This window comes from Hyaena hyaena, unplaced genomic scaffold, assembly GCF_003009895.1.
Source record: "Hyaena hyaena isolate Hyena2069 unplaced genomic scaffold, ASM300989v1 scaffold_24, whole genome shotgun sequence".
Taxonomy (NCBI): Eukaryota; Metazoa; Chordata; class Mammalia; order Carnivora; family Hyaenidae; genus Hyaena; species Hyaena hyaena.
The window spans coordinates 69937-214115 of record NW_024080656.1 but is presented as its reverse complement, the minus strand read 5'-3'; the positions used below and the strand labels follow the sequence as shown (position 1 = coordinate 214115).

Sequence of the window (144179 nt, the reverse complement as noted above, 5' to 3'; positions counted from 1 at the left end):
TGAAGGAAGACATGTGGGCAATATGTATGCAAAGAATTCCAAAGACTCCTACAAGCACCAGAAGCTAGGAAAAATCATAGAACAAATTCTCCTTCATCACCCTCAAAGGGGGACACTGCTGATCCCTTAATCTTGGACTTTCTTGCCTCCAGAATGTTGAGACAATACATTTCTGATGTTTAAGCCAACCAGTTAGTGGTAGTTTGTAAGAGCAGCCCTAGCAACCTAATACGGTGATTTTCTTTCAAAGAGTAAGAGTGTGGAAAGAGAAAAAGGGGGTAACTTTATAGTGGAGAACCTGGACAAACACTGTCTCAGCCAGGTGATGAAGGTTAACATCAACAGCATTGAGTCACACTGATCATATTTAGCCTTAATATAATGTGATAAAAAGGACACTTAACCTCTGTAGTCATCCTCAGAAAATCCTATAACTCCACTCTACTCCTAAGAAAAATTTCAGGCAAGTCCCAATTGAGGGACATTCTACAAAATACCTAGGGGCTTCTGAGTGGCTCAGTTGTTGGGTGACAGACTTCAGCTCAGGTCATGATCTCACAGGTCATGAGTTCAAGCATAAAGCCCTCTGCCCACTGCACGCACGTGTCAGGCTCTGTGCTGACAGCTTAGAGCTTGGACCCTGCTTCGGATTCTGGGTCTCCTCTCTGTCCCTCCCCTGCACACACACTCTCTCTCTTTCTTTCTCTCTCTCAAAAAAAAAAAAAAAATCATTAAAATAAAAAAAAAATACCTAACCAGTATTTCCCCAAATTATCAAGGTCATCAAAACCAGGGAAAGCTGGAGGGACTGTCAAAGCCAAAAGGAGCCTGAGCAGATATAATGACTAAATACAACATGATATTCTGAATGGAATCCAAGAACAGAAAAAGGTATCAGGTTGAAAGTAAGGAAGTTTGAATAACTTATGCACTTTAGTTAATAATATGTCAATATTAATTATAGCAAGTCTATCATATAAAATGTTGATAATAGGGGAAAACTGGGCATGGGTTATATGGGAAATCTCTGGATTCTCAACTTTTTTATAAATCCAAAGCTGTTCAAAAATAAAAGTTTATGTAAAAAATGAAAATAAAGGATCAGTTACACATCTAGTAATGTCCTTAAAATGCAAAAAAACACAAAGTACTGTGAAATACATGTATATTTTACATGAAATTCAGTTTGCAATAATTCCCAATATGCCTATAACAGCTAATATGACCATTTAATAAAAAATAGTGTGATCGTAAATTATTGATATAAATTGTTCAGTTCAGTGATGCAGATGTATATTTCAAACACAATCTCCAACAGTTTTTTAATCCTTTCAAGCCTATTACTAATAAATTGTTTTCCCTGTCAGTTTATGAGGAATCATAATATTCTTTGATGTATTATTCTCAGACAGTCACATAAACAACTTGTAGTTCATTTCAGTTGAACAATTTTCTTTAGTGTTCTGGAGTAATGACTTAAAGGAGCAGAGTCAAGATTTATCAGTAATTTTTATCTTTTGTATTATATGCAAAATCAAACTTGTCTGGGGATTTGGGCAGATTTGCTCTGTCATTCCTTGTCTTGTCAATTTCAAGCTAGCGCTTCTTAAAATGAACAGAAGTAAAGGTAGACCATTTAGAAGAACATCTGAGGCACTGAAATACTAAGTCGTGTGTGGCATATGAATTTTCCCAATAGGACAGCACTTTTTTTCATCTTTAGCTTTTCCTCTATGTGTGGAGACATTATTTAAGTTCTACTCTTGGGGCACTTGGATGACTCAGTCAGATAAGCATCTAACTGTTGATTTAAGCTCAGGTCATGATCTCATAGTTCATGAGATCAAGCCCTGCATCAGGCTGCGTGCTGATGCTGTGGAGCCTGCTTGGGATTCTCTCTCTCCTTCTCTCTCTGTACCTCTTCCACTTGTGCTTTCTCTCAAAATAAATAAACTTTTTTTTTAAAAAAAGATCTTCTCTCTCTTAGCAACTTTCAAGTGTATAATATAATCACTATATTATACATTACATCCTCAAACCTTATTCATCTTATAAGTAAAAGTTCATATCCTCTGACCATCATTCCATTTCCCCCACTGCCTTTCCTTGGCAACCATCATTCAACTCTCCATTTCACTGAGTTCAGTTTTTTTAGATTCTAAATTCAGTTATCCCCTGCTTTTTGTAAATTCATGTTATGCCACATCACCTTTACAAAAGACCTATATTAGTACCTGTTTTTGCTAAGTGTGATAAATTGGAAGAGGATTTTTGCTTTCACAAAAAAATAAAGGTGAAAAGCAAAAAGTGGGTTCATTATTTGTTTTGCAGGGAGCCAGATTTGAACTGTGTCTATGAGCATCTGTGCTTTATCTCAGCTTATTTTGTGCATCTGTTTCTAGAATTTATCTGAAGGTATCAGGAAAGCCTAAGAGAGATTATTTTTTAGGTCTGGGAATGATCAAAATTTTTCCATATGAATTAATGATAATCGCTTCTTCACTTTATGCTGTTTCAGCTTATGAATGTTTCATTAGAATACTTTACATTCAGATGGCAGGGAAAACCTATATAAGTGAGATCATATAATATTTGTGTTTTGCTGTCTGGCTCATTTCACTTAGCATGATGACCTCAAGACCTGTCTATGTTGTCACAAATGGCAGGATTTCCTTTTTTATTTTTAATGCTGAGTAGTATTCCATTATACACATGTGAACACACATAGAAAATACACATACACACTACATTTTCTTTATCCATTCAGATTGCTTTCATGTCTTAACTATTGTGAACAAGGCTGCAGTAAACAAGGGAGTACAGAGAAATCCTCAAGATAGGGACAACAATTATTTTATTTTTTTAATATTTTTATTTATTTCTGAGAGAGAGAGAGAGAGACAGCGTGAGCAGGGGAGGATCAGAGAGAGAGGGAGATACAGAATCTGAAGCAGGCTCCGGGCTCTGAGCTAGCTCTCAGCACAGAGTCTGAGCACCATGAGATCATGACCTGAGCCAAAGTCAGACGCTTAACTGACTGAGCCACCCAGGCTCCCTGGGACAACAATTCTTAAAAAGAGATTATAAATATTTTTACTGAAAATTCTATGGGTATAAATATTTGCCATCTTCCTTCTCATTCTACTCATAATCAACATTCATTTTTTTAAAAGTTTATTTATTTTGAGAGAGAGAGCTGGTGTGAGCAGGGGAGGGGCAGAGAGAGAGGAGAGATTGAATCCCAAGCAGGCTCTGTGTTGGCAGGACAGAACCCAAAGCAGGGCTGGATCTCACTAAGCATGAGATCATGATCTCAGCCGAAATCAAGAGTCAGACGCTTAACTGACTGAGCCACCCAGGCACCCCAGCATTCATTTCTTGTTGATGAATCAACCCAAGTTAAATCAGTAGAAAATGTGTCAATTTGAGTGTTTTGGAATAAGAGAGTTATTATACGAAGTAGACCTTAGGCAATAGTTGGAAAATACAGATACAGAAGAGGAGTTGGGTCAGAGGTTGAGTTACCAACCAGTAAATCAGAGAAACCATGTACTTCTATTGATAGATTAGAACCATAAAAGGTGAGCTTGTGGAGAAGCCTATGAGAAGTCATTGCTTCTAAATAGCTATTGAATCAATGATTCCACAGCCAAGTGGCTGGGGAGAGCCTGAGGTCACTATTGGTCCTGCCCAGGAGTCTGGAGACCTAACTGGATAAAGAGCAAGCACCTAAGTGAATGTCTGCCACCATATATGATTGGGAACAGCTCTTCAGAAAATAATGGATGCTGCTTTATTTCTGCATTCCAAGTACACATATGTCCTTTTGATGAACCCTAATTTGAAAGAATACAGGGAAATATAGCTCCTAGCTTAATGAAGTTCACCATAGTAAATGTCATATGTATACTCTGTCCTTATAAAAATCAGATAAGGCTATGAAGTTTGTCTGTGCTTAAAATCTTAGTCTACTTAGTGCAGGATAGTAAAACACATCTTTGGTGCTTTTTTTTTTTAACATTTTGAATTCTAATTAGTTAACAGACAGTGTTATGTTAGTTTCAGGTGTACCATATAATAATTTAACATTTCCATATATTACCCTATGCTCATCATGACAAATGTAGTCCTTAATCTCCATCACCTATTTAACCCTTCCCCCCACCCCCATTCCCTGTTGTAACCATCAGTTTGTTCTCTATAATTAAGAGTCTGTTTTTTTATTTGACTCTCTCTGTCTCTTATTTTTTTATTTTGCTTATTTGTTTTCTTAAATTCAGCATATGAGTGGAATCATATAGTATTTGTCTTACTCTGATTGGCTCATTTTGCTTAGTATTATACTCTCTAGCTCCATGTTGTTTCTTTTTTTTTTTTTNTAGGAGGGAGAGAGAAACAGCATGAGCGGGGGAGGGTCAGAGAGAGAGGGAGTCACAGACTGAAACTGGCTCCAGGCTCTGAGCTGGCAGTCAGCACAGAGTCCGATGCGGGGCTCGAACCCACGAACCGCGAGATCATGACCTAAGCGAAAGTCGGACGCTTAACCGACTAAGCCACCCAGGCGCCCCGCTCCATGTTGTTTCAACTGGCAAGATTTTATTCTTTTTTATAGCTTAATAATATTGCATTATATATATATACACACACACGTATATGTATATATAAAACTTTTTATCCATTTATCTATCAATGGATACTTGGGCTGTTTCCATATCTTGGATACTGAAAATAATGCTGGTGTAAACATAAAGGTGCATGTATCCCTTTGAATTAGTGTTCTTGTATTCTCTGGGTAAATATCCAGTAGTGTGATTATTTGTTGGATCATAAGGTAGTTCTATTTTTATTTGTTTGAGGAACCTCCCTACTGTTTTCCTTCCACAGTGGTTGCACCAATTTTCATTCCCACCAACGGTGCAAAAGGGTTCCCCTTTCTCCACATCTTTGTCAATTCCTCTTGTTTCTTGTGTTGTTGATTTTAGCCATTCTGGCAGGTATGAGGTGATTTCTCATTGCAGTTTTGATTTGCCTTTTCCTGATGGGAAGTGATGATGAGCATCTTCTCATGTGTCTGTTGGCCATCCAGATATCTTCTGTGGAGAAAGATGACACACAGAAATGGAAAGATGTTCCATGCTCATGGATTGGAAGAACAAATATTGTTAAAATGTCTATATTATCAAAAGCAATCTACACATTTAATGCAATCCCTATCAAAACACTAATAGCATTTTTCACAGAACTAGAACAAATAATCCTAAAGTTTGTATGGAACTACAAAAGACCCCAAATTGCCAAATCAAACTTGAAAAAGAAAAGCAAAGCATCGCATTCTGGACTTCAAGTTATATTAGAAAGTTGTAGTAATCAAAACAGTATGATCCTGGCAAAAAATAGACACATAGATCAATGAAACAAAAGAGAAAATCCAGAAATAAACCCAGAATCATATAGTCAATTAGTTTTTGACAAAACAGGAAAGAATATCCAATGGAAAAAAGAGGGTCCCTTCAACAAATGGTGTTGGGGAAACTAGACAGCAACATGCAAAAGAATGAAACTGGACCATTTTATCACACCACACATAAAAATAAGCTCAAAATGGACAAAAGGCCTAAACATGAGACCTGAAACAATAAAAATCCTAGAAGAGAACACAGGTAGTAATTTTCCTGACATTGACTATAGCAACTTCTTTCTAGGTATGTCTCCTGGGGTAAGGAAAACAAAATAAAAAATAAATTATTGGGACTACATCAAAATAAAAAGCTTCTTGTTGGGATGAGCCCTGGGTTTTATATGTAAGTGATCAATCACTAAATTCTACTCCTGAGACCGTAACTACAGTACATGTTAACTAACTTGGATTTTAAAGAAAGAAAGAAAGAAAGAAAGAAAGAAAGAAAGAAAGAAAGAAAGAAGGAAAGAAAGAAGGAAAGAAAGAAGGAAAGAAAGAAAAACTTCTGCACAATAAAGGAAACAGTCAACAAAACTAAAAGGCAAACTATGGAATGGGAGAAGATATTTGAAAATTACATATAAATTTTGGATAAAAGACTAGTATCCAAAATATACAATAAATAAATATATAAAAATATCAACACTCAGAAAACAAGTAATCCAATTTTTAAATGGGAAGAACATATGAACAGACATCTTTGGCCTTTTAAGGACCAGAATACACCCTTTTTTAGACAACTGAATAGACCTAGATAATGTCATGTTTAGTGAGGACCATACCCATTGAGATCTCACAATAATGCTGCTTCATGAATGTTCTCATCAAAAAGGTATGACAGAAAATAAGAAACACTAGTGACATTACTATGACTATGTGTAGGTCTGGATGAAATCAGCAAATGTACCTGCAGACAAAAATACTATTATGTAGTAGAAATGTCTATGGACACAAAGGCAAACTAGTAGCCTGAAGTTAGCAGGAGAGGGCCAAGGAAGTCCCAGAACACAAATTGGTATGGCAGGAGACAGCATCAATAGTGTATAAATGCTATGATTATGTTAATAATCACAGACTTAAGGCAGGCCTGTGACCTTAGCTTATCTCCCTTGCTTCCTAGTTATGGGACCCAAATTAGTCCTGCCAACCCTCACGTTTTTCACTCTAGAATTCTATAAACTTGCCAAAAGAGAAGCTATCACAATACTTGTTATGAAGAATAATAACACACATTTATCAAAACTCAGCACACAATGTCCAGCACACAGTCAGTACTCCATAAGCAAGAGCTAAGTGCAGACAGGAATTTTTATCTGCTTCGCTCATTACTAAATCCTCTGCATCTGGCTCTTAGTCAACTTTTATATATTAATTAATTAATGGCAGCTGCTTATATTGCTGTTTTGGATTTGTTGTTCATGTAAGGCCATGAGGTGTACAATATTTGTAAGGACAGATATCACATTTGTCTACATCTTCACCCACCTAGGTGTGTACTGTCCTCAAAATGTTTAGGGGAGATGGATTTGCTGTTGGATTTTCAATATAACAGGGTCTCTACATTCTGAGTGGAGCCAGTCTTTTTTAACATCCTTATTGCTCAAGAATATTCCCCCCAAAAAATCCTTCACATGAATGCTCTCTTAAAGGTTTGTGGTGGTCACTTTAGATTTTTACTTCTGACCTCGGGCACTGTAGCATCTCTTTGCTGAACAAAATGCTGTTATTTCCCAGCTCTCAGAAGCTATTTTATAACATTTGCAGTCATGTGTCATGCTGTCTTCTTCTTCTTTTTTTTTCTGTTAGCTCCTAGGAATAGCAAATGCCATCGTTGTTTCATGTTACCCTTACAGTATCTTGCATATAAAGTGGGGACAGAGTGTGCCATTCTAAAGGCTACAGCCATTTCTACAGTCTGGGTTGAATGTCAACATCCTGCCTTTGCCTTTATAAGGAGTGGTGAACTGAAAATGCACATGCTTCCGATTGAGCTGTTGCTGTATATTTAATCATGCAAAAGGCTCTGCTTAATTTGAATTGGGTTGAATTTGCACAGATTATTCTGTTTTTAAGATATATGGATTCTCTCTGGCTAAGGACAAGTAGTGAGGGTGAATTAAGAAAGAACTGAGGAAAAAATGAATTCACACCAAAGAGAGATCAAGCCCCAAGTTGTTCTAAGTAATATGGAAATAAGCCAGCACCTGAGGAAGATGTGACAGTAGAAGAACTTGAATAAAAGAGAACAGCCAATACATTAGAGAAAGAACATTATCAGAGAGCCAGTTTTTAACCTTTTCTTTTCTACATTACAATTTCCTTCCATTTAAGACAAACTCCCTGGTCAAACTGCCTGTGGCTAAAGCCTGAGTTAATCACATATTAGTTACATTTCTTTGGGGGAGCTTATATATCCTCTCAGTGCTTCAGTGTTTTACATAGAAAATAGGGATAATAATGGTTATGTCATAGGACTGGTGGTATAATTAAGTGACTACACACACACACACACACACACACACACACACACACACACACACGAGTGTTTAGTTCTTGCAAGTGCTGAATATGAGATTGTTGGTATTACCAGCATTGTGATTATCCCAAGAGTTAATAAATTCTTAAACATGAGAGCATTGCTCCAGCTGTGTTTAGGCACCTTTGTCTATATTTTGGGGTGAAGTATGCTCAGGAATAAGAAGGTTGTGAGAGACACCTGGAGGTAATCTGTAAGGAAAAAAACCAGTGACAAGCAAGACAGGGTGGATTTAGAGGACACATAAGGAGTGATCTCAAAAAAACTTGGGAAGAAAATTAGCCTTTCTGCAATTGTCCAGTATGGAAGTTCACATTATTGTTGTATGTATTGTTGTATTACTACTTTAACATGTATTGTTAAAATAACAAACACCCCAGAGGCCTAAAGAACTTTGGACACTGAGCTTTCAATTATTACATTAATAAAGATTTATTTATGTCACAAACATGATATTGATCACCTGTGTAAGTCTGACACTTTATAGTAAGTGTTGCAGATATAGCTAGAACTTAGATTTGTTGCGGAGAAAGACAATTAGCAAGTAAACAAAAATAAACAAGATATTTACAAATCATGATAAAGTCAGTGAAAGTGCATAATGACAGTAATTTCTGAATATATACTAACATAAGGTTATCAGGAAAGGATTTTATTTTTTTTAAACATTTAGTCATTTTTGAGAGTGGGAGGGCAGACAGAGAGGGAAACAGAGGATCCAAAGCAGGCTCCATTTTGACAGCAGAGAACCCAATGCAGTGCTCAAACTCATGAACCATGAGATCATGACCTGAACCAAAGTCAGATGCTTAATCAACTGAGCCACCCAGGTGCCCCTATTAGAAAGAGATTTTGTGTGTGTGTGTGTGTGTGTGTGTGTGTGTGTGTGGAGGGGGGTATTTAGCGTATTTAGCTGAAATGTAAAATATGTGAAAGGGGAAATCAATATAAAGCTAAGAAAATAGTTAACTAAGCAGAAGGAATAACAGGCGCAAGTTCCTGAAGCACAAAAAAAGCTTGATGTGTTCAGGATACAGAAAGGAAGCCAGTCTGCTTGAGTTCAGTGTGACAGGAAGGGTGGGAGGAGATGATGAAGCCAAGAAAGGCAGAATCCAGGTCAAATTCACCTGGAATATAAGGGTAAGGATTGTGGCTTGGCTTTTGTTTTAAAATAAAGAGAAAGCATTCATAGGTTTTAAGTGGGGAAATGAAATAATAGATTTTATGACTTAAAAGTACCATAGATGAATTTTTCATATTTCTAAAGCAAATCTTTCCACCTTTGCCTTTGATCAAGGATGTCGAGTTTTACTCTCTAGTGGATTTTTCCAAGCAACACAAAATACGCTGTATTTTTCCCTTCCATCTTTAAAATACAAACCAAAAAACTATCAATCCTTCTTCCTACTTCAGTTATCATCTTACTTCCTTCTTTACTTTACATTATAAAGAAGGAAAATGACTGAATGGGAGAAAATACTTGCAAATAATGTATTTGATAAAAGGTTAATATCCAAAATGTATAAAAAACTTATATAACTCAACACCAAGAAAAAACAAAAATCTGATTAAAATATGGGCAGAATACATGAACAGACATTTCTCCAAAGAAGACAGAGATGGCCAATAGACACATGAAAAAATGTTCAACATCACTCATCATTAGGGAAATGCAAATCAAAACTATAATGAGATATCATCTCACAACAGTCATAATGGCTAAAATAAAAAATACAAGAAAGAAGTGTTGGCGACAATGCGAAGAAAAAGGAACAATCTTTCACTGCTGGTGGGAATGCTAACTGGTACAGCCACTGTGGAAAATAGTAGGGAGTTTCCTTATAAAGTTAAAAATATAAATACCATATGATCCAATAATTCCACTACTGGATATTTAACCAAGGAATATGAAAACACCAATTTGAGAAGATACATACACCTCTATGTTTATAGCAGCATTATTTACTATATGTATGTACACACACACACACACACACACACTAGAATATTACTCAGCCATAAAAAATGAAATCTTGCCATTGGGAGCATTATGGATGGATCTAGAAGATATAATGCTAAATGAAATGTCAGAATGAGAAAGAAAAATACCATATGATTTCACTCATATGTAGAATTTAATAAAAAATAAGAGACAAACCAAAAAACACTCTTAATTATAGAGAACAAACTGGTGGTTACCAGGAGGAAGGTGTGTGGGGATGAAATAGGTGATGGGGATTAAGATTGCCCTTTTCATGATAAGCACTGAATAATGAATAGAACTGCTGAATCAGTATATTGTATGCATTAAACTAATAGAACATTGTATGTTATCATGATAACTATACCGGAATTAAAATTAAAAAAGAAAGAAAATGACTTGAAAGAGTTGTTTGTATTCTCTGATTGCAGTTTAGCTACTTCCATTCTCTCTCTCTCTCTCTCTCTTTTAATTGAATCATACATTGTTGACGCACAATGTTATATTGATTTCAGATGTATAACATAATGATTCAACAATTCTAGGAGTGCCTGGGTGGCTCAGTTGGTTAAGTGTTAAATTCTTGATTTCAGCTCAGGTCATGATCTCATAGTTTCTGAGATTAAGCCCCATTGGGCTCTGTGCTAATAAGAGGGAGCCTGCTTAGATTCTATCTCTCTCTGCCCCTCCCCTACTCTTTCTCTCTCAAAATAGATAAACTTGAAAAAATAATGATCCAAGAATTCTATATGTTACTCAATGCTCACTATGTTAAGTATAGCCACCATACAACATTATTACAATATTATTGACTATATTCTTTATGCTATACTTTCCATTCTCATGACTTATTTATATTATAACTGGTAGTTTATACCTCTTAGTCCCCTTCACTCATCTGAATCGACCTTCAACTCCACCATTCTACAGAAACTGTTCTTTGTCACCATCATCAATGACATCACTGAAGCTTCTTTGTCTGTTTCAGCCTTTGTCTCAGTTGACTTATAAGTGCCCTTTGCCATTGTTTATGCCATCTCCTTCTAAACCTCTTCATCATTGCTCCCAGGATACCATACTCTCCTGGTATCCCTCCTACTTTTCTGGATCTTTAGTCACTTTTGATGGTTCCTTCTCATTCTCTAACTGTTGGCATCTCCTACGTATCTCCTCTTTCTCTACTCTATACAGAGAATATATTCTCTATTCTGTTCTACATATTCTACCTTCTCTATTCAATACTCCCTTGATTATTTGATTCATTCTCATGGTTTTTAAATATTATCTGTATTCTGAGGTCTCTCACATTTATATCTCCATCTTGGACCTCTAACTCTGACCTTCAGACCCACATATATAACTGTCTGCTTCACAACTGTGATGTCCAATAGCCATCTGAAACTTAATATGTAAAAAACATTGCTCCTACTGTCCATCCCTCCCCAAAAGAAACAGCTCCATTTCTATCAGGGGTAGCCTCATTATTTCATTTGCAGGAGCCAAAAGCTTTAGGTCACTTTTGATGCCTTTTTCTTCATCCAGTTTATTGGAAAAATATATTCACAGTTTCACTAGTTATTTCCTCCACTGCTACTACCCGAACAAAATCACCATCATCTCTTTCTTGCCTGCTTACAATTGGCTCCTAACAGATATCTCTAGTTTTGTTTGTGTCCTCCTAAATATATTCCAAATACAGTAGCCACAGTGGTACTTTTTAAACCAAATTCATATCGTATAAATCCTCTCCTTGGAGAAGAGTGGCTTCAGTGGCTTCCCTCAGCAATAAAAAGCCAAAGTTCTTTGTTTTTCTATAAGTTAGAACACCATGCATGACCCGGCCTTTTATGAAATCTCTAAATACTTGTTCCTCATTCACATTTCTCCAACTATTATGAGTTCCTTGATGTTTTTCAAATATTCCAGGCATGTTTATGCTTTAAGGGCTTTGCACCTGCTCTTTGCACTGAGTGGACAGTTCTCCACATAGACATTCACATGGATAGTTCACTAATGACGCAGATAGTTACCAGTCAGAAAACATTAAGAATACTAAATGAAATGTCTTGATGAAAGACATTAGGCCTTTTAACAGAGAATATTTGATGTAGAATTGGTGAAGCAGATGTTGAAAGGCAGGAACAGCCAAAGGCAACAGTAAGGTTAACACTAGATAGAAAGACAGGAGGCAGCTAATAACTCTACAATAAGGAGAAACAAATGAAAGGGTTCAGAGTTATCAGAGTCTAAGAGCTCAGGGAAGTTGCCATGGAGTCAAGTCTCAGACATCTGAAGAGGGTACATAGATCAGCTCGTTTGGGGACCTTAGGAGCTCAGAGGAGGAGCCCTGTAAGGTTTGGTCTCATATCTCAAAAGAAGAACTCTTGCCTATCTGCACTGATGCCTCAGACGATCGATCTGATGAAGTACCTGGAGAACTGAGACCTGGTCTCTAAGATAGAAGCTCTCAAGAGTCAAATGAGACTGATTGTAAAAGTGCCAATAAAAGTTAAAGACTGAAATCAACTATTTCTTCCAGGGTGAAAGGGTCATTTCTAGAGTGACGATGACAGGAACAGAAAGCAACATTCCGGTCTCTTTCTAGTGAACTCTACAGGAAGAAATGGTAAGAAGACAGCTGACAATGGAAAAATATAGCTTGCAGAGTCCCAAACATCAGATGCAGCATATAGAATCAGAATCACTTATTTCTGGACTTTGTGGAATGTGTGATTCAGTGGACCTCAAATAAACACCAAAAATCTGTATTTTTAAGGCATCCAGTTGAAGTTCAGCTAGATTTGGAAAACACTGATCAAGACCAAATGCTTCATTTTGTAGTGAGGAAATTGAGCAAGAGAAAAGGGTCTAATGGTCTGTGATGTTCATTTTATGTGTCAACCTGACTGAGCTATTGGGTTCTCAAATGTTTCTGGATGTTTCTGTGAGGATGTTTTGGGATGAGTTTAATATTGAAGCTGGTAGACTGAGTAAAGCAGATTGGTCTCAGTAATGTGGATGTGCCACATCAAATCAGTTGTTCTATTCAGCCCCACATATAAGAGAAAGGCTGACCTTTTCTCAAATAAGAGGAAAATCCTCCTTCCTGAGTGCCTTTGAGCTGGGACATCGGCTTTTTTCCTTCCTTTAAACCATAACTGAAACAACACATCTTTCCGAGTCTCAAGCTTGAAGGGTTTGGGACTAAATCTATGCCATTGTCTCTCCTAGTTGTCAGTTCTTTACACTTGGACTAGAACTACACCATGCAATCTCTTGCATCTCCAGCTAGTTAAATGCAGATATTGGGACGTGTCAGGCTCCATAAATGTATGATCTAATTCTTACAGTACATCTCTCTGTATATACATCTTATTGGTCTGTCTCTCTGGAAAATCCTGACTAATAAGTGGTCTGTAACTCTGAAGTACTGGCTAAATGTCATACATACATACATACATACCTAATAAGGATACTACCCTAAAAATTTGCTATCAGCAATCACCGTTTGCTTAGCATGGAGCATTTGTTCTTCCACAACTGATTTATTGACCCACTGTGTAAAAATTCTGTGTTTCACATTAGCTTGAATGAAAACATAATCACATATATTAGACTATAGTGATAATTGTATTTTTTTTCCAAATATTCAGGAGGTGGCCAATAAGGTACCACAAAGCCTAGTACTTAAGTCAGGGATATCTATCAAATTGCTAAGGATCTGAAAGAGATACATAATAATAAACTGATCAACTATTCGAATGATGTAAAGCTTATAAATAATGCAACTGACAGCAAAAGGGAAAAATGAACTAAACATAACCTATGGGGAGGTGGGGTGGGTATTTCTTCAGAATGAATAACGTAGGATTCAATATGAAAAAAGTTCCATATGAATATAGTATGAAATGAGAAAAAAAAATCCAGTAAAATATGAACATCCTTAGACCAGGATGTGACTGTCCTTTTCTATGTGACTGTGGAAAAATTCTTTCTGCAGATTTTTTGGGGAATGATAGCATTTCTTCTATATAAAGCACTATGTCATAAATCTATATGATTTATTTTTTTTTAATATCCTGGACCATTGATAAAAGGAATAACATAAATGCCAGTGAAAGCCATTCTAAATTTATCCTGTCCTCCATACATAGCATAATTACTAAACTATGAAGGCTAGCATAAAAATGGAGAATAGATAGAATTATTGTATTTTAAGATTAAGATGTAAATCTAGGAATATCTGATTACTACTCTTCTTGATTGCTTCTCTTCTCCCAAATGTGTTATATATCTGATTCCTTCTCTTTCTCTCAAATATATTAAAATATTAACTATTTTTATTGAACTTGCTATTTCTTCTAAAAAAAATGGAGATACTTCTTGGTGTTATAAGCCTTTGCAAATTTTCTTTGAATTTCATACACTGTTGTTATTCTACTGACAACAATAAGCAGAAAAACACATACGCAGGACTTTGCATGACATCTGCTGGTTAAGGGTGTACATGATACAAATGCTCATTTTTCTTTTTTCCAAATACATCAGTGGATAACTTCCCCAAGGCTACCCATGTAAGGACAATACCCACAGGACCCCTTTCACCCATAGTGTCCCAGAGACCCATTCTTTATTTTTTTAAGGTTTATTTCTTTTCTTTTCTTTCTTTCTTTCTTTTTTTTTTGAGAGGGAGAGAGCACAAGCTGGGAGGGAACAAAGAGAGAGGCAGAGAGAAATAAATCCCATGGAGGCTCCACTCTGCCAGGTCAGAGCCCAACAGAGCTTGATCTCAGGAACCGTGAGATCATGACCTGTGCTGAAATCAAGAGTTAAATGCTTAACTGACTAAGCCACCTAGGCACCTCCACCTAGATCCAGTCTTTACACCAATGTTTCATTTTACACAAGTTAAGTGCTAATAAATTAGAAGAGAAAAGACAGTTTGCTTGGGATTTCCTAATGTCACCTCTTATTATCTCATTCTTTTCTTGAGCACTATGGCATTTTCTCTGAAATAGTAACTTATCTAACTGCAAATGAAGCTGGCTTAAAAGTTAGTGAATGACGGAATGCAGCAGTGAGTTCTAGTAACATAGGACTCTGGGAGGGTTGACAACTTGTAAGAGATCAACAGTGATGAGGGTCAAAAGGTATCCCTCATGAACACAACATACTTAACATTACCTTTAATTTTACTATTAGATGATTATATCCTCCATCTATTAATATGTAAACAATATAATTTACATTTTATACACAATTTGAATTATTTTTATGCTGGTAATTCTCCATTTGCCTCAGATCTGGTGTCTGAATTCTGCAATCCCAGGTATTGACTGTATCAGTCAGGTTCCCTTGTTGGTTGGCTTCTTATTCTGGCCAATGGGAGGCACCAGCATGAGAAAAGGTGGCAGAAGGAGGCAAATAATCATGGTATTTTTCCTTCCTGCCTTCCTGGTTGGGTTCTGTGTCTTTGAGGAGCTATGTCTCTTCATGAGCATAGCTCCTATTCAAAGCCTCTTCCTTGAGGATTCAGGAACTTGTCATTATTAGTTCTGAGTTTCCCCACTATCCTTTCTTATACCTATCGCTTTAATCATGCCTTTTTAAGGACTGGTTTTATTAATGGCTCTTTATTTAAACTCAATCTTTATTTGCCTGGACCTTGAATAATCCCCTTCCAAAAGAAACCCACTTTATATAAAGGGGAGGAAGCATAAGAAGAGTAAGAGGACCATAAGAAGGAAGAAGGGCAATAAAAGGCCAAGAGGCTACAAGGGTGGACACAATACTGATTTTATTTGGCCACAGGCTTTCCCAAAATGACAACACCTGGTTATGTGAAAATCTCTACCCTTCAAATTAATGTTCTGTGCCTGGGATAATCTTTGTGTATTGCTCCATTACTACTTAAGCTTTCTGAGAGCATGGTAGTTTTGGGGTTTTTGTTGTTGCTTATTGATGGTTTTATCCACTAATAACCAACTATCTAAAGCTAAGCATGTTGTAGCTCATCAGTATGTATTTATTAAATTGAAGAAGTAACTATTATTTTTTGAATGCAAAGATTAATAGATGGATGCATAGATGGGTGGATGGATAATCATTGACTGACTCTATTTTCTATAAATGTCTTGCATATCCTCGGATACTATCTTATTTCTTTGAGGACACAGTGGTATACACTAAGGTTGTACATAAGAAAGACAGGGGACTCTGAAGAAATGAGATGTAATAAGTAAGGGTTCTACTTAAATATATTTAGCCTAAGTACATTATACAGCAATAAAGAAATATACTTCCCTGTTATTGCAAAGATTAAAAACATGCTTATATATTAATTACAACAAACATTTTTAGGAAGACAATTGAATCTCTCTTCTGTCTTTTGAATAAGTTATTTCTCTATATTTCTATTCATGTATTTAATAGGATACAGCAGAATACAATGTTTATAAGCAGTGATGTGCTAATAAGTGTTTAACACAGTGTCTCCAAGAATAAAACCTGAAAGCCAATTTATACCATTTACTGATTTCTGTATTATAAATACTCCCACTAAACTCTTACCTTTATATTTCTGTCATAGCAATTTCCTTTCCACACTGCATCTCATTGACCCTACTTTTGTTTTTACTTCTCTTTCTTTGACCACAGGTGGGAAAGTCTCTTCACTTTTAAGGATTCATGTGATTAGATTACCTTGCCTGCATAAACTAAGATAATCTTCCCAGCATCCTTAACTTTAATACATCTACCAAGTCTTCTTTGCCATGTCAAGTACTGTATTTACAAGTTTCAGATTTAGATTATGGAAACTTTGGGAGACCATTTTTCTGTCTATATCACCCACTATAGTCAGTTTCAAGCTACCAACTGGCTCACAAAATTCCTAAAAATCTCACAATCAGCTTATGAACCAGAAAGAAATAGTTTTTGCTATTAGAACTTTGCTATTAGAGCAGGAGTTCCAGAGTCAAACGCCTGGATTTGAATCTTGACCCTGCAGTATGCCAACTATGTAGCTGAGCAAGTTACTCCTACATATCTCAATTCTTATCTACAAAGTTACAATGAAAAAAAGTAGTATTTATTTGAATATTTGTGAGAATTTACAAAAACAAAGTATGTAATTAGAAAATGCAAGTACAATACTTGATATATGTTAACTATTATTTTTATATTTATATCTTTTTTTCCATTGCATCATTGAGATTAGGAGAATAAATATTCCTTATTGCAGTAATCTAAAATAGTAAAGCCCCGTGTATTTAGTGATCAAGTAAATAGAAGTCTCAAAGCACTTGTTTGCTTCCCAAGGAACATGTAATTTATGTTCATAATAATTATTCTAAGACATAACAAGAGGCTCATGGGCCTTCTGAAACTTTAAAAAAAGATGTAATCAACTTGGCAGTGTTGAGTTACTTCTGCTTTATACTAGACAAGTTCTTGGATATACCGTTATTAGGATTTTCTAGTAACTACACTATCAAGACTTAAGAAGAAAAAAGGACCCTGAAGAAGACAGTAAAATTAGAATAAAATGGTAATTCAGTGAGTTTCTTCCTTGGAAGAAAGAACTAGTTCAGTATTCTAGAGTATATTCCTCTCAGTTTAGACATGGTGAAATAGGAGGGAGAGGCTGAAGGAGCCAGGAAATAATACTCTTCCAGGTTCTACAAAATTCTGACAAAGCATTATATCGTGAGCAAAAGCTAAGTTACAACATTTCACACCTTTGACAAGAGATCAGGGAAATCACCCTCTGTTTCTATGAAGACTTCTGATCAAATAAAGGTTCCTTAAGGATTTTTCTCAAGTATCCAAAATATTCTGTGTCTTTGGAGCCATCACAAGACTACAAGATAGGATAAATTTCATTCATTCATTTATTTAATTGTTTAACAAATATTTATTATGAAGATGCAGACATTTTTCATAAAAGAAGCCAGAATAGGACAAGGGATATTTGAGGCTCAGATGGGATATTCAAGTTTGCTTGTATAAATAAATAAATAAATCTATTTGACCCAAATGTAGAAAGTGATTTCTCAGTTACCCAAGGTTGTGGAGTGCTTCAGGTGTTGATATCCTGCTCATTCTATGTGACAGATATAGAAATACATGGAAGAGGCATCCCTGATGCCTTAAAGTTTATGATTGATGTGGGAAACATATGAGAAATGTACTTTTGGGAGATCTAAGTCACGTTAAAGGAAAAGTCCAACAATCATAAAAATTGAAAGATCTGGTAAATTTCATTCAGTGATTCATGAATTGAGAAGCATCCAGTCTAGAAAATTAAAAAGAGCTTCCAAGGGTTGTATAAAGTGAGATAATGCTATAGTCCAATGTGAAACCAGGAAGTTATATTGGGCATTTGCTGATTGGTTAAAGGAAGGTTACTTTCCTCATATGGTTCAAAGGGAAGTCTTGGAGCACATCAGATAACCTGTGCTGAGCAGGCAAGCCTAGGCCTTCCTCTTTTTGGGAGAGCGGAACATAGAAATTTAACTAAGTTCCTCTGGTCTGTGATGTAGGGCTTAGCATAAGTGACTCTATCTTGAATCCAGTCTGGACCCTAATATAACAAATAAGTGGTCTCAAACAGTCACAAAGTGGCATATGGTTAAACAGAGAAACAGGTGATAGAGACAAGTATATCATGTTCAAAGGAGATCCCTGTGGTTGGAAAAGCCATAAAGGAGGGAAGATTTGAGTAACAGGTCAGAAGGGAAGAGTTTATTTTAGATAGAGATGATTAGTATGTGCAACAGGCCAATGCTGTATATGACATGCTTGCAGGACAGTGAGGAGAACAGTTGGATGGCCTCTTCTTTTATTAAGAATTTTCCCCTTTCAACCCAGTATAATAGATTTTTATTTCAATTATTTCAATCACACTTTCCAGCTGTTCTTCTGAAAAAAATCAGAAAGAGTCATACAAACCAGCCATAGTTTTTATTTTTCTCATGTCACTTTCTTGATGTGGCCTCTACTAAAATGTGCTATTATTATCTTAAATTTTCTAACTTCTATTAACAGTATAAGATAAAGGAACCCTAATTCTAACTTCCTGCTCAGAGTTTTATAAAGGTTAAATGTCAGAGGACAAGCCAGTCTGCAGGAGGGAGGTTTCCATGTTAAAAAAAAAACAAAAAACAAAAAACCTAGCTGTATCACTCTTCTATTTCCTTGTAGGCCTTTTGTCTAAAAGGAAATAGAAGAGTGTAAAAAAAGGTATCTTAAAAACAATACTTAGTCATTTCAGTGTAAAAAATGATATCTTAAAAACAATATTTAGAGATGGTTTAAAGTATTTATTACTGTTTCTCTGAGTTTTTCATCAGTTTTATGCCTATAATACTTTCCAGAATTCATTCTGCATTGAACCTAACATATATTTCAGCATAACATGCTGATAATGGTAAACATATATCAGATTAATCAGTTTACCTGGAAACCTTAATTTCCAAGGCAAAGATTGTGATTCTTCTCCCATGTAGTAAAGAGGTCCTTCCTTCCTTCTCTCCCTGATTCTTTGTTGTTGTTATTGTTGTTATTTGAGTATAGTTGACATAAAATGTTACCTTAGTCTCAAGTGTACAATATGGTGATTGGACAAATTTATAGGTTATGCTCTGCTTACCACAAGTGTAGCTACCATCTGTCACCATACAACGTTATTACAATACCATTGACTGTATTCCTGATTCTGTGCCCTCCTTTTAAGTTTATTTATTTGTTTTGATAAAGAGAGTGTGTGAGAACAGGGGAGGGGCAGAGAGAGAAGGGGAGAAAGAGAATCTCAAGCAGACTCTGCACTGTCATTGCAGAGCTGATGCAGGGCTCGAACTCAGGGAGATCATTACCTGAGCTGAAATCAACAGTCAGATTCTTAACTGCTTAACCAACTGAGCCACCCAGGTGCTCCAATGCTGTGCCTTTTATATCTCATGACATTTCATTCCAGAACCAGGATCCTGTACTTCCCAGTCCCTTTCATCCATTTTTTTCCATCCTTCTCCTCCCCTCTGGTAATCATCAGTTTGTTCTCTATATTTGTAGGTCTGATTCTGTTTTATATTTGTTTATTCATTTTTTTAGGTTCCACATATAAGTGAAATTGTATGGTATTTGTCTTTCTCAGTCTGACTTATTTCACTTAGCATAATACCTTCTAGGTCCATCCATGTTGTCTCAAATGGCAATATCTCATCCTTTTTATGGCTGCATAGTATTCCTGTGTGTGTGTGTGTGTGTGTGTGTGTGTGTGTGTGTTCCATATCTTTATCCATTTGTCTATTGATGGACACTTGGGTTGCTTCCATAGCTTAGCTATTGTAAATAATGCTGCAATACACATAGAGATGCATATATCTTTTCAAATTAGTGATTTTATTTGAGTAAATACCCAGTAATGAAATAACTGGATCACATGGTATTGATATTTTTAATTTTTTGAAGAAATGCCATACTCTTTTCCACAGTGGCTCTTCCAATATACATTCTGACCAGCAGTGTATGAATGTTTTTCTCAGCATTCTTGCCAACACTTGTTATTTCTTATCCTTTTGATTTTGACCATTCTGACAGGTTTGAGGTGATATCTGTGGTTTTGATTTACATTTCCCTGATGATGAGTGGTATTGAATATCTTTTCATATGCCTATTGGCTATCTATATGTCTTCTCTGGAGAAATGTTTGTTCAGGTCCTCGGCTCATTTTTAAAAATATTTATTTATTTTAAGAAAGAGAAAATTTGCGAGCATGGGAGGGGCAGAGAGAAAGAACGAGAGAGAATTCCAAGTAGGCTCAGTGCTATCACACAGAGCTTGACATGGAGTTCGATCTCAGGAACCTCAAGATCATGAACTAAACTGATATCAAGAGTCAGATGCTTAACCAACTGACTGAACCACCCAGGTATTCCTGCCCAATTTTTAATCATATTGTTTGGGATTCTTTTGTTGTTAAGTTGTAAGAAGTGTTTTGGGTTTTGATTTTGGGGGGTTATTTATTTATTTATTTATTTATTTTGGATATTGCCCCCATTTGCAAAAATCTCCCATTCAGTAGGTTGTCTTTTGTTGTTGGTATTGCTGGTTTCCTTTGTTGTGCAGCAGCTTTTTTTATTTTGATGTAGTCCCAGTAGTTTATTTCTACTTTTGTTTCCCTTGCCTTAGAAGACATGTATAGAAAAATTTTGCTACACCTAATGTCAGAATAATTACTTCCTGTTCTCTCATCTGAGATTTTTATGGTTTAAGGGCTCACATTTAGGTCCTTAACCTACTTTGAGTTTATTTTGTGTATGATATAAGAAAATGGTCCAGTTTCATTCTTTTACATGTAGCTGTCCAGTTTATCCCAACAACATTTACTGAAGAGAATGTCTTTTTTTCCCTGATTCTTTAGTTCTAAAGGAGTAAGTTACCTTGCTGGGAGATCTAGCCTGCTTCCTCACCCACAAGCCATAGACAGAGAATGTGATAGATTTTATTAGTATTCTAAGTGAAATATTAAAAGAAAACTCCAAAATAATGAGAAAAGAGGTCTAGTCATCTCTGGCTTTGTTTACTGTTCTATCCTCAGACCCCAGTATTGATTACTTGTAGTAGACATTCAAATAATATATGCTGAATGAAAGGATTAATGATGAAAGCTTCTTGAGAAAAGTAATTTCTTTCAAAATGTTGAAATCACAACATCTAGCACTGTATCTGACTCTGAGCTGGTTGGTATTTGATGATTAATGAAAAAAATAATCATGAACTGACTAAATGAATTAATAAAATGATCTCCATTGAAAAAATGAACAGCTATTCAAAAGTCATGGATACTACTTCTATTTACTTCTGATATTTTGTCTAATAGAAAAAATATCCAAAAATTTTAATGTATTTGTGGACCTTATCATCCTAATATATTCAAATACTTTTCCATTTGGCTGGTGGCCAGAGTACTATAGAAGTCCCAGGCTGCAAACTGATGAATGGAGTACTTCCCATTGACACTTGCAAACTGTTCATGGCAAGACTGACTATGCATCTGTTACTACTGCTCATGGTGCCAGTGTCATCACAGGTACACTCATCAACTTCAGCTGCCAAGGAAAGTACGTTTGCAGATTCCAGGGAGAGATGGATGTGTTTTCAAACATGTCTCTGGTGTTCAATTGTTAGATTAATGAATGGGGCAGGTATGTCTTCTAAGAAAGAAAAAATGATAGAGTGGGTGTCCTTCTCCAAAGCAAGGACTACATCCATCCATGTCATGCTTCTGCCAGATCTCAGGGCAAGACATGCTCCTATTCCTATCTATTTGGTCTCAACATTGATCCAGGTGCTTCCTACTGGGTAGAAATAATCATTCAACTGTAGTGCCCTTCATAATTAGCTATAGGTTCTCTGTACTTTGACTCCCAATTTCTAGGAAGATCCTGCCCAGAAATTATGTCTCTTATGAAAGCATTGATATTTAGATTTTATACTACTCAAAAACATTTTTTCCTGATCCCTGAGCAGACACAAATTGCACTCCTCTATCTGCAAAAAGCTGAAGTAGAGGTATTATAATTCTCCCATACTAGAATGTGATCTTCTTGGGGCACCTGGGGGCACAGTCAGTTAAGTGTCCAACTTCAGCTCGGGTCACGATCTCATAGTTCATGGTTTCCAGGACCGCATCGGGCTCTGTGCTAACAGCTAGCTCAGAGCTTGGAGCCTGTTTCAGATTCTATATCCCCCTCTCTCTTTGACCCTCCCCTGCTCACAGTCTCTCTCTCTCTTTCTCTCAGAAATAAAAAAAAAAAAAATTAAAGAAAAAAATTTAGAATGTGATCTTTTTGAGGACAAAAGTAATATATTCATCTCTTTGTGCCTGAAAATAATAGATGCTCAATAAATGAGTGTGATGGATAGGGAGATGGACTGATGGACAGATGAGGAGGACCTGCAAATACCAGAGCCAAGGAGCCCTCCATATGGAGACAGAGTGAGGATAAATCTCATTTATTTACCCTAGGTCCCAGAGATGTAAAGATAAATAAAACATCTCTCCAATTTTTCAGAGAGCTCACAATCTAGCTGATAAATAATGCGATGGAGAGTTTGCTCACTCATTAACCTTCTGAAAATATTTCCTGTAAATGGAAATTCTAAAAGTCTTTTGGAAAAGTTGCACCCAGTTAGTGATCACAGCAAAATCCTGCTCAGACAGGAATAAGCAGCTTTTTAAGGTGAAGTGAAATAGGGAGGTAATTGACTACTGTTGGTCTCAGGATGAACCATACTTAAGTTGTCATATATGCTAAATCAGAGGTGATTAAGAACTTTCCCAGAAATCAGGCCTGGAATGATTGCCAGGCTAACTGGAATTTTTTTTTAATTGGAAAGATTGACATTTGGTCTCTCTTTTCCAAGGAAAAAGTATCCTATACTATACAATAGAAGTTTTTTCTCTATGTTCATGTAAATTTTTTGTCTTTTTCCATCAGTAATGATAATAATAGTAATATGTTTTCAATCATAATTTTTATCTAAAAATTGAATTTTGTGTATGTTTCATGAAAGAGTTTGCTAAAAATATTTGAAAAACCACCAAAAGGGGCAGCCTTACCACCTGCAACCTGCCAAAATGTCTGAATTTGCCTACAAAAATCTATTTATCTTAATATTAAGTTTTTCAGGCTTTCAGAGGCCTCTTATATGAGAGTGGTCACATTTATTAGTGTCAAATAGTCTTCAAAATGAATTTGCCAGGTACATGACACATGAACCATCATGGCATTCTCATTCTTTCTCCTGCACTCTTAAACCCATCACACCTCACATAGCCTCAGACTCCTCAGAACAGTTTCCTGGGCAGCCATCATGAAAGGATTGGAATTGGTCTGCAGAATGATACCCATATGTTCCCGCAGCTCTAAGTAGATTTAGTAAGATCTGGCAGAAATTAAGAGATTCATCTGCCTTGATCTCGAAATAAGACAGTGACAATTTTGTGATTGTTAATGATCAACATCTTTTTTTTACTTGTTTTTAACGTTTATTAATTATTTGAGAGACAGAGAGAGGTAGCACGAGTCGGGGAAGGACAGAGAGAGAGAGAGGGAGACACAGAATCCGAAGCAGGCTCCAGGCTCTGAGCTGTCAGCACAGACCCTGATGTGGGTCTCAAACTCACAATGAGATCATGACCTGAGCCTAAGTCAGAAGCTTAACCAACTGAGCCACCCAGGCACCCCAATGATCAAAAATCTTAAAGAAAGATTCTTTTCTTTTCACTCCAAAGAAAAATAAGCTGTAATAGGAGCTTCTCAACACATGAAACAAATCAGTAGTGTAAAATTAAAGAAAAGCACAGAAGCACTCATATTCATATGAATCAATTTTGTGAATAAATGCTTCATATCCATTTTGAACATTGTCATACGAAGTCCCAAGGGAATTGAAGACAGGCATAGGATCTGCCCTAATGAAGCTTCTAATCATAGAAAAAGTCTACTGTTGAGCTACAAAACCATAAAGCACCAGTAAGGAACTCTATACAAATATAGACCCAGAGAAATTTGGAATTTTTCATATGTATTGGCAAGGTATAAACACTTAAGTGTTTTAATGAAGTGTTTCCCAAACCTCAGTTATTCTCATACTACCTTCACAATGTTTGCATCACTTATGCATATATTACATGCTATTTGAGGTTTAAAACAAAATTGTTTATTTTAAGATGTTTTATTTTAGAATAGTTTTACAATTAGAAGAAAATTGTACAGACTTCCAATATACTTCAGGCTCGATGTCCCCTCTTATTGACATCTTTCATTAGTATGATATGATTCATGACCTATTATTCATGTGTTATTATTAACTAAAGGCTATACTTTATTTCAAAATTCTTAGAGTTTACTTAATGCTCTTCTTATGCTACAGTGCACCAACAACAGTGTTTAGTGTTTAGTATGGTGTTTAGTCACCATATCCCCCCAGGCTGCTACTCTTGGGTATTACCATTTCTCAGAATTTCCTTTTTTTGGGGGACATTGACATTTGGGGAAAGTATGATCTAGGTGTTTGGTGGAGTGTCTCTTAACTGAAATTTGTTTGATGTTTTTCTTATGATTAGACTGGGGTAATAGGTTTTTGGAGGAAAACCACCAAGGCAAAGTGCCCACTCTTGTCACATCATATTAAGATTATATACTATCAATATGACTTATCTCTACTGGTATTAACTTACTTACTTTTCACTGCACCCTTATCTAACTAGCAGAATTCAGATCACACATTTGGCTAGCTGTTTATGTTTTTATAATTCATTTTTTACTCTATTTTGATGTTTCAACTTGGGCAATTTCTGTTGACCGATTTTCAAGTTTACAGATTTTTTTCCTCAGTTGTGTCAGCTCTACTGATGAGCCCATGGAAGACATTCTTGTCTGCTTCTGTAATTTTATTTATAGTATTTCCATTTGACTTTTTCCGCTACTTTTCATCTCTCTGCTGAAATTCTCCATTCTTTCATCCATATTTCCTGACCTTTCCACTAGAGACTTTGATATATTATTTAACATTATTTTGGATATATTATTTAAAATTACTGTCTGAAAGTTCCAAGGTCTGGGTTATATGTGAATATGATTTTATTTATTGCCTTGTTCTTTAACAGTGTGTTATTGTTTACTTCTTTGTGTGTCTTGTAATTTTTGTTGAAAAGTTAGCATTGTTAAAGGACAGTAGAAACTTAAGTAGATAGAATTTATTCCTGGAAGTGGGCGCACCTCTTTTTCTGCTAGTCTTTTAGTGAGTACTCAGGAAAAGGATTTTATTATTGCATTGATGCACTTCCAGTACATTGCTGGCTTCAGTTTCCTCTCCTGTTACCTTGTGCTTATAGTGTGAGTTGGCCTACTGGAGGGGTTTACACAATGTTTCTGTTCCACCTTCAACTTCACGTCTTCCCTATAAACCTATATTTCAGAGAGGCTCTCTCTCCAAATTATTTCTCTTCCAGCAGAAGATTGCTATAGCATGTTACTAAGTGCTTGTTGGTCTAATGGGCGAGGGAAGCAGAGTCCACTCTTCACTTAATTCATCTACAGTCTGAGGTAGACTATGTATCCCTGCATCTCAGGTCTTTCTCAACGATCCTTTCCCTCCCTCAGAGGGGAAAAGATTTTTTATGGTCTGGGCCCAGACTTCCTGCTCCTGCCAAGATATAGAGCATGTTTTTCTTTTCTGTTTTTTAAGCCATGAAGAGCCTTGGGCTGCATGATAGGATTTACTGCCCTCCCTTTAATAATGTAGGGATTCTTTTTCCCACAGGGAATACTATCTAGGTGGACTTTCTGCCTTTCCTGTGGTAGTGACTCCCCCTCTTTTGCAGACTGGACCACGGGGAATGCTTTCTCTTTTATCCCACTTGCCCTTAATCTTTTCATCTTTCTTGTGAGCACCAGTGGAGAGCTGTGGTGAAGAACCTCTGAGTGGGTACAAATTCCCCTTGCATCTTTAGTTTCTAGGGGTTCTATACTCTCACACTTGCCCACAGTCCATATTTAGTAACTTTTCATTCAAATGTATTTTATTTGTGGCTTAATTCTTCCTGCCAACTTGCATGGAAGTCTCATCTTCCACCCATGATATTTCACTTGGGTCAGTTCATATGACCTATATCTCCTTGAAGGTACCTGTTGTTCCTTTAACTTCAGACTGGTTGATGGACCTGCAACTTCATTTCTCTGATGGATGAAAGAAAATTTATGATTTTGTAGATTATTGCACTTCTTCTAATTGTTGGGTTACAAGCAATGCCTTTCCTTTTATATCTGAAGCAGAAGCCAGAAGTCCCCAATACTTTTGAAAGTGAATGCATGGTAATTTTTAACATTCATCCATATCTGCCTAGAATCATTTACTTTGCAACCAGAATTATAAGAATCAGACTTAAAAATGCTATTATACTGGAAGATAAATGAACTGGGTATCAAGAAACCTGGGTTCCACCCCTGCTTTGTCAATAATTAGGTGCACAGGCTTTGAAAAAGTTATTTAAATGTTCTGACTGTAGTATTCTCATATGCAAACTAAAAGTATCATATCACATTGATCCCTAAGATTCTTTCCACCTCCAACCTCTGCTGTATTTCGTATTTTTGGTAGCAAAACTCGTGTTTTTATTTTCCTATAATTGAATGTACACTGTTTACCGAATAGGGAATTAAAGTTAGAATTCAGAAAGACAAATTTTTCCCACAAGTAAACTACCCCTGGAAGGAAGTTAGGTACTTGATAAATTGCACTGAATGCTACGTGTTACTTTACGAAGTAAAGCTATTAAGCAGACCATAAGAAGTGCCTGTGCTTTACTGGCTGAGGAGTCCATTAATTTCAACAACTGATTAGAATTTTGGTAAAATATAGACAACAGTAACTCCATACATTAAAAAATAATTAAAAAGTAAGTTTTCCCTGAACATTATCCATAGAATTGTGCCTCAGATTTCCAAGAAGAAGGTGAGTTTATATTTCACATGAAAGATAAAATTATCCAGAATCTGAATATTTTCATGAAATATATGTATTTATGTGTTCCCATTAGTATTCATTTTTCTATATTAAAGGGAGTATCCAAATAAATACTACACTTAGTTAAGTGTTGATGTTAATCTTTAGGATTTCAATTTAAGTCTTGATTTCCAGCATAAGTAAAAATGATTTGTTGAAGCTTTCCTAAAATAGGAAAACACAAGATTTAATATAATTTATCATAGTTGAAAGTATGTGCTAGCATATTTATTCCTTGGCTTGCTGTTTCACTGGCTATCTCCAGAAGTAATATCATATATTAAATCTACATTGAATCTCTTCTTATTCTCTAACTTTATTTGATAAATGCTAACATAAAATTTATGTGAATGTCAAATATTATATGTTATAAATATTTTCATTTATGTAGGTAAAATACAGGTTTTTAATTGACCATACCATTCTCTTGTCATAGTGGGCATTCCTTATTTGAAAGAGCAGTGCTCCTGATTGATCTACAGGGTGGGTTCTAAGTGAAGTGCGAGGCAAGATCCTTCAGTTTCCTAAAGTAGATGAGCTTTCCAGATGTGCATTGTGTTTAACCTATTCTTCTGGTAACATGATTGTAACAGTGTGGAAGGAAATTCCTTTCATAATGCTTAAGTAGAGAAGAAAGGTGAGTCTCTTACCCAAGGCTGGGCTGGATGTTACCAGAACTCTAAGGGAGAAGAGGTGATGTTGAGCATTAGCGTGGTTAGTTGTGTTGATTGCTTTGTTCTTTGTCACCATGAGTGTCCCAGAACCTAACACTCCCTGGGACATGAGAATATGTTCAGGAAGTTCCAAATACTGTGAGGTGAAGGTTTTTATCATTGCTTTGGAGTGAGATTCCTTCCCTTCAGATACATGTGAAAGAATCTAGTATGCTACACAGCCTGGGGACAAAGACAACTCATTAATAAAAGTAAGTTTGAGAGAATCACTGAGAATCAGTATAAGAACTCTAAAGCCCTCCTTTATAGGAGAGGATGCACTAAGTCACTTCCAATCTATGCACTTATTAGTATAAGAACTAATAACTTCACTCTATTGTCTAATCTCGTTTGAGTTAAATTTTGTCTTATTTGCAATCTAAACTGACTTAGTTAATTTATTCCATCATTAAATATTGAGCACCTATTATCAGTTATGTACTGCTTTCAGCACTTGAGAAGTATGAATGAACAAAAAGAAAGAATCTCTCTGGGTTTTGGTAACCAATTGTCCACAGTCTTAGCACATGTTACTAATAACAGGAAATAATTATCTAGTTGCCTCTCTGAGGATGAAGTTGCTATAGTGTTTGTACCTGGCTGATAAGTTTAGTCACTAGATTAATAGGATAATTCATTCAATAATGATTTATGGGAGTCTAATGAACCAATCATATTAATTAATGCATTTTAATCTACTTTTTAGGTAATGTGCTCCTTTTTCCAGATAATAGATTATTGTAACACAGTTCAAATTCCTCTGCTTCCAGGAGGAACTTTGAATGAGGATAAAGAGTTTTACATATTTCAACTTCCTATGGAAGATTTCCTGCTATATGATAAAAGGGCAGACATTATTTTAACACTTAGTCATGATTTTAGATTTGCCAGTGTTTACAGAAACCATTTTGAAGCAGATAAAGGTTGTGTTGGACTCTGCTCTTTCCCAGTGGAAATTCCCCTATTGGGAATTACATCATCTTCTACTCAATTCTATCAAAACTTCCTTCAAGGGAAGGATCGTGAAGATGGGTTGCCCCGTAGGAAGACTGTAGCCAGGGCCCTTTGTGCTTGAGCAGCATCTGAATGAAGTCCAACCTGCTCACACTCCTGGGTGGTTCAACACTGTGAGGATTTGCACTTCCGTATTCCCTTCCTGACTCCTCAGGTGTGTGGCTTTCTGCTGCCCAGAGATAATGACTTAATGACGATTTTTCATATGTTAGTGAGGAGTTTTTTCAATGTATTTCATGTCTGCAATATTTGTACTTTGTCTTATTTCATCTCTAATAATAATAGCAAGGAGTTGAAGGAGACTCGCAGGACAGGAAATCACCCTGGCGTGCTGGCACATGCCCCGGGTGTGGCCACCAACTCACCCTGTGTGTTCCAACCCTGCTTGCATTTAACCCTCATAGCCCTAAAGGTCTTGTAAAACTTCTCTAAGTCACTCATGGTCACTGTTTGATCTTTTTTCTTTGTTTTTCATATTAGTTCCTGCCAATGTGGTTGGTCTTAGTAAATTCCAAAGGACCTGGCAACACAGTCACTAATAGGCTTTTTGATATTTTAATAATTATATTCTTTGGTCTATAAATTGTCTAAGGAAAAATGTTTTGGTTCAAGACCCTTTTCCATTCATTTTTAAAAATTTTTTAGAATTTATTTATTTTAAGAGAGCAAGCAGGCACAAGCAGGAAAGGAACAGAAAGAGAGGGAGAGAGAGAGGATTCCAAGCAGGCTCTGTATCATCAGCATAGAGCCTGAGGCAGGGCTCAGACTCACAAACCATGAGATCATGACCTGAGCTGAAATCAAGTGTCAGACACTTAACCAAAGGAGCCACCCAGGTGTCCCTACCCCCTTCCACTCTTAAGAATGAAAGATTCGAAGTGATTTTTTCAATGTTGGTTTTATGTAGCTGTACTTACCATATTATAAATTAAAACAAATTTTTGATCTATTTACTGACTGATTTATCTAAAACAGCAATTATAAATGCATTTTATGTTAACCTAAATAACATTTTCACTCAAAATAACTTTATTTCTCCCCCCAAAATAGAGAAAACTGGCATTGTTTAAATTATAACAAATCTTTTAAATATCTGGTTTAATTTGAAAAAGTACAGCTGGAGTCTTCTATCTACTTTTGCATTCAATCATCACACATAGTGTACCCTCTGGAAAATTCCACTGCATACTAATTAGAGAAAGAGAATGGAAAGGGCAAATAAAATATTAGTTATGTTACAATGAATTTTTAGTTCTTCTTCTCAAATCCCCTGACAGAGTTTCAGGGACCCCACCATCACTACCACATTTTGAGAACCATTATTCTAAGTGATAATTAAATAGCAAGAAACGACAGTGGCATTTGACTATAGGACCATCTACAATAGCAAGAATGGCATGGGAAAGGTAAAATTTAATGTGTGATGACATTTATCCAGTGATGTAGCTTGATATTTTTCTGCTTAGGTGCAAAGATGATTAGAGATAGACTTTACCCAGCACCTCCGGTTTTGTTGCTACCAGATTCTTAAGTGATGTGCATACAACCAGAAGTTTCTAGTAGGTGGAATATGACTTGATCTTCTTAAAGTCTTTATTATATCCATCCTTTAGGAAGTGAGTTCATGTCTCCTGCCAAGAACTCTTCAGGCAGATAGAGGAAGTGTATAAATTCCATTCTAGGTGATGTTTGAAATAAAATGTATAAAATTACAAAGGAGAAAATATATTGAAATACAGGCATCAATATATTTTATATTGAGATATAATAATCCTTTAATAGCTCATAAAGTAACAAAATCTAAGCAGAGGAAAATAACTAATATCATGTCAAAGTAGTCATGTGCATAAATCATATTTCAAGATCTGAAACAATTATAAGGTGATATGAAAATATCTCTGATTTCTATTGGGACAAAGTCAAGTACTACTATTTTTGTGGTTTGTTGCCTTCATTCAGAGTGCATTAGTAAAAATGTGAATGCAGTCTTTTAATCCATATTTTACATTTTTTAACTTATTTTTTTAAGTTTCTTTATTTATTTTGAGAGAGAGAGTGTGTGTGTGTGCAAGTGGGGTGGGGGCAGAGAGAGAGAGACAGAGAGAGAATCCCAAACAGGCCCTGTTCTGACAGTGCAGAGCCCAATGTGGACTCCTTCTCATGAACCACAAGACCATGACCTGAGCTGAAACAAAGAGTCTGAGGCTTAACCAACTGACCCACCCAGGCACCCCTCTTAACCCATCTTTTACAAACTCTATGAATCCTATCTATAGATGTCATTGAGATCTATGAACTCTAGGTTAAAGAATGTTCTTCTAGAGAGTAACGGTTCTCAAAACATGATCCTATGACCAGAAGCACTGCAGTCACCTGGAACCTTGTCATAAATGCAAAATTCTTGGGTCCTACCTCAGACCTACTGAATCAGAACAGGGAGTGAGGTACAGTAATCAGTGTTTCTTCAACAGACGCTGGTGCACACTAATGCCCTAGCAGTTCATTTTCCTCAGGAGCAAAGTATATCAAAGAAAGTGGAGACGAACAAGGTACATAGTCAAGACCTGGAGAAAAATGGAAACTTTGTTAAGGTCAAACAAAATTCCTTGCATAGAAAGATGCATGCAAGACTCTGGAACACTACAGAAATAGAAGAGGACTTGAGACCATTTATTCCAGGAGTGGTATACCATCTCACGCTAAATGGTAATTTAGCTGTGTTAACAAGTATGTTGAAAACTGCTGTTTGAACATGAGGATTTTGGTTGAATTTGAACAAATGAATGAATGAATGAATGGTGTTATAATCAGCTATCTGTTATGGATATACATAGGGATGGGTGAAAAATAACAACCTTCAAGTAATATATATGCTATCCCTAATATATCTAATCTTCTCATCTTTAAAGTGAAAAAAAATATGACACAGACATTAAGGGACTTGCCAAAAGTCAACAGTGAATTTGTTTCAGAGCCTGAATTAGGACTCAGGACATATGATCTATTGTCTAATACTGATGCTCTCATATGTCAGAGGGCAGTGGCTTCACAGCCTATACTGTGCAATTTTTATATACTCTAATCCAGACTCTTCTCCAAAAGGCAGAGTTGTCCCTTAGCAAATGTCAGTTTGCAAGCGACCTCTGGAGCTTCCCAGGTGAAATCTGAAACCAGAATCCCCCTGTGTACAGAGGGCAAGGAGAGACTCCAGAAAGAGGCAGGCCACTTCAGATTGGTAAGTGGCTGGTTTAAAAAGCAAGACAACTTACATAGGAAACTTGTCCTGGGAGGTGCGATGCGGGTAGATCTCTGCACGTGCCCACCAAGTCTGAAAAGTTTACATAGAGGCCTTAACTGGGTGCAGTCATGTATTCCATCCAGATGGCCTCAACCACACATTTCTATCTCAAGCTGCATTGCTGGGCAGCTTCAAGCAGGGGGAAAATAAGCAGAGCATAAGTTCTAAAAACCAGGGAAGAGGTTGTTGGGTCCAGATCACAGATCTACTGGCTGTGACATCCTCTCAGTGACCTCCTCCAGCACCAAGATTTTACAAACTAGGTGAATAACTTGAGATCTGCTTGCAGTATTCTATTCACCGACTTGGGACTAGCAATTGAAATTCCTCATATGCTAGTCTAAAGAGAGAAAACCCTAAACAGACAAGACATGAACAATTCTCTTCAGAGAGACAACTTGAGACATTAATTGAAAAATGTTGCTGAATCCAAAGATAATTTGATTCCCAAACATATAAGAAGAAGAAAGAAGGAGACTGTTTTCTTGAACAGAGACACATAATTCATTAGGACAAGTTAAAATGGAAGAAAAGGAAAGTGAACCTGGAGGGAAGACAGTAAATACTAATGGATAATGGAGCTTTCTTCAGGGAAGACATTAGAAGATCCATTACTTAGGAAGCTTAGAATAACTTCTCATGGCTAGATTTTATTTCATAAAGCTGTAGGTCAGATGACCCATTTGCAGCTTTTGTGTCTTATTTGTGAACTTGGTAAACTTAAGATTATGTTGTTTAAACCCTTTTAGATAGCATATTGTTCAAACCCTTTTAGTAATACCAGGTAACTTTTAACATAGGTCTTCAAATAGGGAAAGAATTGTCGTAAAGGTCATTGATTTTCATGGATTTTATTTAAATGGTATTTTTTTATAGATATATATTATAAGTAGGGAGAATTAAAATTATTCATGAAGTCTGCCACAGAAGAATACTAAGGTTAAATTAAAAAGGATCTTGCATGAGAATTAGGGGGACTTGTCAAAAACATCTCAAATGGTCAAAGAATATTTAACCTTTGTTACATAAATAAGAACAGAGAAAAAGCATAGTGAGGAGAGGTCAAGGTTAGTGTAGGAAATGTGTGCATTGAAATAAAAGACTATAACAAAGAAAGTGCCCTTATATTTGTTCATATTATTCTCATGAGAAAGGCTTTTGACTAGACTTTTGAGTCTCACATAAAGGAAAGAATGAATAAGTCTCATCCAACTGCAGTCATACAATTTTTTTGAAATGGAAAAGTCTAAATTAAATGACGCATGAGCCTGAAAAACATCTCAAGTTCACAGTCATTATGTTTTAAATGAACCACTACTGCTGCAAACCCTCCCCTAGAGCCAACAAATAACTCAATTAGCATCTCTGGCAAAATTAATCAAACCCATAACATAACTTTGAAAAGAAAGGACTTGAGTAGTCATGAAATCATAGCAAATATAATCACAATCTCTAGATTTAGAAGGGAACCTAGTGATCCTGTACTAAAATCATTCCTTAGCACTTTTTTCTTTTTTTGCCTTGCTTTCTATTGACTAGAGTATTTCTTAACTCTACCACCATACCTGCCTACCTTCTCGTATTGTACTTGCCTCCCTTCTCAAGTAGATAATTCTGAACATAAATTATATTTTTTAATGACTCAAAGTTATCAACCTAAAGAAGAGTACGTTGTTTTTCTTATGCTGTATAACAAATTATCACATACTTAGCCACCTGTAAAGTTATTTATATGTTTACAGTTTCCGTGGGTCAGGAGTTATCACATTTTAGCTAGTCTTTTGTGTAAACTTGGTTTCCGAAGCCTGCATTCAGTGTTGGCTGACTGTATTCTCATCGGGAGGTATGATTAGGAATATTCTTCCAAGCTAACTAGCTGTTGGCAGAATTTATTTCCTTGTGATTTTAGGACTGAGGTCCCCAGTGCCTTTCTGACTGTTATCAGAGACTGCTTTCTTCTCCAGAGACTACACTTAGGTCCTTGCCATGTGGTCCCCTCTATTCCAGGGATTGAGAACCTTTCTCATCTCAAATCTCTTACATGCTTCAGTTCTTTCTAACTTCTCCCTCCAAGACCAGCTCAGGAATTAGGTCAAACCCACGTGAATCATCTTCTTATTTTAAAATCAAGTGTGTCTTATAGCATAGCCTTTTCCTGGGAATTAAATCCATTATATTCATTATATTCACAGAGTGTTTATGACAAGAGAGTGAGAAATCTTGAGGGTCATCTTAGAATTCTGTCTATCACAGAGTTTTATGGAACAGTAAGAACACAGACTTTGAAGTCAGATAAGAAAAGGTTTGAAAACCTAACTTCATGATCTGGTACGTAATAGGTGTTTAATAAATGCTTGTTGGTTGAACTATGATTAAGTGAATAAGTGAATGAATAAACAAGGAATTATGTAAATAAATGAACTTAACTTTAAAAACCTATTTCACCATCTAGGAAAGAAAAATAATGACATCTAATTGAAGAACACTTACAAAAATGAAATGAAATTATACATAAAATGCTCCTGGTTTACATACATACATACATATGTTTACATACATACATAGCTGGCACTCAATAAATCCGTATCTATTATTAATCTTTCTACAGTGTCATAATATCTGGGCTTATCATTTCTGTAATGACTTCTTATCATTTCTGTAATGACTTCTAATTTCCCTCATTTGCTGTGGCAGTCTGCTGTTAAGACCAACAGGGATCCCAAGTTTTGAATTTTTGTTGACCTTGTAATCACTTTTCTTCTTTTTGCTTTGTTTATAGAGCCTATGGCTCAACCCCTTTTTATTAAATTCTCATTGCATTAACAGTCAATCATCTTGTTTTCTTTTTTATATTTGGTAAATTAATAACATCAGTCAGATGATGGGGGGTTACAGCAATACATATATATATTTTCCGTATATATTTTTCATGCTATGTGTCGGAAGTAAGCTGTGGATCTCATCCATGGAGATAGGCTAGGACCCAGGCTGATGGAAGAGATTTTACTGAGACAATGCCGATCCAAGGTAGAGAAAGGAGAAACATGGTGCAACAACTCAATGGCTCTTAAGCTTCTGCTCTAACATGGCACTCAGATTTCCTTGGGGACTCGAAATCCCATTGTCAAGGGTAACATCAAGGGGATAGGAATGTATAATCCTCCCACAACGAGGAAAAGCAAACATTTTAATGTACTCGTCCCATTTCAGTGTCATTTCTGTATATTTGACTATTTTCAGTTGCGCTGCTCATTTTTGCTGTATATTCAGGGGCTGTTATGCCACCATCACAGCGTTGTTGTGTGTGTTTGTGATGCTTTGTGGAAGAAGTGATATTGACAATCTAACTCATTTTAAATATCAATCTCATAAATATATTTTTTAAATAAAATCACAACTAACACAAATATTTCGAAAAATATCACTTGATTATTTTTGAATAATAATCTTAATTTAGAGATTTATTTTTAAAGCGTGTTAGCCACTTTTATTTATGACAAAAAGCAATACTCCACTCAAAACCTTTCAAAAATTAGAAGGCAATTCTTCAGAAATCACATTCATCAATAACATATATTGGAAAGTAAAAAGAGTCAAAAGTACATTTATTCCATGGTACTATCAATAGTTTATACTCTCAATTTCTTTTCCCTGACAATTTCAACAAAACTACACACATCATTTCCAATGATCAATAATAGATGCATTGTTATTATTATTGCATTGATTGAAGAAACAGAAGGTATGATTAACATAAAGACCTGGATAAATGCAGAAATTTCTATACACTTCCTTTCTTCATATCAAAAGGGAATCAGATGAGGGTGCCTGGGTGGCTTAGACAGTTAAGTGTCTGACTTCACCTCAGGTCTTAATCTAATGGTTAGTGAGTTTAAGCCATGCATAGGTCTCATGCTGATGGTGAGGATCCTGCTTGGGATTCCCTCTCTCCCTCTCTTTCTGCCCCTCCCCTGTTCTCTCTCTCTCTCTCTCTCTCTCTCTCTCAAAATAAATAAACTTAAAAAAAATAATCAAATGTCTCTGAATATTCGAGCGAAGTTAGCCACAAAACATACTATTATGTTAACAATATATTGGCCATCGATCAAATTACACCCTCTACCCCAAAATAACTTTAGTTTTTTAAATCATGCAAAACACTTATTTGACAACAAAAAGGAATTTCTCCATAAAATTTTAAATGATTCCTTAATTTTATCTGAAACACAGAGGCCCTCTTGTGGCAGCCTGTAGGCATTTGCACTGGCAATTTCGAAAGAATAGTGAATTTGTAGGAAACACAAGCCCATTCAGGTGGAACAAAGCCTGGGGCATGTTGAATTTCCGAGGTCCTCAGTGTCCTTCAAAAAGAAGTCTAAAAATAATATAATATAATATAACATTATAATATAATTAATATAACATAATATAATATATAATACAGTGCATTTTTAATTCTTTAGCACACACAAACAAAATACAATAGAATATAGTTTTGCTCTTTAAAATGAGAGAAGAGATTTTAAAAAAAACTATTAATTCTCAGTGTATTATTGGTGTGCAGTCTATTAATGGGACTAAATTTAAAGGTGTATGAGAATCAGCTTCCAGAGAAGTCAGTCCATCTTTGTGATTGCAGCACAGCTCTTTTCATTGAGACTTTTAAAACTTCTATATTTGGGGGTGCTTGGGTGGCTCAGTTGGTTAAGCATCCAAACTCATAGTTTTAGATCAGGTCATGATCTTGTGGTTAGTGGGTTTGAGCCCCATTTGAGCCCCATGTCAGTAGTTCTCAAATTCCACACTGCAGAGCCTGCTTGAGTTTCTCTCTCTCCCTCTCTCTCTGCCCCTCTTCTCTTTCTCTCACTCTAAAAATAAGTAAATGAACTTAAAATACAATAAAGCTTCTATATTTAAGTTCCTCTGTTCCTGTGAAGCCTGGGTCAAGTGCTCCTCCCTCCTAACTATCCCAATTCCAATTCCATGCCTCAGCTCCCAACCCCACCCTGTTTAGTCTTATGAACAGATAAATTGTCTCAAAATACAACCATAAATAGAGAGAAAAAATCTTGTATATTCAACAGAGAACAGAGCCTTCTCTGTTCCTTTCCCTTTCCCTCCTAGGCTACTCTTGGTTCCATGCTAATCATGAAAAATAAAAATAAAAATGGATAGTGCTTTGGACAGGAAGTGGGCATTGTTCTTAAACTTCCATGTGCACTAAGAATACAGATTCCTCCTGTCTGTAGCCAACGACACTGATTTAGGGGGTTGGTTGCCTTGTGGTTCTGTGAAACTGGATTTTAACATCCCTTCCAAGTTTTTCTGGGGCTGTTGAGCTAAAGGAAATGATTCTTTGCCCTGGCTGCAGAATCCACTGGAAAGCTTTGAACTTCTCATTTCCAGGACCCACCCCAGACTACTTCCATCAGAATTTCTCAGGATGGGTACAGGCAGCCCTGACGGATTCTAATGTGCAGCCAATTTGAGAACTACTGGGCCACAGCACGAAAGCATGGATGTCAGACTTCAGTCTGCCTGAAACTGCCAGAGACACACCTGAAGTTCAGCACAGTCAGGTTCACTGACTCACTGCAGTGAGGGAGATTGCATGCCGAAGGAACAGTGGTGTCTCACTAAACAAAAGCAAACTGAGTTATTTTAAGACACAGAAAGAGGGCAGGGTTGAGTATTTGAATGGGCTCAAAGCAAAGCAGAGCTTGTGTAAAGGAATCAGCATCAGGCCTGCACCACAAAGTGGACCTGAAGTCCTGCTCCCTTGAAGACAATAATGTCAAGGTAGATGTGCAGTGTTGTATCTAGAAAGCCTTCATCTGAAACTCGGCACCCGCATCGTCAATGAAGACTGCTTTTCTGTGTCAAGTGTCTTAGATCCTCCAGGCAAGAGAGGAATATCTCTTTCTCACCGATACGACTTCAAACAGTAAAGTTTGTGATAGACTGCGATTTTTGAAGAACAAAGTGTTTCAGTGTGTAAAAAAGCAGCAGTCAGTCAAAGAAAGGGAAGGGACGCTTTACAACTGCAGTATGTCCTTGGGAGAAACATTGAATCCTATTAATTTTGTAGCTGGCTTCATCTCTAGTATTCTAGCCTCATAAATGGCAGAGCAGATGTTTACATTCCAACCTAATTTTTAGTTTTTTAGAAATGGCGTCTGCCCCACAGAGTTGCTTCCAGAAGGAAAACGGAACGGGAAAAGAGGCTCATAGCATGTCAGCATGTAGATGTCACCCAGGCATTAATTCAGCAAGACTTATTGAGTGCCTACTATGTGCTGGGATCTAGGCAAGGTACTGGGAACTTAATGATGAACAATACTCAGTACATGCCCTTGAGATACTTACAAACTGGCTGGAGAAAAACACAAATAGGCGATTACAACAGAGTATGGGAGAGCTGTAACTAGACTTCAAAATAGCCATGAACAATTAACCTAGTCTTGGGTATTTGGGGAACTGGAAAGAATGTTACCTGAGATTATGGAGGATGGAGGTCTATGGGGGTGGGGGTGGGGCTGAAGGTGGAGCCAGGGGCAGAAAGTGGTAGTAGAAGGAAATAGACTTTGAAAACAGAATCATCTGGCCTCTAATCCACTGACTGGGTATCACTCTAGCTCTGAGTTGCATCTTCTCATCTGGAAAGTAAGGATAACAAAACAGAGGAACATTGATTGAGTGCCAGAGTTCTAAGTAATAGGATTCCTTCAACGAACAAGAGACAAGCTCTCTGACCCTTACAGAGCACACACTAAGGTGTGTGTTTACTAAAAATAAATAACAACCATCATTGAAATGTAAATTATTCAGTATGTTAGGTCATAAATGCAGAGCGAAGGAAGTTGGACATACCAGGAGAGAAAACCTGGGAGAAGAGGCAAGCTGATAATTCAATGACATGATGTCCATCTGAATGCCTAGGCATTACACAGGGGCATTCTCATGACATCCAGTCACACAAGTCATGCCTGCCTCAGCTAAAGGGTAAACCCTACACCAGCACGTCACTTAGCATGACTTTGACCTTATCCCAGTATTTCTGTTTTCTTCTGAACCATCTCTATTCTAACTTTAGGGAGACTGAATCTGTACCTTAGACAAACCTCTCATTTTACAGCACGATTCTGGATTACAACTCAGAGGAGATTCCTCTCTGGGAATATTTCTGGGCAAGCCACCAGACAGTGGTTGATATTTCTTATAAACACTGGTACTTGTTGGAGAATTTCAAGTTGGGCCCTTTTTATGCTTATAATGCTCTAAATTGCCCTTGGTTTATTCTGCCCCCTTTCTTTTATTCCCTGCTTGAAGCCAAAATTTGATTGAAGCAGTGGTTCTCAACATCCTCCTTTAAGGCCTATGGCACTCTATTCTTGAGTTAAGTCATGGCATTTCTGTAGTCTCCCAAAACCCCCAACACCCGCCCCATGACTAGAACTGTGTGGAAGGAATTTTACTTCTCACACTTACCAGGGTGAAAGGTTACTCTGTGTATTTGGGGAACAGAGGTCAGGGATGCCAAATGGTCTTCAGTACATGAACCCGTTCAGGTCACTTAAAAAATACATACTCCGGGGCGCCTGGGTGGCTTAGTCGGTTAAGCGTCCGACTTTCGCTTGGGTCATGATCTCGCGGTTCGTGGGTTCGAGCCCCGCGTCGGGCTCTGTGCTGACTGCCAGCTCGGAGCCTGGAGCCTGTTTCAGTCTGTGACTCCCTCTCTCTCTGACCCTCCCCTGCTCATGCTGTCTCTATCTCTCTCCTAGAAATAAATAAAACATTAAAAAAAAAATACATACTCCATTCAAAATATCAATAACACCCCCCGCCCCTTGACAAACACTGGGTTAGGAAAATAGAACTTTCCCTACAAAATTTAGATTTGAAAATTGGATTATGATGCCCTCAAAGTCTACTTAACTTAGTTGTTAATGATGTTTCAGTTTACTCTAAAATGCTTCAAAATAGGGACACTGGGTGGCTCAGTCGATTGAGCATCTGACTCTTGATTTCAGCTCAGGTCAGGATGCCAGGTTATGGGACTGAGCCCCATGACAAGCTCTGAAGTGAGCATGCGACCTTCTTAGGATTCTCCCTTTCTCTGTCTCCACCCCTCTACCCCACTCGCTCTCTCTCTCTCTCTCTCTCTCTCAATAATAAAAATAAAAAATACATTTAAATAAAATACTTCATAATATACAATGTGATATTGCCTATGTGTTAGTTTAAGCTACATTTTTTAGAAATAATCAATTGCTATAATCATGAATAAGTATTTGATTAAGATAACTATGGTTAACATCATAAGTTTTGTTAAGTAGAATAATAAATGTTAGAAGTTTTTATTTGAAATATTTAGTGCTTAATAGTTAGCAAAATGGTCAGTATAATGGGTTTACCTTAGTGAAATGGATACTATTCAAGATATATAGAATGTTCTGAATTATAAAATTTTATAATTTTATAAAATTATGAAGATAATTTTATACCACAGAGTAAGAATGTTAATGATAATTACCATTATTAATGTTAATAATTATTATTAATTGTTAAATAAATGGTCCTGATTTGCAGCCACTACTTTGAAGGGTTCTTGATGTTCCTGGATAGCTAAATTGTGGTATAGTAGCTCCAATTATTGGTGACTACTGATATCTGCCACAGATAACTCAATATTTATGTATTACCAATTTGTGTTTGGTCAATTTGCAGTATTATCCTAAACTGTTAGTCTCTTACACAAGTCTAAGAGAACATTATCTAACTGAGCTGGGACAAATATCAATGAGGTCAGCATCACACTCCCCTTCCTCCTCCTCCTCCTTTCCCCATCCCCGTCTTGAAAACTCATAGCTATTTGCACCACTGATATGAATCAGAAATGCTGTTTTGCAAAATAAAAATAAGATAATGGAGAAATAGGTACATCCATTCCCTTTCTTTATTCTCCTTAGCTTGTAGCAACATGATATGATGGGAACCAAGCCAACATTCTACACCTGAATCCTCACTTATGACCTTAAGCAAGGCACTCACTCTTTCAAAACTCCAATTTCCACTCAAAATTGGGGGCAATGTGTCTACCCCACAGAACAGTGAGAGGATTCAACAGGTCAGTGCTTATAAAGGGCTAAAAATAAAGAGGTTGGTCCATCATGGGCAATAAACTAGGTGTTGATCTCATTCGTTTACTCTTTCTTTACACAGAAAATATAACCCCAAAGAACTGTCTCTCACTCATTTTTGTGCTTTTACCATTTAACAGACTGCTAGTCCCAGAGTTTGTGTTCAATATAGATCTATTTAATTTAATGTTTCTTTCATTGGAATTTGGCTATAGTTTGATACTAGGAACTGACATTTTAGAATCTGTCCACATGTCTGCTGTATTACTTCTCTTTCTGATGCTTTTTAAAATAGCAATGTCAATGGAATATACTCTAATTAATTAGTAGAGGAGTTAATGTAAAAATTTAAGCCAATATCTTTTTTTAAGAGCAATTAAAGACAATCCAGGCTTACCTGGATTTCATGTTATGTGCCTCAAGTTAATTCATTTTTATGTATTCTTAAATATACCATTTGCCTAAGAATCCATAACCTGGTGATTATAATATAGGATGGCAATCTGGCAATGTGTACCAAGAGCCTTAAAAATGCTTTCAGTACATAATCCTGTTTCTTTTTTTTAATTTAAATTTTTAAAGTTTATTTGTTTATTTTGACAGAGAGGGAACACATGAGAGAGGGTCGAGAGAAAGAGAATGTCCCAAGCAATCTCTGCACTGACAGTGATTACCCCATAACCAATTCCATTCCAAAATATTTATCCTGATAAAATAATAAGTCACATTCACATACATGTGTAGGAAAATGACTATTGCAATATTATTTGTATGAAAATAAGGAAGTCACCTGAATTACAACAAAAGAGGAAAGTTTAGATAAATTATGGTAACCAATCATTGTACACTTAGGTTTATACCTGGAAGAGATAAATATATATACTCACTAAAAAGTATGCACAGAATGTTCATAAAACACTGTTTATGAAAGCTCCAAGCTGGAATCTACAGAAATGCTCATCTATTTTTTTAATGATTATTTATTTATTTTGAGAGACAGAGTGAGAACGAGAGAGGGTGCAAATAGGGAAGGAGCAGAGAGAAAGAGTGAGAGAGAAAGAATCCCAAGCAGGCTGCCCACTATCAGTGCAGAGCCTGACACGGGACTCCACCTCACAAAGTGTGAGATCATGACCTGAGTCAAAATCAAGAGTCTTATGACTAAGCCACCCTGGTACCCCTAAAATGTTCATCTATAGTGGAACAGACATGTAATGTGTAGTAAATGCATGTAATGGAATATTATACATTAACTAAAAGGAACAAAATAGTGTCACACAAACAACCTAGGTGAATATAAGAAAGCCAGATATAACAGAATATATACTGCATCATTCATTTTTTTAACATTTCAAAAATTGCTAATACTAAAATTATGGCATGACTATGATATGGGATATAATGAAGCTATGAAAACATTTGGGGACCTCTGAGTGGCTCAGTCAGTTGAGCATCCAACTCTTGATTTCAGCCCAGGTCATGATCCCAGAGTGATGGGATTGAGCCCCTATGTTGGGCTCCACACTGAGTGTGGAGACTGACTGGGATTCTCTCTCTCTCTCTCTCTCTCTCTCTCTCTCTCTAACCCTCCCCAACTTGTGTCATACTTTCTCTCAATCTAATAAAAAAATTTTAATATATATTGGAAAACACTCATAATTTAATAAAGAACAGGAATATTTAAAGCTGTATGCATAATATATGACCTCCACTCTGGAAAAAGTATATATGTGTAAGTTACTACAAGAAGTATCACTCAGAGTCTGGATAGGAAGCATAGGATACTACCAGAGTAACCACAGGAGGCTTTCTCTTAAAAGGACAGACAGGGTGTGGGGAAGCCACCAGGAACTGGGCAGCAACAAAGCTGTTACTACCTCGAGAACCGAAGATACAAGAGGAGAAGCAGTTGTCAAAATTCAGGGGATAGCTGCCCAGAGAGGAGAGGAGCAGTGGAGTTTGGGTGAGGGACACAGCCTGGCCCTGGTGACTTGGAAGGGAGGAAGACAGGGATGGTCTAAGTCGCTCTCCTCTCTGTTCCCAGTCTCCTGCTGGGCCTTCCGATTAGAAAGTCAGAGGCTTTGCTGTGTGAACCATACATGTCAGCCCATGTGACAGAAAGCAGGGTGCACAGAGTTGGGCTGTGGCCACGGCACTCTGAGCACACGAGGCACGTGTTACACGCTAGACCGATGCCTTTGCTAACCTAGGTGAGAGGCAGTGCCCAAAAGATGACCCGTTTTTCCTATATATACCTTTATATTGTTTGACTGCTGCAATAATATATGCCATTTTTTTTAATTCTGGAAAGATGTGTCAGAGTGTGTGTGTGTGTGTGTGTGTGTGTTTGTGAAGGGATGGGTGCCTATGAGGGTATGTATATGAAGTATGTGAATGAATTGACGTGTGAGAAGAAAGTGTGTGTGTGTGTGTGTGTGTGTGTGTGTGTGTGTGATAGTGTATGTGTGCATGTGAGGATGTACATGTGGATGTAAGACTGTCGGGATTTGTGAGATGTGTGTGGAAGGGTGTGTGTATGTATGTGTAGGGGAGCCTGGGGGGCAGAGTATGAGGACACGGTGGGGTGAGAAGATGTGTGTAAGAAGATGGATGAGTGTGGCAGTATCTTTGTGGGGATTTATGGATTGTGTGTATGTGAGCACATAGGTGAGTGTATTATATACATTTATGTACATAGAAATAGAAACATTTCCTTCCAGGAAAAAAAGAAAATATGAAAGAAAATACTCCAAAATGTTCATAACAGTATTCTCTAGTGTTGGAACAAGAATCATGGCTATGTCACTCACTTAGCACTTTAGGCAAGGCACTCAATCTTTTGAATCTCCTTTCCTTTCCTGTAAATTGGGGCAGCACACCTACCTCACAGAGCAGTTGGGAGGAGAAAACAAGTCAATGCTTGTAAACGGCTAAGTGTAAAGCACCTGGTTCATTACAGGCAATAAACAACTTTACTTTTCTGTTACTTTGCAGTTCGAAAAACACGGAATATTTGAATCTGTTTTCTTCATTCCTAGGACACCTGAAAAATATTGTAACTTTCTGGAAACCTGCAAAAATAATACAAATCTTGACTAACAAAATGTTTTGTTTTTCTTTTTTTTAATTTTTTGTTAACATTTATTTGTTATTGAGAGATAGAGAGAGACAGAGCATGAGCAGGGAAGGGGCAGGGAAAGGGGGAGACACAGAATCCAAAGCAGGTTTCAGGCTTCTGAGCTGTTGGTACAGAGCTCGGCGCAGGGCTTGAACTCACAAACCACGAGATCATGACCTGAGCTGAAGTAGGATACTTAACTGACTGAGCCACCCAGGCAGCCCAACAAAATGTTTCTTAACAATAAAGTGTTTGAAAATTAGAATCCTTTTTTTCAATGTGTAACCAAATGGATATCTAAGGTCCTTGGTTAATTTGTGAAAGGAAAAACTTGTCTTTAAAATTCAGAGCCATATAAGTGTTTAATTTTTCATGTGATTTCATTAATTTTTCTGGTACTTAATAATCAAAAATAATCACTACTGATGCCAACAAGCCAAGACCATGGATGCTTTTGCATTAATGAAGTGCAGTACTCATGTAATACTCCATTCATATCACACTGTTTTAGCTAAGACTGATGCTTTTGGTTTTCCAAAGTCTCAAACCTTATGCACTAGACATTAACAGGGTTTATCAATGATGGAGGGGCTTTGGTAATTTTTTTTTCTTTTAGTTTTGTGAGGTTTTTTATTTACAGCTTCTTTAATGATGACTCTATAGGGCTTATTTAATAAGGTTTCTATGAAAACTGACTTAAGAGTAGATTGTTTTCCTAAGTTAAAAAGGCCCTAAATTCTTTCACTGATACTTCATGTTCTCTGCACTGCCTCATTTCACTAATAATAAAACATGAGATTTCCCTATTTCAAGATACTTTTTTAAGAAAAGAAAAGTTTGTGGCAGGGAATGGCGGGTGTTATTCTATTTTTAATTTATTTCAAGCTTGTCTGTTTTCTTACTGATTTGCTATCATCAGCATCAGGTCGCTGCAGCCCAATTTATTTTGTATTGTTAACTGCAGACTGTACAGTGTGTGCATAATGTGAATTTGTTGCTTGGATTCCTGCATAACTAGCTTACTTTTATGTAGATAACAATAAAAAGGGGGTTCTGTATAGCATATCTTTCCTTTCCACTTAGAAAACAACCTCAGCTATTAAGATGTAAACACAGAAAACTCTATTACAAATGCTATTAAATTTGACTGAACTCAAGACAGTAATTCTTGCAGAATGTATATCTCTGAGCCACGAAGGAGCCTTCAATCCCAAGAATGCCTTTTATGATCTGATTAGTGCATTTCCACCTGTCTCAAATAGCACATCCATCAAAAAGATGTCCTTCAAACAATTTTACTTGGAAACCTCCAGTAAAATGTTGGCAGAAACAGAGCCTTAAAACCAACTACGACCCCTTTCTAGGGCAAAGGAAAGAGTGGTCCATCGTTACTCTGCTGTATCAAACCACTACTATCGCTCATTGAACACCTCTTCTCCCACTTGAATCTGAGCTCTTCGGAAAGATCATTCCTGCCGATCTTGCGGAGATGACGAGCCAGCAGACGAACTTTATCAGTGGAATTTGGGAGTGATCTTTTCCAGAAGCAAAGAAGTTCGTGGATCTGTTCTGTGAGATCACCAGGGTTCTTCAGTTTGATGAGCTGGACGGTGCTGTGGCGAAGAGGAAGGGAGGAGGAGAGACGGGTGGCATTTTCTTCTGAGAGCTCCTCTGCCAGCCAGTAGAGCAAGTTATCCCATAGGGCTTCTGTCGGTCACACGGGAGACACCCAGTGTTAGGACTCTTTCTCTGGACATAAGCTTATCTAACCCTCCACACCTGCTCACAGGAAATCTAAGGGCTCTCTGGTTTGGCCTCTGAACAGTGGAAAGATTTGGAAACTCCCCAGCCCACACTGTTGAAAGCCTTTGGATCCCTGCCATTTCTAGGGTCTTCCCCCAGAGGGAACCACCTATTACAGGGGGACTAGAAATGCTTCTCGGATTTTAAATCCCCTGAGATCCAGGAAGGCTGTTGAAATGGATTTTAGGTGCTGCCCTCAGAGACTCTTATTAAGTAAAACTAGGGTATGGTAAAATTTGGCATTTTTAACAAGTTCCCAGGTGATGTTGGTACTGGATGGGGTCCTCCACCATACTTGGAGTAAGTAGCACCATGTTAAAGGGTACTTCTAGGTTCAGAACTGTTTGTCTTAATTAGTGCTAATCTGATATATAACTTATACCAGCAGAGGTATAACCGCACCTGTGCAGTTCAGACACTTAAGCATCTGACTCTTGATTTGGGCTCAGGTCATGATCTCACAGTTTGGGAGATGGAGCCCCGTGTTGGGCTCTGCTCTGACAGCACAAAGCCTGCTTGGGATTCTCTCTCTCCGTCTCTTTCTCTGCCCCTCCTCTACTTGCACTCTAAACAGACAAACAAACTTAAAAGAAATTATACCAGCTACATAGTCCTCTCACCACTCTCCAAATATACACACACAAACTCCCCAAAATCCAACCCAAAAAGCAGTTCTCTGGAAGGCCCTCTATGCCAACATTTCCCTGGACCTTTGGACTATTTACAACTGCAAACATCTCCTCTGAATGTATCCTGGATTTCAGATGCCCCTTCCTGTGCCCTGGGGAGGTGGTTAGGTCTACCACCTTAACTCATGATTCCATTTTTCTATTGTTTGGTTGTTATTTATTTATTTTTTCATTGTATTACTCCAATCCATGACTCCCAGGGAAACCCCTAAGCCCAACTATCCTCCGCTTCCATGCCCCAGCCTCAGCCTGCACCACTCTCCAGCCAACCCCTGTCTGCTCTGATGTCAATAAAGCATTCTGCATCTGCACCTTCCATTCAACGATTCCTTCCACCTACCCACTCACATAAATTGCACATAAATTTACACTATGCATCATGCCACTTTGCTGCAAAAGCTACTCAGAAAATGGAGTCAACATATCCTCGCTCTCCATTGTCACTTTCAAACCAACATTGTGCTTCCACCGTGCAACATTCTCATGCTACATGGGTAGGCCTTCCTCTCCCAGTCCACAGCATCTATCTTCTGCCATTGGCCTGTGGCATCCGTAACCCTGTTGATAATCTGTCACACCTCCAACCACATGGTTCCTTAACCTTGTCAGCATCAGTGACCTGTGCTGTGACCCCACATTGGAAACTGACACTCATGGCCAATCCTCCTGTTTCATCCACCTCTATGGCCTCGGCTTCTCCATATTACTGCTGACCTCTACCTTCTAAGCTGCCACAGCTTCTGTTCCTTTGCTCTTGCTTAACACACTTCCTGCTCCTGCCACTCAAACAGCGAGTCCTTCAATTCCCATCACTCATCTCTCCTGGGTTACACATACCTCTGTACTGTTAGAAACACTCCTCACGAGCAGCTGTGCACGTCAACGATGGTCTCGCATCCACCTTACAATCTGATGTCCTTTGTAGCTTTCATCGTGCTCAATTTATTGATCTCCAATCCTGCTTTACTCATCTAGCACTCAGCTACTGAGATGGCCAGGGGCATGAAACGATGCTTCCTGTCATCAACTAACCCTGGGTTTTGTACACCATTCAAGCCATCATAGCAGCTAACAAACCCATTAAAAAACCTGTCTAGCGTCCTTAAGCCCAAATCTCACTCACCTTGTTTCACTCAGTAGATGTCTGTTTCTTCTGATTTACCCAAAGCCTTTTGACCTGAGTTCTCATAAACCTCATTTTCATTTGAAAATCACTTTCTTACAAAATCCCACTCCTCCATTCTTGCCAGAGTCCATGCTTCCCCCCAACCCAGTGTTTTCATCAAGTGATTTCCCTTCACACCTGGTCCTTTGATCTCCTCCTCACCACGCTTTCTTCCCAGGCTTCAAGCCTCTCCTTTCTTTGCTTCCCCTGCTGATTCAAGCTACTGGGTTTTCTCCTTTCCCCTACAGCTATGAAATATTATTATGCCTAATGTAAACTTGATACCATGTGTTGATCACTTCAGCGCACTCTTTAAGCCCTTGCTTTAGGGGTTATATTCCATCTGTGAAAACTCTGGAATCCTTTCTTTTTGATCTTCCTAGTGTCCTCCTAAACTACATCTCACAGAAAATGATTCTCAGTCTGTGTCTTCTCTGATTTCCAGAAACCATTTCACTTCTTCCCCTGGTTCTGTGGCCTGCCCTGGTTCTCCACCCCTCTTTCTCTTTCCTTTTTGTTGACTCTCTGCCTCCTGCTTCTGCTGAATTACTACTTCTTCTATCTGGCCTTTGCTTTTCTGTCCTCTCCCCTGAATGAATTCATCAACATTTACTTTCATAACCATTTCCTCTAATGTGAAATATCCCAGCCCTGGTATATCTTCATCTTTGGCTTTGTTTCCCTAAATCCTGGTATAGCATTTGTACTATTCACCACTTAATTATTTTTACCAGTATATATTACAGTCAATCCAAGCTCCATATTTCTAAAGTCACAATCACCACTGGCCTTTTTCTGTCTATATGTGATCCTTCCTTTCACTCTATGCACTTCTTAGTTAATATGACCACTCAACTGAGTAAGCTAAAACATGTAACATTATTCAAATTTCTCAATGCCTATTTCTTAACCCCCACACCCATATCCTAACTCTAAATATAGCTCAGATATTTCCCCTCCTGACCAGCCTTACTGACAATCTCAGTCATGCCTCACCTCTCTTTTCTGGAATATTTCAGGAACCAGGAGTCTAACTCACATCCCTGCTACCAGCTTTGGCCCCTCCTTAGTCTCCCATCAACCTCCATTTGATGGTTTCAAAATCTAATCTGATTTTACCTGTTCCTTGTTAATAAGTGAGTGTCATGTGGCTTCCTCCTATTGTCTGAACTTCTAACCTCATCTACTGCCACTCCTCCTGCAGCAGCTTGGTTTTGAGAGACTGCACACTGTCACAACCCTGGACTTCCTAGTATGCATAGGAAAGTGGGCATCAAATTCTTCAAATATTAACAACACTATTAAACTTGCCAGGCTTTCATCTACCACTCTTGCTTTTTTCGATCTTTTGTTAGGTTTTCTTGGTTTGGACTTTGGTATGTTTAGTTTTGCTTCTGCTACATCATCTGCTTTTTCTTTGAAAATAGTTTTTATTGCTTCTGAGATGGTACGTAACGCTAAGGTTTATGCCCATCCTCACTTTTAATGTAATTCAGCAAAGCCTGCACATTTTCTGTACAAGTCCACAAAGGTAACCCCTGAAGGGGATGCTATGCCATTGGCGGTGAGCCTCACACAGTAGTCAAAACATACTCATTGATATCTTTTGAAGGCCACTAACGTATTGCTTTAGTGATGGTTAACATTATAAAATGAATTGTTTCAAACCCTAAAGCAGAATAAAAATGTCAAATTCTACCCTGAAGTCTTTATCACTGTTATGTTAGTGAATTACGCATAACCATAATCAACTCCTAGATGTTTCTTTCCTTTTTGTGGTTTCATACCAACACACCTCTATTTAAAATCTACTGGCCTCAACTGTAGAGTTGAAGTGACCCCATTCTGATTCACAATTTAATAGACAACATTTCCGAACAAACTGTAGGTTTTTATTTACCAAATGAAGCAATTACTAGGTTTCTTTGTAAAATAATACTTAGCATCATTCATATTTCTTATAGATGTTAACAATTTTAATTACCACCCACAGTTGAGAATGTTTTGGTTTATATGTACATGACTTCCAAAGAGAAACTCATTGATTTGTTTTCTATGATTGTTTAATTGCAAAGTCACTTCCTCTATACTTTTTTATATAATGATTCACATATATATAAAGTATAAAAAGGAAAAATAGTACCAGTATAATGAGAACAGAGCAAAGATTTCTTACCTATAGGATCTGTAGAAAGTCTTTTGGTACTTTGTGGTCGGTTGATTAATTTTTTATGCTATTGGAGGAAAAGGACACAGAATAAGCAGAAGAAATCATTAATTTGTGAACAAGCTACAAATAAAAATCTATCTGAACCTCACCGTTCTTTGAAAGGAGTACTGAACTGCACACTCTGCAAAAATAGATTGTGTACTTGTGCATGCTCAGCAATTGCTTTCCAACGATAAAGCAAAATATATTAGCCCAAATCTTTCAGCAAAGTTAAGACTACATATTTAAATAATATTATAGCAGCCACCTTAATTCTGAATACATATTTTCCAACTATAATTTGAAACTGTTAAATAGTAAAATAAAATTTGAAACTCTTAAAAGCAGCAAATATAGAGCAAGTTACCTCTATGCAACAAATGTAGTATTTTGTAAAAGCCCTCGTGAGGAAGGCATTTTACTCCAGCACTCAGCACAGGGCCTGGGTACTCAAACAGTAATTTTTGTAAATAAATGAGTGACTCAGTGTGTATCCATGATGCTAAAAATAATCATTATTCGGAGCAGATGTTATTCTAAAACCCATATTTTTTCCAAGTATATTCAAATGTATGTTCATTACCTTTCTCCACTGTCTGCAGAACAGTTTGATCTCTGTTAACATGGGATCATGGAAATAGCACAGGGGACAAACTAACAATATCTGGATTTGGAAAATTGCTCAGTGCACTGGACAATTTATTTACCTCTCCTGTCTCAGCTCTGAAAGGTGATTTATTTTTTTAAAAAATCTCAAAAACCTGTATACAAACGTTCTATAGCAGCTTTGCTTGTGTCAGTCCCAAACTGGAAACACCTAAAAGTTTCCGCAGTAGTGAGTGGTCAGACGGACTAAGGCACATCCACACTATGGGGTGCTGTTCCACAATAAAAGGGTCAAAAGCATTGATACAAGCAACAGCTTGCATGGTCCACAGGGGATTATGCTGAGTGAAAAACTCCAGTCTTAAAAGGTCATATATTCTATGATTCATCTATATGGTATTCTTGAAATTAAAGTATTATAGACATGCAGAATAGATTAGCAATTCCCAGGAGTTATGGATGGTAGGAGACAGCCAAAGGGGAATAGCACAAGGGAAATCTTTGTAGTGATAAAAATTTTTCTATATCTAGAATGCAGTGATTACATAATCTACATGTGTGATAAAATGTGCCCAGAACAGTGCCTAGAACTGTAAACACACATAGTGGATCAATGTCAACTTCTAGGTTTTGACATTGGGCTATAGTTATGTAAAATGTAACCACTGAGGAAAACTGGGTAAAGAAAACCCCAGACCTCTCTGTACTATATCTCCCAACTTCCTATGAATCCAAAATTTTTTCAATAAAAGCATTTTCTTTCATAGAGCAAATTTAAATGCCTTCCAGTTATTTGGAAAATACAGATAATACTGAAGGAAAAAATACCTTCTACAAATAATTTTCCAAGTTTCATGTAGGCTTTTAGAAGGTCTGTAAAACCTGACATAGATTTACATATATGCACAAGTATTTGTGACAGAAACTGCTACAGTAGTGATTTACAATGGAAACAAGGTTTGCATGCACACAGTGTAAAGGATATTTCAGTGATCCTACTTGAGGTACCAGTATGAAAAATAAAATTGTTGATAAGCTAGTATTTCTCATTGATACCGTCCAAAGGGTGAAAATAATACACACATAAAAGCATATGCACTAATATATTAGGAGCCATAAAGAAGTTCAGAAAATTAAGACTGGTAATCAAAGTTAATTTTTAATGACAATGTATTCATACAATATTCAATGGCACCAATTTTTATTGTGAAAATGTCTTTAGCTATAAATGCCTCACTCCTGTAAGAACACACTCAAGGCAAATGCCTCTGCTTTTTCATATAAGAGTTGAAATTTTTCTTATATTTGAATATTTTCCTCTTTAAACTACTGAATTGTGAAGTGCCTTGTCAAAGGCAGTCCTCACATATTTTCAAAATACAAGTTTTTTAAAAAATACTTCACAGCAATAATAAAAGGATAATCTAAGTGTGTTATGCTAACACATAACACACTGGTTCACAGGAAGATTTCAATACAAGTGGACTAAATCTGAATGTTACATTTTGTAAGTATTCTTGTCATATAGATCATATAAACATGTATATAAATTTTCCATTAAGAAGTTTTAACAGGAGGAGCATCTGGGTGGTTCAGGCAGTTAAGTGCCCACCTTTGGTTCAGGTCATGGTCTCACAGTTCATGTGTGTAAGCCCCATATCAGGCTCTGTGGCTGACGGATCAGAGCCTGGAGCCTGCTTGGGATTCTGTGTCTCCCTCTGTGTTTGCCCCTCCCTGCTTCTCTCAAAAATAAATAAACATTTAAAAAAAACTTTCAATGGGAGAAAATTAGGAAGTAACATATCTACAGTGTATTAATACTGTAGAATTGCAAAATAAGCACACATAACTTTTGAAACATCAACTATATGCTTCGACTTTTCAAAAAATTGAGAAATAGCGATTTTTAAAAATTTTTTTTATTTATTTCTAGGAGAGAGAGAGAGAGAGAGAGATAGTGTGAGCAGGGGAGGGTCAGAAAGAGAGGGAGACACAGACTCTGAAACAGGCTCCAGGCTCTGAGCTGGCAGTCAGCACAGAGCCCGACGCGGGGCTCGAACCCACGAACCGCGAGATCATGACCTAAGCGAAAGTCAGACACTTAACCGACTAAGCCACCCAGGCGCCCCAGAGAAATAGCGATTTAAATAGTGAAACCGATTCTATCTTTTCCATCAAAGACTGTATGGCCTGCATTGAGCCTGGGACAAGAGATACTATTTTTTCTTTGTATAATTAATCCCCTCCCGCTGTCATTCTTTCTTCAAAAATGTCTAATAGCATCTTGATGCACTGAGAGTATTCTAGTGGTTAAATATATGTATTATTTTCATCTATATGAAAATTCAAGCCAAGCCCTTCCTTTGGGGCTCAACCATAGAACCAGTGGATTGTGGCAGCATGGAAATCTCGGGCTCTTTGACACTTGAAGGCACCAGGCTGTGCTCCCACTTGGCCTCTTTGTCAGGGGTTTTTAGTGCTCTCTTCCCTTCCTTTATCCTCCCTTTCCCTTCTTTTCTTTCTCTTTTTTTAAGAGAAGAATCTTCTTTAAATGTTTTTATTTATTTCTGAGAGAAAGAGAGGCAGCATGAGCAGGGGAGGGTCAGAGACAGAGGGAGACACAGAATCTCAAGCAGCCTCCAGGCTCTGAGCTAGCTGTCAGCCCAGAGCCCGATGTGGGACGTGAACCCACGAACCATGAGATCATGGCCAAAGTGGGACCCTCAGCTGACTGAGCCACCCAGGTGCCCTTTTCTCTCTCTCTCTTTTTTTTTTTAATGATTTTTGTCTGTGCAGTATTTTTGCCTTGCTCACCATCTTTCAAATCTCACTGGTGCTCAAGGTCAGGTTCTAACTGAACAGGGGAGCCTCTGCTTGTCCCATGTAGTGTCCCCTCCCACAGATCCCTTGTATCTACGTGTGGCTCCCTGAATAGCTTCCTTGGTGGCAATGACTCTAATTCTTTCCTACATTCCTCTCTTCCCTGTTCCAGTCCAAAGGTGTCATTCTGTTGCATCTTCTCGGGTTCTACCATTTGCTAAAGGAAGGTTTGCCATTCCTCTAAGATAATCTGCTTATATATTAATATTGTATATTTTATTTTGCTGAATACAGTTTCTCAAATGCCATCTTCAACATGTCACTCCTCAGGAAGATTGTTAACAACATCTAAACCTGGCTCCCCAGCTCTCTGTAGTACACATCTACTTTGTAAAAGGGTGTAGTGTGGTGTGGGTAGCAGTTTTCTCTTTCCTATCAACCTCTCAAAGGCATCAGCATAAAATTATTACTAATTCGAATATATACAGATGTGTCTTATTTATGCTGCTAAGTGCAGTGAAGATCTCATTAAATTAAAAGTGGTTAAATTTTTTTTGGAACTAAAGAAAGCAATTCACACCTGAAATGGGTATTGGGTCTTGAATTTTATAGGCCACTGCTGTTAAGACTCAATTACTGACTATTCTTTTCATGTTGCCTGAATACAACACTGTTACTAAGTCTTAAAACTAAGCATACCATTATTTATTTATTTATTATTATACCCAACATTATTTCCAATAGCATCTTCAAAATTTTCCCTTCTTTGTGCTTTTTACCACTTGAAGAACTTGCCATGGCCAGTCTAGGCTCTATTTGTTATATTGTAATGTCTTTGGGAACCAATAAGGTATCTTGTTCCTATATGAACTTTTCACAGTGCTGGAAATGGTATTGCATACATAGGGTAGTATAAACTGTTTATATGATGGTATCTTTTCTTGACTTGAATGATCTCCTACAAATCTTACCATATTTTAAAGGCACCAAATGCCTCTTTTTCAAGTCTCTGGTTTCTTATTTGAAAATTTATGCCTGATTATTCAATTGATCTTTTAACTCATGTCTAATACCACCCTGAATGTGCCCAATCCCATCCAGTTTATCTTTTAATTCAATATTGTCTTGTGTCGTTGTTAATGCCATTTATATGTCTGTTTTCCCTCCCCAATGAGGTTTTCAATACTTTATTGTATCATTTTTATTTTTCAAGCAAACAAATAGTTTTATTAAGATGGCAACAATTTTTTCCCTCATGGTACAGTTTTGACCCCAAATATTTGTCAGTTCTGCTCCATAAATCAACTTATGGCTGGACTACTTATGGACTTAAGGAAGTGTGAAAATACCTATTCGCTGTCCATTGTAGGGTCCAATGTAGACAGTCCTCACTTTTCTTCTCCAACCCCTCAAGGCCCTTTGTAAATACTTCTTTCATTTGATACCCAGACTCTCCCAAAATGCATCAGAGCATTCCATCAACTTGTAGAGAATACCAAGATCTTATGTTCCATTCTAGGTTCCATCTCAAAAAGCTGAATCAGGATGTCCAAATAAACTGACCAAACAGTTACATCAGTTAGTGTATCACATGAAACTTAAATTTTAAACAAAACATATCTTTCCTTCATTGGCCTCACACAGAAATTAAAGTTTCAAAATATCAACAATACTATCCTCTGCTCCTTCTTCTGATTCATCCATCCTAGCCATGTCAGCCCCAGTCACACCCTCAGCTGAAGTGTGGTTCCTTGTTCAGCTTCATTAGCAGTTGTTGCATGGAGTTGTCTTCTATAAGTAATGTAGCTCCTTCAGCACCTCCAGAGCTGGAGAAATCCAATTCTGAGTCTCATGTGTCACACAAAGACCCAAAGTTCTAGGGAGCTATTCAGTCACACAAGAAAGAGCAAAGCACCTCAACATTTAGAAATAACTAAAGCCCAGGGACAAATGCAACTTCTACAAGAGCTTATAATCTAGGCTCTGATTCTCTTGTGTGAGAGCATTTTCCAAATAAAAATTACTTCCCCAAACAAACATTTATCAATTAAAATTCACATTGAAGTCATCACCCACAGACCAATAACAGAAACATAGTGTAAGTCAGGACAGCATGTAGACAGAGAAGGACAAAAAGAGAGGGGAGAGAGAGAGAGAGAACAGAAAAACCTCTCTAGTTTCAGCTTCTCGAGGGTGTCAGCCAATCTCCATCAGTTGACTATAATCCACTGGCTGTAAACTACTGATTCTTCAAGATGATTTACTTGCTTTTCTCTATCTCCTAGACTAGGTTGATCAATATCTCACTGCCACCTTTAGAATCTCCTTGGCCTTATCTTTGGCTTTTGCATTTAGTCACTCAATCCTCAACTCCATTCTTTGGATTCTAAAGATGATTCAGAGTGCTTTCCTCCAGGCTTCAGTTGGATTTTTATCTGGATGAGCAAAATGCCTATTTTCTGCAACTTGCTCTGTATATAAGCCCTCTGCTGCACTCTACTGTGAGATGCAATACCCTCCCGCATCTTGCTGATGATTAGAAGCAGAAATTGCTTGCATCTTCCTTAGACTCCAACACTTCCATTCTCTCTGGTTCTGACAGTTTGATGATGACTAAAGGTTGCATTTTTCTTGCTCCTCAAGAACTATTGTATCAATGTGAGTAGGGAAGCATCAACAACTAGAGACCTAGCTGTCAACCAGAGGTCAGCATGTTGGGGCTTCTTTTAAGACGTGACTGTGCCTCTATTTAAATACATTTTTAGATCCCTGAGGGAGGTGCTTCTTCCCATGATATTATGTCAGAAAACCAAAACTTAAATAATATTTGTGTCCTTATAAGGGTCCTGCTTGACCAGAAATTCAGTATATCCAGGTAGGCCCCCAAAGGTTGAGCCAACTCTGGGTCTCTCACCTTAAACAACATTGACCCTGTGCCTCCAGCCAATCAAGATATTTTCCATTTGTCTCTCCCTTGTTATTTATTCATCCTATAAAATCTTCTTTCCCCCACCCCATTTTGTAGTTCTCTGAGACTGTATGCTTCATGAAGTATTAAATAAGGTTTATATCACCTCAATTGTCTTCTTTAATCATTTTTAACACCTCTTCATGGGCACGCTGCTCATAGAAACTATTATATCCTTTTCTGTATCTTCTTTTATATCAGTACTCATATTTACCAAATGGTTGCCACACCATACCCCCAATAAATACATGATAACCATGAAGACCTTTTGTGAACAATCACGAGGATTGTTGTCATCATACATGTAAGGTGTGAAGTTTCAGCTGAGACCAGGGCTGCTCTGCCATGTTTTTATGTATCCCTGATGATTTATCCACTGTTCCTTACAGAGGATACTTCAAACTTTTACCAGTCTCTGCAAGACCTCTACTTCTCCCCTAGTTGTCACTCTTTCAGCTAGTGGATTTATCTTCTCACTGAGAAAATAAAGCAATAGTTCTCAAACCTTGGTGTCCATGAAAATTACTCTGAAGAAAAAGGCAAAAAAAAAAAAAAAGTTCACAGCTTGATTCAGTTGGTCTCAGATAAGGGCATGTTTGTAACAAGCAAACTGGGTGTTTCTGATACTAAAGTTAGGTGGCAGAGCTCAGAAAAACCGTATCAGATAGGACCTACATCAATTATCAACTTGTCCCCCAAATATATCCTAATGAAGGCCCAGAAGAATTAAAGAAATATCTTTATCCAAAAAATGATGATTTCTCATATCACATCAGGACCAAAGTGAAATTCTGATTGCTCCTTACCTACAGAACACTATAGGAATACAGTAATAATAATAATAATTTCTAATTCATAAATCACCTTGCAGGTGTCACACAGATGACTTAGCTCTGGTGCCCATGTCCTTATCCAGAAACCCTAGCTTCTGACACAGTCTTCTCCAAGTGTTTCTGGCAGTCCCATAGGCTTTACTCTCTTGCTAGCCACAGTGTTGCCCCAGGCACCCCCATAATGCTCAGTCAGGCAATGCAGCCCATCTGTGTTTCTTTTGTAGGCACAACTATTTCCCTTCCTGGGCCTACCATGCAGTGTGCCATGATGGCTTCTACCCATACTGCACTTGTGCTCCAGACGTATCATACGGGCCCACTGTTGGACATCAGTAGTTACCACAGGTGTGCTCTGCAGCTACCCTGCCAGATCCCGGCTTGCTCCATATGCAGCTCATGGTTTTCCCTCGTTTTCTCCTAAGCAAAGCAGTTCTCCACTGGTGGCCACCCTAACCCCTCCTGGTATGTACGCTGTGTGGTACAATGTGATAGGATGAAGAAAGTGGCTTCATATCCATCCTGTTACATGACAGTAGAGTGATGTTTATTGTGCCCTGATGTGTCGCAGGGGTAAGTAAAAGAAGTCTTCTGTTTTTAAATTAAAACCTTTCCCTTTAGGACACAATCATGTATCCAAGGGGCTGAACTGAGAAATAGATTTCATGAATAGCTATAGCACTCTATTATGATAGCATCTGATGTTTTAAATATATATTAATATTCTATGTATTTAACAGAGTATCTAATATATTTATATGTATTTAATAAAATATATTTATATAATTAATATACACTTGACCCTTGAACAATGTGGGTTTGAATTGCATGGGTCCACTTATACATGGACTTTTTGGATAAATACAGTACAGCACAGTAAATGTATTTTCTCTTCCTAATGATTTTCTTTTTTTTAATGTTTAAAAAATTTTCTAACATTTTATTTATTTCTGAGAGAGAGAGAGACAGCAGAGAAGGGGAGGGTCAGAGAGAGAGAAGGCACAGAATCTGAAACAGGCTCCAGGCTCTGAGCTAGCTGTCAGCACAGAGCCCGATGCGGGGCTCGAACCCACGAATCGTGAGATCATGACCTGAACTGAAGTCAGCCACCCAACTGACTTCAGAGCCACCCAGGTGCCCCTTCCTAATGATTTTCTTAATACCACTTGCCTTTCCCTAGTTCCCTTTATTGTACAAATACAGTATATAATACATATAACATACAAAATATGTGTTAATCAACTGTTCATATTATCAGTAAGGCTTCTGATCAACAGTAGGCTATTAGTAGTTAAGCTTTAGGGCACCTGAGTGGCTCAGTTGGTTAAGCATCCGACTCCTGATTTTGGCTTAGGTCATGATCCCAAGGTTTTATGGTATCAAGTCCCATAGCTTGGGACTCTCTCTCCCTCTCTCTCTGCCCTTCCCCTGCTTGTATGGGTGTACTCTCTCTCTCAATAAGTAAATACTAAAAAATGTTTCACATCGATTCTCAGCTGTGCAGGGGCCAGAATCCCTAATTCCCACATTGTTCAAGGGCCAGCTGCATATAAAGATATATGTGTGTTTTTAGGCAAATTTACCCTGACCCCTGCAAATGAAATTCTATCAAGTCATATCTCATTTACTCAGTTATTTCAGGCCCAGTGAACAAGGTCAATTTCTTACCTAGAAATTACCTCAGCATTCACATGAACAGTCTTCTGGGCTGACAACTGAGCCTACTTCAGAGATATTTACAAATTCTTTTCTTCTTGGTTATCTCATCTATCTTTGCCAAAAGCACTGTGAGGAAAATGAAGGAGCTCTTACTGGTTTCCTCTGTGACCTGTGGGGACAGCAAAGAACCAGAGTGGTTGAGGTCTCAAGGCCGAGACCTCAGAGGGAGTGAGGGGAAGGCTGAACCGGGCTGTGATTAACTCTAAAGCTTGTGTTCTCTTTCTCTAATACAAGGCTGCTCGAGCCACACAGGCTCTCTTGGGTAAGACTGGACTTCAACCCCCAACCTCTGTAAATTGTTGGCTCCAGAAAGTCAATCCATGTCTTAGTTTCCTAAACTTTAAATTTACTACCATTATCTTATGTATTTCTTAGGTTTACAATGAATTTTAAGTGAAATAAAATAATGAAATTTAGTTGAAATTAAATAGAATAGCTTAGCTGAGTTACTTGAACATAGTGGGCAACAAAAGTTGCTTGTTTTTGTCAGACCTGTTTTGACAGAACTGGAGACCCACTTTGCATGCAGAGAGGCTTTATAAACCTCCAAAATTCCAGTACAGAGATGACTGTCCAAGGATCCATTTGTAACTAAAGTTAATCCTGCATGTACAGCTTTAGGTACAGGAAGACTTGATCTGAGTGTTACTATAACATAAAAACACTGGAGAACATCCCTTTCCCTGTGGTCTCACAGCCGACCTGGGCTCATTCACTGCTGGCCATCTGGTCTCTGACGGGGCTTAGAAAGAAGCATGTTTCAGTCTTGGCCAGGAGTCACCCATATTATATTGTGCTTTCACGATGCTTAGGATTGTACTGGTGTTCACTAAGTTAACCTCATTCTAGAAACGTGTGTGAAAATCAGAGTGAAAGACAATGCAGAGCAAACAACTGCCATATTGGATTGGCTTTAGGGCTGATCTGTCTGATAACTTAAGTAACCATTGTGCACCCCCTTCCCAGCCTGGGACAAACTCACATCAAGTTAGGAAGTTCAGCAAGGACGCTGGGGTGAAATTCCTACAGGGATCACCACAATAATCCACAAAACCTAATATGAAATTTTTAAAAAGAGGGGAAAGTCAGAACAGCTATAAGTCTTTCCCACTATTTCACACATAATTTGAAGTGCTAAGTGGAAACTGTGATATAATATGACGGTATTTTTGAATCCTATAGCAATATCCTATTTAAAATAGTATCCTATTTAAATTGTGGTGCTCATGCTAGGGCACCCACAATAATACTGTTGCTATTAAAAAGATATAAAAAAAATAAGAGGTAGAGATTTTCTCTTTAATTTCTACCTGTATGCTAATTTGGCGGGGGGTGGGGAGGTGGGGGGGGAAAGTTTACTGTAGAGGCAGTTCTTATGCAAAGTAACGTGAAAACTTTCTGACATTTGAAGACTGTCTAACGTGGATGCCACCGGCCCTGCAGATCAACATGAGTCAGTGAAATATAACAAACAGAAATGCCATGCTGATGTTATTCATTTTTTAATTTACTCTAAGGCACTTTTGCATAAAGAGACTTTCACTGGTAATTATTATGATACCTTGTGGCAACAACTCCTCCATCCAGCTGTAAGCCCCACACCCTTCCACCCCCATACACATGTTGCAGACATTTCTGTAAAAGGCAAAGATTTATGCGATCTGAAGAGAAACCAGAGTATTATTGCAGACGTTTCTGGTAAATTGGTCATTTATTTTGTAGTGAGAAGATATGTAAGTGAAAGTATATGAATAATAATAGATCAAGGAAGTATATATAATTAGAATGTTTCTGTGTATCTTTAGCACAGATTTTATCAGAAGCCTTTAAGATAACATAACTAAGTACTGGTTTTCACTGCTTACTCTTACTCTTTATTTATCTTGCACGGAGGTCTCTGCAACTAAGTAATTACTGCCATTTGCTTAACTTGAGTTCTTTTATTGCATCATAATAGTAAACTGTATAGTCTCATTCTTTATAATGTACAATTTCTATAAAGTTCTTAATGGCTTTGCTTTGTAAATAAGTTACATAGAAAATTGATCAAAGAAGTAACCTGGTACAAAAGATTAATGTTAGCATAAAACTTTGTGCTGCAGCTATGGGTCCAACATTACTACAAATCAAATTAGAGCTAATACCAGTGTTGAGCAAGGATTTACTGGTGTAAAGAACTGGGCTAGACTTCCAGTTTCCAGCCAGGCATGTAAGAAGCTGAAAGTTGCCACCCTGTCCTAACATGTAAAAAAAAGCTGAACAAACTAAAAAATCAACTCTTTTTAGATCCATCAGACAAGTGAGGTCACAGGTCGAACCTCTGTCCTCACAACTGAAGAGACTGACAGATAAATACAAAATATCACAACTTACTAGAGCAGAAACCCAGGAGTAGAAACTGCCTCTAGATCCAGTGCCAGGTAAGGAAGCCTGAACCATAACTGACAAATTCCCAGAGGCTTAATGTGAACAAATCTAAGAATTAAAAACTTCAGAGGGACCCAGTCAAGGGAGACTCAGACACTTTTGTGAATTTTACCTCCAGGAGCTCAACCAAGTTCTCACAATGAAAGCTAAGAAAAATCCCCCCTGCTTCCAGCAGGGAGAGGGGAGAAAGAACCATTTTGAAACATACCAGAGAGTTCTGTTCTTCGTAACAAAGTCTATCCTTAGTAGAAACTATATAGCTGGAGCCTAATCTGCTGGGGTTTTATTGGAGCCTAGCTGACCCTAGAGAAGAGAAATCCCCAACTCCAGGTACCTCTAACTTTCTTTTTTATTTTTAACTATTTCTTCTTTTTTTCATTTTCATTTTAGTTTCTTTATATATTTTTATTTCAGGAGTAGAATTTAGTGATTTATCATTTACATACAACACCCAGTGCTCATCCCAGCAAGTACCCTCCTTAATGCCCATCACCTATTTAGCCCACCCTTCTACCCAGCATCCCTCCAGCAACCCTCAGTTTGTTCTCTGTATTTAGGAGTCTCTTATGGTTCACCTCCCTGGTCCCTCTAACATTCTACATGGGGGAAGGGAAATACTCAACTGCAACCTCTGTAGCCGTCCTGTTCCACAGGCTGGGGAAGTTAGGAAGTGGGCTAAGGGGCACATGCGAAGTTTATAGTCAGAGGTACAGGCTCATTAAACACTGAGAGCTCATCATAAGATTATTGAACACCTCCCCTCCCCCACACCTTACTACCACATTACTCAAGGCCTGTTTATAGTAGTTCCTTTTACTCAGTACATCATGATCAGTTATCAAGAAAAAATGATAAGGCATACTAAAAGGCAAAAAACACAAATTGAGGAAACAGGGGAAATGTCAGAGCCAGACTCAGATATGTCAAGGCTGTTAGAATTATCAAGCCAAAATTTTTAGAAAACTTGGATTAATATGCTAAGGGCTCTAATGGAAAAAGTAAACAGCATGTAAGAACAGATGGGCAATGTAAGCAGAGAGATGGAATCTCTGAGAAAGAACCAAAATGGAATGCTTGACATCAAAAACAATGTAAGACAAATTGGGCTAAACATGTAAGTATTATTATTTCATTCCAAACCCATGACAATAGTTTGAATAACTGTCATCCCCATTTCACGGATGTAACGTCTTCAAGGTGACATGGTCTTGAAACCTAGGTCTGTCTTGAGCCTTACCCCAAACAGTAAATAATATTGCTTCCAGACAATAATATCAGCCACTATTTTGTGCTATTTATCATGTCGCAGTAACTACTGTAACCATTTAAACTATATCATAAGACCTTGGTATAGTCTACTATATCTACAACCTTGTGAGGTAATTGTTATTATGTCTACTTTACAATGAGAAAGCTGAGGTTTAAAGAGGTAAAATAATTTGACCAAAAATATACACAGTAAGAGATGGAAGCAATAATATTTAAACTAACATTTGTAAGAATACAGATCACTTATTTTTAACCTGTAAATTAAAACACGTATATAAAGTGAAGGTTGTAAGTCAAGATATTCACTGAGCCATCCTAGTACTTCATGTATCACACTCACCATTTACATGTATCCACTTCACCGCTCTGGTAGCTGAAGGGAAAGAGCTCAGCTCAGCTCCTAACCATACTTCTTATTAAACTTGTGATCTGAATGTATTCCTTTGTGCCTAGCTTTCCTCACTTACAACATGGGCATGATAATAGTACCTACTATACAGTGTCATTGATGGAAACATTGAATTCTTTTTCTATTTTGTTTAATTTATTTTAAGTAATCTCTACATTCATCATGGGGCTCAAACTCAAAATCTCAAGATCAAGAATTATGTGCTCTACTGACTGAGCCAGCCAGGCACCCTGGAAACACTGGGTTCTATCAGGTAACTTAAAGCAGGACATTGCGTGTAATAAGTACTCAAAATAATAGCTGTCAGTACTTTTTTTTCTATAAAAATACTGTTTTAACCTACAAAATACAGAATTTTTTTAAAAAAAACTGTTTATTTTTGAGAGAGAGCAAACATAAGTAGGGGAGGGGCAGACAGAGAGGGAGACACGGAATCTGAAGCAGGCTCCAGGCTCTGAGCTGTCAGCACAGAGCTTGTCTTGGGTCTTGAACCCACAAACTGCGAGATCATGACCTGAGCTGAAGTTGGATGCTAAACCAACTGAGCTATCCAGGTGCCTCAATATTTCAATCATAAGTGGAAAAACAATTTCACTTATATAACCATGTGAACACCTTAAAAATACAATTAAAAAATATTATTGGATTTTGTTGCCAGCCAAGATTTCTGAGCCTAAGAATTGTTCTCTGCTTGTTAACAGGGGGAGATTTTGTGTTAGAGACATGTGAAAATATGCTAACACTAACCTGAGATCTACTCAGAAGGTCAGGGAAAAGATTAGAAAGAGAATAACTCCCTCTGCATGTGAATCCATTTTATTTAAAGCTCATGTGTTATCATCCGTAAAAGAAAATCTCTTTCAATTCCAAAATTTGGAAAAAAGGAGTATAACTTATCACTCCCTTTTATTTGCTAGGAATCATATTTTTTGCTGTAAACATATATGGAAAGTATTTTTGTTCTTTTAAAATCGTAGAGGATATTTTGAAGATATCTGAGTTATAAATCATCCACAAAAAGCAAGGAATGTGAACTCATGACCTAAGCCAGAGAAAGCGGGAGCCTTCATCGTATTAAAGGGAGAGCCATGATCTCTGCTCTGGAAGGGAGGTGCTATGTAGCTGATGTCACCACGTGAGTTAAACAGAAGACCTTATTGAGCTGTTCAGAAGTGACTGCGCATTTAACACCAAGTTGATAGATAAAGTCTGCTTCTGCTCCAGAAGCAGAAAAATTCCAAATAACAAAGGAAACTGCCATCCTAGGCTACGGTTGCTCTATTCCAAAACTTAGTTTCAACAACAAGTACAACCAGTCTGGCTCTTTGAAAAGTCTAGAATTGCCAAACCCTGAAGGGGCAGGGGATATGAGAGGCAACATGACATCGTAATAAAAGTGGCAGACGTAACGTAAGCAATGATCTGGCTTGCTCGAGGAATAAGGGGAAATGGACCCGCGTGAAACAGGAATGACTTTGAAGTGGGTCCTAACACAGCCTCTGGCCCTGTGAGGTCGTGCATGTTGAGGCAAGTCATTGAAATTATCTTACTATACTCCCTGAGACAGAAACAATGGTTCTTACCTCCAAAGTATGCTGGGAGGGTAGCTTGAAATAAAGCCTATAAAAGACATGAGCTACGCTGAAAATTCAACCAATTGTGACAGAGACACACACAAATGCAATGTGTGGCCATTTCTTGAAACTTGTTTTTGAACAAATTAACTATAAAAAGAATTGAATTAGGTAAATAGAAAACAGGGGCTGGCAGTAGATGCTATTAAGTAATAATTGCTAGTACTCTTGTGTGTTACAATGGTATTTGTGATTCATTTTAAGTCCTTACCTCTTAGGAAATATACAGAATTATTTACAAGTAAAATGACATAGTATCTGTGATTTGCTTTAAAATATTCAAACAAAAAAAACCAGGAATCTTAGAAGGAACAAGAATGGCAGAAGATGATGGGTTGATGTAACTTCATTATGTATTTTCTCTACTTTTGTGTGCTTTTGAAAATCCCCACCTCTTGCTTTTTGTTGAGCAAATACTTTCAAAATATTCTCTATACACACTTTTAAAATAGATAGATTAAAAGACACCAATATCAGTCAATATGTATCTTCTTGCTATTTTCATCATGACATTATTGTAACTGCACAGTCAGTGTAGAACTTCCTGAAACCCTAGGCAGTGGGTTTGGCCCACACAATAAAAGGAAGTGCCTCTCCATAGAGAAATCTGAAGACCAGCATAAACCCACAGAGAAGTAAGATTAAAGCAAAAGAGAAAGAGAGAGAGAGAGAGAGAGAAGAACTGAGATCAGAGCAAGAAGAGCTGACTGAGAGTGGTCTAGCTTAGAGATAAATCTAGAAATTGTTTTCAAATGAAATCAGACTGTTATCAATCCCAGAAGAAACCCCAATCCATACCTTTGTTTAAGCTCAGGTCTTTCTTAGACTTAAAACTGTGCACATTTTACTTACAGCCAAGCTTATGTTTTATTTTGTTTTGATTTCATTATTTTTTTTCAATTGCTTCATAGAAAATGGCTCTTTTTAAGACTTTAATTTGATTGTGGCTTTGTCAAGAGGAAGAGATTAAATATCTCTCACCCTCTGAAGAAGTCAGTCACAAAAGGAGACAACTTCAGGACTGAGGTCACTAGATAGACCAATTCAGGAAACCCCAACTGATGTAAGGAGCTGGGACAGACAGAAGGAAGAGGCTTTGAGAGATGGCTATAGATAGTGAGCAGGGTTCTGGATAATTCAGAAGATATATCTAGTATATACGTAGAGTCAATAAAGAAAAATTGTCAAAATCAGTCTGGAATAGATAAATATAATTTAGAAACTAATGTTCATTTCTTTGTATCTACCAATAGGCAAAGAAGTACCCATACCATAACTACAGTGAGGCTTAAGTGACATAAAATACACAGACAACTTCAGATATGCCTGGAACATAACAAACACTGAGTAAACGTTAACTATTGTTAATATGCTTAAAACTTTGCTCACTATTCCAAGCAATTCTGGCCAAAGCAGATGTTTTTGATTTATAAATGCAGCTATATGGGAGACACTATTAATTTTAAAAGCGGCTGAACAAATCAAAGATACACAGAATCATTAAAACTTTTATGAACTTCTACCTCCTTTCTTTATTGTTCCAATTTTAAATTGCAAATTTTTGTCAGTCTTCAAGACCTGTCAAAGTGCCTGTTCAACTCTGAGCATTATTTTTCTCTAGTGTATTCTAATTTCGAGATTCTAGAATTAGATTCCTAATATCTAATTTCAATATTCTTTTCTGTAATTTTTTTCTAACTTCCTGATGATTTTTTGTTTAATTTTGTTTTCTTTTTCTTTTTTCTTCTCTTTTCTTTTTCTTTTTTTCTTTTTTTTTCTTTTTGGCTGATAGACAGGAGCAGACTTTCTAACAGAAAGAGTGATATGAATGTTACCAAGAAAGGCCTGGAGAGCCACAAACATCTTCTTTCCAGGTCTGGCCACAGCTGTAAAGTCCCCATATTAATCATTCCTTTGAAGACAAGACAGGCTTATGCTAAATGTTAACTGTTAGCTGGGAAAGGAAATAGGTAAAGCTTTTGTCGCTATTAAGACTCCTTCAGTTCCTTATCAGTTTTCCCGGCATTCACTTATTCAATAGATGCATTCACTCATTCATTAAACAGTTCAACAAAACATTACTGAATGTATACCAGACAGGATTACAAAATTGAATGAGTTATGCCTCCAGCCCCGAGGAGCTCAGTTACAAAAGGAGACACAAGGTATAATGGTCAGGAGTATACCCCTGGAATCAGACAAATGGGGTTCAAACAACAGCTTTGCCATTCTGCAGCTATTTTCCCTTGAACAAACTGCTCTGTGCCTCAGTTTCTTCAATGGCCTACTCTCTCAGTAAGTGAGTTAATATGCATAAATCCTTCACCAAGTTATTCATAGTGAATAACTTAATAAATATTACTTATTATCTTTACCATTATTGTTATAATTGTCATAATGATAAGAGATCATTCCTTAGTATATATTCAAAGTGTTTTGGTTACAGATACAGTCCAGTAACTAAGTGTGCTTCTTCTAAAGAGATGATCATAGAGCTAAGTGTGGAGTAGTGCTGTTTCAAGGACAGCTGTTGGAAGAGCCTCTGAAGTGAAGACCATAATGTGTAAAAGAAATGAGACTTTAAGTGACATTGGAGCAAAAGATGTCAGTTAAGTAAATGTAATATGAAGGGGTTGAAGGGTAAGTTGTGGTAATTTGTGAAGGGCCTTATATGCTATGTATAAGACTGGTAAAGTCACATTTGTCTTTGAGAAAACCACCCTGCCAGTTGAGTGGCGTAAAGCAGTAAAGGGAGCTGGTGGTAAGCCTTCAAAAAGAAAGTTACAACCATTTATTGTTTAGGGCAATCTTAGGGGCAACAGAGATGAAATGCAAGTTTGAACATAATTCCAAGCTAAAGTCAGTGAAACGCTATGTTGTATCAAAGACCATAACTCAAACCAGTGTCCTAGAAGCCACCCTAGGAAGTGCTCCTGCCCTCCCCCAACAACTTCCTTTAGCTCCTAATGTCCTGCTACCTCACAACCCCCACATAAATTCACTCTACCACCAAGTCCAGTTGTTCCCAAATCCTAAATGGCTCTCTGACTCTGTTCTCTGCCTTCTTTACTGCCATGGTCTTACTATCAGGCCAACTCTTCTTCCACAGACTACTTCACTAGCCCTTTATTTTACTGTTGTTGAACTCATCTCTTTCTTAGTTATTATTACGCGCCTTCACAATGATACGCTAATGAAATTTGATTGCGTCACCCTCATGGTTAACATTTTCCAGTGGATTGCCATTATTTATAGGATAAAAGATGAGTTTAGTTACAAACTAATTAGATACCTACTTCTCCATTCTCAGTGGCTGAGAGATATTTTTGTTTGCTTGTATGCTAAGAATCTCTGGTTTGAATCTCTACTTCACACATTCTTTTGACAAATTTTGACAGCAATTTCACAGAGACATTTGATTGACCTACCCAGGCATTCAAAACCCTCTATAATCTTTTCCCAATTTATTTCCAATGTGGTTTTTCCAAATCTTCCACTCCAACCACACAGATCTACACATCGTCCTTTCATAGAACACATCTTACACTTTGCCACTTCAAAGTTTCAACTCATGCTATCCCTCTTGTGTGGAACTCGCTGCTTTTTTCTCTGTTCCTTTCCAGGAACTAAACATTCTCTATATCTGTCTTGCTCTGTGAAGTGTCCCAGGATACCTCAGCCACAGAAATCACTCCCTTCTCCAAAATGTCCTGGCACTTAACTCCACCATTTGCAGTTAATCATCAGTTCCTGTCCTGTGATATTACTAGATTGTTATATTCAATTATTATTTATCTCTTACATTGTTTTATAATGTTTAAAGTGTCTGTGCTTTATTTCATGAACTGGGCTGTAATTTCTTAAAGCTAGGACTTTGACCAATATTACTATTATCTTTTAGGCCCTACATAGTATCTCATCTATAGTTGGCATTTAATTAGTATTTGTTAGTTGACATCTTGAATGACGTTTCTACAGAAAAACACAACAGTTGGAATTCATGAACTAGAAATTGTTAGAATTAATGAACATCATTTTTTACTTACTAAACACTATAATTTTAAGAGAATAAGTGCAAACACATCAATTACTTTTTTGTTGTTGCTATTAAATTTTCCCATAGAGGCAAGAATATATGTTTCTTTTGTAAATGAATTCTTGAAAGCCATAGGACAATGTGAGGCACAATTCCTGGTTTGTTATATTGCCTGCTGAGCAGAGAAAACCTCCCCTTGTATGAACAGACCATGAAGGAGGAAGAATGAGGAGTAAGGGTGAGAAGGAATAGGGAAGGAGAAAGGTGAAGAGATGGAGAAGAGGAGGAGATGGGAGAGGAAAAAGGGAAAGGAAGGGGTAGATGAAGAGGAGGAGAAGGGCAAGAGAAGGAAAATGTTCTCTTCTGATTAAGTTTGTGGGCAATGCCTCCTTCAAAAAAGGATCCTATTTCTAACTAAATCCATTTTGATCATTTTTCTCCCATAAACATCTCGTGTACAGTATAAACTAGATTTTTCAGTGACATAGTCAAGACTGTTTTGAAGACCATTCTGATGGCTCAGAGGAAGGTAAGACTGCACTCATGGAGGGCATGTCAGCGAAGAGCCAAGGAGAGCCAGAATTACAATACTGGAAAGAGAGAGAAGACTTTGTAAAAGTTTCACACGTTAAAAAAGAAAATTAACATGATATTAGTCCTTACCAAGATTTTAGTGACTTCCTTCCATAATTGATTGGGGCAGTGCATAAAGCAACATAAATGTTATTATAATTAACTGTAATGTAGAAATCATGAAACTAAGTACAGAAAATTCCAAAATCACTTTTAGGTTTACAGTGCCTCTCCTCAACCCAATCTCTCTCCCAAACACCCACATGCAAAAGCCAACAAACTCTGAATTCTCTTGCACAGTTTTATTTTAAAAGCATATAACTTTTAAAATCTGCTTTCTTCAGGGCGCCTGGGTGGCTCAGTCAGTTAAGTGCTTGACTCTTGATTTCTACTCAAGTCATAATTTCATGGTTCATGAGTTTGAGCCCCGTACCAGGCTCTGTGCTGATAGTGTGAAGCCTGTTTGGGATTCTCTCTTTCCCTCTATCTCTGCCCTTACCCGCTCATACCGCTCGCTTGCTCACTCTCTTTCTCTCTCTGTCTCAAAATAAACAAACTTTTTTAAAAAAATCTACTTTATTACTGGCAATGGGGTATTAAGTTTCATTTCATTCTTGAGCCTTAATCTAACTCTATAAATTATTACAACTAAAAAGTCCAAATAGAATTGAAGAGTCTATGAATGCAAAGATTTTCAATAGCTTGGGATCTTCTCAGTTTGGTAGTTGAGATTGTCCCCTAGTATTTCATATGCCTAGCAAAAAATCGCTGACAAAAAGTCATTCCTGACAGGGCAGGGAGATGGCAATGAAAGTCCAAAGTGGTGAGAAAGTGAGGTACATTAATTCTAATGAGGTAAGTCATGCACCAGCCTCTGCCTGCTTCCTCTCTTTGACAAAGCAAGTTATTTCATGTGGTGAGAAAGCAAGTGTTGAAGCAGTATCATTATTTACTAGAAATCACATGTCATGAATTCAGTTTAAAAAAAAAGAGGAAGTTCAGACTAGGCAAAACTTGGGTCAACAGATGGCTTACGTAAATATGTAGGGTAGATTAGAAAACTACAGCCCTGACATCCTCCCACAGAAAAGCAGCCACCAGACCTGGAGCCCTCCTTTCCTTCAAAGCAAAACCTCCCAGCAGACAAACAAGAATAAAAGGCAGTCACAACTCAACCTAGTACAAATAACCAAATGGCACAGTTATCCTTGTGACGTGATTTCAGAAGCACATACGCACACACCACTTCCTTCCACCTAAAAAGAATCGTTGACAGGTTTTTGAAACTTGCCCTGTTTCTGCCAAGGAACACCACAGACATGGTGTGAACTGAACTGACTTGAATATTTTGTAAAAGAAGAAAGTCTGAAGCACAACTTAGGAAACATGTAGAGACAAATCCTTGCTTTTTTCCCTCAGACATTTTCGCACATATTGATTATGTGATGATTTTCAGAAGATTACATTGAAATGTGAATTATCATGAAGACCCTCTTTATCTCTCAAACCAAATCACCTCTCTCTGCCCCTCCATGAGAATTTTCCATGGAGTCCTTGGTTAAAATCTCATGCCCATGGCAGTCTGGGAATGTGTTGTTTCCCTCACTATGGTGCTCTCTTAACCACGCAGGCAGATGAACTTCCTGCCACTGTCACTCTTCAGCCCAGAAAGCACTCCACAGTGAAGCCTGTGGCTGCTATCACACCTGCAAGCATACATTACACACTCTGTCAACCCTCTGATGCTAATTCATCTTCCTTCTTGACACTTCTCACTTTGCCTTCTGCACTTTGGGTATTTGAACACAAACTCTATTTATAAATTAATTCAACAAATGTATTCTAACACATGCCAAGCACTATTCTAGGGCCTTGTGATTCAGCAATGAACAACAGATAAAGGTCCTTGCCCTCAAGAAGCTCATGTGAAGGAGTAGTGTTCCTATGAAAAACATCATATATAAGGAAATAAATGTTAGAAGGCATCGACACTTTAGAGGAAGAAAAAACACAGAGCAAGTTAAGGAGGACCAGGAGTGTTGGGTTGTGTGGGTAGGAGTACGTTGCAATAAGAAACAGAATAAGAGTAGGTCTCGGAGAGAAGGTGAAATTTGATCAAAGAATTGAAGGAGGTGATGGTGTTGGCCATGTAGGTATCTGATGGATGGCAGGACATTCCAGGCCAGGGGAACCACTAACATAAGGACCTGAAGCAGAAGCACGTGTGGCAAGTTCCAAGAACATCAAGAGGGTGATGTGGCTAGAGTTGAGTAAGTGAAGAGTATAGGAGGGAAGGTCCTAGAATCAATGAGAGCCAAGTTCAGATACAGTCTTTTACTCTGAGCGAAACCAGGAGCCATTTCAGGGTTTAGAGCAGAGTCAGAAAATGATCTGAATGTTGGTTTAGAGGCTCATTCTGCCCTCTGGGTTGACAATAATTTTTAGAGAGGTAAGGAAAAAATGAGACCATACCTAAAGGAACACTGTTGTTATGTCTGGTGCATGGGATACAAAAGTATTTGTTGAATGAATTAATGTATACATGAATGAAATATGGGGGCTAACGGATTAGACACAGAGTCCTTCACAAGCATAAAGTAATGGGTCATATATTTTCACATCTTTGGGACTCAAGCAGTACATTGAGATCACAGATTATAACTACATATATGTGAATGTGTATGTTTATATTCATACATCTAAATAGTTACTGCTTTACCGTGTGAAAAGCACTTTTAATTTTGACAAATGCCTTCATGTAATTTATGCTGCATGTACAAATGTGTGCATAATGTAGTATTCATTAATGCCAAGCTCCATATAATAGGGCTATTTTCATTTCCTGAAAAAGAGGATATTCAATTCTGAATTCTGAACTTTTTGGAAGAAATCTGTTCTTACAAACTAAAGGTCATGGTTTAAATTCCCCTTTAGGTATATTACTTTGTAAAGAGGGAAAAGTTTGTATAGCCACAGATTTTTTTCTCAGCCCAAAAAACTTCTAGTAAAGACTTAGGCATGAAAAAGGGCCGAAAGAGTGAATCTGGAAAACCCTATACAAACCCATCCAGAAGAAAAAGGAAGGACCAATGGCTATGAGCAGTAGATTCATATGTGAAAGTCAGCAGAGTAGAATGTACTATGTTTAAGCAAGCCAGGGAAGCCTGGGTGGCTCAGTCGATTGAGGGCTGGACTCTTGATTTTGGCTCAGTTTGTGATCTCGAGGTTGTGTGATCGAGTCCTGCGAAAGCTCGCACTGAGCATAGAGCCTACTTGGGATTCTCTCTCTCCGTCTGCCCGTCCCCTGCTCTCTTTCTCTCTCTCAAAATAAGTAAACATTTTTAAAAAATTTTTTAATGTTTTATTTATTTCTGGGAGAGAGAGAGACAGTGTGAGCAGGGGTGGGTCAGAGAGAGAGAGAGACAAAATCTGAAGGAGGCTCCAGGCTCTGAGCTAGCTGTCAGCACAGAGCCCGACGCAGGGCTCGAACCCACGAACTGAGAGACCATGACCTGAGCCAACGTTGGACGCCTAACTGACTGAGCCACCCAGGCGCCCCATGTATAAACATTTTTAAATGTCAGTATAGTTTTAAGATCATCAGTGTTAAAACTGGACAATCTTAAGATGTGAAGAAATCATCTAATCCCTCTACTTATTCACCAGTAATTACCAAGCATGTACTGTTAGGCTGGCGCTGGCGATGCAAATTGAACAGGACAATATATGTCCCTACATAATGATCACATGCATTTCCAACCAGGGTAACATCACCCTCCAGGAGACAAAATTTGCTCTTGGGTGAGATGAAAATATTTTACGCTTTTAATTTATAAAATATAAATATTCATACTCCAAATCTGTGATATTAAAATTTAGTGGAGAGGTTTGATTAGAGGAAAAGATGTCAAGAGAGTCTCTTCAGGAGGGCAAAAATAAACAACAGATCGAGCAATATATATCTACTGGGAAACAAGGGATAATAACACAATACTGTAACTGCAGCAATAGGGAAAGTATAAGGTGTTGTGGAAACACATACACATCAAAGTTGATATGAAAGGAGAAATCAAGGAAGGCTTCCTGGGAGAAGCCACACCTCAAGAGAGCTATAAGGGATGACCAGTAGGATTTGGTCAGGCAAGCAGAATCAAGGCAGAGGAAGACCTTATACAAAATACCTGGACAGTCACTCACACAGACTTTTACTGAGCAAAATCTATATAAAACCCTAAATTATATGGCTTGGCTAATTTGACTAATTGATTCATGAAATCAGAGAAAATTATGAAAACTGAGAGCTGAATTTATATCACATTTTGGACCTCAGTCTGTCTTCTCTTACATACGGGCTTTCTTTCCATTGTTTGCTATTATCACAGTGAGGCCTTCACCACCTCCTGCCAGAAAATTCTAAGCCTCCTTACTTGTCTCCCATGGGTCTCCATATAGCAACTGAACAACATAGTGACCATAGGAGGCGATGTGTTAAGTTGAGCTACCCAGAGAATGCCCCCAACGTCTCCTCTTCTCTTCCTCTGCTCCCAAATCTTCACATGGATTCAAATCAATTCCTTGGCATTCCAGCTAAGTGTTTATAAATGAGACTGTAAACTACTGGGCAAGAAAATTGGAGTATTCTTTTAAGTCCATAGTTCCTAAAATCTAATTTTAATTATCATTTTTAGAATCTAACATATGGTACAGACCTTTCCTCATTGATGCAGTCACAAATGTTTAAAGTGCCTGTGATGTGCCAGGCACCGCTCTAGTCACTAATGGTACAACCGGGACAAGGAGACAAGGTCCTTCACTCACGGAGTTTGCTCTCTCAAGGAGCAAAGGCAAATGGAACGTTCATGAACGAATAAATAAATCGATTAATTTCAATTAATGGTTAAGTGTTATAAATTTTAAAAGGCTAATGGGAGAAGCCTGGGTGACTCAGTCGGTTAAGCATCCGACTTCGGCTCAGGGCATGATCTCGTGGTTCTTGGGTTCGAGCCCGTGTGGGGCTCTGTGCGACAGCTCAGAGCTGGAGGCTGTCTTCAGATTCCGTCTCTTTCTCTCTCTCTGTCCCTCCCCTACTTGTGCTGCCTCTCTCTCGCTCTCTCTCAAAAATAAATAAAACATTAAAAAAAGGCTAATGGGTTAAAGTGTGGCTTTAGGTAAGGAGAAGGGGGGATAATTATGTAAGGTGACTTATGAACTGAAAGCTGAATGATAAAGAACCAGCTATGTGACTATCTGAGGGAAGAGAGCCATAAGCATAGTGAATGCCAATTGCAAAGGCCCTAAGGTGGAAATGAAAATGCACAGAGGAAAAACTGATGGTAGGTATACACCTACACAGCTACACTGTTCTTAAATATAGTTTTACGTACAAATGGTTTAATAGGCTCTGCTACCCTACGTATGCCTCCCACGAACCCCAAAATCTCTCCCAAACCAGCAAGTAAAGAATTAATGTCTCTATAACCCAGCACCTCTGTTGTCATGGCTACTTTCAGTTTGACCAGAATTCATGTCATATCATTTGTTAAATAATTTTAATACCATCTTTATGCTAAGGCACAATACATATAAAATCATTGTACAACTTCAGGGGTGAACAGGGAAGTCCTAAAATTCATCTTGTATCCTGGAGATTATCTAAATCCTAGTTTTATCTTCTAAAGAGACAAGAGCACACAATGTGTGCACATGTGGGAAGCAGATGTTCTGAGTTTGAATCCTAGCTCAGACACTTCCTTAGCTATGGGACCAGGAGCAGGTTGACTAAACTCTCTATGCCTCAGTTTCCCATAAATGAGGACAGTGGTAAAGCCTCATGTGTGAATTTAATAATATAGGGCATGTAAAGCACTTGAAAGACTTTTGGGACACTATGAATTATTATAATGGTTATTATATGAATTATGAATTCATGCTAAGCTATGCCTACCACCTGAAGTCCAACTCATTCCATTTTGTCATTGTAACATATTCTTAATTCATTTCTATTGGTTGAATTTCTACCAACTTACAAAGCTCAGATAAAATGCTATTCCCACCATGAATTTTCTATTGGTATTAGCTTCCAGAAAAGCTATATTCCTCCCCTGAACAATTATTAGTACATTATTTTTCCCATTGGTCTAATCATTTACTATCTTACAAGGTGATTTTGTATATGGTTGAAACTTGAAGAACACAGGTATAAAATGCATGGGTCAACTTATACACTGAGTTTTATTTATAAATATGTCACATTACTGCAAATGCATTTCCTTATGATTTTCTTAATAATGTTCTTTTCTTATTTATTGTAGAAATACAGTATACTAAACATGTAATATACAATATGGGTCAATCAACTGTCTACGTCATCAGTAAGGTTTCCTATCAACTGTTGGCTACTAATAGTTAAGTTTAAGGAGAGTCAAAAGTTATACTCAGATTTTTGACTATGCAGGGGTTGGTGCCCTTAACCCCTAGGTTGTTCAAGGGTCAACGGTACATATTTTACATACTTTGCTAGATTGTAAATCATTTAGAACAATACTGTCCCACAGAAATATAGTTTGAGACAGATAAGTAATTTGAAATGTTCTAGTTAGCCACATAAAAATAATTTTTTAATGAGTGAAATTAATTTTATGGGGTTAAGTAATAATATGTTTTATTATGTTATTTATATTTATGTTTTATTATTATATATTTTGTTTAACTCCAGAACCAAATATTATAATTTTTATAAAATTAACATAAACAAATGATTCATGACTTATTTTATATTTTTTGTACTGAGTCTTTGAAATCTGGTCTGTACTTTATACTTACAGTACTTCTCAATTTGGACCAGATAAATTTCAAGTGCCCCACACGTGACACGTATGGTTAGGGGCTATCATTTGTGACAAGACAGTTTTCAGGCATATATTATCCTCTGTATCTGTATTTGTCATAATCCCCAGCATAACACATTCTCTACATCAGAAGTTCAATTAATATTTATCAAAGTTATTAATTACTTTACTAATTAACTTATAATCACTACAATATCTAATGGTATGAAAAACATATTTCTACTATTCATAATGTAAAAAGTAAAAATTAGAAACATAATTTAGCATCTTTAAAGAGTAAGCTTGCTCTTTGGAGTGATAAAATGAATTTTTCAATTATATTTCTCATTAAGAATATAGTTGGGAAGTCCTAAGTCCTGGGTCATAGAAGAAAACAGTATATACAGCAATATGATTATTTGTTTGACCTATTTGGAGAAACAAGTTAATCCTACTTTCCTGAAAAGAATAAAAATTTTAAGTAAGAGTAATTCACTCTTAAAACAAGTGTACAGGAATTGGTAAGCTTGGATGAAAATATTTTGATATTGTTTTCCCATTCCTTACATGGCATTTTCTAAAAGTGTGCTCTTAAATGTATTGCATTTTCATAAGTGATTTCCCAGTTATTCTGATGCAGTTACAGAAAATGAATGACATTAGTTCTATAATCATTAAGAACATATTTTCAGGACCAGATCAACTTGAGTTGTTGCTATTAGAAAGTTGAGGTGCACCTTGGTAGATCCTGGAGCACCTGGATGGCTCAGTCAGTAGAACATCTATCTGCCTTTGGCTCAGGCCATGATCTCACAGTTTGTAGGTTTCAGTTTCACATCAGGCTCTGTGCTGACAGCTCAGAGCCTGGAGCCTGCTTCAAATTCTGTGTCTCCCTCTCTCTCTGCCTCTCCCCTGCTGGTGCTCTGTCTCTCTCTGTTTCTCAAATAACAAATAAATGTTAAAACAAAAAATTTTTTAAAAGAAAGTTGCTATGAAAGAAAGTGAAAATCCTGATGTGTATTCCACCATTCTAAAATTGTAGCTACCCACATTTCTTAACATTTTTATATTTCTTAACAACTTTATCCCTGCCTTTCCTTTTAACCTTAAGTATCCATAAGCCTAGGGGCGCCTGGGTGGCTCAGTCGGTTAAGTGTCTGGGTTCGGCTCAGATCATGATCTCAAGGTTTGTGGGTTCGAGCCCCGCATCGGGTTCTGTGCTGGCAGCTCAGAGCCTGGAGCCTGTTTCAGATTCTGAGTCTCTCCCTCTCACCCTCCCCTGCTTACGCTGACTCTCTCTCTCAGAAATAAATAAAACATTTTTAAAAATTAAAAAAAAAGTATCCATAAAGCCTGAAGAAAATTGTGGTGAAGAATTATGAAGAATTAACAAAATATGGTATTTAGGGAAGTAAAATAACTTACCTTTGGCAACTTCAACGACAATTTGCAAATTGGCAACTGATAATGGCTTTCATCAAGTATAGGAGATTGATCCAAGTTGTGGACTATCTTCTCTTTAGGTACTTTATAAACTACAATGGTGCCCTTATAATGAGGGCAGCTATAGTTTCCAAATTCATCCACCTCTTTGATTTGGAGTTCCAGCCTGGGTTTTCTTTGTATATGAAAAATAAGCTTGTAATCTTTTCCATAATCCTTCCCATTGCCTAAAAAGAAGTGAAATACATTTGTTACTACTAAAGTATACCACTTTGCCTTATTTAAGTTTTTAAAATCCAAATAATTATTCCATGTTTAATACAATTTAAGCTTTTTGGCTATCATTGTCTCTTGCTAAAATATTAGAAGCAATAGATTGAAACTGTAGATTACTGAAAAGATTTCTTTTTTAAATGTTTATTTTTGAGAGAGAGCCCGAGTGGGTGAGGGGCAGAGAGAGAGAGGGAGACAGAGAATCCCAAGCAGACTCTGTGCTGTCATCAGAGCCCGACACAGGGATGGAACTCAAGAACCTATGAGATCATGACCTGAGCCAAAATCAAGAGTCAGATGTTTAACTGTTTAGGTACCCCAAAGATTTCTTTCTTTCTTTTTTTTTTTTTTACAAATAGTTTATTGTCCATTTAGTTTCCACATAACACCCAGTGCTCATCCCCACAAGTGCCCTCCTCCATGCCCATCCCCCCTCCCCTCCACATCCATCAGTCCTCAGTTTTTGTCAGCATTCAAGAGTCTCTCATGGTTTGCCTCTCTCCCTTTCCCCCACCATTTCCGCCCTTCTTCTCCCCCTTGTTCCTCTGTTAAGTTCCTCCTAATCCTCCTATACGTGCAAACATATGGTATTTGTCCTTCTCTGCCTGACTTATTTCACTCAGCATAACAAGGTACCCCAAAGATTTCTTATCTGTAATTGGACCAAGGCTTCCTGGCTACTTCTAGATCTAGTAATCTTTAATTTTCTCATTCCATTCTATTTTACTCAAACAAAAAACTATTGAAAATATTCAGTTCTTTTTGTATTTAAAAATTATGTTTACCTTTCAATAATTGTCTTTCTTATCTCCCCTTAACTATTCATAGCTTATTGTGCACTATCATGACCTCACAATAGGCATTCTAGATATATAGTAGCCACTAGCAGCATGTGGCTTATAAAATTAATGGTAAGGGGCATCTGGGTGGCTCAGTTGGTTAAGCGTCCAACTTTAGCTCAGGTCATGATCTCACAGTCCGTGGGTTCAAGCCCCACGTTGAGCTCTGTGCTGACAGCTAGCTCAGAGCCTGGAGCCTGTTTCAGATTCTGTGTCTCCCTCTCTCTCTCTGACCCTCCTCTGCTCAAGCTGTGTCTCTCTTTCTCTCAGAAATAAATTTTTAAAAAAATTTTCAAATAAAAAAATAATAAAATTAATGGTGAAATTAATTTAAATTTAAATTAAAAATTTACTCCTCAGTCACTCTAGCCATATTTCAAATATTTAATAGCAACATATGCCTAGTAGCTACCTTATTGAGTGCTGGTACAAAACATGTCCAGGATCACAGAAATAAAGATGTTTTAGGGGCACCTGGGTGGCTCAGTGTGTTAAGTGTCCAAGTCTTGACTTTAGTTCAGGTCATGATCACACGGTTTGGGTTCAGGAGATGGACCTCTGCGTCAGGCTCCACACTGACAGTGAGGAGCCTGCTTGGGACTCTCTCTCTTCCTCTCTCTTTCTCTCTGCCCCTCCACCACTTGCGCTCACTCTCTCTCTCTCAAAACAAATAAATGAAAAGACAAATAGAGATGTTTTCAATGGAGTGACTAATAGATTCATATTACTGAAATGTTTATTGATACTTGATTAATTCCCCAAAATAAGGGTGAATCTTCTCAACTGCTCACTGAAAATACTAGAGCTCTAGTGGAGATAACCTTTCACTGTCCTGGGAGTTTTACCATGACAATGTTACCTTGTCATTGCAGTAGTGAAACAGCCCCTGCCATTTTCCCTAACGCATGTCTGCATTACCCTTAGCAAAAGGTAAATGTATGCTATATTGTAGCAGTCAGGATAAGGGTGTTTCAAATGGAAAGATCCAGATCCAAGGCCAGCCCCAACTATTTATCTACCCTGTAATATTTATCCAGTTCTATCCCATCCCCGAACTTATTGGAGGCTTAACTTTCTTTTATTTATTTTTTATTTTTTTAAATGTTTTATTTATTTATGAGAGAGAGAGAGAGAGACAACGAGCAGGGGAGGGTCAGAGAGAGAGAGGCAGACACAGAATCTGAAGCAAGCTCCAGGCTCGGAGCGAGCTGTCCGATGTGGGGCTCGAACCCACGAACTGTAAGATCATGACCTGAGCCGAAGTCTAAGTCGGACGCTTAACTGACTGCGCCACCCAGGTGTCCCGAGGCTTAACTTTCTTATCTTTAAAACAAGAGAAATAAAACTTACCTCCTGGAGTTGTTCTGGGAATGAAAAGAAATAACATGGATAAAATGACTGGCACAGGGCATAGCACATAATAAGTGCTCAGCAAATGATAGTAAGAATAGCAAATAATAAGAAAGAAGTGGGACCCTTCAACTGTTTTGAACTTGTATGATTTAAAAAAAAAAACCCACTTACATTTTTTTCAAATATATCAATGTGAAGCTTTTATATCCAAGTTGCAACTTCCTCTTACACCTAGAAGCCTGAACATTGACTACCCAGAGCTCTTTCTCATGGAAAACCTTCCCACTTTAGGAAAACCTTCCCAATGAAATCAGAGTTCAGTGAGAGATGTAGATGACACCAATGTTTTTCTCCATGTTGGACTGCTAGAGTCCATTTTGGTGAATTCATCATTCATCATTTTGGTGAATCTCTAAAGCACAGTTAAATCTAGAATTTGAATAACTCCAGGTTATAAAAAGTGTCAGAGTATGTCTCTTTGCATAAGTTTATATTTTAGAGACAACCTGGCTACTTGAACAGAATGATTCCTAGGACATCCTAGGAAAGGGATAACAAACCAGGGCTTGACTTCTTAAAAGAGTTTCCGGCTGGTGAAAAAAAAAAAAAAGAAAAAAAAGAAAAATTTTTGGAGTCATTACTATGTCATCTAGTAAATTAGATAAACTTAGAATTTTTAGGTCACTGGTGTAACACCTGGCAAACTTCTACTCTGGGCTATACTAGAGTTGTTACTTTGGTCCCAATAGAATACAACTTAATAAAGTTCTCCTTCTGTCCTTTGAAAGATAGTCCCTGCCAGTTACACAATTACCCATAAGGAATAATTTATATGCAAGATATAAAGACTGAGGGTGAAGCATAGCTACATTGATTAAATTTAGATCTTAAATTCATCTGCCTTTCATTGCCAATTAATTTTTTAAACTAAAGATCTGTAATCTAAATACGAAATGAAGATGAAAGTGTTGAGGATTTATAGTAATAAATAGTATGATTTTATTCTTATAAATAGAAACCATATATTTTTTAAGTTGGAATTTCATTGTTGCCAAGACATAACACTATATTTTGGGGTTTTTAAAAAAAATTTTTAATGTTTTATTTATTTCTGAGAGAGAGAGAGAGACAGCATGAGCAAGGGAGGGTCAGAGAGAGACAGAGATACAGAATCTGAAACAGGTTCCAGGCTCTGAGCTAGCTGTCAGCACACAAACTCGACACAAGGCTAGAACCCACAAGCCGTGAGATCATGACTTGAGCCGAAATCGGACGCTCAACCAACTGAGCCACCCAGCTGCCCCATAGCACTATATTTTGAAGACCCCTTGTGACAGGGGGAAAAAAAAGACAAGTAGCACAAGGAAATTGCACTATCCTTTTTTAAAACTTTATTTATTTTGAGAGAGACAGAGCATATGCAGGCGAGGGGCAGAGAGATAGACAGACAGACAGAAACCCAAGCAGGCTCCATGATGTCAGTGTCAAAGCCCAACATGGGGCGCAAATTCATGAACCTTGAGATCATGACATGAGCAGAGATCAAGAGTTGGACACTTAACTGACTGAACCACCCAGGCACCCCAAAATTGCACTATTCTACTTTTTTTCCTCCCACATTGGCATATTTAGAGGAGACGTAAAAGCAAAATCCATTTATTGCATTCCAAAATTGTGAAATCAACCATTAGCTGACCTTTTGAGAACCTCTTTCTCCTCAACGTATTACGTATACAGTTCCTAGAATAAGTTGGAACAGTAGCTGCTCAATAAATATTTGTCATATGAAGACATACAAAATTTATTTATATTTTATGAGCTACTAGATATACCTTATGGAGATATCTTTTCTTCTCAATGAGGAGAATTGGAATATTTTTCAAAGATGACATAGAAAGTACAAATGTAGAAATATATGCTCTGGCTTAGGAATGTCAGATGATTGAGTGACAAGTGAAAGGTAACAAGATGGGGAACAAAAAGGATCTTTTTTTTTAAATTTTTAATATTTTTGAGAGAGACAAAGCATGAGTGGAGGAGGGGCAAAGAGAGAAGGAGACACAAAATCCAAAGCAGGCTCCTGCTTTGCTGATAACTCAGAGCCTGACATGGGGCTCAAACCCACCAACCATGAGATCATGACCTGAGCTGAAGCCAGATGCTTAACTGACTGAGCTACCCAGGCGCCCCCAAAAGGATCTTACAAGAACCATTGGCTCAGGGCATTTCTGTATTCTAACACCTCTCTACCATCTCTGTCCCTAAGCCACCATCATTCCTTGCTTGGTTTATTACAATGGCTCATTAACTTGTCTCCCCAATCCTTTCTTTGCCTCTGAGATTATAACTGTTTGAAAACCTATTCTATGATCTAACTCAGATCATGTGACTCCTCTCTTAACAAGATGGCTGCCTATTTCACTTAGAATAAAAGGCAAATTCCTTGCCTTCAAGGAATGATCAGTACACACCTCCTCTCCTACAACTTTTCTCTTACTCCCTCTCTACCACCCATGTCAGCCTTCTTGATGTTCTTCAAACATGTCAGGTACATGTCTGCCGCTGCTAAGTAGGATTTGTACTCACTCTGCCTGGGATAAACTCCCCTGAGATAGGATTATGGCTTCCTTTCTCACCTTCTTCAAGTCTCTGTCTAAATGTCACTTTCTCAAAAATGTTTTTATTCACAAATCTATTTAAAATTGCAACTCTGATACTTTCTGTGAGATTCTTGATAGCCTTTCCTTGCTTTATTCTTCTATAAGGCACAACCCCCACCACCACCACCACACTGTACACTTTATTTACTTATTTGCTTCTCTGTCTCTCTCTAATAGAATACATATACAAGGGTAGGGAATTTTTGTTGAATGAATATAAGGGTGGTCATTCTAACATCCTACACATATTTCTGGAAAAGTCACTTCTCTGGCCCTAAGGGCATTCAGGGCAACTTTGACACACACAAACCTCTTTAGGGCATTAGCAGATATTACAGGTCATGCTAAAGTGTCATTTTATCTGTCTATTTCCTGGCACTCTCTGGATTTTGTGAGCACTGGATTTTAGATGACTTGGGATAGAAAGTTTAAGTGCTGAATTAACAGCTCTAACTTGGAGAATTAAAGTATACTCTACCTTGTGTTCAGAAGAGTGCCAAAGGCTAATACAAAAAAACAAGGGGAGAACCTATCTTATTTTCTTTTAGAAGTAGAAATAAAGTAAATGGTGCATGACCTCACTCAAAAGAATTATCTCTATGCAAATAAATACAAAAATTTTAACATTTCTCAAATGACAGCCATCTAAATCCATTGATTAAAATTTTAAAGACTTTTAATTGCATAATTCTATAATGTTAAAATCTCTCCCAATTTTTTGTCTTCATTCTTCCAACAAATACTTCTAGCTGTCAGGCACCATACTAGGCGCTGGGGACTGAATGGTGCCCACAAACAGGACAAGACCTGTTCTCATGGGACTATAGTTGGAGAAACTGACATCCATCACCATCAAACAAATGAATAAAGATTGTATCTATGGTGATGTCCACAAAAGAGTAAGATAAGAGTTGACATAATCAGGAAAGATGGGGAACACATTTCCAAACATGAGCATCAAGCTGAGATTTGAAAGTACAGTAGGAGGTGACTGTAGGTGGGCAGGGTGGGTGGATGGGGTGGAAAACCCTCCAGGCAGACATTATCTGATTGTATGCCTTTGAGATGCACAGAGACCATCACAGTCTCTAATGAAAGGAGGAGATACCATTTTTCCCCCCTGAGAATCTTGCTCCCCTTAGGTGGAGAAAAATCCAGTGAGGCCATGGAGCATAGGTCTCTAGGAAAAGCAAAGCAGAAATAATCCTGGCATCCTGCCTGATTCATTTCCCTTGAGTGAAGATGAGTTCTTCCCCATTCCTTCCATGGAGGAATTTGCACATACACTGGCTAACCTCAAGCACTCTTATTTTAGCACATGTTCTGCCTCCCCATTATAGGCAATAGTGCACTCAGTACCACTGCCTGTGAGAAGCCCGGTAACTCACTCTTGAATATGGCACTAGGTAAATACAGGTGCTCTTCTAAATATTACAGGAAAATCATTGGCATCTTTAGTTTGGGTGGGACACTTCCAGTTTTTTACTATCTCTTCTTAGAGAGGTTGTCCCAGGGTGGACACTGTGGTTTCTGCTTCAGAAACCCAGTACTTTCCTTCCTCTCTTGCCTCACCCTTTTCTTTCCCTTTTTCTGATACCCTTGTTACTCACTCATGAAGTCCTACCAGCTGACTCAGATGCCTGGGACTCTGCATGCGAAAGTGGAAGAGACAGTTCATGTTGGGACACTTTGGGTCTCATTTCTGAGATACAGAAAAAGGGCAGCCTCACCTTCAAGCTGCATCATTTTTGTGACAACAAAAAGCCAACAGAGCTTGGATTAATTTCCAGAATCAGAGAGAAAATAGGCATCTTTGAAAACCAATGAGATCTGTGTCAATTTATAAGTGAACAGAGAATATTACTTCAGTCAACTCTATTCCAGGATTCCTGGGCCAGAAATCTCCATAGAACCCAAGCCTGAATTCTCCCCTATACTTTACCTTTACATACATACCTGTTAGATTCTATTCTACCCCAAGGAAAGAAGTTATAGAGGAGAAGCAGTTGAATTAAAAAAAAAAATGTTGGGATGGCAATTTCTCCAAAACTCTTTTTTCTTTCCTCTCCCACACAACTGTTTTCTCTCTGTGTTTTCCTTTTCCTTCCTCTTTTCTTTCTCTTCATCTTTTTTTATCCCTTTTCCTCATCTATTCCCTCATTTCTCCTACCTTGTCCTGCAACCTCTCGTATTTATTCACCCTGTTTGTTTGTCTTAGTATTTTCATATGTTGACTCATTCACTATATACCTACTGAAAGTTCTTGATGTACCAAACATTCTTCCAGGCTCAGGAGTACACAACAAGAAAGACATAGTGCCTTCATGAATTTACATTCCAGTGAAGGACATAAGTATATGAGCAAAAAGTAAGTAAACAAATAAATAAAATAATTTCACATTGTGGTATGATTTATAATGGAAGCAAAAGAAAGCCCTAGAAAAATATGAGGATGAGAGGTAAGCAAGGTATGTGATCTAGGTCAGAGTTCTTAGCCACTGTTGTGCCATGAACCCTTTTGGAGTTTGGTGAAACCAATAGATTGTTTCTCTGAGTAGTCTTTTAAATACATAAAATAAAGCGTGTGGAAGTATAAATAAGACAATCATACTGGAATACAGGTCTATGCACACATCCCTTGCGAGTTGTGATCAGTCCACTGATCCCAGATTAGATTCTTTGTAGGACATAAGAAAGAGTTTAGAATAAGAGATAATCATAAAGTTTTAATGGGGGGGGGTAATAAAGCATGATTTATATTTTTAAAGGATCACTAGTTCCCATGTAGAAATAGACTTCACGTGGCTCTTAGTGAAAGCAGAGGAGTATTTAGGAGACCATTGCATGAGTGTATGAAAGAGATGATCCTAGTTTGGATTCAGAGGGTATTCATGGAGAAGACTATTTCTAGAAGAGTGTCATGTGGAGTCAGCCTGTAAGGGAAGATGCATCCCTAATAGAAGAAAGAGACTGGAAGCAAAAAGCAAATAAGTCTTTTTCTCTTCCTGCTTTTCAAAAGTCTCCGCTCGGTTATCTGAAGTTTTTCTTCATGATACAAGTAAATAAGGCCTTCTGAAGCTTGTGGCTGCTAGCTCACAAAGCATACAAAAAGGTGTCTTTATACTTACTTGAAGCAAATATATTTCCAGTAAATCTTAAAATAATTTGTTCTCCTTCTTTCACTTGGAAATGGCGCGATGACTCTGGAGGGCCGCTAAACGATTCCAAGCGCAAGTTCCGAAGCACCTGGTTTAAATCTTTAGAAGGCACCACTAGGATGGCTATTCTATGTGGATTGTCTTTCTGGTGACACAGTACAACACAAGCAGTGGTGCTGAGCATGGCTTCTTCTAGAGCTTTCACAAAAGAAACCAAAAGGCTATTTTCCACAATGGAAGAAAGGTGTAGCACAATAAACCTGCATGGGAGCAAAGACACATGACATAAGGGAAACATACAGTCTCAAAAATATCACTGACAACAAATAACACCCAAGAAAAGAGCCATTATCATCCAAGCTTCCTTTAAAATCAAGCATTACAGAGCACCTGAGTGGCTCAGTCAGTTATGCGTCTGACTTTGGTCAGGACATGATCTTGTAGTTTGTGGGTTCAATTCGCACATCAGCTCTGTGTTGACAGCTCAGAGCCTGGAGCCTGCTTCAAATTCTGTCTCTGTCCCTCTCTGCCCCTCCCCTGCTCATGCTCTGTCTCACTATCTTTCTCAAAAATAAATAAACATTAAATAATTTTTTACAATGAAATAAACATTCTGATAACCAACTAGTCAGATTCCTGAATGACTTTAATGAACCTCTTTGTAGGTAGGAAACTATTAAAACCAAACCAAGTTCTAAACAGATGTTCATAGAGAAAGAAATTCCCCAGGGTCAGATCAGCTCTAAATATGGCAGCATATTTTAAATTATATTTAAACTAGCATCACCAAGGGGTATTACGTCAAACTATAGATGAGAAAGATAATCAAGATAATTCATTTACTTAGGTAAATTCATTTTATTAGGTAAGGATTAAAATATTTGTCTCTGTCAATATGTGTGGTAAGGATTGTTATGAATGGACCCAGTCTTGAGTTGAATCTTGTCTCCTCTACCCAAATTTATATGTTGGAGGCCTAATCCCCAGTACTTCAGAATGTGACCTTATTTGAACATGGGATCCTGACAGGAGTAATCAAGTTAATGTGAGGGCATTAGGTATACACGAATCCAATATGACTAGTGTCGTAAAAAGGAGAACTTTGGACACAGAAATATGCACATATGCGGAATGTCATGTTAACATAGAAATGGCCACCTTCAAGCCAAGGAGAGAAGCCTGGAACAGATCCTTCCCTCACAGTCTTCAGAAAGAATGAATCTTGCTGACCTCTTGATCTCAGACTTTTAGGCTCCAAAACTATGAGACAATACATTTCTGTTGTTTAAGGCACCTAGTTTGTGGAAGTTTATTATGGGAGCCTGGCACACTAATATAAACACCTCTCTCTGGTCTGGATCCCTACCCCCTCACACACATGCTCCAACTCTTCTCCACAGAATTGCCTTACAAGAGTGCCCTCAGCCAGAGAATCCATAGACAAGGACTGACCGATGCAGGGTTGTAAACCAGCCTCCTTGGTACTCACACTCCAGAGCTTCCCTGAGGTATTAGGCTGAGGTAAAACTTCTGCTGAAACCATAGGTTTTCTCATAAACTGTAGATTATTCCCTTGCCCTACTTGTTTCTTTCATTCCCTTACAGGATTCACCTAGCAGTTCTCCCTCAATAAATCAATAAACTCTCATCTTTAGCTCTGCTTCTGACCCGAGACAATTGAAGATGTAAGATCCTCCATTTTGAAATAAAAGCTATCTTTAGACATATGATTGCCTTCTCTTTATGAGTGTCTGCTCCTCATGAGCCTTAAAACTGTCTAAAACTGTTCTCATAATTAGCTGTCTAGAACACATGGAAATGAAGAAGGCAAAATAAGGACACTGAAATAACAAATTCAGTTTACATATACATGCTTATGAGATGAGCATAGCATGAACAGTTAATTACTGTCTTTATGGAATTGCATAAATAAAAGTACTGTTTAAAAACTATTTTTGGAGTTAAAAGAAATCTCTAAAAATAAATCTGTTATGAGTGGTTTCCAAAAGCACTTATTAAACTATCATGAATGAAATTATAGATAGCATGTTCATATCAATTCTGGTTTACATTTTAGCACACCCTGAAGAACTATTAATATTCCTATGTGAGGTATAAAAACTTAATCTTTTAATAGCATTTCAGTAAACATCAAGTATAATTCATCAGGATATAATATCATCAACTTGTATTGTTTACTACTGTATTACCTCTCTAAATGTTCGCACAATTCAAATGATATCAGGCCGCTCTGCATGGTTCTCACTACAACATTATCAAGCCCAAACCAACCACTGTCTCCACTTCTGAATCCCAGTAATTTCAGTGATTCACAGGCATTGTTACCAGGTTTCCTGATGGAAGCACTTTTTGTCCTATACAATGGCAGGAGAAGAGAAACCAGTAAAATTTGTGTAGCATGAATCTTATTTAATCCATTCATTCTTTTATTAAGCAAATAATCCAAAATCAGCACATTAAATGTATTCTATGTGCCAATAATTATGCTATGCACTGGGAATACAAATTAAAGAAACGTATAGCCCTTGCTCTACTGAGAGCACAGTATTATAGTATTATCCAAATATGGGACAAGGTGATCGATGTGGTAAGTAAAGGAATGTGCAGGGTGGTTTAGCAGCAGAATGAAGGTGCTCAGGGAAGCCTGCAAAGTGAATGTTAATAAGTGACATGAGCTTTGAAAAATGAGAAACATTTTATAACTGACCAGAGAGTTAAGGGAACACCCCAAAACATTAATAAAGTCACTGGTGAAAACCCAGATGCTTCAGGAGAGCCAAGAGTAGTGGGTGCCTAACAGGTAAAACCACAGATTCTAGAGCAAGACTGTCTACTTTTCAAATCCTGGGTGGATCTGCATCTTATTGACTATATGACCAATGGGCAATTTATTTGGTCTCTCATTTCACAGCTTCCTTATTTATAGTATGAGATCAACAACAGTATCTACATCATAGAGTTAAATTGGTATTGATAAAGCACTGATAAGTGTAGTAAGCATTAATAGCATTAATGTTTTCATCATAATTCCTACTGCAGACATAGCCAATTCACTTTCTTGCACAATCCCCCTTCCTTTTCAACCTGCAATTGTTGTTACCATGTGATACTTTCCACCAGCCAGAGCTGAATTTACTTTTTCTTTGGAATTTGGCTAACAGGCTCACAGTGATTATAACCTGTCACTGCTGTCATTTAGCTGCAGCACCCTGGGCTATGAAAATAATTAACGCAGAGATTATTAAGAAAAGAAAAAATATGGGGTGCCTAGGTGGCTCAGTTGGTTAAGTGGACGACTTCAGCTCAGGTATGATCTCACAGCTTGTGGGCTTAAGTCCCACATCGGGCCCTATGCTAACAGCTCAGAGCCTGGAGCCTGCTTCAGATTCTGTGTCTCCCTCTCTTTCTGCCTCTCCCCAGCTCGTGCTGTCTCTGTCTCTCAAAAATAAATAAGCATTTAGAAATTTAAAAAAAAAAGAAAGGAAAAATAGAGGAAATGCTAAGAGAGAAAAGGAGAGAAATCAAAATGAAAGAATCTATGTAATGCTAGAGATGGAATAGTCTTACAATAAACTCTTTTCTTGAATTTGTTTAAATGGATATCTGTTCCTCAGAAAGGAAGAAAATTCCTTGATAGTGACTATTGTAGAAGACAAAAAAAAAGGTCTAATTATGGTACAACTCACAAGGGGGCAAAACCATGTTAGCTAGTTACTAAGAATGAAGACCCAAGTGTGAATCCCACATCCTTATTTGTGAATACAATTAGTAACGGCTTTAAAGCCACCTTAGTTTTTACAGGTTGAGCTCTCCAATGAGACATAAATTAAGAACTCAACTAGATTTCAAATGTTTATTCTGAAACTTTTAGATTCTATTGATTCATTCAGGGAATCAATGAGTTTAAAATATGGAGGATAGGGGAAGAAATAACGTTTAGCTTTTGGCTTTTGGCTTAAAACCACAAATACAGTAAATTTTGTCACACTTGGAAGCTAATAATTTATTTTTTATAAAGTTAAAAAATTTTTTTCGTTTATTTTGAGAGAGACAGAGACAGCACAAGTCAGGTAGGGGCAGAGAGAAGGAGACAGAATCCCAAGCAGGCTCTGCTCTATCAGCACAGAGCCCAGTGCAGGGCTCGATCTTAGGAACTGTGAGATCATGACGTGAGGCAAAATCAACAGTAGGATGCTTAACCAACCAACTGAGCCACCCAGACACTGTGGAAGTTAGTAATTTATTAACACAGGAAGGTACCCTGAAACTGAATCCAAAACGTTGATTATGCACTAGAAATTTGATTAAATATATGATTGATTTTTTTTTTTCTGATGACAACTCCTACCTTTTTTTCTCTCAATGGCCTAAGCATTTCTGGGGACCTACAGGTTCTCAGCAGTAGTGAACTGATCCTACTTCCAGGTCCAGACAGGTCTAAAACCTGAGCCATATGGTATATTTGGCCTTCATTAATACAGATTGCTTTTTAAAAAATCCCATTTTTCCCATTTCCGAGCATATGATAGGATTGCACTTCCTTTCCCCTATGGTTGAGCAGGGCCATATGACTAGTTCTGGTTAATGAAGGGTGAATGTCACTTGGAGACCAAGCATTTAATTGCTCATGTGCATCTACTCAATGCTTTTCTTCTGCTACCCATGACAGCAGCCAGAAAGTGGTTGCCTTTCAGCCTGAGTCCTGGAGTGAGGATAACCAAGAGACAGCCTCCTTTGATGGCAACACAGCATGTGTGAGATATAGGTTGTTGTCATAAGCCATTGGGAATTCAAGTTTTTGTTAGCCTAGCCTACCCTCTAGAGAGTGTCTTCCTCTTGGTCCTAGTGATCTGTTTGGTGATGGGTTTGTAATTGATTTAGGGTGAGAATAACTCTCAGGGCCTTTATGCATATCCATGGGGAAGCTTCACCTTTTCCACTGAACTTGGAAAATCAAGATGGAGCAATGTTACCAGCATGAGGGACAGAGAATGGAATTGGCACAGAGGAAGGCAGAAAGAGAAGAGAGACCCTGGGTTCTTTCTGGTTCAAATAGAATGTAAAGATAAATATATCCCCAGGTGTTTTGTTTACAAGAACCAAAGAATTCCTATTTTCTTAAAACTTTGGGCTTGTTTTTCTGACACTCAAAATCAAAAGAGTCCTCAACTATATAAAGATTAAATTTAGATTTTATGACATATAACACCATGTAAGTTTAAGGTGTGCAATGTGATGGTTTAATACATGGATATGTAACAAAATGATTATTACAGTATAGTTAATACACCCATCATTTCAAATTTAGACTTTAATATGATCATAGATATACCTCATCTTGAAATTAAATGATTTGGTAGCATCTTTATTTATCCCAACAGTTCTTAACAATTCTGCAAATAAAGTCTTTCTTTTATATATCCTATTAGCAAACTTTCACATCTATTATTGCCTAGCAATGACTAACACTTGATTACACTCCACAGAACATTCTTTTTTTTTAATGTTTTATTTATTTTTGAGAGATATATAGAGACAGTGTGAGAGAGGAGGGTCAGAGAGAGAGGGAGATACAGAATCCGAAGACAGGCTCCAGGCTCTGAGCTAGCTGTCAGCACAGAGCCCGACGCGGGACTCCAACCCACAAACAGCGAGATCATGACCTGTGCCAAAGTCGGATGCTCAACCGACTGAGCCACCCAGGCGCCCCTCCACAGAACATTGTACTAAGAGCTCCATGAAAACATAATCTATCTTCATTAAATAAATTTTTTATTCAAGAATTACTGATATTGCTTTTTCTTGAGGTGAAACTTTTCCCATACCCCAAATTCCAGGCATGCAGGCAATTATAACTGGCCCATTTTGGGTCAAGTGCTCAATTATAATTAACAGGAACATTAAAAAACATGAAAACTCCCATTAGATCCACATGGATGGAAAGAACATTTTCCAGAATTTGTGTACAATTTCCAAAAATTCAAGTGGTGGTAGACAAAGCAACAGATGTCCACTACAAACTGCATTTCTCAGGTGTAACAGTACCCTGATATGTTGTTCTGAGATAAATGCCTGAATGCCACACAATTGAAAGACACTCAGAAGATTTTTTCCAAGATAAAAAGATCTGTCCAGGGGCACCTGGTTGGCTCAGTCAGTTAAGCATCAGACTCTTGATTTAGCTGTGGTCATGATCTCAAAGTTCATGAGTTTAAGTCCTGTGTGGGGCTCTTCGCTGTCAGCTTAGGATTCTCTCTCTTTCCCTGTCTCTCTGCCCCTCTCCTGCTCGTGCTCTCTCTCTCTCTCCCTCTCTCTCTCTCTTTCAAAATAAATAAACTTCAAAGAAAAAAAGTTCTGTCCCAAGTTTCCAGAAGTAGAAATAGGCATTACTAGAAACTTTTCAAGGATGGTTTTTCTTTCTTTCTCTCTTTCTTTCCTTTTTATTATTTTTTTAACTTTTTAAATTTATTAGTAAGAGATGAGACAGAGCATGAGCATGGGAGGGGCAGAGAGAGAGGGAGACACAGAATCTGAAGCAGGCTCTAGGCTCTGAGCTGTCAGCACAGAGCCTGACGCAGGGCTCAAACTCACAAACCGCAAAATCATGACCTGAGCCAAAGTTGGACGCTTAACCAACTGAGCCACCCAGGCGCCTCTCTTCCTTCCTTCCTTCCTTCCTTCCTTCCTTCCTTCCTTCCTTCCTTCCTTCCTTCCTTCCTTCTTTCCTTCTATAGCAGTTTTAGGTTCACAGCGAAATGGAGAGGAAGAAACACAGATTTCCCATTTATCTCCTGTTTCCACATATGCATAGCCTCCCCCATTATCAATACCCCCCATAAAAGCGGTACTTTTGTTACAGTTGGTGGACCTACATTGATACATCATGATTACCCAAAGTCCATAGTTTACATTAGAGTTCACTCTGTCTTGTACATTCTATAGGTTTTGAACAAATGTAGAATGACATGTAGAAATCATAATAGTATCATATAAAATATTTTCACCACTAGAAAAATCCTCCATAGTATGCCTATTTGTCCCTCCTTCACTGTCTTCATAGTTTAGCCTTCTCCAGAATGTTATGCAGTATGTATGTATACAGTATGTATCATACTGTTTGTAGCCTTTTCATATTGTCTTCTTTCACTTAGCAATATGCATTTAAGATTCCTCAATGTCTTTTTGGCTTGATAGCTCATCTCTCTTTGGCACTGAGTAATTTTCTATAGTATGGATTTTACTTATCCATTTACCCACTGAAAAACATCTTGGCTACTTTCAAGTTTTGACAATTAAGAATAAGTCTTGTATAACATCCATATGCAGGTGTTTGTGTGGACATGTTTTCAACTCCTTTCAATAAATACCAAGAAGTGCTACTGCTGGATGATATGGTAAGTGTGTGTTTAATTTTGTAAGAAACCAAAAATTTCCCAGAGTAGCTGTACCATTTTGCATTCCACAAACAATGAATAAGAAGTCCTGCTTCTCCACATCCTCACCAGCATTTAAGGTTGTAAGTGTTCTGGATTTGGGTCATCCTAATAGATGTGTATTTATAGGATTTTTTGTTTTAATTTGCATCTCAGTGATGACATATGATGTGGAGCATCTTTTCAGATTCTTATTTGCCAGCCCCGCATCTTCTTTGGTAAAGTGTCTGCTAAAGTCTTTGGCCATTTTTTAATCAATTTTTTTTTTTGTTTCTTATAGTTAAGTTTAAAGAGTTCTTTGTGTATTTTGGATAACAGTTCTTTATCAGATGTGTCTTCTGTAAATATTTTCTACTAGTCTGTGGCTCATCTTCTTATCTTCTTAATATTCTCTTTCCCAGAGCATAAGCTTTTACTTTTATGAAGTCCAGTGTATCAATTATTTCTATCATGGATTGTGCCTTTAGTATTGTATCTAAAAGTCATTGCCATACACAAGGTCATCTAGATTTTCACCTATTAGGTGAAAGTAGGTGAAAACACCTTCTAGGAGTTTTATAGCTTTGCATTTTACATTTATGTCTACAATCCATTTATGTCTATAATCCATTATGGACATCCACTTGTTCCAGCACCATTTGTTGAAAAGACTATCTTTACTCCATTGCATTGCCTTTTCTTCTTTGTTAAAACTCAGTTGACTATATTTATATGGATCTATTTCTGAGCTCTCTATTCTGTTCCACTGATCTAGTTGCCTGTTCTTTCATCAATACTACACTGTGGATACTGTGGTTTTGTAGTAAGTTTTGAAGTCAGTAGTATCAGTCTTCTAAATCTGTTCTTCTGTGTTGGCTATTCTGGGTCAGCATTTCTTTTTGATTTCTTAAGTTATATGGTAATTTTACCAACATGTCCCTTTTATTATTATGTGATATGACACATGTTTTACAAATATTCTTATATAAGACTTGCATTTACATTTGAACATAATCTTAAAACCAATGGCATTGTGTAGAAATGGTATTTTTCATGAGCAAAAATATTTACCATCTAACTACCAAAATATTTCTTATATAATATGGAATACATTTTTATTTAATAAATTAATTTCACTTTCATTACTGTCAAGAAATCTTTTCTGGTTCATAATTAAATGACTTTCATCTTTTCCCCAGAAATCATTCAAACATAAAGGAATGTAATGTAATAAAGACCACTAATTCTTCATATTTAGACTATGTTTTGGCCTTTTTTATTTTTTTTTTACCTTTTTTATTTTATGAAGCATGGAGTGCTTCACTGTGTTCCTATTTCCATAGAAAATGTTCAACTGTTTTCACCCTTTGATGTAAGAATGTTAGTATATGTGCTGCCCAAGCGAGCACATGAAAGAAAGTTAAATAAATAGTTGACATATGCTCTCATTTTATTGTATTATGCTCCACTGGATAGAGAAAATCCATCTACCATATCTGGCACTAATAGCAACAGCATATTATAAAATACTACTTTAGTGTTGTTAAAAAGTATAGAATTACTAATACTACTTACATTTCTACGAATTTATTCATTAATTTATTTAATTCACACAACATTCGTTGAACACATACAATGTTATACTGGTGCTGAGTGATGACAAATGGAAAGGCGAATGATACTATAGTATGACGTAGGATGTGCACAAAGAATGCGGCTAACACAAAGAGAGGAAAAATCAATCCCTCCGAGAGATCTTAGAATATCTAGACAGATAAGGAAAGAGTTGAGCTACCAGTTTCAGAATAAACCAGAATTCTTCTCCTAAACATGACAGAAAAAGAATTTTCTAGCAGAAAGACCATACAACAGGGCAAAGAAATGGAGAAGGAAAAAGAAAATAGTACTTTGGCCAATTGAATTGATGAAAAATGGCCATCTTTCCACTACATAGGAATGCTGGAAAAAATGTCTCTCTCTCTCTCTCTCTCTCTCTCTGTCTCACACACACACACACACACACACACACACACACACACACACAGAGTAAGACAGAGGAATTCAAAAGCTGGAAAGAAAATCCCTTAGATCTGGAAACGAACAAACAAACAAATTTCAAAAAGTTGGAATTCTCCTCTCTCCCTAAGGAACACGACTAACTGGTTCTGTGGAGGCTCCCACCCTCATCAGTCTCCTCCACACACACACACACCCTGCCCCACCAACCGTGCATACACACCACGTGTGAGGGGGCTGGAGCTTAATATATTATCAGGTACATCAGATACAGCCTCTAGCTATTAACTGGAACTAACTCAGTCATAAAACTGGAATCCCAAAAGGGCAGCATTGGCCATGAAATGAGAAACAGTAAAAACAACCAAAATCTCTTCGAACATCGGCTCAAGAAAACAATTAACACCCAAAGCTGCCCTCGGCAGGGGTGAAGGGGAGAAGAAAAGTTGATCTGACTAAAAAATCATAATTAATACTTGGAAATGAATTTCTAAGGATGGAATTAGCATTATAGACAATGTACTAATTACACCATGCTAATAGATAATCTTAAATATCATGTTAATAGGTAGGTGATAGAATAATCTCAATAAAACCATAAAATGGGTATGTTTACAATGATCAAAGGGATAACAAAAGAAATAGAAAGCATAATGAAAAAAACCAGCATTTTGAAACAAAAATATTTTTTAAATATATCAAACCCCCCCTTTTTTTTTTTAGAAATGAGAGCTACAATGATTCAAATGAACAGTTGAAATAACTGATTTAAAAAATGGTAAAAATACCAAATGTCTCTCCCTCCCTTTGCCCCTCTGCCCCTCTCCTCTCCCTCTTTCTCTCTTTGTTCCTCTCTACCACTTGCTCTACCAAAGCAAGTGTGCTCTCTCTCTAAAAATTAAAAAAAAAAACACTTAATTTACTTTAAATAAATAAATGAATAGCAAAATATTTAAAAAAGGTAAAATATATGACAAATCTAAGGAAATCATCTCAAATACAGCAAAGAAGCTTTTAAAAATATTAGAGATTTATATAAGATGAACAATAGTATAAGTTATGTTCAGTCCACTTATATTTATTTAATATAACTGATGATTTCATTTATATCATCTTTAATATCACCATGCTGTTTTCTTGTTTTCCTTCTGTTATTCTTTTGCCATATAAACTTTTCCTTTTTGATTTTTGTTTTGTGCTTTTATGAGTGAGACTGAGGTGAGGCTGATTTTATTCCTTTTTACATCATCTGCTTCTGCTGAATGGGTTGTTACAGAATTACGTTTTATTTAAATGTGCATTTCAAATTTTCCGTGTTATGCCTTAGTAGGGTGGTGGTGGTTGTTGTTTTTCATAAATTGTATCTAGTAATCAATCAGCACTTTCTAAGTCAAGGCTTTAATCAACATCAGAAAATTAAATTCAACTATGCCTTTGATTATTGCTTCTTTTATGGTTGTTTTGGTTGCTCCTTTGATGGTACTTGTAATTATTAGGTAACATCACTTCAAATGATTCCTTATCAAATGTTGGTCCCTTTTCATCTCTGCTTGTTATCTTTGTATCTCATCTGGTAGTCCTCCTGTCTTTTTCTAGGCTATCCTGATGGCTTTCTGTTGCTCAGAAATTTTGCTTCCTGGGTCATACTAAACTTACAAAATAGATTTCTATAATATTCTGCAGGTAACTGTGATTTTCATTATTCAAGTAACTGTGAAATGTCAGGTTGATGCTCTCTTTCTTTATTTCCATAGTATGTTTTTTGGTGTTTTTGTTCTGCTTTTGAAATCGTTTTGATTGATATTACAATTTTTTTTCTGTAAGGAATCATGTAGGATTTTGTAATTTTTTCCCTTAATCTTGAATGAATGTTCGTCCACTCACTTTGATAGCCACTTGAATCTTTTTCTCAGATCTGGAGAGCAGATCCATGTGTATAATTTATAAATCCATTTTAAGTGTCTAATCATTTTTACTGAGTATAATTTATCTGTACTGCCACTGTGTCGTCTTCTACCTGAAATAATTGGATTTCAAATGTTTTTAATCAATTAAGTGTATGAAAATGTGGTGCCCTCAGCATGATTTCTCCTGGGGCTCCTTTTACCTCTACTCTTATCCCTATGCCTACGGGAACTTCATTTTTGACCATGCAGCACTTTGCCTCCTATTTCTGTCTGCATTCTGTTCCATCATTTAGGAGGCATGTGCAAATATAACAAAAGAGGGGCAAAGGAACACTGATCGAATCAGTTCCAGAATGATATCTGTGTGTTACAGGGATAAATTTATATTTTTCAGACTAGGGGATTAGACAATCATGGACAGATGAGTTATTTTTCTATAATATTTATTGCAAATGGAGGTGCTTTGTTTTATGATGCAAAGTACACATCAGTCACAAATTATTTTTATTAATCCTTTGCCATACTCCCTTTATATGTGGTAGAAATGCTAGATTCCTGTAATAGGTTACTGGTAAGAATCCATTCTGAGTATTAAGTTCTTATCTTTAAAACTATCTATAGGGGCATCTGGGTGGCTCAGTGGGTTATGCGTCCGGCTCCAGCTCATGTCATGATCTCATGGTGAGTTTGAACCCCGCGTATGACAGCTCAGAGCCTGGAGCCTGCTTCAGATTCTGTGTCTCCCTCTCTCTCTCTCTCTCTCTGCCCTTCCCCCACTCATACTCTGTCTCTGTCTCTCAAAAATGAATAATTTTTTAAAAATTAATAAAAATAAATTTTAAAATATATGTATCTCAAAATATTTAAAAGAGCATGTCTTTAATCTATTAGACTGGTACATTTTAATTTTTTTAACATTTATTCATTTTTGAGAGACAGAGAAAGACAGAGAATGAACAAGAAAGGGGCAGAGAGAGAGGGAGACACAGAATCAGAAGCAGGCTCCAGGCTCTGAGCTGTCAGCACAGAGCCCAATGCAGGGCTCGAACCTATGAACCATGAGATTATGACTTGAGCCAAAGTCAGTTGCTTAGCCAACTCAGCCACCCAGGGCCCCAGACTGATGCATTTCAAATTGGAAGTTTCAGGATATTTCTTGTTTTAAATCTTACTTTACCATGATACACAGGAACACTAAACTGCTATTTAGGAGATTATATATCTATATCAATATAAATAGGTAGATGGATGGATGGATGGATGGATATAGATAGATAGATAGATCCCCATCCCAAGTAGCAAAAGTGTATATAACTGGATCATGTCTATATTCTTATATTCTCTCTAGCATAAGGGAAAGTTTAATTTCCTCTCCCAGCCACAACCTAATATTCTACTATTGCCAGCTCCCTAAACTGCAACCATTGTGGGAAAGGAAAAATTATCCACATCTCAATTTCCAGCCTTACAGTTTCAAACTTAATAAAGGATGGCTACACAGAGTCATGAGTAAATCTAGATAAATGTGAGCCTATCCAATATCACATCACTTGGTAGGTATCATGACTTGTATACGTTCTTAATATCACTGAGTTTCAGTCTTCTTACTAATAGAATGAAGAAAAGGTGGGGTGGGGGAGATTGGATAAGACAATATACACAGGAAACCTGGCACACAGTAGCTACTCAATTAATAGTAGATAGTATTTCAATTAAGTTTCTGAAGTTGTTTTTCCCTCTTGGTTTTTCAAAGAAAAAATAATTTCCTTCTGAACTGAAGAACAGAAACATTCCCTTCTACATTTTTCATTAGGAAAAGATAAAATAAGTATTAAATGAAAGAACAGGAATTAAGATCAGGATTATTCTGTGTACCCTATTTGTTGTTAGCATTTTGTTTCCAATGTCGTTTCTGGCTAGTAACTCAGTATGCATATTTGTCTCACTGGCGGGGATTTTGTGTAGTTATAAAAATTAGGGAAGGATCCAGTAACATTTCGCCTATAAGGCAAACACAGATTCAAATTAAATTTGTTTTGGAAAAGTTCAGGTTAATATTTTCCTTACATTAACAGCACACTCTTTAAATATAGAAGTTAAAATCACTATACCACACCTTTATAATTAACCATGTCATAATGTCTTTGAAAGCAAAGATTAAATTTACCTCTTGTGTATCTACCCCACCGCAGAGCATATATTTGGGCCGTTTGTGGGTCTAAAGTCATTATGTTTTATGAGTCTACAATATTTTATTTGTATATGAAAATGTTTCATGATATTTCAATAATGATTTTTAAACATGTGACATCAAATTACATTTTTAAATTATTTATGTTTCTTTGCTTATCATCAACTCAGTTAGCGATACAAGGATTTAACTCACCGGTTGAGGTATAGTGGTGTGATCCTATTGGTAGTGGCACTAGCTGTTCTTTTATGCTCTATCTCAGACGCAAGATTCTTTTTATCAGGGTGTGGAGCACAAGGTAGGAATATGGTAACTGGCTTCTGGAAAGGATGTATCAATGGGTGCTTAACATGGATCAGAGGGCTTGTAGATATCACCGGGTAGGAAGTATCTTGCTGTGTTTTTAAATATGCCACCAAAGATGGGTCAACTGGTTGGACCTGAACAAGTAAAAAATACATATATTCCTATATTTTAATAGCAAAAGATGCAAAGTATCAGCACATGTCTAAGCCGATTTTCTGAAAATTTGACAGAATCTAGTTTTATATATTTCTCCATGTGTTGTTGACTGGAATCAATGATGAATTAATATAAAAAACACAAGATTTGGTCTCCCTTTTACAAAGTCTTTCTGAAATTTGGGTTCCTTCTCTTATGTTATAAATAACTGAGAAACACTCTTACTTGTAGGCAACAAAATGACCTAGAAAGCAAAAAAGACATTTTACGTAATTTCTCATTAGAACTGGTGTTAGATCAAGTGATCTTCAGAAACTAGAAAAACAAAACTATATTTATTTCCTCTCACATAAGAGTGGCTAATAAAAAGAGCTAGCATGATTCTAAAATTTTAAAGTTATGGAAATACTTATGAATACATTGTTCATAATATTGTTTTTTCACCTAATTTTTCTTCTTTGTTAACCACTTACAATAACAGAGAAACAGGAGAGCATGGGTGAGAGTCTAGATTAGAAGGACAGAAAATATTGAGAAAGTGTATCTTCTAAAATGTGCAATGATGCCCCATTATATCTTGTGTATACGTTGCAAATGGTGTTTGTATATATTAAATCTTCATTCCCAAAATGCTATTTTATAATGAAATATAACCAAATATTCATAATAAATATTGAAATTGATTAGCCTCCTTTTTGCCATCCTATCAGATGCAAATCTTGAATCATATGATTGTCCCAAATCCTGGCATCAATTCATTCATAGACACTCAACATATGTTTTTGTCAATAAATGTCATCAAGACACACACACATACACACCACCCCCACACACACATACACACAGCCAAGCAAGCTTACAAATAAAGCAGGGATTCACTTTGGAATGGGATTCACTATGCTCTAAATCCTCACTTTATCACTGATAACACTGTATGTTAGGTCATTAAAAATATAAGAGGGGCTCCTGGGTGGCTCAGTTGGTTAAACGTCCAACTCTTCATTTCGGTTCAGGTCACAATCTCACAGTTCATGAGTTGAAGCCCTATGTTGGGCTCTGCACTAACAGCATGGAACCTACTTGAAATTCTGTATTTCCCTCTCTCTCTGACCCTTTTCATGCTCTCTCTCTCTCCAAAAACAAACAAACATTTTCTAAAACCTAAAAACCTGGACCACTTTCTTACATCATACATAAAAATAAACTCAAAATGAATGAAAGACCTAAATGTAAGACAGGAAGCCATCAAAATCTTACAGGAGATAAACTTCATTCACAGCAACTTATTAGTAGACACGCCTCCAAAGGCAAGGGAAACAGAAGCAAAACTGAACTATTGGGACCTCACCAAGACAAAAAGCTTATGCACAGCAAAGGCAAAACTAAACAAAACTGACTACAAAACTAAAGGGCAACTGACAGAATGGAAGAAGATATTTGCAAATGACATATCAGATAAAGGGTTACTATTCAAAATCTATAGAGAACTTATGAAACTCAACACCCAAAAAAACATAATCCAGTGAAGAAATGGGCAAAGGACATGAACAGACAATTTTCAAAAGAAGACATCCAGACGGCTAACAAACATGTGAAAAGATGCTCAACATCACTCATTATCAGGGAAATACAAATAAAAATCACAATGAGATGCCACCTCATACCTGTCAGAATGGCTAACATTAACAACTTAGGCAACAACAGATGTTGGCTAGGATGCAGAGAAAAGGGAACACTTCTGCATTGCTGGTGGGAATGCAAACTGTTGCAGTCACTCTGGAAAACAGTACAGAGGTGCCTCAAAAAATTAAAAATAGAACTATCACACCACCCAGCAATTACACTACTAGGTATTTATCCAAAGGATACAAAAATGCTGATTTGAAGGGGCACATCCACCCCAATGTTTATAGCAGCATTATCAACAATAGCCAAATTATGGAAAGAGTACAAATGTCCATCGACTGGCAAATGGATAAAGAAAAGATGGTATATATATATATATATATATGTATATATATGTATGGTATGTATATGGTATACATATATATGTATATACATATATAATATATTATATATATAATGAATTATATATATAATGAATATTACTTGGCAGTCAAAAAGAATGAAATATTGCCATTTGCAACAACATGAATGGAACTAGAGTGTATTATGCTAAGAAAGGTAAATATCATATGATTTCACTCATATGTGGAATTTAAGAAAGAAAACAGTTGAGCATAGGGGAAGGGAAGAACAAATAAGATAAAAAGGGAGAAGGAGGCAAACCATAAGGGACTGTGTATTTATAGAGAACACACTGAGGGTTCCTGGAGAGGTATTGAGTGGGGGAATGGGATAAATGGGTGATGGGCATTAAGGAGGACATTTGTTGGCATGAGCCCCTAAATTCTATTCTTTAAATAAAAAATAAATAAATAAAATTTAAATAAGAGAAAGAAAGGATTAAAAAGAAAAGTATAAGGGAAGAATTCATTTAGTGTTGTATTAAATAGTGGTACCCTTATCATTTTGGGACTATGTTTGATGACCCACAAAATCTCTGAGAAGAAACTCATCAGTTTTTAGCATTTACCTTTAATTGTACCAGTACTGGTGAGCCAAAAACTCCTGGAGGGTAATTTAATGACACTCGGGAATCCATGCTTGGCTTAAGAGTAAGGCCTTTCTTTGTTACTGTGAAGGACTCTTTCTTTAAACAAGATACAACAGAAAAGATACCCAACTTGTACACTTTCACTTCAGCACAGGTGCCCTGTATGGATTGAGGACATGAAAGGACATTAATGCAGCCCTGCTCAGGGAGTATCTGCTGTACATACTCTGCTGCGAAAGAAAAGTCTATCTGCTGTCCCTGTAATCTCTCACAATTGAGAAAGATTTCATTAACACCAAAGGGTTGGTCATCTCATGAGATGAGGTAGAACCTGATAGTAGTCTCTCAAATTTGGACTAATGATAGAAAAAGAGAGAAGTAAATATGTTTTTAAATTTAAATCCTCCCCCAAGATGTATAGTGAGTGAATGGACAATCACATTTAGTATTTTCACAAATATTAACTATTTTTGGAATCCTATCTTCCTTTACCAGAATAAACTTTAAATATTGCCTTTTAGGAGAACCTGGGTGGCTCAGTTGGGTAAGCGTCCAATTCTTGGTTTCAGTTCATGTTATGATTCCATGGTTTGTGAGTTCAAGCCCTGTGTTGGGCTCTGCGCTGGCAGCCCGGAGCCTGCTTGGGATTTTGGGATTCTCTCTCTCTCTCTCTCTCTTTGCCCCTCCCCTGCTCTCCCTCTCTCTCTCTCTCTCTCTCAAAATAAATAAATAGACCAAAAAATAATAAATATTGGCCTTTATCCAGGAAATTTAACACTGTTTTACAGAATTCCAAATTTCATCATTTGGGTAGTTTATGTAAACACTATAGCACCTGTACTGTCAGTAAATTCTTCCTTCTGGCAGCTCACAATCTCTTAGCAAAGTCATTTTTTCTATTTCTCTCCTTCATGCAGTGGGAGCAAAAAACTAAAAAGAGGCATTTGTGTTTCTTTTTTATATAGTGACATTTAAATTTGTAATGCATATATGTAGGCACATATTCAAGCTTTTTTATCACACAAAAGAGAACTGAGTACATAAAGGAAAACAAAATGATCTATTCGTATAACCACCAAAGCTTAAAATGAAGAGGCAGGCTTAAAAGTAATTTGGTCTGTTCATGTGTCCCCAAGCCCCAGTCCGGCTCCTCCCCAACACGAGTGGATAATCATGCAGACACACACATAAACATTTCAGGGACACTCATGACAGAAAATAACCTATCATTTGAAAACTGACTGAGGAAGACATTTCACAATATCACGTCATGAATCCATCGATGGGAAAATTCAGGGCGGGATGAATGTTCCTCATTGGCTGAAGGGAAAATGGTGAGAAGTAAGAAAGAAAAGTCTTCCCAGAGCTGGTGGTTGTGCATTTTGTGCACATTTGGTAGATGCTGGGAACCAGAAGTGTTTTTAAGCAGGGGAGTTGCCATCAACAGAAATCTGATGATGGTTTGTTTATCTGACTCTGGAATTAGAATTCTTAAATGTCGGATGAACCACACAAAATTTTGGAAGGACTCCAGAGTTTAAAATTTCTGAGCTAAAAATGGGGATAACTACCACTGGAAAATTATAAAAAGCATATGCTGGTATATTTTTAGTAGATAACAGTCCTTGTATTTTGATTTCTTTTTTGCTCTGATTATCCATTTACTAAACATCTTGTAAGTCACATGTACTATCAACAGTTTTTGCTTTTATAATGTCAGTCACATAGATTCGTTAAGATTAAAAAGCCACAGTCAAGAGCAATGCTGACCAGACTATTATACATATCGGCTTCCTAGACTAAATATAAAATGTATTAGGGACATGAATTGGAACAAATAATTAAGCAAGCTTAGCTTTCATATTCTACTACATAACTTTGTTTGTAACTCAGGAAAGTCCCAAATCAGAAAAAGAAGAGATGTATTATAAAGAATTTCTTGTTTCATGGAATTTTCAAACATTTATTCCTTGCCCCGTCTTCAAATAATGACAACTTACGTAAAGCTAAAAAGATAAACATTTTGTTTAAAAGTTAATTTGGGGACCCACAGAAAAATCTTTAACCTTAGTTCCCATCAACTTCATGCTAATTTAACAGCTGTTATATTCTGTCTTCAAAACAGGAATTTGTGATGGTAGAGAAGCTCAGAGTTATTACAATAAAGTCTAATTTATTAACTCCTAACACATGTTTATAGGCTTCCTTTTGTCTTAAGTGCATTTACTCATTTAATCCCTATGATCCTATCAGGCAGACAATATTATTGTGTTCATTTTTCAGATAAAGAAATTGAGTCATGACATGGTTACATAATTTACCCATTCTAACATAGCAAGAAAGTATAGGAATCAGATTTCAAACCCAGCCAATCTTCCTCCACAACTCACATCTTAACTACCACATATCCTATCTTCTGTGTATAAAGAAAACACAATTTATAGACTTAATAACTATCTTAAGGAACACACACATGCATGCAATTATTTTTTTTACATAGTTTCACAACTCATGAATGATAAAAATAAAACTAGTATTACCTGGGGATACCAACCTTCTTAAGTTAAGACAGAGGTCCATCACATTAGAAATGTTAGTCTAATGCTAGTCTAGAGCATGAAGCTGACTAAGCAATGATTTTGGTTTTCTTTCCCAGGTGAACATACATTTGCTAGGTCCTAGACCCAAGTTCTTCATTCTGAAGTTTTTCCCAATAATTACTGTTTTCCTTTGATCTTTATAGATAGCAAAAAAAATTGTGAATTCACTGGTGTTAACCTAATCAGCCTTTCCACTTATTACCGATGGAGCAATTATATCTATTCACAATCTGGTAGTCTGGCTAATATTTAGTAGAGGAGTCAAATAGCAAATGTAGATATAGTCAAGGATTTACCAACCTTGTAACTTCCTCTCATTCCTTCCAGTGAATTTGGGGTTAGGTAACTCGACTGAAGGTTTACATCAGACACTTTTACCATGATGTCTCTGTAATTTCCCCTGTAACGTGCAGTAAATGGAATTGTAATGCATATTGGAAACGGAATTTTGTTTTCCATATCTGAGCACTCAACAGTGATGACATTACTGACCAACTCTTCATTGTCACTCACTATTAAAGAACTCATGTTATTAATTATCCGGCATTCTAGATGTTGTAGAACATATGATGGTGCTGTAATATAACAAGACACTTGGGGGCTGGTATCACTCAGTATGTCAAAGTATCTGCAGCAAAAAAAAAGAGAAAGAAAAAGAAAAACACATAATTTTTGCAATTATTTAATTTGTGTACTGTATAGCTAAATGCAGAGCACAAGCTCGAAAGCCACATTGTTTTGGTGTGAATCCCAATTTTTCCACTTACTAACTCTGTAACCTTGGGAAAGATACTCAACCTCTCTGTGCCTCAGTTTATTCAACTGTAAAATGATAATGAAATAATACCTGTCTAATAAGATGGCTGTGAGAATTAAATAAACTCGCAAATGTTAAGTAATTAAAAAGCTATGCCTGACATAGTCTGTATTATACATATTAACTATTGTTACTATTGTTCCCATTGACATTACCATTATTATTTAGGTGGTTGATTTCTCAGCTTTGTTCACTTTACAACATGAATCTGAAGATTACTAATGCTTCTTGATAAACCAAGTACTTATACTTGAATTGTTTACTAAATTTAAGGGAAGGAGATAAATATATATGTAAATATATATCTGGTATTGGAATTATCCAAACATATTACATCGAATGATGATGTTTATTATGTTTTTTTGAAAAACTGATAAAGGTACAAAATACTGTGCACTTATGATTAATCAAGGTAATTAGAAGCAGAATATTTATAATCATCAAAGAATCAATATAAACACTTATTTTGACCATTTGTTATACTCTTGCTTTTTATAACCATCACCTTTGCCAAAGATTTTAGAATCTTAAACATTTAAATTCAAGTTTGTGATCAGTCACTTACTATTTGCTTGGCCTTAAATATCAATAATATTTTTTAAATGTTTATTTATTTTGAGGGAGGGAAGGAGCAGAGGGAGAGGCAGAGAAAGAATCACAAGCAGGCTCTGCATTGCCAGCACAGAGTGGGCCATGGTGCTTAAACCCAGGAACTGTGAGGTACTGCCTGAGCCAAAACCAATTCTGAAGTTTAACTGACTAAGCCACTCAGGTGCTCCAAATATCATTAATTATTATTAAGATAACTAATATATTAGCACTCTCTATGGACCAGATTTTAGGCTACACATTGTTTCTTTCCTTTTTTTAAGATTTAATTATTTTTCAGTAATCTTTACAACCAACGTAGGGTTCGAACTCACATTCCGGAGATCAAGAGTTTCATGTTCTACCTCCTGAGCCAGCCAGGGGTCCCCATGTTGTTTCATTTAATCCTCACACTAAGGAGGTCAGGCAGATACTACTGTCATCACCTTTTACAGGTAAGGAAACTGAGGCTTAGAAAATTTCACTTGTTGAAAATTACACCAATGTTAAGTTACAGAACCAATAATAGAATCCGTCTATCTTCAGCACAAATGTCCACACTTTCTAACATATTTTCAAATCACTCCAAAGCACTAGCTTCTTTATCCATTACTGAAACCAATACCTAATTCACAATGGTGTGAAGATGCAATGAGATAAAATATTTAAAGTTCTTATTAAAGGGGGTTAGCATAAAATGTGTGCTCAATAAATGCTAGATCTCTACATTGAAATCGCCAGCTGTAGTTTCTCCTTTTGGTACTTCTCATTTCTTATCCATGAAATGACTGAAATATTGGCAATGTGAAAGATAAATAAGAGGATCCATATAAAATGCAGCATTCATACCCAGTTCTAGAATAATCAGGTTTTAACTATTTTTCAATTATTAGTGGATTGAATTTATAGTACCCTTTAATGTAGATATCTAAAACAAAACAAAACATGTTGAAATTTCAAGGAAGGTTATTTATATTTATAATTCTAAACCTGTAAAGTTAGAAGGAAATTACCCAGTACATTGGTCTGTTTGTACATTTTCTGATGAGAGTAATAATCGTACTTCAGAAAATGAAAGACAATTTCAGAATTGTTTAACAGAGAATACAGTGACTCAGCCTTGTATAACTTCAAAAATGATTCTCTTTGTGCCCTGGAAACTATCTGCATACCTTCTTCTAAAAGACTGATAAATGAAGTGACTGAAGAGACCTATAAATGCTTCCATTTCCTCTAGGTTTAATCAAATAGATCTAGTCCAGCAGCTAAAATAATCAGATTGGTTTATTTTAGTCTTGTTTCCCTTTGAGTCTATACATACTAGGACAACAAAAGTAGAAGAGATAGGTTTCTTACAGAAAGCTATCCAATGAGGAATCACAACAGATTCCCAGCAAGATTTTGTTTATGACATATATATTTTAAGTGGTCTGATGGCTTCCTAGCCTGAGGGATTGAAAGCGTAGTCATCTTTATAAATATGCAAGCCAAGCACAATTGGTTTGGATGCTATGAAGAGGAAATAGCTAACTAGGGAACACCTAAGGGAGGTGTTAGAGGGAGTGGTTCAGCAGTGACTCATTAGTTGATGCTTTGAGTCATTTCTGAATGTAAGAATATGAAGTGTTAATGTTTTTCTCCAGTGAAATGGGTAACCACATATTAACTAACTTAATAATTGTTTTGCAGGGGCAATAGTTCTTTGAAACTATGGGGGTCTTTCATGCATTGAACGCTCTCCTATGACATCTAAAAAATTCATTAGATTCTCAGCCCTGTAGGGACCTCATAGCTAATCCAACTCAACCTCTTCATTTTCCTGATGAGATAGGTAAGGTCAAAGTAGCAAAATGAGCTGCTTGAGATCCTAGACCTAGTTGTGGTGTTGTCCTGGAAATGGTATTGTACACCTGAAAAGAGCACAGCACATCATGGCAGAGAGGGGGTAAGTGAAAGTTGGAAGAGTGTGGAAGGTAGAGAAAGTGAGGGTTGTTGAGAGTGAAATCAATTATACAGTAACATTTAGGTCAGCGCAAGCATCTGCAAAGTGTGTAGTGCTAGGCCCTTTATGTGATTTTTTCACTTGATCTTACCAAATAATCCCAGCAAGTATATATAGTTTCTAAAAAGAAGAAAACAAGGCTAAGAGATGAAGCAAGCTGCCCAGTGTCACAGAACTATTCTGTAGAAAAACTGGATATAAAATGTAAGTCTGATTCCCAAAGCCATGATTGTTTTCATTATTCTCCATTGCCTTCTAAGGATGTGATATTTGCTAGAAAACTATGGCTTGTGAATATTTTATTTTATTTGGATGAATAGGGATTATTATCCCCTTGTATAGGGAAGACAGTTCATGAAGTATATCAGTCACTTTCCACTTTTATTTTTTCGAATGTCATGGGCTCTTTGGGAATCTGTTAAAAGTTTTGGACCATCTCTAAGGAGATCAAATAGGTATGAAAATATACACTCAGTTTTAAAAATTGCTTAAAGCTTACCCATGGCCCCTAAAGACTACAGACACAGGTTAAGAACTTATGATAATTTATAAATAAAAGAAATGTGAGGATTTATTTGAGGATATAATTAAAATAAATCTGAGGCTAGAAAATGTGTTTCCAGTATATGAATTCTCTGTAGTCTCCTAGTTTCTTCTTATTATAATTGAAAGAGTAGTGATTTAGAAGACTGTTCATGTTCTGGACAATTGTTCATTTAAACTACTTCCATATATCGTCAACTCCTCTTCCTTTAAAGAAACATTGAGTGTTTGTTTCCTAAAACTATAAAAAATATATATATTAGTAATGGCTGCCATATAAATTTTACTAAAAGTAATTTAAACTGAATTATTAATTTACAATATTTTTTGGAGATGATCTAAAGGGAGATATAAAATTCTAGTCATGTATAAATACTATGTATAATAACTATAGAAGTACACATATCAATAGGCATTGTACAAGCACCACTCACATTACATTTACTTACTCCTTTTCCATTATGTTATTCTTTTGGTTCAGACCCTCTGAATCATTGGAAAGAAGACTATTCAGATATTTGCTGGAGATATCACATGTTTTTGAGGATGTGGTAATCTCTTCTCTTTGGTTTTCTGAGGTCTCTTGTATTTCTCTTTCTGTTTTCTGGATTATGTCATGCATCTCTTCCCTGTTGCCATTTATGTTCTCAACAGTCATGTGTTCTATTTGTTTATCATCTTCATTTTCTACATTATCTGGGAACATTTTGTCCTGTGATTCCTCTTGCTCTGTTATATCTTCATTCAATGATGTATTCTTTTCTTTTTCCACTAAGTCTGAACTCATATGCGCTTTATTTTTTTTTAACTGGACCTGGTTCGTGTAATGACTTTGCTCTCCATTTGTGGAAGAAACAGTAGCTGTTTCTATGACATTCTGTTCCCCTCTTGCAGCAATGTCTGCTGCTTTGATATCGTGAATAGTGGACATTGTCTGCAGTGGGGTACATTCATCATGCATGCCGCATAAATTACACATCTTTTTTTCTTCTTCCTTTAGAAGTGTAGCAGTGCTCCCCAAATATTCATTTATTTTCATGAGGCAGTCTATGAAAGTAGACATTTCTACACACACACACACACAAACACACACAAATACATAAAAAGAATAAAATACAAAGCTGAACCAAATTATATTTCTCCATGAAGATATGGCAAGATAACCTCAGAAACCTACCAAGACCTTTACCAGGCATTTAAGCCAATCTCCCTCCTAAAGAAGAAGTCATTTGTACAACTGTCACTCTTTTAACACATCTAGGAATTGGGGACAAATTGCTTTATGCTGTAGTGGCAAAGAGTAAGTCCAATACTTTCTGCACATGAAAATTCTTTGAATATTTGGAGGCAGATACCGTGATCTCCCCTACACAGTCAGAAAACTATTCAACTGAAGTCAACATTTCCCTCAATCATCCCTTGATGATTTAGTATGATTTTGAGACTTATTCCTCCTCCTTTGAATGTACTATATTGTTTATCAATATAACAGCTTATAATTATTTGCCTGAAATTCAGCAAAACACTTCAGATAAGACTTGAGTAGCAGGCATATCATAACTACATTATTTTTACTGGTGCAGATACTATACTTTTTTGGTACTTTGCTGAATGCTATGAGAATTATTTTAGGTTTACACTATTCTTCTTGTGATCATTTACAGTTTTCTAATTAGCCTTCCAAGGAATAGCTTTAATTGTACAGATTCTGATTCTCTGATTAGAACCTGCATTAGCTACTCAAGGACTACTAAACCAAGTCAAACCTCTTCTCACTGGCGGAAACCCTCCTCATGATCTGATCCGAAATAATCTTTTATTTCATTCCCATGTCCTACCATTCTCTTCTCTGTGCATCCCTTCTCTGAAGTCACAGCTCACAGCTGAGATCACTTGATCACTTCTTGCAGGCTTAGCAACTCTCCAATCTTTAGAATTCAATTCTGAACTAAGGAATATGTAAATTATATCCCCATATATAGGTCAGTATTTTAAGAGTCATCATTAAATCATCCTTTTACAAATCTAGGTTTATCTTTGGTCTCCAGTTCTGACAACTTGTGTTTTTGTCTTGTATCTAAGAACACCTTTATGTTGATCTCCATTCTGGTAGCTGTGTCCTTATCATTTTCCATGAATAACCATTTGTCTTGATATGTTGCCTAAGACCATATTCAATTCACTCCAGAGACTAGAGTCTTGGCTATGAGCTCCAACTGCCATTGTCTGGGTCATGCTGCCTTTGGACAGATTTCCCCAAAGCCTACCATCTGCTTTCGAGATAATTTCTTAACATTATCTGCCCTGGATTCCTGATTGATGAGACCTGCCCACTTACCTTGACACTATATTATTTAGAGTTGGATTTCATGATACCACCCATCATCTTATCTAGAGTAACTGTTGTCTGAGATTATATTCACCAGATACAATGTTCTTCCTATCATACTTTTCAGCATCCACAACTGGAACTATTCCCAAGAGCCTGCTCACCTCTCAGTGTGTGTGTAGGAGGATGTCCAATTCTATAGCCCAGCCCACCCCAGTCTAGTGTTTTTACAATTAATGGGTTCAAGCTCAAATAATTCTACAAATAGAACTTCATCATATTCCAATACAGAAAAACTGCTTGTTCTGCCTCAAAGTAGGAATATTTTCCTACTTAAAAATTTTTTTTCTTAATGTTTACTTATTTTTGAGAGAGAGACAGAGAATGAGTGGGGGAGGGGCAGAGAGAGAGGGAGACACAGAATCTGAAGCAGGCACCAGGCTCGGAGCTGTCAGCACAGAGCCTGATGCAGGGCTCGAACCCATGGACCAAGAGACATGACCTGAGTCGAAGTCAGATGCTTAACCAACTGAGCCATCCAGGTACCCCAATTTTCCTATTCTTAATAGTGGATCCTGCTAATAACACCCTTGCCTGAAATGCTTTTTCAAGATTCCTAATTTCTAGCCGCATGAAAACAATTCATTCCTTAAGCTTCAGTTTAAAATTTTTTTATGTTTATTTTTTTTAATTTTTAATGTTTTATTTATTTCTGAGAGAGAGAAAGAGAGAGAGAGATGAGAAAGAGCATGAGCAGAGGAGAGTCAGAGAGAGAGGGAGACACAGAATCTGAAACAGGCTCCAGGCTCTGAGCTGTCAGCACAGAGCCTGATGCGGGGCTTGAACCCACGAACCAGGAGATCATGACCTGAGCTGAAGTGGGACGCTTAACCAACTGAGCCACCCAGGTGCCCCATATGTTTATTTCTGAGAGAGAAAGAACGCAAGTGGGGAAGGGGCAGAGAGAGAGGGAGACATAGTATCTGAAGCAGGTTCCAGGTTCCGAGTCATCAAAACAGAGACTGATGCAGGGCTCGAACATGAGATCATGGCCTGAGTCAAAGTTGGACACTTAACCGAGCTACCCAGGCACCCCTGAGCTTCAGTTTAAATACAGCATTTGATATAGCAAAACTCCCAATTTCCCACTCTAAAAATGGAATCTTGCTTGATTCTGAGGTCCTAATGTACTTCCTTCGTATGTCTTTAATGGAACTGGCTTTGATATCCCTTGCACTTGTCCATTTGTCTTACCTTATTTCCCCAAATATATTGTTAGTCCCTTATGGACAAGACTCTATCTTAGCCTTCTTTGCATGCTCCTTAGTACCTCTCGAAGTGACTACCCAATCAACATTTCTTAGAGAAGAACAAAAAGAAATACTTGCCTTGTTTCCAGACACACTGGTCCTCCTTGTCAAGCAATACATACAGCTGCTGGCAGGTAGAGTGCAGGGTCCCTGCAGTGTGCTCCAAGAATTGGTGAAGGGCCCCACTGAGTTCTTGACCCAGAAAGACCACCGTGGCTATCCAACCGGCCCCACCAGCCCCTTCACACTGGTTATCACCCAGGAGGGCCTGTTTTAACATCAGGTTTTGTCTCCAAATCTGCTTCAATATTTGGCCTAGTTTACCTGAGCCCATGTCTTCTGAATCCATTTATGCTCCAAGAGTGGAACGCTTCTTTTCTGCCAGCAAAGCCTTAAAGGTTTAGCAAATTCAAACTTGGCGATAGAACTTCTCTTAAAATCTAGGAGATGATCCAAGTCAGCTAGCCAAGCACTTTCTCGCAATATAATCGCTTATTCAGCTTCTTGTTGACCAGTGAAAAGTTACTAGGTGACCAAAGGAGGGGCGTTCCCACACCCTGGCTGCCATTGTGTACAGAAGAGATTAATCACAGGGATAGAGCTAACTCACACAATCCCACTCTCCATGTAAGTTTTACACATTCAATATGTATATGAGAAGCCCTACATGCCTCTCAAGTCTTGAGGCAACAAAATATAGATTCTATGGTAGGATGAGAAGTTTATTAAACAAAGGTAAACTGTTTAAGTTTTCTATGTGATATAGATTCCTACGTGATCATTAAAAATACTTATGAAGGAAATAATACGATGCTTGAATTGTTGCAAAACAATCTGGGATTATGGGTGTGGCATCGAGATGAATTAAGATGTGCTGTTACTAAATTGTTGAAGCTGGGTGTGATTACATGGAGGGTCTTTACAATACTCTCATTAGCATATATTATATTTTTTTATAATTAAGAGTTTTAAAAACAGAATCCTCTGCTAGAGTACATCTATTACCATTGGTTAAGTAAGTCTAATTAGTGCCTTTTTATTTGGCAAGTCTCCAGTGGGGTTGAGATAGGTGCCTGACCACTTTCCTCTCTAATTAGACAAAATGCCCCTTCACTAAAATAAAGCAAACCTGAAGAGTGGCTTTCTCTGAACTAGCAAGGACTCTTCTCCATGTATGATACAACAGGTTCTCACCACTACTGACCTCTCGGGTGGCACATCATCTATGAGGCCATTGCAATACAGGACTTGATATAGGAGAACCTGGGGGTGTGCTTCCTCCTCTCCAATCCCTCATTAGGAAGAACACAGCACCTGGAGAGGGCAGTGCATTCCCTATGCATGTTCTCTTAGAGGTACTGGAATGAAGTGAAAGCTTTCCAATGGAGAACCAGACTGCTCCTCCTCAAGCCATCCCATTTTCCTTCCTGACACTGGGATTCTTGGAACCACACTCGTGACGCCTAGAAGACAAGACAGGGAAACAAATCCCAGTGAATAAAGAATGGATACCATAGGCCTCAATACTGCCCATGCTGCCTGTGGTTTGAAGAGTCTGCAGGAAAAAAAAAAAAGGAGTGGCATGAAGCATGGTGTCAGGGTGGTGGCGAGTGCAGGGTTCTGGGAAGCTCTGTTCATTGAAGAGGTGATTTCTTTTTAAGATATGAGTTCATACATCATGGGTCACTTTATTTTAATATTTTTCACCTTCTTCTCAATACTAAACATTTTCTGCTTCTATTCTCTCTTCTTTACCTTTTTTTGCCTTCAACTCCTGAAATATGCATTAAATCCTTATTAAATGGTGTATATAATGGCTTTAATTCAATGCCAATTCTGAAAACTTTCTACAGCATTTACTGTGGGCTGGGCACAAAGTACTGGCAATAGGGCCTTTTTGGACTTGGGAGAGAGGCTTACACGTAGCAGATTATGAAAATGCAGCCCAGTGTGTGTGAGAGGCAGAGTAGACGTATACATGAAAAGATCATGCAAGCTTTGAGGAGTAAAAACATAATTCCAATTAGAGGCCTCAGAGGTGTTTGGATTAGGAGCTATAGGATGGTCTGGACTTGAGCAGACTAGAAGACAGAGAAAAGGAACATTCCAGGATAGGAAATAATCACATGATCAAAGGCATGGAGGCATGAAATGACCCAGTGTGATCAAACATGGGGAAAACCTGGCTTTAGAGGAAGATTTAAAAACAAGTCAGAGGAAGTGATGAAAGAAGATTCTAATAATTGAGGAGAGTCATGAGAAGAAGTTAGAATTTTGTTTGGCAGACAAAAGAGAAAGTTAAGTATTTTTAAGCCACGTTAAAAATATGACCAAAGTTGGGGCACGTGGGTGTCTCAGTCGGTTAAGCATCCAACTTCGACTCAGGTCATGATTTCGCAGTCTGTGAATTCAAAATCCCATGTCGGGCTCTATGATGACAGCACAGAGCCTTGGGCCTTCTTTGGATTCTGTGTCTCCCTCTCTCTCTTCCCCTCTCCAATTCATCCTCTATCTCTCTCTCTAAAAAATAAAGAAACATTTAAAAAAAACATATGACCAGGGGCTCCTGGGTGGCTCAGTCGGTTAAGTGTCCGACTTCAACTCAGGTCATGATCTCACAGTTCGTGGGTTTGGGCTCTGAGCTGACAGCTAGCTCAGAGCCTGGAGCCTGCTTCAGATTCTGTATCTCCCTCTCTCTCTGACTCTTCCCTGTTCATGCTGTCTCTTTCTCTCTCTCTCACACACAAATAAATAAAAAATATTAAAAAAAAATATGACCAAAGTTGTGCTGCAGACAGTTTGGATGGTAGAGACCCAGCAGACAGAAGGCTTGAGGGCCTATATTAGAGCAGCAACAGTGCGGGCAAGAGAAGGGAATACCTTGAGCGGGGGTTTGAAGTCAAGTGACTTGAACTCACAAAATCATTAGAGGGAGAGGAATCAAAAACATTGAAAATCCATTCATTCATTTATTAAGAGATATTTATTGGCCACTGATGTGATCGCTGTGCTTGGAGAATGAGACTAAAACGTTTTAGTTGAGATGACCAAATAGATGGCAAAACAAATGAATTAAGGAATTTAGGAAGAACGTTAGACTGGATGGGTAGATAAATTGATTAATTTTGGATTTGCTGAGTTTGAGATAGCTTAGGACAATTCTTTGAAATGTACTGGAAATTAAAAAAGAGTAATGTTGGCGTATTTGAATTTCACCAGCAAATAGGTGATGGATAAGTCCCTGGAAGTAGAAGAGATCAGCAGAGATTTCTACTATGCACATCTTAAGTGTTAAATAAAGCTGATAGTGAAATGCTAAAAACTGGGCCAGTATACATTTTATTTTCCTTCTAGATATGTGGAAAATTTCTTTCTCAGGGCAGGGGTATTAAAACAAAACAAAACAGACAAAACAAAACAAAACAAAAAACATTCATCTTCAGCCTCATTGACATTTGCCATCCTCAAGTCCAAACTTGTTCTCTGGCTTCCCAAGAACATGTAATATTTGCAACGTCAGACCTACCACTGGCCATTGCTACATTTACTTGTTAAAACAAGCATTTGTATGTTCCTGCATCTTGTTTTCGATTAGTTGAAGTCACTAACCATGGAAAAAACTGACATTTTTAATCAAGATTTGTGACACCCACGGAAACTAACTGCAAACATTTATCTTGATGGGTTTAACATTTGATTAGCATCTTCACTGTGGCTACTAGTTATTATCACTACTAACACTTTCTTTTACTTTCTTTACTGAGAACTCTTTGCTTCCACTGACATTAAAGCAACTAGTATGCAGCCTTCAATTCCTACACCACATTATGTCGTTGGAAAGTAACAGTTGTCCTTAACATTAAACGTATCACAGTGAGTAGAGATGAAACTCAAGTGAAGTGCATGGTTACTTGTCTACTACCCGAGAAAGAAAACCCTGCAATGTGCAATGGACTAAACAACCTGTTGGTGCTAGTCAGGAGGTGAGGACAACATAGTTTAAAGTGTGATAAAGTTTGCTACTTTCCACGGAATGTAGAGTGAGTAATGGTTGATAAGTCAGATGTAAGCAAAAGAGTTACATAGGTGTGAGGGACACTGAGTCACTATTAAAAGTCCTGTTATCTGATTTTGTTATTTTCTCTGAGTGCCTATAGTTGGTTCCATCAGAGATTTGGTACAGTGAGCATGAGGCTAAATTTGCTCCATTTGAAAACTCTTGTTGAATTTCTATTCATCTTGTATCTGATTAGGACAACCTCATTCAACTGCATGATGTATGGAAGGAAAAAGGAAAAGTAATTGGTTTTTTTTGCTCCCCTCAATCATTTTTACAGAATTCTCAGTGTGTTCGTCAATTTTTAAAAGTATTTAAAGAATAAGCAGTAAAATTCCAAGCTAAGGCTCCTGGTTAAACAATGTAGGTTAGATATACATTCTATCTCTGTTTTCTCCCAAAATGCCAGTGAAGAAGGTAAGAAAATATATAAATCCTAAAGGACAGAGAGAATGGGTGATACTGTGATAGACAAAAGATGTCAACAGACTTTGGGAACATCAAAAGCAGATAGACTAGGTAAAGGACTTAACCAAGCAAAGAGAGCACATATGGGGGGCAGGTGTGGGAAGTGGGGGAAATAGGTCAGTTCTTGCCATGGAATCTCATAAGGTACCAGAAATTAGAGACATCTGACAATGAGAGTAAAGAGGGGAACATAAGCCAGTTTTCATTGAAATTCAGTTTGGGGAGCAGGTAAATTCCTAAATCCCTTCCTCTGTCCCAAATAGCCAGATAAGGCTCTCTCTCCCACACATCAGGAGCTAGAGACTTTCTCTATGAAGGAACTGCAGCAGGAATGTAGGAGGCCTGCCTGGGCCTCGCCAAGAACTGGAAGGAAGTGCTATGATGGCAAGGGTTGAGTCTGACTGTTAACAGTGAGGTCCCACACAACCCATCGATCGTTCTACTCAGTCCCAAGAACAGGGGCCCGCAAGCATAACCTCTCAGGCAAAAGATTAGATGTTCCCTCTCTAAAGTAATTGAACATCCAAAGAGAAAAATCTGTTAATAATGAAACTTTTAGTTTTCCTTGCCCCGCCCATCCACCCTGCTCCCATGCCCCATCACAGTGAAGCATCCAGTCATAATCCCCAACTAAAGCATAAGAAGTTTCTCAAAGATTATCCTAATGCCTCACTTTTAAGAGTGCAGTAATAGACAATAGGAGTCAGGCATTTGAAAAAAACCTCTGATATAACGTTAGATGCTGAAGCAAACACGAACAAAGAGCTTGAGAAATAGAACTAACACCGGGAGGAGGAGAAAATATCAACTATATCTATAATTAGCATCCTTAGAGTCTGGGATTAGAGAACATAATCCATCTACAAAGCAAAACAAACAAAAAGATTTTCTAAAAAAAGGAACATTTGAGCAACGAGAAAGAACTCACAGAAATGAAAATAGGATAACAAACAGGAGTTTTTCAAACTGGTATATGGATAGAAATAAATAGATGAGAAAATTGCCCAGAAGGTCAAACAGAAAGACAAAGAGACAAGAGGGGAAGAATGGAGGTTAAGGCAAATGAATGGTTCCATCCAGGTGGTCCAAATAATATGAGCCCTAGAGGAAGAAAATGGAAGGAAATATATTATCAAGGAAATTATACAAGAAAGTTTCCCAGAACTGAAGAACTTCATATTGTAGATTGAAAGGGCCCAGAACAATACAAGCAAAAAAAAAAAAAAAAAAAAAAAAAAAAAAAAAAAAAAAAAAAAAAAAAAAAAAAAAAAAAAAAAAAAAAAAAAAAAAGTCATAACTAGTCATGTCATAATGAATATTCAAAATACCAAGGACAAAGATCCTAATAGCCTTTAAAGAGGGAAAAGGGTCACATTTAAATCAAAAGACACTGAATTTCTCAACAGTAACATGAAGATCTAGGAAATAACAGAGTTGTGACTTTAATAATCAGAGGGAAACCTCTTTGTAATTTAGAATTCTGTTTCCCCCAAACTATCATGCAAGTGTGCAGGGACACAAAAAAGGAATGAGAATTACATGATGGGATAGAAGGATTGGCCAACTATGGTGATAATCATATTGCAATACTGTGATATTGTGATTTTTAATAAAAAATATATGTTTGGTTTTAGACCCCATTTCTGGACAGGAGCTACTAAAACTTTTGGAATTTCCTACATGGTGAGAGCAATAAAGGTGGCCCTTGTTATATTAATGAAGTAGCTATGAGATAGCCCTTTCCTATCCCTATCCTATAGAACAGCCCTTTGGAGGAGGGCTGATTGTCAGGAGGTTGAACCAGGAGACTGGAGGGTTGAAAGTTTCAGTTCCACCCCCCATAATCCTCCCTTCAGAAAGGCGAGAAGGGCTGGAGTTTAAATCAATCGCTACTGGCCAATGATTTCATCAGTTATGCCTACATAATAAGACTCCTGTCAATTATATTTTAATAAAGCTGGAAAAAATAAGAAAATATTTTTTTAAGTATGTAGGGGGAGCAGGCATTTTCAGATATGCACATAACAAAAAATTTGCTTTCTGTATATACTTTCTTGGGAAGTTACTAGGGGTTGTGTCCATCAAAAGCAGCAGAGTTAATAGATGGAAAAAGACTTGGGAAACAGAAAAGCCAGCAAAGAGAGGGACAAATTAAATGCTTAAAAGGAAGTTGCAATGTTACAGCAATGCCATAGGCTTCAAGAGCCCCTAGTCCAGGAGCGCCTGGCTGGCTCAGTTGGTGCAGCACACAACTCTCAATATTGGGGTTGTAAGTTTGAGCCCCACGTTGAGGGTAGAAATTAATTTAAAAAAAAAGAGAGACATCCTCGGCTCCTCAGTCACCTGAGCATCCAGGAGGGCAGTCTGCAAGGGAAAAATGGAACTACAGAACTATCTGCTGCCTTAACCATTCAAAGAAAAGTTTTGCGATTCTACTGGAGAATTTGGGGGAAGAATTATTGGTAACTGAGCAAATGAAATAAAATGAGACAATCAATAAAATCAAATTCTAAAGGAAAGGATATATAATCATAGTATACTGTACAGTAATGCCTTGAATAACATTTACATAGCCATAAAAAGAAAAATAACTATAATTATTTTTGAGTAATACTGACGATATCAGCGCATTACCAAGATGGGGAAAAGGAGGCAGGTATGTAAAGAGTGAGTATAAATGGGATTGATAAGAGAACCAAAGGCTTATTTCTATAGCAGGAAGTCAAATATTTTTAAATAAATCAAAAATTAAAAACTTAAGAATCTGGAGGTAAGTTTGAGAAACTGCTAAAAAATTGAATGTGATGTGGGAGAGAGGAAAGCAACCCTTGAGCTGTAGGGCTAGTCCAGCCCTGCTCACTGGGCTCTAGTGTTCCTGGGGACCAGCCTGACACTCACTACTAGGCCCTGGTGTTCTCCTGTTGAACACAAGACATTTCACAGAACATCAGTATCATACAAGGACACTCTGTAACTATAACAAATTAAGGGCAAAATGAAGACCACTCTACCATCATGTCTAAACACAGACAAGATGAGCACTGACCTAGTCACAAAGTACCGAACATCTCCCTATTTCAATTCATACTACTGAGGGCTGCTTCTTACCAAACAAGCTTTAGTATTTCTCGGTCTTCCATCCCTATAGAGAAGATTTAGTGGAATACCGAATCATTGAATTGTTACCATTTCTTTTTTTTAAAATATTTATTTATTTTTGAGAGAGAGAAAGTGTGCACAAGTGGGGGCGTGGAGGGGGGCAGTGCAGAGAGAGAGGGAGACACAATCTGAAGCAGTCTCCAGGCTCTAAGCTGTCAGTGCAGAGCCTTATGAGGGGCTTGAACCCATAAACTGTGAGATCATGACCTGAACTGAGGTCAGATGCTTAACCAACTGAGCCACCCAGGTGCCCCGAATTGTTCCCATTTCTAAACAAATTCTTATGCAGAGCAAGAAATTCCCCCCAAATCACATAACCAAAGCCCAATCCTATAAGTCTCTTTAACCTAGACACCCCATGGCTTCCCCTGATGTGAGTTCTCCTTTACTGAAATGAGTAATAAGCTCTACCTATTCAATGATAGGTGTTTTCCTGGTGCCTTTGACTGTAGGCATTGACAGATACTTGGATACTTCAGTTGGGAGGAAGGAAATGAGCAAGTGCTATTGCTTTTCTTTAAAGCTGTTATCATGCTGTTGAATCTTTAAGAATGACATACACATAGGGGCACTTGGGTGGTTCAATTGGTTAAGCGTCTGACTCTTGGTTTCAGCTCAGGTCATGATCTCATAGTTCCTGAGATCAAGCCCATGGATGGGCTCCGCACTGACAATACAAAGCTTGCTTCGGATTCTCTCTCTCCCTCTCTCTCTGCCCCTCCCCCACTCGTGTGCTAGCACACACACACACATGCATTCTCTTGCTCTCTCTGTTGAAATAAACTTAAGAAAAATAACCATATACATCTATTACTTTGATATAAATAAAATACATATATTAAAAAAGAACTAAGGCCAAAATATATATTAAAGAAGAATTAAGGCCAAATGTTGGATTCACTACAGGTCCCTTGGTGATGATATTAAAGTTGCATAACATATTCACATCAAGTGAGTAACTGCATAACAACAAACACATATTCTTATTGGCTTTATAAAGAGTATATTTTTGCTGTTCAAAAATGCTTGGAATTCAGTGGCAAGTGTTCAAGAATGAACTTAAATTAAAAGTAGTCATTTGGGCTTGGCATGATCCTCAAAAAGGTGGAATAATTACCACCTGGTAATGGCCCAATATCAAATACTTCATCTGAAGTACAGAGCTCTAGAAACAGCAGAAGGTAAACAAATGTTTGATGATACAAACAATGATGAAATGTAAGAAATAATACACACATTCTTTTTCTTAAATCATTCTATTCTTAAAAAATAATCTAAAAAATCCATAATATTGTCAAAAACTTGCTTAGGGTTAACGTTCCCAATTAATTCATAAAAATCACAAGCACCTTATATTTCACACAAGTTTTAAAACTTGGGCTCCAAATAAGGGCCACATAGACAACTAACTCCTTGTCAATGATTTTCATATGAATTTACATGACTGAAAAACTCATTAAAAAGCATGCCAATAAAAATGATGATAGAGCAATTTAATTATAGGTTTGAAACTTATCTTTAATTTGTGCCATTTTTATGTGTTGATGAGAAATAGAAGTGAAAAGTGTTGATTTAATTTTTTAATGTTTATCATTTTTGAGAGAGATAAAGACAGTTTGAGCAGGGGAGGAGCAGAAAGAGAGAGAGACACAGAATCTGAGGTAGGCTCCAGGCTCTGAGCTGTCAGCACAGAGCCCGACATGGGGCTCAAACTCACGAACCATGAGATCATGACCTGAGCTGAAGTTGAACACTTAACCAACTGAGCCACCCAGGCGCCCCTAAAAGAGTTGATTTAAACTAAGTCACCAGATTTGCAAAGCTACAGCAGACATATTGGCAGATATAGTGACATTCCTTTATAAGTAAATTCTCTATCTTTACCACTCAATTACAGTAATAACTGAATTTGAGCTGCCTTGTCATACCTGGGAGTTTAATACTTAAAGTCTTTGTCAGCAAGTTCATGGTTGCTATGTAAAGAAAATGGTCTGTTCAGGATGTGAGGGACTATATTCAAACTAAAAAGTAATTAAAGGCATTCCATTATTTGGTTAGCAAAAGTTCCTCTTTTAATAGCATTAATGGCCTCTGAAATTAATACCAGGGTTTGGATTATAGCTTCACAACACTGCTCCATTGAGTCATTGATGTGTTTGTAAAGATTATGACTCTTTATACAGTCATAAGCCTGTGACATGAAACCAATGAAGTAAAGTTTTATGAAATAAAATCTAGATAGTTGCCTCTCCGCCAAAGTTTTTGGAGACAGTTTCAAACAAGGGTGTGCCAGATGCATTGTTACTGTGTAGTTTATGGTATCCCAGTATTTAGAACTTTCTCATGGCTTGACTTCTTCCAGGATGTGATTAGAGTTTGGAAGGCAGTTCTGGAAAAGAGAAAGAAGAAATAACTGAAAGAAGGAAATGTCTAGAAAGGAGAAAAGCAAGAGTCTCATATAAACTGCATATTCCTCCAAGTTTGCTTCCAGTTTTCTTCTTTTCCTGTGTACAGTCATAACATAATCTGCCAATGGAAAATGACTGTGGTATCCTAGATCTCAGCTCCACAAAGTGACCCTTCACCTATACTCTACGATATCTCTGAGAGACCTTATTCCTAGACATGTCATACAAGGACTCAACTCTTTGAAAGTGGAATTGACATTTTATTCCTCACACTGCAAAAATCAATTTTCAAGAAACAAATTCTTCGACGTGAACTACACCCTCAACATCATGGAAACTCGCTTTTAACATGAGGACAGGATACTGAGGGATGTGTGATTTGCTGCTTTTCAGAAATACTACAGCTCTTCCAGTTGAATATAGATGGGCTAAGACCACCTCAGGACACGACCATATTATCATTACCAGGAGAACAATATTACACACATTCAACCCTCAAGTATCTTTGTTGCTCAGAAATAAAGTTCACTATAAATAGAAAGTATTCAGCTCCTCAGAACCACAGCTTTCTCGCCTCTTTGACCATTGTTATCTTGACACAGTGAACGGCAATAGGTGGGAGGAAGACAGCCATAACTGGCCCTAGGCAGGCATTTATATTATGAAATTATCACAGGCATCTCCTTTGTGGAATGCTGTCCCACCTGTCCCTCCCTTTCAGTGAATCTTCCCTGTTCTTTCTCTCTTGCTGCCTTGATTCTACTGCCAAAAATCACTTGGACAAACCCATTTGCACTAGAGTCTTGGCAGGTCTGTGAGTTTCCTCAACAGCATTACTTAATTTTTTTTTTAAAGAATGGATCTGCAATTGTATGTCTCAGCCTTTATGTTAGGTCTTCACAGTGAAGTGATATCACCAAGAACTTTTTTTTCTATCATTCTTAGCACTGTTAGTATTGCATGATTTTTCTACTATTTTATTGCTTAATTCAAAATTAAGCTATACAATTTTAAGGGAACTTTACTTAACTTTAAAATGGTAAGGGGGCGCCTGGGTGGCTCAGTGGGTTACGCATCTGACTGGATTTCACCTCAGGTCATGATCTTGCCGTTTCGTGGGTTCAAGCCCCACATCACGCCTTGTGCTGGTAGCATGGAGCCCGCTTGGGATTCTCTGTCTCCCTCTCTCTGCTCATCTTCCACTTGTGCTATCTCTGTTTCTCTCAAAATAAACCTTAAAAAATTTAAAACACCAAGAACAAGAGTAAATTAATTTCTGGGGCACCTGGGTGACTCAGTCAGTTAAACGTCTGACTTGATTTTCAGCTCAGGTCATGATCTCATGGTTTGTGGCACCCCTCCATGTCTCTGCTGTCAGCAAAACCTACTTGGGATTTTCTCTCTTCATCTCTCTCTGCCCCTCCCCGTTCATGTGCGGGCACGAGCTAGTGTTCTCTAACCAAACAAACAAACAAACATTTTAAAATAAGTAAATTAATTTCTGTTCTCATGACGACTTATCTTTTGTTAAGACACAGACAATCCAAGAAGGTGCTTAAAGATGCTTTTACAATTATTGATAGACCCAGATAACAGCTCCACTGTAACCTCAAGTTCCCATATTGAATTAAATCTGCTCTGGGTTATTTAGGTCACATACAGCATAAATGCCCTCTCTGTGTCATTTCTCTGTAAATAGTGAGTGTGCTTCAGTTTTCTCTGTAATATACATTTATTTTTGGAGCTCATTAAACGGGTTAAGGAAATTTAAATAGGTCTAGCCAGTAGACAGAAGCTAAATCTTAAGTTAGAAGTACTCTCTGTGGTATTATCTAACACAAGATGAGGGGCGTTTTTAACTCTTGGCTTTTACCTACAAAGGAACTAAGAACATTATTTGAAAATCAGGTCTGAAAATCAGGTCTACACTTCTAAATATGCTCCTATTGCTTAAGAATATTAGTCTTGTTTTAAAAACAATTGATAGTGATTGCTATAAGCCATCCTTGTCTGATGGGGTGGGAGTCAGAAAATTGTAGTTTATTTATTTAATGTTTTATTTATTTATTTCTAGGAGAGAGAGAGAGAGAGACAGCATGAACGGGGGAGGGTCAGAGAGAGAGGGAGTGACAGACTCTGAAACAGGCTCCAGGCTCTGAGCTGGCAGTCAGCACAGAGCCCGACGCGGGGCTCGAACCCACGAACGGCGAGATCATGACCTAAGCGAAAGTCGGGCGCTTAACCGACTAAGCCACCCGGGCGCCCCAGAAAATTGTAGTTTAAATAGTACAGTCCAATATGTCTTCATACTCCCTTTGTTGTAAATACATGGTTGTAATCCCTCCTTAATCTTTAAAAAAATTATTGTTTTATTTTATTTTTGAGACAGAGACAAGTATGAGTGGGAGAGGCAGAGAGATAGAGACACAGAAACCGAAGCAGGCTCCAGGCTCTGAGCTGTCAGCATAGAGCCCGACATGGAGCTCAAACTCATAAACTGTGAGATCATGACCTGAGCCAAGGTCGGACACTTAACCGGCTGAGCCACCCAGGCACCCCTGGACATGCTTAATCTTAAACTGGTTTGTAATTTTCTAAAGTCTAAGAGCATTCCTGGAAAGAAAATAAACTGGTGCTTAGGGATTAATTATTTAACTGCATTTTAGTAAATGTGCCTATGAATTCATTTGATTTTACAGGACAGAACAGTAAGTCAATGCCTCTGCATGAGAAGCTTCCTCATGTTCTGAAAGAGTTAATCTCTCAGTGCCTCATTTATGTCCTAGGAGGGACTGATGATACCAGGAGAAATATACTAGTATATTCAATACAAGGACGTTTCTTATTTCAGAAGTACAAGAGAAAGAGCTGACTCCTCTGTTTGGGTATTTTGAAAACCACAATTTTATTAATTAAATTTTTAAAATTTGAATGATAGCTTAGAATAGCAAAAAGGAGCAATTTCTAAAGAACTGACAATTACTAATTCAATTACTGGAAATGCAAGGATCCTTCAGCTTTATCCTGTGGGATATGTTATAAGATTTTAAATATACATTTTTAATATATTCAAAATATTCTCATTAAGAAATTCTGTTTTTAAAAAGCACCAGACTTCCAAATATTTTATTGTACTTTACTTGTTCTCACCTCAGCAACAAGCTCTAAGCTTAATACCTGCAAAACAATCTCAACATTCTTAAGAACCCAGAAAGTAGAGCACTTCAAGGAAAGGTAGCATAGAACATGTTAGGAATTAGAAAAAAATAAGAAAATACTTTCAATATTCTTTTTGAGAGGAAGAGATTATCTGTGGGAGGACTATTCATGTGAGTTTGTATATGTGTTTTGAGGGTTTTTGCAGCAGTTGAAATCCTTGTTCAAAGGAAGAAATAGCAGTGTGCTTGCGTGACCTTGTAGACTGATATTTTGAGCCATTACTTAATCCAGCAGCTGTGGCAATGCCCTTTCGTCTGATACAAAATAAACAAAGAAGCAGAATATAATAAGGCAAGTGAATTCTTGAGCAAGTCGGCCATGTGCATACAGCTTCAGCTTCTATACAGTGTGAACTATTTCAGTGAGAGTGGTCATTTCCTGCTTACAGTTTAGCTGTGAGATTCGGGTCAATCATAGACATTGCAACCTAGTTGGGGACAACTTTAATTATCACCCTTGAGCCATGACTCACACAAACAGCAAGACAAGCTCATCAGCAGTAATCCACTTGAGAGAACCTAGGTATTTATCATCAAATCTCTGCTGGTAAAAGTGAGGACAATTGACCTGTACATCTACATATTACAGAGACAAGGAGGCTGGAAGTGAAATATTTGCCCATCAGTCAAAATATATTGTGGGTCTATTGTGTGCCAAGCATTCTCCTAAATCTGTGTGTTTTTAAAAAAATAGTTCTTGTCCTTGTGGATCTTAAAAATCTAGCAAAAAATGGGGCTCCTGGGTGGCTCAGTCGGTTAAGCATCTGACTTCAGCTCAGGTCATGATCTCACAGTTTGTGGGTTAGAGCCCCACATCGGGCTCTGTGCTTTCAGCTCAGAGCCTGGAGCCTGCTTCAGATTCTGTGTCTCCCCCACTTGCATTCTGTCTGTCTCTCTCAAAAATAAATAAACATTAGGAAAAAATCTAGCAAAAATGGCCAAACATTGCATTTAACAGTAATCAAAGGAAACTAAAAGTTTATATCAAAAGAATAAATTAGCCATGTGTTAAACAGGGTTTCAGAAGAATGAATTCTATAGACTAGACCAGGAGAGGAAAGGGAAGAAATGGCAGACAGCACAGGCAGGCCAGTAAAGTGGAGGATGCTAAATATAAGTGACTTTAGACATTCTCAAGTCAACTTCAAATCTGTTACGAAGTCCCTAACTTGCAGATTGAACAGTGGAACCACAGATGAGCCAAGAGTGTAGCAATCAGGAGGACGTCGTGGTGAAACTGTCCCCAGGGATGAGACTGAGCAACCACGCTGTTGCTCCACTCATCCCCTAGATACACTAAGCACATCCTGTTTCCGTGGGGACAAGTGTGACTCAGCTAGCATCTGGGACTTAAAAACAAGCTCTTCTAGGTTATCTACCAATTTTTGTCAATGGTGACAGTCTTCTGCTTAATCCTCGAATCTCTCAGGCTGGTGGATGAATGAATTTGGTTGGTCCAGAGAACACTGGGTAGATGTGAGTTTGAATGAAAATGTAAGCATTGGTTTCTGGGTGTTTTTTTTTTTTTCTTTTTCGTTTTGGTTTTGTTTGTTTGTTTGTTTATTGGTCTACAATATGTCAGACCCTGGAAGAAACACTTTTACTCACACCTGCTACTTCTCCAGAGGATCCTGGGATTTCTACTACTCTTCTTTTGTAATTGCCAACATGACTTTTCCCCCCCATGTTTACTCTAGGATATAAAAATGGTAAACCAATGGAAGGATATAATATAAGGTAATTACTTCCAACCCCCGTGAGTTGAGTCTTGAGTTTCAAAGCGTTTGGATCTCTCATAAGCCTTCCACACTCTCCTAAGTGCTGTTTTTGTGCTGTGGCTGATTGCATCTGCTACATAAAATACAGTTTCCTGTGAGGTTTTCAATGATATATCCTTTGGGGAGCCTCAATACCAAGATAAAATAGAGCTTATAGCATTTTGTAAGCTCAGATTCAAGGGGCTCCCCACAAATAGGAAGTTCCTTTTCAATGTTTTACAAGAAAACAACAGCACCCACCTTCAAACATCTGTATACACTACTGGAAATACAACTGGTATCTAAATATACATATATATATTTACACACATGTTCTAAAATGTGTTCCATATACTGTGGAGAAGTAAATCCAACCATTTTGATGAATATCGATAACTTCAGTTTTAAACCCTCAAGCAAGATGACCCTTGAGCAAGATAACCTACAAATATGTCCACTCATTACAAATGTTTACAAAGCATCTACTATTATGTCAAATACTCTGTTAGGCTCTGGGGATTCTAGTGTCATTCCTTATGGAACTGAAATGAAAATGGAAAACTTGGATCCTATTGCGTAGTTCAGCCTACCAGGAGAGGTTAATTAGCTGACTATTTAAGGTAAACTTAAAGAAACAATTTCTAATCCTGTGTATTCTGTCTCTCTTATGTAATTTTGTTTAGAGTTTATCTTAGTGCTACAGGTAAAAGGACAGCTCTCAACCTGTTGCAGCATGTAAAGATTATCTGATTATTTCACAATAAAGTTAATACCAAATTCTTTCAGATCTGACAGTTTCATTTATCTTGAATGCTAGAATAAAGTAATTGTTAACAGTCATGCTTGAAACAAAATCACTATTTCAAAATAATTAGAGTATTCTCTGTTGTTGTCAAGCATAGTATCTGATTTACATGATATGTACCAAAAAGTGGGTTTTTATACTGGCTATGGTTTCACAAAACTACTATAATGTCTAAGAAATTGTAGATATATTTAGTATCAATGTTTTCCCCAATATGAATTTGTTCTTTTGACTGGTTAAAGGTCCATGTTCATGTTGTCAGATCACTAAATGGAATTTTGAGTTCTTAGAACTTCAAAAGGCTCATTATGTAATATAACATTCAAATTCTAATATAAAAGGAAATGCTTCATTAGAGTCCATTTCCTGAGCATGTCTTGAAGTAGATGCAAGTTTGGACACTTCCTGTTGCTAATGCCACTTCTTCTTGTCATTCCTGGACATTTTCTCTTATGATAATTAGATATTTGAATGTTGAAATCCATAGACCTTAAACTTGAAAGGAATTCTATGATGCCAGAGCTGGAAGTAATCTCTTAGGTTTCCCTAGTTCTACTTTCTTCCTTTTTGATGAGGACACTCAGGAAGAACTGTCAGCAGTGCCTAAAGTTTTACTGCAGAACTCATCTGTGGGTAGTTAACTCTATTTTCCAGTTCTAGTACCCAGCTCAGATGAGAAAGACTTGTCCTTCAAACAAACCAACATGGATTATAAACTTCACGCACTTCCTTGAATTAGAATTATTAAATTATTCATAACTCCTTTAAGTATCATTTATTTCTTGGCTCAGGTCATGATCTCACAGTTTGTGAGCCCTGTGTCAGGCTCTGTGCTGACAGCTCACAGCCTGGAACCTGCTTCAGATTCTGTGTCTCCCTCTCTCTCTGACTCTACCACCCATGCTCGCACTCTGTCTCTCTTTCTCTCAAAAATAAGCATTAAAAATAAGTTTTAAGTATCATTTATTTCTAAAATTTGGTCAGTAATTTATAATCATAGTTTGAATGGAGTAAACATTTATACAGAATTTATATGTTATATATATAATTTAAAATTTTATAGCTTTCTTATTCCTCTCCCCTCCAAAACAAATCCAAATATTTTATGGTTCTTAAAAAACTCATAAACATATGATTGATACAAATAAAACCAGAAAGATCAGAAATCATACAAGGAAAAAGGGGGGAAATTACCAGAAAAGAGGTAAGTTCATTCTTTTTTTAAGCTTATGTATTTATTTTGAGGGGGAAGGAACAGAGAGAGAGAGGGGAAAAATCCAAAGCAGGCTCCATGTCCAACACAAAGCCTAACGTAGGTCTTGATCTCATGAACCTGCGATATCATGACCTGAGCTGAAATTAAGAATGGGAGGCTTAAGTGACTCAGCCTCCCAGGTGCCCTTTTTGTTCTTATTTTTAGATGCAAAGAGGTAGAAAACATTTCTGGTACTGAATTCTAGATCTTTTTAGCATAGATATCTTTATGTAAAGAACACTAAAATAATGAACAAGACCTCCCCAAGAAGCTTTGAAAAAGCATCAAACTTTCTTCATGGGTCTTCCATTGAGTTCAGAGAAGGCATTTGAACACTAAATTGCATTACTGGAAAAGAATTTTCTTTAGCACAGAAGAGTTTTAACTTAGATATGTGTATTGCTGATAACCTCGACTGAAGCAGGAATGGAGTTTAAAGCAATTGAAGAAATGATTAGTTTACCCTATTCAATTACTTAAACAAGGTGGCCATTAGACTGATGAAGCTATAATGCTATGGTGGCTTATAAAACAAACCAAACTGTAAGCTTGTAAATGCCTCAAGGTTATGAAATAGAAATGCTGCGGGCAACCAATCACAAATAGCCAACTAAGCTTCAAGCTCTAGCTAATCAAATTATTTCCTTTCTTTGCTTCTGCACCTCACAGGAGAGTCTTCCCTGGCTCCTGTATAGGGTATGCTCGGACCACTGTGTTTTAGGTGTTGCCGGATTTAAATATATTTTTTGCTTGAAGAAATCCTTAAAATCATTTTTCTTTAATTTTTTCCATGTTTATTTTATTTTTGAGAGAGAGAGAGAGAGCGTGATTGCTCCAGTCAGGAGTCAAAGCAGGCTCCAGTCTTTGAGCTGTCAGCACAGAATAAGATGCGGGGCTTGAACCCACAAACTGTGAGACCATGACCTGGTTGGACCCTAACCAACTGAACCACCCAGGCGCCCCAATCCTTAAAAATTATTAATATGTGCCTCAGTTTATCTTTTAACATCTCTTATAGGCTCATTCAAATATGATATCAGCTGTGTTTTGGGCTAGACTAGATGCCAGCTCAATCAATGTTGCACTGTAAACAGCAGAATGAAATACATCTCCACTTGCTTGGATTACCTGGGACTGTGTTGGAAAACCTGATACTCTTCCCAGGATATTCTTCCAGGGTTGGCTTCATTCCAGCCAAAGTCCTTGTATGGAGACATGGAATGGGAGTGGCTTCCATGGGTTTTCGTCAGTGTGGTCTCAGGAAAACAGGATTTTCTCCTTCTGACTCTATGACTCTCCAGTCACAGCAGGCTGCTGTCAGGGAGGGCAGGTTCTATAAGCCACATAAACTCTACGTTAAAAAAATTCATATATATCTTGAAATGAAGAAAGAAAGAAAGAAAGAAAGAAAGAAAGAAAGAAAGAAGAAAGAAAAGAAAGAAAGAAAGAAAGAAAGAAAGAAAGAAAGAAAGAAAGAAAAGAAAAGAAAAGAAAGAAAGAAAGGAGGGAGGGAGGGAGGGAGGGAGAAAGAAAGGAAAGGAAAGTTACTCTAGAATAAATACCCAGACAGATTTTATTGGTGATATAATCCAATCATGAAGATCAGTTTTTCTAAATTATTTATCACTTTTTAAATTTCCCCTTTTTGCTGCTAGACCTTACTTTCTTAGGGTGTTGATATTTTTTCTTTTGCACTCATGTTAGTCTATGTCCTCTAAGAAGCAATCACCAGTACCAGATTAAACATGCTAGAAATTTGTTAGGGGAATTGCCGGTGAGAGACAAGGGTAGGGAGCTGGGAGAGGTCTTGCCCTGAACTTGGGTGAAGGAGAGAGAGAAGGAAGGAAGGAAGGAAGGAAGGAAGGAAGGAAGGAAGGAAGGAAGGAAGGAGGAAGGAAGTGAAGATTCTAGACGGGCCTTGCAGTTCTAAGGAAAGTCGAGCAAGACAGTCCCAAAGGTCTTGAGCCAAAGGCTCTACTGTCAGAGGAATCGCCAGGCTCCCAGCAACACATCTGCCTTAGGATCGCTGCCACACCCAGCCATTGTCTGGAGGCCAGCGTGAAGGCGTGGCCAGCACTTGGCCAGGGCCAGCATTACTTTTACTCTCAGCAGAGATCCAAGAGACACATTCCCAGGGCTACTACAGCAGTGTACATATAATAGCCTTAATTTACCTTAAGCAAAGTTATTTATACTACTTTCCATTTTTGTTTATTTAATACAATAATAATCACTTTTTGAGTGTTCACCATGTGGTAGATACTGTTAAAACTTTTACGTGCACTATGTCATTTCATCCTCACAAACACCCTGTTATCATTTCCATTTTACAGAAGATTACTTAATAAGTTTCTTGCATGGACAGGCTGTGACGAACTATTATGTCATCTTCATTAAGTGGAGAACTATGTTTCCCAGAACCCCCTCATGTATATGGTCCCCTTGCTGACAGCCAAGAAAGAACTTGCAAGAGATCTGAAAATTGGAAGTGATGCAGCAAACATTATTCTCTGAAGGTTGTTTTGCAGCCAGATGAAATGATGGACAGATGAGACTGTGATCACTGGGTTCCAAGAGTGTTTTTTCCCTCCTCTGCTTTGCCAGTAGGCCTTCTTGCATCCCACTAGCCCTGATGATCAACAGTGACCTCAAGTATACCTGAGAACACTTGACTGTGGACCCACAGAGTTGGTCTCCATGGAAGGAGCCACTCTCCGTAAAGCTCCCCATGGGAACCTCTTTTATGGTTCCAATTTAGCAACAGGCTGTACTTGGCTTTTCTCAGATTGGCTGCTTGCTAACTACTTTGATCTAAACTCTGCCTTCTAGACTTTCACTTCTCCAGCTCCACCCTCAATTGTAAAGTCTAATTCCTATAATAAATCCTTTTTCCCAGAACACAGAGTTACTTTCCTCCCCTGCCTGAACCATGACTTATAGAGTAACAGTGCAAACATCTGTTGAATGAATGGGCAATTTAGATCTAGCCCAGGGATCAAGATGTATGTAGTCAGTCTTCAGAGTCCAATATCCTTTGTTTTAGATTAAAGTAAGCACAATTCATTTGTTTAAAATGCCAAATATGCAAGAAGAAAATGTGACCATAAATTATTGAAGTTAAAGTCTGTCACTGGCGTATCCCATATAGAAGTTCATCCTATTATCTCACAATGTGTGATGTGCAGGGACAAATTTTTGCCTCCCCCCCATTAAATAAGTACAAAAACCTATAAATGTACCTAACTGAGACTCTAGACTTTTGTGTCCTAAAAAACAGAGGATAACATTTTAGTCAAAATTTTAGAGATTCCTGGGTGGCTCAGTCAGCTAAGCAGCTGACTTCACCTCAGGCCATAATCTCATGACTCATGGGTTCGAGTCCTGTGGTTGGCTCTGCGAACAGCTCGAAGCCTGGAGTCTGCTTCATGGATTCTGTGTCTCCCTCTCTCTGCCCCTCCCCCGCTCATACTCTGTCTTTCTCTCTCTCTCTCTCAAAAATAAATAAAACATTAAGAATTTTTTAAAAAGAAAAAAAAGAAAAATTTTAAGAGTGGGCATTATCAGTCAAGCCTCTATTATTAAAAATGTCTCACATGTCTACAATTATCCTTAAAATATCCCCAAGATACTGAATGGAGTTAATATTACTATGTCAATATATAAAATTGAATGTTGAAAAATATCTTTCAAAAAGAAGGGCTTTGCCATAATTTCTATCAAAGTATTTTTTGATTTGAAAGTATTTTATAATACATTTATCTCTTTTATGCTTTTTAACACTAATGTTTGGATGATACAGAATCAAAATAAAAATATATATATCAGCAATGGTACTATCACACCAACCTGGGAGGAAGAAAATATGGGGCTGTAAGAATAGTCACACACAGTTCTTCTCTGTGCTTGCTCACTCTAGTTCTCTATTGTGCCTGCCCCACAAGCATCCTTCTGCAAGCCTGAGGACGGTACAGCTTTGCTAGCTGGATGTCCTATTACATTCTGCCAATAGGAGTCACTAGAGGGAGTTTCGATACAAGGGAGGTGGAGGGGGAGGGCAGAAAGAACCTTCCTCTTTCTTATGTTTTCTCTCAGCACTGCCCAGCAGCAGCGGACCTACTCCAAAATGACTGTTTATTCTCACTCTGTTTGGCACTTCTAGGACAAGATTCATCATTTGCCTTAGAGAAACTAGCATCAGCCAGATGGGACCCCCTGATCAGAGGTCTGAGCCTGAGCTCTATGAGGTTCCTTCTCTAAGTGGGCTACTCTGGAGATAATTTCTTTTGCCTTTTGTTCCCACAGCCCTTGGGGCAATATGTGCTTGTTCTTATGAGCTCTGAGTTTGCACCTGTGCTCCCCTCTTGCTCTGAAGGCTCCAACACCTGTGTGACTATTCTTTATGATTCAGTCTTCCTTGCTGAAGCTCTGAATGCGAATTCTGTTTTCCTGACTGGACCCTGTCTGACACCTTCCTTTTTATACAGCTTCTAGCAAATAAAAGGGGTTTAGATCTCTTCCCTTACCTCCTTCTTCCCCTCCACTATTTAAGAGTGTTTTTAAGGGTTGCCTTAGATGTCCTCAAGAAACATTCTGTCAGCTACTTTGGGGCACCTGCAGTTTTCCTCTATTACTCAGGTTTTGTGAAGTCTATTTGCCCAAGCTTTGAAAACTGTGATGAAACTTTGTCCCTGCTGATAGGCATCAAAGGTGAGGTCTTCCTTGAAGGTCAAAATGGTGATCCATCCTACTTCTTCTGCTGTTCCAACTGTGGCAATTCTTGGCTCCAGAAATTTCCGGCATAATACCATCACCTCTCTCCAAGGCTGCTTTCTTTAATGTACTTTACATGTTATTTTTCTGTTGGGTTCTCAGTATTTTTTAAACTTGTAGGGCACAGCTTTCACTCTTAGCGTCTATTTTATGACAAGTCCTGCCCTATGGCAGAGGTCTGAGTCATGGGCTGAGCGGAAGGGCAATCTGTGTCACTGGTAGAGTGAAGTACTTAGAATTACCCACACTTCCACAGAGGGGAAGAGGTCCCACCCCCATGCCTTCCCTCCTTCAACTGGATTATCATCAATTTTATTTGTTTCATTTTCATTTCCTCTGAAGGTTTCATTTGGGCAAAGGAGTCTTCTGCTACAAAAAGATTTTCAAAACTACTGGCATAGAACCTCCAGATGCACCCAAACTTATCCAAATACAAAGATAAAAATACCTAGGTTTCAAGCAGAGGCCACCACTGTAAATGTAAAATATATATATATACATATATATATATATATGGTCCATGATTCTTAGGATTTAATATAAAAATTTCTCCCAAGTTTTATAATATTGAAAAAAGAAGAAATTCTTTATTTGTTGAAGAATATTGCTGTGTGTACCTGGTCTCCCAGGAAACACAAAACCTACATTCCTTGAAATGATATTTGTGGGTTGAAAGAACTCAGAGAAAGGGTGGAGTGACATTTAATGCTTTGGATGCTCCAGAGTACAAGAAGAACTTCCAACAAGTAAAATGATGGTAAATCAGAACCCCTGGATTTCACTAGTTAAATAAGAGAAAATTAAGAAATGTATTGAGCTTCAGATATCTCTAATAAGATATTGTGCTTTGCATTAATATGCATTAGTTCCAAGGAGTAAATGAAAATTGCATATGAACAGAATTTGAAAGCTGTGAATTTCTAGCTGTGAATTTCTAACAAAAAATGACATGTAGATATTTGCACTTCTCTTGTCAATAAAAGTGAATGCCTAGGAAAATATTTGAAAAGATGAAAAAGAAAAGAAAGGTAAATGAAAATACAGAAATTTAAAAGAAATCAGAACTCCATATAGGTAAGAGTTATATAAAGACAAGATTTTAAAACCTGACTTATTTTGTTCAAAGTGGTAAATTCACTGTGCATTAGTGTTTATTAGTTCAAATAAGCAAAATGTGAGAAAATTTTGGTCTTTAAATATTGAACCATTTACTTGTGATAGTTGCAATAATTTCTGTGTGGTTCCAGAGATTTTTTTTTAATTCTTTTTTCCAAAGGAAAATGGTCCTTTACAGAAATTTCTATGAGATTTTTAAAAAGATTTTATTTTTAAGTAATCTCTATACCCAACATGGGGTTCGAACTTACAACTCTGAGATCAAGAGTGGCATGCTCCACCAACTGAGCCAGGAAGGCACCCCTCTGTGGGATTTTTTTCCATGCCGTTTCTATCCTCACAGATTTTAGAATGGATTATTGTCCAAGGTAATCTCATTGATAGCCTGATGGTTTTTATATGTGTATTTAGGTAGAATAAGTATTCCTTATTGCCTATGTTGTAACTTTTATTTAGTAATAGCTCACTCATTTTTAGTTTTCTTATTTATGATGCATTTAATCCAGTAGAAATAAATGAGATTATCCGTAGTTTAAATGTCTATTCCTTGACCTTTACAGGCACGTATCAGTCATGGACTCATCTGCATGAGCTTAATGTTAATCTTTTATGCTTTAACACAATCAATATCTTAATAGCACTACAGAGACATAGCAAGCGTTTTTTTTTATCTCCGGATGGATCCAACAATAATTTTTAACAACTTCATAATACTTTTGAAGATGTTGGATGTATCTCCCATCATGATAGAAAGATCCACCCTCTCTCATCCATATGAAGAATTTTCTGTTGACTCAGACTTCACACATTTTAGCCAACTGGCTCTGCTATTCAATCTCCAGCAGAAAAGACTGCCTAACATAAACTATTCTAAAGCTAAAACACCATTTTTGGTAGGGATCTGTAATTAAATAGCTTATAGTTAATGTCTCCATGACAAAAACTCCCAGTCTTCCCCAAATAGTCATTCTCCCCTTATCCGTTTAATAAAAGAATGCTGGAATTTTAATTGAGCACATGGATGCCCAGAATAAGGGTTTCATTTCTTAGCCTCCCGTAAGCTAGATGCAGCCATTTGATAAAGTTTCAGGCTATAGGTTATGGGTAAAAATAATGTACAATTTCTAGGTATGGCCTATAAAAAAGTACACTGTGCATTTTCTTCTTCCCTTTTCACCAGCTGGGATGTGGATGTGATGGTGAGAGCTAGAGCAGCCATATTTGCATAGCTAGACTCCTAGAAATCATAACTAAGTAAACTATAAATTTCATTAACTATCAAAAGAAATTTGAGGGGCGCCTGGGTGGCTTAGTCAGTTAAACGTCCGACTTTCGCTTAGGTCATGATCTCGCGGTTCGTGGGTTCGAGCCCCGCGTCGCGCTCTGTGCTGACTGCCAGCTCAGAGCCTGGAGCCTGTTTCAGTCTGTCACTCCCTCTCTCTCTGACCCTCCCCTGCTCATGCTCTCTCTCTCTCTCTCTCTCTCTCTCCTAGAAATAAATAAAACATTAAAAAAAAACAATAGAACAAAAGAAATTTGAATCAGAACCCTGTTGACTATATTTTTGTTGCAATATGCAAGAAGATGTGCGAGAGGGCGGAAGGGGGACTTTGAAGACTTGGGTCGTATTATTGTTTGGTATTGTTTAATTGGAAGATTACAGGCATGTGTAGGTCTGTACCTAGGAAACACCTCACTCAGTAAAAGATTTCTATCCATAAAGAGAGATGACAGCTGCTGTCAAAGTCTGTTGTTATCTGGGCAAACCCTTGGCTATGGATGCAAGAATCCATTTAAATATCCCAGCTCTAGCCACTACTTAAACTAATCACAGTCAGGTCCCAATGGTAGGTGGCCTTATGTAGTAGTTGGGGTGAGCAAGACCTATGCATCTGACAATGGTACTAAGCTGAGTTCCAGCTCTACAATTTATAAGGTATGTGACCTTGGGCAAGTTAGTTAAACTCTTAAACCTTTAAGTACCCTCATCTATCAAATGAGGCTAATAATAGAATCCAATTCCTAGAGTTGGTATGAGGATTACGAGAGATAGCTTATGTGCTAGGCTTGCATGTGGGTAGTTAATAAAGATGACCCCAGCACTAACAAATATGGGTAGTATTTAATAAGTATGATCACCGACACATGCACAGATGCCTGAGCTCTTGTAAAAAATGAGATTCCCGCCTTGTGGACATGTTCTTACAACTCGTCTCTCTCCAATAATACACTTGTCCGCTGGCTCTTATCTAGTATTCTTAGCCATGTTTGATATAGTATGGGCAGTAGTTTGAGGTTCAGCTTGGAAAAAAGGACAACAGTGCACATATCTGTAGTAAATGCCACCTGTGTATCTTAAAACTTGCTGAAGACTGTGGACTGTATGATAGGTTTGAAGTAGGCCCTCAGTCTACTGGAAGAAACTTAATGTACCAGGAAGGCCACTGAGGTGTCGAAAGCTCCTGGCTGATAGGAAATATTTCCAGCATACCTGGAGCATCCATTAAAGTCCAGACTCCAGCAGTGGTTATGGGGTGGTGGTGGTGGTGGTGGCGGAGTGGGGGCAGAGTTAGGGAGAACTAGGAGACAAAAAGCCAGAAAATTACAGCTGTACCCACCACTTAAGAGACAATGTTTTGGGGCGCTTGGGTGGCTCAGTCAGTTAAGCGTCCGACTTCTGCTCAGGTCATGATCTCATGGTTCCTGGGTTTGAGTCCCGCCTCGGGTTCTGTGTTGGCAGCTCAGAGCCTGGAACCTGTTTTGGATTCTGTGTCTCCCTCTCTCTCTGCCCCTCCCCTGCTCATGTTCTGTCTCTCTCTGTCTCAAAAATAAAAACAATTTAAAGAAAAATTTTTAAAAAGAGAGACAACCTTTCCTCTCAGAGCCTTTTCCTGTTGACTTGATCCTTGAGGGGTCTGATGCAGCAGTTAGCAGATGAGAGATGAGGTGAGCAACTGAGAGAAACACATCTAGTCCTCTAATCCTCCCTTCCCTGCCACTCGAAGGCAACATTATAGTCCTGAAGCAGGCTTGTGGGAAAGAGGGTGGTAATGGAGAACAGTATGTTTTATATTGAATGAACTAGATTGGAGTTGGTCTGTCGTGCTAGATCAACCCGGACATTTTTATTACATAAATTAGACTATTCTTGGGGCACTTGGGTGGCTCAGTTGGTTGAATGGCTGACTTCGGCTTAGGTCATGATCTCACAGTTCATGAGTTTGAGCTCCACTTCAGGCTCTGTGCTGACAGTTCAGAGTCTGGAGCCCGATTCAGATTCTATGTTTCCCTCTCTCTCTCCCTCTCCCCACTCACACTCTGTCTCTCTCTCATAAACTAAATAAACATTAAAAAAATTTTTTTTTAATTAGACTCTTCTTTTCATTGACACAGATCAGAAAAAGCTAAGGGATCCACCCTGTATTTCATTCACCGGTAAGAGTAGAGTAAATCCAAAAGCACAGTTTGGAAGGGACAATGAAAGAGAAACTAAAGTTCTTTATCTTTAATTATTGCCTATTGAATTCAGCTGGTTCAATAAAAATATTTACCCAGTTGATTGTTGTATAAATGTTGTGCTTTTTATTTGAAAATGCACTCGGCACTTCATGAAGATATTGTGATGCATTAAATTGGTGTCTTTTTAAAAATTATAACTTTAGTAAAAATTGTCCCTACTTGGGGCATAAAGACAAGTGGCTGATTCCAGTACTGTGTTACTTTCTTTTTTTTTTTTTCTTTCTGGAGATGAATGAAAAACAAAAACAAAAAACTCCTTTTTCAGTGTCCTAGTAACTATAATAAAAAAGCCAAGCATTCATGGCTGAATGAATGCATGAGTAGTAGTTCCTTTGCAAGTGAAAGAAGAGAAGTTCAACCAAGCATGACTGCCACAGCCTCCTTAATATGCTTGCAAAGTGTACTAAGCAGACACCCTGTATTCTGATCGCTAAGCTGGACTGAAGCTGAAATAGTGCAGGTTTGAGAATTTCCACAGGAAAAAATATAAAACCATTACACAGGATGCTGCAGAAGCCATGTGGAGTGAAGGAAGTGCAAAGTTGAGAGTTAGGTCTTTGAAGGTCTGTGCACCTGCTGTTTGGCGTAACTGAGATAGTATGTCATATTTCACACAGAGAAGATGATCAAATGGCAGATAGATATCTTTTCTAAAAAATGTGTTTTAAAGACACTGAGAACACTGCCTTTTCAGACAGAAACAGGATATATGGATTTTTTTTTTTGTAAAGTAAGAACAGCCGACACTGATGGCATAGAAATTGCTAGTAACCAATGTACAAGCTGTACATGAGGTCAATGACTAATGAAGCCTTAAATCACATGTCCATTTGTGGCACTCTTAGATGCAGAGAGAGTAACTTAGTGTCTTCATTGTCCAATCTCCCTACCAAAACTTTTTCATGAAGTGCTCAGACATTCTTATCTTCTGTTCCCCTTCTTCCAGTCTACACTAAATTACCTGTTTTGGGAGGAAATGATGGAATTTGTTTATGTAACACAAAAGATGCACCTTGCACTTAAAAAAAAAAAAAATCTTCCCTAACGTTAGAATTCTGTAGAAACTAAAGGATGAATTAACTAATTTGTCCATTTTGTTTCCTCAAACCTAGAGGAATGAAATTATTAATACCCAACATTTTTTAATAAATCCCTCAACAAGCTGGTGAATTAATTAGTCATATCTGTTATGTGTAAGTTACAGTCTACAAACGCACATATACCCTGAAATTTCTTCCAATTAGACTGTGTACTTCTTTTGGATAGGAGGGAATAGAAGGGCAATTAAAAGAGAGGTCCCTAGAATCATACGTGTGTGCTATCAAACAGTACATTTGCAGTTTAACCTTTCTGCATCTCATTGTATTCAGCTGATAGATAGCCATCCCAATGACTTCTGATAAGATTCCCAAACTTAGACATGGCCTAGAAGTCCATACACAATATACGTGCCTGTCCCTTCAACTCCATCCTAATTTGCTTGCTATCTCACTCAAAGACCTTATTTCAGTTCCTCCAAAGTTTCTGCTTTTGGTGCATCTGAGGTTTTACAAATGCTCTTCTCTGCCTGGAGCCTATCTCTGTGCTCTCCCACACACAAGCTGAGTGCACATAGCTCACTCCCACCCAGCCTTTCCATCTCGTTGTAAACCTTACTTGTTTAAGAGGATTCTTCTGACTAAATGATCAAAAATTATTCTGTCTCCTTTTTATTTGCTTGCATGCTTGCATAAAACCTCGTTCATTCCTAATACCACAAATGTTGGGGTGCCTGGTTTGAAATGAAAGAAAGGAATCAGGCAGACAAGGAATCCAATATTACTTCTAGACAACATGTCAGTTTCTGAAGCTATGAATATATTTAAACCTATTGCTTGGAAAAGTAACACAGAGCTCTGGCTCTTGGGACAACAGCCCATGCTAAAAGAAAGGGGACAAGCAGAGCTCATGTAGCCAGGCCCTCCTTCCAAATACACCCAATAAATATCACAGGGTAGTGTGTAGAGGTGTGAAAATGGGGGCAAAGAGAGGCTAGGAGGGTTAGAAACTCCCTCTGCATGAAGGAAAGATTGAGAGTAGGGGAAAAGCATTTCTTCCATTTTCAGTCAAAATGTATTAATATAAACCTCATGCTGGGGCGCCTGGGTGGCTCAGTCAGTTAAGTGTCAGACTTCAGCTCAGGCCATGATCTCACTGTTTGTGAGTTCAAGTCCCACATCAGGCTCTGTGCTGATAGTTCAGAGGCTGCAGCCTGCTTTGGATTCCGTGTCTCCTCTTTCTCTGTCTCTGTCTCTGTCTCTCCCTTGTTCGCACTCAGTTATTCTCTCTCAAAAATAAACATTAAAAAAGAATTAAAAAAAAAACTTCATGCAGTGACCATTTTTGAGGTTAAATACAGACAAATATCAGCAAATTCATATGGTTTAAACATACTCATACATGTATATACTATATATACATGTAAATATGTAAATGCACATGTAGGCATGCATAGATACACTATGTAGTATATGTGCCATATGTATACTATGTGTTATATATATCTGTATGTGTCTAATACCACATACATGTGCCATATATACATACATATTTGTGTCACAATTTGTGTAGTATCTGCCTCTGCTCTCATACTGCGAGTTCCAAAAAGATAGTGAAGTATGTCTATGTTTATCTCTGCATCTGTGACTCATCACATATTACAGCATCTACAAAAATTAGTTGAATGAGTAATAGTTACAAAGTATTTAATGCGTTGAGTTATTTTAAGAACTCAATAGATACTAGCTATTATGATGATCATACTGCTGCTGCTTCTGCTGATAAAACATTCTTAATATATTGGGTACTAACTTTTGACCTGGGCTGTCTATTTCTAAGACTTCCATTTCAGAAATCCATAAGCTTGTCACTCTTATAGCTTGTCTTCCACTGCTCATAATTTCAGGCCATGTCCCATAGTTGCAGCCTCCACAGCTCCGAAGTTATAACCTTAAGGAGAAACAGGGTGAGTAGAACTATAGCAGATTAGAGAATGTATGTCCTATCCAGAAAGGGCAGCCAGTTTTCCAGTTGGTTCAGACTTGCTTTGTGGGAATATGAGTTCAGAGTTGTCAGACATTCTGATTTTTTAAGAGAAGCTGAAAATCCGTATTTTAATATAAAGTCTTCTATATCTGGGAAACTAATTAAAAATCGCTAAACTCTATGTGCTTCTGAAAGATACATGGACTTCATGCTGCCCACAGCTAGTCTGTGACCTCTGCTTTTAAAGCAGTTGTCTTGTAGTATGAGATTTTATTAATCCTTTCCTTGTTTTACATCTTTTTTTTTTACTTTTTAAAACTTTCATTTATTTATTTATTTTTTTTAAATGTTTTATTTATTTCTAGGGGAGAGAGAGAGAGAGAGAGAGAGACAGCGTGAGCAGGGGAGGGTCAGAGAGACAGGGAGTCACAGATTGAAACAGGCTCCAGGCTCTGAGCTGGCAGTCAGCACAGAGCCCGACGCAGGCTCGAACCCACGAACCGCAAGATCATGACCTAAGTGAAAGTTGTATGCTTAACCGACTAAGCCACCCAGGCGCCCCACTTTTATTTATTTTTGAGAGAGAGAGAGAGCATGCCTGAGCAGGGGAGGGGGAGAGAGAAAGGAGAGAGAGAATCCCAAGAAGACTCTGTACTGTCAGTGTAAAGTTTAAAAGGAACCTTGAGATCATGACTCGAGCCAACACCAAGAATCTGTCGCTCAGCTGACTGAGTCATCCAGGCGCCCCTTGTTTATCTTGTACATGGGTATTATTCTATGCTTTTCAAATTCGTTTTTTAATAGCTTAATTTCATTGCTTTCTAGGGGATCTAATTCTAGCTGTTGATTTTGTATTTTAAAAAAATTTTTTTAATGTTTTATTATTTCTGAGAGAGGGAGAGAGACAGCATGAGCAGGGGAGGGTCAGAGAGAGAGGGGGATACAGAATCTGAAACAGGCTCCAGCTCTAAGCTGGCAGTCAGCACAGAGCCCGACGCGGGGCTCGAACCCACTAACCGTGAGATCATGACCTGAGCCGAAGTCGGACGCTTAACCGACTGAGCCACCTAGGCGCCCCTGATTTTGTATTTCTAACCTTTCTATCTTTTGCTTCTGTAAATCCCTGCCCCCTTTTGTTTCTTGTCAGAATAGCTGTCAAGGTTAATTATCTATTATAAGGGTAGCATTTTTAGCAGAAAGGGAAAAAACAGAACTACACAGCATTTTCAAACTGTAGTACAAATATGATTTTTTGGTGTGTTTAGT

The 144179-nt window shown here is 37.6% G+C and overlaps 1 protein-coding gene across 1 annotated transcript; it reads right to left on the bottom strand.

Annotated features, from left to right (window-relative positions):
• Positions 1 to 45931: 45931 nt before the first annotated feature.
• Positions 45932 to 113706, bottom strand: DTHD1 (death domain containing 1). The gene is made up of 10 exons (XM_039227046.1): positions 113436 to 113706; positions 110168 to 110783; positions 106069 to 106396; positions 103148 to 103327; positions 100285 to 100529; positions 88753 to 88917; positions 86513 to 86802; positions 78242 to 78486; positions 50666 to 50723; positions 45932 to 46539 (listed from the first exon to the last, which is right to left on the bottom strand). The coding sequence occupies exons 1-10, from the start codon at positions 113704 to 113706 to the stop codon at positions 46193 to 46195; spliced, it is 2745 nt and encodes a 914-aa protein (XP_039082977.1). The 3' UTR covers positions 45932 to 46192.
• Between the last annotated feature and the right edge of the window lie 30473 nt (positions 113707 to 144179).

Bases quoted from the DNA above. Each gene is read 5' to 3' on its own strand.
- DTHD1 (XM_039227046.1), bottom strand. From the start codon at position 113,706: ATGGATTCAGAAGACATGGGCTCAGGTAAACTAGGCCAAATATTGAAG. The intron at 103,328-106,068 runs GTTGGTAAATCC...CAATCCATACAG, and splicing joins GAATGAGAGGAAGTTACAAG to GGCACCTGTGCTGAAGTGAA. The intron at 100,530-103,147 runs GTAAATGCTAAA...TTACTTGTTCAG, and splicing joins CAGTACTGGTACAATTAAAG to GTCCAACCAGTTGACCCATC.